This window comes from Aspergillus tanneri (assembly GCF_003426965.1).
Source record: "Aspergillus tanneri strain NIH1004 chromosome Unknown AapTan_10_pilon_pilon_pilon, whole genome shotgun sequence".
In the NCBI taxonomy this organism is placed as follows: domain Eukaryota; kingdom Fungi; phylum Ascomycota; class Eurotiomycetes; order Eurotiales; family Aspergillaceae; genus Aspergillus; species Aspergillus tanneri.
In genome coordinates this window covers 148,163-284,219 of record NW_022984637.1, presented here as the reverse complement: position 1 = coordinate 284,219, position 136,057 = coordinate 148,163, and the positions used below count along the sequence as shown (strand labels likewise).

The following is a 136,057-nucleotide window of genomic DNA, read 5'->3' as shown; positions in this document are numbered from 1 at the left end:
TATTCATTCGGCGGATCGTTTTCGAGCACGATAAACAACGATCTCTAACTTTTAAATGTCGGTCTTTGGCCTTTTGTGCTCCCTAGAAATGGCCCGCCTAATTGGATTTCCATCCGCTGCTTCAACGGGGTCGCAGCATCGACTCCAAATTTCAGAATCCGACAAACCCCGACCAAATACGACATGTTGGATGCATGTTGGCGTGAGCGCCATTTCGGTGCCCCAGGAGTATCTTATACACATTATTTGGCTGGGTCAGTATACCCCCACTCCTGTTATGCAGATCACCGATTTGGCATGGCTGTGGCAAGTTGGTGTAAGTGAGCTTCAGGAGACGAAATCTGGTATCAACTACTAGAGTATGTCGCAGGCTGCATAGATGAAAACCTTTCTGGTGAATCTGTCAGCCTTGAGTACAACGTCCTTAGACTAGCTCGTGCCACCATATACCAGAGGAAGGCACCCAGTGAATTGCCTAGGCCATTGCAGGTCAGACTATGGAACGAGTCTAACGTTGTAATCGGTATATTCTGTCTGACAATGGACACACAGTGATCCATTCCGAATAGAGGGACGGGGGCCTGATGCATGTAATTGGGAAATTTAGATACCTCGGTTAGTACATCACTGTCCGAGCCCTGGGATACATGTCCATCCAGGATATAGTACCTCTTAGGAATGTCAAATGGCAGACACCTGGGCCGTCATATTCTGCCACCAGGCGCTCTGTTGCCTTAGATCACCCTCGGCGTTCAGTAACAGCCGCCGTCACTTCTTGAGAAATCACGGTGCGGCCTCCCAGCTACGCCGATCCCATGGCGGCGGCCTCCCAGCGTAGCGCCCCCGCGCCGCGGCGGGGTGGGGAGCAGACAAGGCCCCCTTCGATAATATCCTTTTTGAAGTCGAGTGCATCGTGTAACATCGGCACTGTCGCGGCCAGCATGATGGCGTGTACCCTCAAACCGGGCCACGGCAGCAGGTCCAGAATAGGGCGATGTGGAAACAGCACTTGGGGAAGCGTGGCCTGTAAATGCGGGGGAATTGATGGGTGAGAGATGGCCTCCAGTAGAGCTTTAGGGCATTGGTCATGGTAGCGGGGCGATAAAAGGGAGAACAAAATAAGAAGCAGGAATAACTGAAAAACCCCTATGTTCCGATCCCAGACAGCGTGAGTTGTACAGACACGCCTGGAAAAGCGACATCTGCGCAAACTGGGGACTATTTTGATACAGGTTCGCCAGGGGTGGTGGCGCCACCTCTCCGGCAGCTTGCGCGATCAGTGCAGTATCTGATTCTATCGTGAGTTGCTCAGGATCCTTAATCTGGTCTGATAAGTGACTCCCGAGATGGAAGGAAGTGCAATGTTCATTAGATCGTTGATCAAGCCCCAAAACAGGTGAGACTTCTAGTGAGGCACAATCGGCGCCGTGGAGAAATCCCAGGTCTAAGAAGAAATCGGCATCCAATGAGGACCCCTATTAGCTGGCATAGCATGGAAAAGATCATTCGTGTCGACGGTTGGGGTCGGGTGAGCGAGGTCGCTGGACGGCTCTGTATTCAAATGGGATCTCCACCCTGACGTCTCATTACCAAGTGGACTCGGGTATGGTTGAATGGTAGGATACCTGGTCGGCACCTTCAGATTATGATGCTGCTGTTGTCTCAACTGTCGTTTCCTCCGTCGCAGACCTAGGACCCTGCTTCAGTTCTTGAGGTCATGCACCAAGATCTCCCACCACGTACGACGCGTCCGTTGAGCGACTCGGTTCTGCTCCCTTCGCGCCTCCGTGCGACATGTCCATGATGGACGTGGAGACTATTGATTGCCCAAGTAGAAGTGTCGAAGTCTAAAAGTGCGCGCGTCTCCTCCACCTGGCTGACCGTCACGTGTTGCGTCATCAAGTGTGAGCGCGATGCATCCCCGACCTCCACTCCGGCCCGGGTTATCTATAATCCGACAGTGACCACCAAAAGGATTCAACTGGCCATGTATGTAGCATAGTCAACAACTACATTCCAATCCAGCACTCTAGCATCAAGTGGTGGGGCGCGTGGCTTACGATGGATCCACCAATCAGAGCGTGTTGTTACACATGAGTCGTCATAGCTGACACCAATCAAAGTCGAGTATTCGGAGTATTCGGAGTATACACCTAAGGCACCTACTTCCATCTTACATCTGTTGCTGCATCTTCAGCTCGCAAGATGGCACTTTCAAGATATAGTAAGGATGGACTTGCTGCACAGAGACTTAACTAACTCTTTAGAATATACCTTTCCCTTATCTCATCTCAGTCGCTTTGTACTTTTTAATATATTTCAATGGCTTCCTAAAGCAATGTCTACCAAGCACAAAGTCATCGAAGTCGTTGGTGCCACGGATATCAAGGGCCTTCTATTCCGTGCTGGGGCCGATGAAGAAGCACTCGAGAGGGAAGCACCGCCATTCGTACTACTGGAACTCCCAAGGCCTCAATCGTGGAATATATAGAGCAGGAGCAGCCGGCACTGTCGCAGAAAGCCTCGTTTATTTATGTTCCCCCCAATGCTACCAACCCCCTCTTCTTGCCGACTCTCAACGCTGCCACCGGGCGCTATGAGTTTATCCTCCGTCTATCGAAGGACCTGGATATGCCGATTATTGTCGAGTCGACCGATCCTCTTGTACGTGCGTTGGTGGAGCGTGAATGCCCCGGTATTAAGCTCTTGGCCTACGACAGCCTGTTGGCCGTGGAGGACATTATGAGCGCATGGGGTGCGGCAGCTGGTAAGCCGGCCAAACTGGTGGAAGTTACTACAGAGTTCATGCATGGACCATTGGGGATTCCATGGGAGGTGCTGGATGCACTCCCGTATATCATCGAATTCGGATATATGGGTGGGCTAGACAATGTCGTCTATCCGTCGGATTGAAGATCAAGGTCGAGACCCAGCCGTTTGAGGATTGGCTGAAGGAGAAGGACTGGCAAAGTGTTCTGGATGGAGGAAGGGCAGAGCTCAGTTCAGTACTGGACTAGGCTAGTGGAAGGCCTCGCCTACTCTGTACAATCTTCGGTTTAATACTTAAATGACGCATAAAAGCACATAAATTGTCTACAAGGGAGTTGAGTCCAAACAGGGTGTTATAGATAACTCTCGAGTGAAGGAGAATATCCGCTTAGTATAGTCGGAGATACCATCTCTCCGAGATTCAATCTCATTTACCAATCCATTCCACGCGTCTCCGCTCTGGAGGAATCGGGGGCCAGATAAATCCCGATATACGGCTATCGAATGCGCGGACGCATCGAGCTTTTCTCCAACGGCAGACCAGATTTCAAAGCAAACGCACTCTCCCTACCTGTTCTCACCTGTTCCACCCGTGTACACCTCTGCGATCACTGTATGCTCTGCAGAGATCTTCCACGTTGTCTGAACCTCTGCATCGGAGCATGCTGATCTTCAAGGCCGATAGATTCAACCATCACGGAATCCGGCCTGGGGCTGCATAAGCAGGATGCAGAACGGCCCACCACGACCACGTTAATTGCTCCCACGACACGAGGAATGCATGGAAGCGACCAGCAATCTTCGAATATCTTCGAATGGGAGAGCACAGTTAGGCGGAGCGACGGCGATTCCGAATTTTTTCGCCCCCACATCCTGGCCAAACTGCTCTTGGATCCTAGCCCACTTGGCGTCAATTCTGAAGCTCTAGCATACTATCCACTCTGCAACCTTTCGTACCACAATGGAGGAAGTGAACGAAGAGCTAACAGCGTGGGTATCCATCGTGTTGGGGACGGATTGATCCCCTCAAATGAAGGATACTGCGTCGTCGGACATCACCGACTTGCTAGGTTCCCTCCCAGGGCAAGTTATAAACGTGCGATGTTTCTCCATGCAGTCCTGATTGACGATCTGATCCGATCCAGCAAAGAACTGATCTTCCGGTCCGATCTACATTTCCCTGATGGCAACGTTGACTTCCGTGCTGGCCCTGCTCCTGGCGGGCCAGTCGTTCGCAAAGGCGCCGTACTGTGTGCCCGGCAATGACTGCTTCCCTTCGGCGGACGAGCTGGCCAAATTCAACACCTCGATTGGTGGGAAGCTGTCGGAGCCGGCCCCCTACGGCCAAGTGTGCTATGCAGGTCATTTCGATGCCGCAGCTTGTTCGAAGCTGGTGACGAACAAGCGCAATCCTACCTTCCGAGAGATCATCCCCGCCGCTATGATGTATACTAACACCGAGTTCACGTCGGATGGCAAGGGGTGCCCGGTTCCCGACGAGGTGCCGGCGAAGGGTTTGGATGGCTCCTGTGAGCTTGGTGCGCTGGGTTCGTACTTTGTGACTGCCAACAACGCCGATGATATCAGCCAGGCCGTCAAGTTTGCAGCAAAACATAACCTGCGGTTGCGAGTGAAAAACGTAAGTGATTATGCCTCGAGATGCCCGTGGCGTGACTATCCATTGACTGGTATCCCCTAGACCGGCCACGACTATACCGGACGCAGCACGGATGCGGGTGCCTTCGTGATCCACACCCATGCCATGCAACGCATCGAACTGCACAAGGGATTCGTCCCCAAAGGATGTAGAGCCTCCTCGGCGACGGATGTTCTACAACTGGGGGCGGGTGTCATCGCGCAGGATTTGTACCCTGAAGCCGCCAAACTAGGTGTCGTCACGACGGGAGGTTACTGTCCCACCGTCGGCATTGCGGGTGGATTCGCCCTCGGAGGAGGAGCGGCTGGCCCTTTCCAGCCGGTAATTGGCATGGGAGCAGACAGTAAGTATTTCCTCCGGGGCGCGATGAAGGCCGGTGCGGGTGCTGAACAACGGCAATATAGATGTGGTCCAGTACGACGTCGTCATGGTGGACGGAACTATTGCTGTCGCCAACGAGTGCCAGAACAAGGACCTCTTCTGGGCGATGCGTGGCGGCGGCGGTGTCTTTGCCATCAGCTCCACGACCTACATCAAAGCCCATCCCGCATTCCAGGCCGTTAATGTGGTGGTCGGCCAGGTGTCAGCCTCCTCCTCCGAGGCGTACAAGAGGATGATATCCGAGTTCGTGCAGAATGACCCCAAGTATGGGCCTCAATTCAGCTCGGGCATCTGGGAAACCTCCTATCCAAACATAACTATGTCCTTCCACAAGGGATTCCAGGCCAGCGAGACGGTTGTTTCGGGTGACCAGTCGCTGAAGGCCTTTGACTTTCTCAAATCCATCGACGGCGTGACGGCAAATGTACAAGGATTCCAGTTCAAAACGTGGGCCGAGGCCTTTGAGAAGGTCGTTGGACCTCTCATGGAGGAGGGCAGCGCCGTTGGGGTCAACCTCCTCGACCTAAGCCGTGTCGTTCCCAATACGTTGACTAGCTCCAAGGAGGGACGGCAATCCATTGCGGACTTCGTTTCCGGTTTGCCTAAGACTCAGCCCTTTCTTTTCCACCGTGGTACGTAGAGTGTCACTCTATCTCTCTCCCCCTCTTTCTGTGGCTATGATATCCTTCTAATCTGAATCTCCTGCAGGCGGTGGTGCCATAAACAAACCGGCAAATGATGAGGTAACTTCCACGCCGTGCCCCGATGCATCCATTTTCTGACAGATCTTGATAGACTTCAGTGAACCCGGCCTGGCGCACTTCGGCAGCATACGTCAACGTCCCCGTCTTTGCCACCTCAAATGCAGGAATGACGGCGGAGCAGAAGAACACAATGGAATCTATGATCGAGCAGGTGGATAAGGTCTTTAGCTCCGACGCCTACTACAACGAGGAGAACAGGCTGGAATCGAACTACCAACAACGCTTCTGGGGGGCCAACTATGACACTCTGCTGTCGCTGAAGAAGAAGTTCGACCCGAACTGTGTTCTCACAGGGGCACTGACAGTAGGTGAGACCGAAGTCTGTGGCAGTAGCTAAATGTAGTTATGCTTTGCGCATCCTCGCCATCGGGGATATACCGGTCAGTGATGAGTATAGTAGCAATTGATTTATAGACTACGATGTTCTATTGAATGAGTTTTGGGCCATTTAATGACTTCGCGGAAGACTGCTTTGCCAAGTACCTGCGGTGTAATAAACGCAGTCCATCATCTTGACTTTGGATGTTACGTATGTATTGGATCCGCAACTAGCCAGCTGTGGCAAGAGATATGCTACAAAATATTTGGAATGTTTTTGATTTAACCATTAGGATTTTGTTGTTCGATATTCGTCAAAGGTAAAATTTTTTTTTTTGTGTTCCTTTTCGTGGCTTATTTTTGTCTTTATTTAATCTCGACCGTTTCAGCTTCATTCCAGAGGTCATAATTGGGGAAATACCGGTCATGGATCTTGCGCGCATACTCCATCAGAGCAGGAAAGCTTCGGATGATCCGCTGGCTATCAGGAGCCCTGGAGTAAACTATCGTTAGTGAATTGGGTGTGCAAGGAATAGACAGGAGCCTATGCGTAACATATCAACCCCGACACGATGAATCCAAAAAGCACTGCATCGGTCTCGGTGCGTGCCTCCCCAGCCCAGATCCAGAACAGGCCCTCATGGTTGCCACTCCGCGATTGCGCTGCCAAGACGGCGGCATTGATGCCCTCCCAGATCTCCTGCCGGAAGACGCCGATCTCGTCGACCGAGAAGGTCATGGTCCCTTGGCCATTTAGGGTTCGGCTGACTTTACGGTAGATCAGGTGGCCGACGACGACTTGAACTGGCCAGGGTAGCGCGGCTAGAATCTTGGAGCGCATAGTGTAGAAGTTGAGGATCCATTTCTCGTACATCTAGACGATTGGGTTAGGATGGTATGGTATAGAGGTTGGGATATCATACCTGATAGAAATAGAGTTTGTCCTCGACAAGCGCCTTCAAGGCAAGGTCATGCAGTTTCTCCGCCGGCAGCAGATGTGCATCAAGGTCAGGGAGGAATCCACGTTGAACCAGAGTTTGCATAATAAGCTTTGAGTCTCCTATGACCACTGGCGGGCAGCTGCGGCTGCCCTCATCCTCCGTGATGGCCACGTAGGGAATCTTGCCACGAGGGGCCGTGCGCATCGAGCCTTGTTCGACGGTGTAGTTGAAGCCGGCGAAGCGCATACGCGCCTCGAGCTTGGTGAAAAAGGAGACCATGTGTAGCAGCCGGTTTCGGGGAAGCCCCGGAACAGCGTGAGAGAGGGCGTTTCCGAAGATGGCATGTTGGATGGAGAGTCGTAAGAGTACGGAGTACCAGGACTTGCATTCCCAATAGGAGGAGCCTCCCGTTATATGCACAAGCCGAGATCGTCGGCCTCGGGCTGTGCGAGTCCGCTCGGGAGCCGACCGAAGCGAGAGCAATGGGGCCATTTTGACCGGAATCTTAATGGTAGTAGTGATGCCATATAGATATATAGATATTCATATTATAGTCCGCATCTGTCAGTTATTAGCCGATTGACTTACTCGTACAGCCGGTTACGTGATGTACCATCCTTGTATATTAAGGGCTGTATAAAGTGAGAATCTTCCTTATCATGCCTCCAAAACCCTAGATGACTTTACACATATATACTCGGTATAGGGAGGATACATTTGGAACTATGCCACAGCTTAACCCCTATCTCTTCCACTCACTGCACATGTTCCTAGCCTGGTCCCTTTAGACAACTGTGGCCATTTGGCGGGCTGTGGGATTTGAACCACGATTCCTTGTTATAGACCTAGTCGGGCTCCATCCCCAACAGATGTCTCTTCGGCCTCACCTGGTGACTTGCCACTACGCCACTAGCCGCCGATCGATCTTGTTGAGCAAGAATGTGATAGGCGGTTAGGCAGTCCTCTCTCTCTATCTGTCTCTCTTGTTTTAGCACGATTGTATTCCAGTCTGGAATCGATCGTAATAGCCTGCTTAGCCCGTTATTTGACCCTCGGGTTTGACCACAAATCCCTTTGAAAAATCTCAGAAACGTCAAGGAAGACCAAACTATCCAACTTCAGACATCGACTTTAGTCATGGACTATAAAAGAAGAGGACGCTGACTGGTTGAGGCGAAAACAAGCTTGCCCCACACTCTTCAACTTCCGTTTCCGGAATGCCCAGCGAGGGTCTTACGAGAGGCATCGCGGTGGCTCCAGAAAATCTACAGCCAGACTGAATCAGACGACAGAGCTCCGTAAAGCAGCATTATAAATCACCCTGGTCTAGGCTCGGATGGTGGTGATGAAGGGCGTCGCTTGGTCAACAGGGATGAGATGATCAGTTTGACGTATCCATGTATGTCGTCATCCATGGTTCTGCGTATAAAGATACGATCCCCACCGCCCATTGTATACTCCCTGTCTTTGCAACCACTACGAAATCAGTCATGACTAGTACCACCTTGGACCCCATCCGTGAATATGGCTTCACGGCCGTTCCGTCGGCTGCGGAAAAGGTTGTGGACCCGGCCTTCCAACTGCATGGCCCGCCTCCTGTCGCCCCCGTATCGATGACCCCAGTGCCCAATACTCCCGTCGCCCGTCGGATTCAGGCCTACGCGCGAGAGCATCTCCCGGCCCCAACGTTCAATCACAGCATGCGCGTCTACCACTACGGGCTAGCGATGAAATACTACTATTTCCGGGATTGGAAGTTTTCGGACGAAACCTACCTCCTTGCCTGTATGTTGCACGATATCGGCGCCACACAACAGAATCTTCGCGCCACCCACCTCAGCTTCGAGTTTTACGGCGGTTTGTTAGCTCTAGATGTACTGCAGCGTCCTGTCGACGAGCACGGCAGCCCCAACGGGGATCCCCAGTCCGTCTCCCCCAAAGCGCAGGCCGAAGGTGTTGCCGAAGCCGTCATTCGCCATCAAGATCTCTGCAAGGTGGGATCCATTACAGCCCTAGGACAGTTGATCCAGTTGGCCACCATCCTCGGTTAGTACAGCAACCCCGCGCGGCTCGAACACAAAAAAGCGCTAACTGAAGGGCCACACGGTAGATAATACAGGTGTACATTCGCAGTTGGTGCACCCGGACACCGCGCGTGATGTCATCCAGCATTATCCGCGGCTGCAGTGGAGCGACTGTTTTGCCAACACGGTGCGCGAAGAGAATCGGCGCAAGCCCTGGGCACACACCACCACCCTTGGCGAGGAGGATTTCCCGGACAGCATTTTGGGCAATGCCCATGCCGCACCATACGAACAAAATGAGTGACGGTGCCTGGGTTCAAGACCGGAGACGCAACAGTATTGTTTTTTAAGCCAAACGTAGCATAATCTGTATCCTGATCCCCGATGGCAATTGTATAGTACACATTTGGACCGTTCGCATGAGGCGGAAAAACTGGTGGATTGGTAGCAAATTGAGACTTCATTATATCGCGCTTATTGTAGACCCCCAAGTATCATTCGTCGAAGTAGTAAGCAGGCTCTCACCCACACGAGGCCTACTTACCCATTCCAGAAAAGACAATCACGACGCGGGGAGGATTGCAGGCTGGAGAGAAGTGAAGGTGAAGGCAGCAAGGACGACGTACTTGACCCGCATCGCCAAGACCCTCATCACGAGTCTCCAGCCTTCGCGCCTGGACTACCGACCTATTCACCGATCGGCCATCCAGTTTATAAATATGGCCCTCGTTCGACAATACTCTTCCCATGTTCCGTCCATCCATTAACTCTCTCTTTTCCTAGACCATGGCTATCACCGAGCTTGCCCTCCTGCGTCTCAAGACACCCAAAGACCCCACAGTCTGGCCTGCACTGCGATCCGCCATCCAGGCACAAGCCACGTACTCCACCTTTCCCGTCTATCTTCTAACCCAGATTGAAGACCCGTCGTATGTCTACCTGCTAGGTGGATGGGAGTCGACCGCGACACACCTCAACGACTGGATTCCGGGCGAGACGAATCAACGGCTGATGGCCGCACTGCAGGATCATATTGAAGTAGACTGGATGATCCACATCGACATCGACCCTCGCCAATTTGGAGGGAATGTCCTCACGAGCTCAAGGGCGCAGGAGAGAATCCTACTGGACGCGCCGGTGATGGCGATCGGCCGGTATTTCCTGGCGACGGGACGACGGGACGCATTTCTACGGACGTTTTACGCAACCAAGGGCAATCTTCAGGCCTCTATTGCGCCGCGGACGCTGCAGGGAGGGCTGCGACTGGAACCGAGGGACACGACGGTGGACGGAGAGGAGAAGCAGGAGTTTGTGTTGTTCAGCGAGTGGGATGACGTGCCGGCGGATTCGGCGGGATTCGAGGGACTAGGGCGGGCGCAGGAGGCATTGGCGGGGACAGAGATCAAGCACGCGAGGATCTGGGAGAGGACGGATCAGTAGAAGGATAGAAGGACTCAGATGTATATAGTGGTATTGTTGAGCAATCTTGAGGAATGTCGAGAATTTTGGAGAGACGACGGGCGGATGAGTCAGCCACGCCGCCTTGGGCATCCACGGTTCGTCCCCGTGACAGACAAAGCATTCTTTGTCTATTGTTTCACCAACTGCCATAACATACTACCTATCTAATAGGTACTACTGTATACAGAGAATATCTGCTTAGGTCGGCTCGCGTCATCTGTCTCAGACCCTCCCAATGGCCAAGGACCACATCGCCGCTGGCTAGCTGGTCGTCCACCGCCACTAGTAATAGGTCCACTTCGGAGACGATCGCATTTTTCCCTTCCCTTCCCCCGCAAAATCTATCCCACACTCAATCCTTTCAATCTCAACCCCTCCAGCAGAACCCGCTCCTTGTTATGTCCTCGAACAGTACCTCCAGTCCGGGACATTGGATCACCGGTAGCTATACCGGCAACAGCGATGGAGTGCGCATCGCAATCGCGACGTTCATCGCCGTCGCCTGGTATAACGTGATCGAGCTGATCAACTTGATCTTTCTGACCTTCAAGCGTTACCAGGGTGGTTATTTCTGGAGCATGCTTATCTCTGCCATGGGCGTTCTGCCGTACTCTGTCGGTTACCTGATGAAGTTTTTCGCTCTCACCACCGCCACCTGGCTACCCATCACTTTGCTATCCGCAGGCTGGTGGATGATGGTGACCGGCCAGTCCTTCGTGCTCTACTCGCGTCTCCATCTGGTGTTGCGCGACCTGCGGCTCCTGCGTGTGGTGCGCAGCATGATCATCCTGAATGTCTTCTTCCTGCACGTCCCGACCACCGTGCTGACGTATCTGGCCAACTTCTCAACTTCACCCACCACCGTACTGGGTTATGACATCATGGAGAAAGTCCAGCTCACCGGCTTCTGCGTGCAGGAGATCATCCTGTCGGGTCTCTACATGTGGGAGACGAACCGCATGCTGCAGCTGAACCCGGACCGTGCGACGCAGAAGACCATCCTGCAGCTGTTCGCCGTCAACGCGGTTTGTATTCTGATGGACGTAGCCCTCATGGCCATCGAGTTCTGCAACTACTACATCTACCAGACCACCCTCAAGGCAACGATTTACAGCATCAAGTTGAAGCTCGAGATCGCCGTGTTGGGGAAGCTCGTCTTCATGGCCCACCAGCATGCCTGGCGCTCACCCTTCGGCGCCGATCCCGGGCGCACTCCATCCTTCGTCGATGCTGCACGAGTCGCTTCCAATCTCCATCATGCCGCTCCTTCGCCTAAGTCGCGCCAGGGCCCAGTGGATGATGACCTTCAGATCTACGTGCGGTGACGTTCCGGCCCTGCATTTCCCGACCACCAACTCCTACATGCTCACGCATGAGCCACCTCACCGCCCATTGGTCGTCGGTACACTGACCATGAGAAACCAAACTGCTCTCTTCCGCCAGAGTTGCTACCAGAATAGCGAAAGATATCGCTATTCTGTCGCGATTTCTATCGGAGCGTGAACAACCAAGGGCAATCCTCGACATGACCTGTCAGATAGTTGGGACATTACTTGCCGAAGCACCCCTCTTGCAGCGGAAATACAAATTATAGTGTTTGTAGCACCCCGGCCTTTGAGTCTATGGTCGCCGTGTCATGCTGGGTTCACATGGGGAAAAGCAACGGACACAGGACGTCGGAGACCTGGAACAGGTATCAGCTATGACTTTACGACGTATACGGTTCCCATGTTATGAACTACCATAATTGGTCGGCAATAGCTTCTCCTTAGAGACCCGAGCGGCCATCCAACTGCCTCATTAAACAAAAATAAATCCTCAATTTTCAAAACCACTGTATGCAAATTCTTTTATCTTTGTTCGAGACCAGAAGGGATTGCTTCCTCCATCTCCACCGCCTTGCCAACATCCATCCTGTTCCTGGTCATCATGTCTATATTTAGTATCCAGAGGATCATAATGTACATACATACTGAGAGAGATCTCATTGCTTTTAACCTCCTCTCTTCTTGCAGTGGACTAAGAAAGAATTCACCCATATACATGGCTATTGCTACCCTGCCTCTGCCTCGGAAAGTTAGAGGAATGAACAATTAAGTATAATTTCTTCTGGGGGCTAAAACACTCGACCAAACATACGACAAGTTGCAGCTTAGACCCGACCTGGACCGGATCATCTCTATCCCCCAGAAAAGCCACAGTACGTCAGAGTAGCAGACACCCTTACGCGCCGTCTCTGTCGGAGATGAAATGATTTGCGAAAAGGATATCATTGATTGCCAGGTTATCCAGACGACGCAGATCCTCAGCGCTCCAGGTTTCTTCCAGGTCGCGGTACGAGAACTTCGGCCCACAGGCGCTGATCTCCCCCAGATAATGCCGATGATCCTCGATCTCAAGCTTGAACTTTGCTTCTCGTGCTCCGTCGCATGAAAAGTTCTCGAGTCCACGACACACCTGAATAGTCTCGTTGCCTTCCGTGGGGGAATCAGAAATCCAGTATTCTGGCCAGATGTGCCGGTAGCCGAGATCATAAACCCCGAACAGACTCATTGGAGGCATCGTTGGCACCGGGTCGTATCCGTGAGTAATGCGGACCGTCCACCCCGGTTGATTTGAGACAAACTCGGCAAACCGTAGGTCCCCGATCCGTGGGGCACCGTATGAATAGATATCGCAGGGGATATCCATCGTGCGCAGGTGAGAACCAGCGATCGTCGCAATGGCACCACCCAGAGAGTGACCCGTAAGGACCACCTTATAGTCCTTGTAGGTCTCCCTGGCCTGGGTGACTGCGTCAAGAACCTCCGCTTTTACGAGCTGCCACGACTCATAGAACCCAGCGTGAATGGCGCAAGTGCAGAAATCGTTACCACGCTGAGGCTTGTCTGCTTCAAATTCACTGCCCGAGATTCCGCTTGGGCCGGGCATCTCGACTTTCCAGAATCGGAAGTTCTTGAGCCAGTTACGGACAGAATTAGTCCCGCGAAAGGACACGACAAGAAGGCGATGGGTATCATCAACCGCGACAAAACCTCGGATATCGTCTTTGCTGAATTTTGCTATTGTCCGGGGCTTGGCTGCCTCGACCACGGGGCATACTCCTTCAAGACAATGGATATTGCCAGTTACAGTGTTGTTGTTGTTGTTGTTGTTGTTATCGCAATAAGCAGCAGCGGAGTACTGCGCGAAGAGCCGGAAGTTGGCAAGATCGTCACTGGAAACGGCTGTATGCTCCCAGAACCGTCAGTTCTCGTCACCGCTAGTTGTGGAGGAAAGGATGCACCGTCGTCCACATACATCTGGCAGAAACCGAACGCCCCTGTGCTAATCCCCCCTGAGCTAAACAAGTGAAGGGCGAGAAGTATCGGTGCTCTCAACATCATCGCTACCTTGAGACTGTACAGAGGAATAATGTAGCCGTGGATCGGGGTGTCGACTTTGTAGTAAGAGCTCTGGGACTGAAGATATCTATGCAAGCCCCAACTCATATAGTTACATTTGTGTACTTCTGTTTAATTCAGTGGAGCCACGGACTCGGAGGTCCTACGGAAATAATATTAGCAATACAATATGTAGAATTCTGCACTATGTGAAAACCCCAAGTGCCCAGGGAATACTTGTGTGGATCGCATCTGTAGTTAACCTACGGGCTGTAGGATTTGTTGGAGCAAATCTTTCCTGCCCTAGATAAACATTAATTTCTCTCCTACACAGTGCTGTATATGGTCACCTGTCCTGGACCGAGAAATACTACATCCTTATCGCCCTTCGCCCTCACAATCGGTCTTTTGTTGAGAACTCTGTCTCACTGCCCGTTAGTTGTCACTTCACCGCTTCGTCTCCTTGCCCTGTTTCTCCTTAGCGTGTTGAATACTGCGGAGAGAGGGCCCACTGCAATCGAGGGAAATAGGCACTTAAAGTAAGGAGTGGCTCCCTCGCCTATTGTAGTGCAATTTAAGTCCTTTAAATAATCATTATGGGCTGGTTAGCTTGATCGGGCATATCAATCACGTTCGATTAGCTATCTCTGGCTTGGAACAAAGACGCTCTTGTGCAGAAATCGCTACTAGTTGTGCAAACCCCAAGTTGGTGTTATTCTACCTTTGCACTGGGAAGAGCTTTTAGGCTTCAAATTTTCCATGCATGTCTAGGCCAAGTCCCATGCCAAGCCTAACTTGCTTGGCTTTTTTTTTCATCCTTAAATTGCAGAGTCTTTGATTCTTCACAGATCACTTGTTCTTCGGAGTATTTTTAATTCTGGCTGTATAGCTATATGCCTTTATCCGATTCTATGATGCCGACAGCTCTATAGGGTACACCTAAGATAATTTCTACTTAAATCCACGCCATATGATACTAGGCACGTCATAATACTTGATCCAGTTCCCTGTTTTAACATCTCTAGGCAGACTGGAATAATTAACCTCAGAAAAAGAACTGCTAGTAAACATGTTGGTTTCTTATTATTATAGAGTAGAGAGTACCTTGGTTGTCTATTCTAGTTTTTATCTCCTGTGCAGTTAACACACAGAATATATAAGTTAGAGGCCCTTGAAGCACTGTGAGGACTTACGTTCAGCTGCGTGGTGGTGCTGTTCTTCACCACTACGCCATATCCAAAAGGCGCAAATCGATGACCAAAAATCATCAAGCTCAGCGTGCTATATAGCTAGGTAAAGTCCATGACAAACATGTAGAAATCTATAGAATATATAAATATAATGCCCTTTAGTTTGCTGTATGGCTATTATCAATCCTTCCTTCTATTATTACATTTTCCTTCCGTTTGTACACCTGATTATAATTATAATATATTTATGTTCTATATTAGTGGTCCGCCACTAATAGATATGTAAGTCGGAGCTCTATAAGACCTGTACATTTTGAGGATATTATTACATACAGTGTTCCTTCAACCCACTAAAGCAAGAACATACAGCTTGTCTAGACATATACTTGTCTAAAAATTACCTTCGTCTACGGAGTACTCTGCACAAGTTGTCTATCCTTGCTTCGTGGCTTGGAACGATTGACGTATGGAGTAATAATATTACTAATATTATTAACACCTGCAGGGCGTTAGCCTGCAGGCCCTACGAGCTTTAATATACCTGCATGGGGTAGTACGCCAAAAAAGTAAAACGTTACAAATCATAAAGGGGCAAGAGCGCTAGAGAGTGGGCCGAAAAGGGGCCAAAGAGCGATGCGCGTAGACCTAAGAACAGGTGTAACGCTCATACTGAATATGCTGAAATCCTGAGGCTGCCATTGATTAGTACAGAGTAGGATAGGATGAATATTTCAGCTGGAATGCTAATTGCTAAATGTTACTGAGACAGAAATATCCCAACAACAAAAATAAGAGCTAGGTCTCTGGCAACAGACGACGACTCGTAGCCGGGTATTCAGATACGTAACAATCACGTGACAACTCACTTTTTGAAGATCAACAGAGACTCCTGATGATCCTCAACCTTACCAACGTAGAGCGCTCTCAATCACACATCGAATGCAGCCATGTGATGTGGTTCGTCCTATGGCTTCAGTGTATGTTCAGGTGTGGAGCAAGGACGTATGGAGTTGACTGTTCGTAGCTGAAGTTTGTCCTAAAATTCGGTCTTCGTAAAAACGGTGCATAGTGGGTCATGGCTTGAGTAGGCTTGAAGGCCAAATCCGGGTTGCGAAGATGGCGATCGGCATTGTTGAGATTGGGACTGGCATTCAGGGCAGCAGGTTAAATAATTTGCATGACTGTGGGCTTGATTGAACCCCCCATCCTTCTTGCTTCTAATACAAAGTAGAAAAATTTTTTTATAAAAAGATTGGGCAACATGGGGCACTGCTTGAAATACCCACTTGGTACTTGGGATGCTCGCGGGGCGCTAGGCATTTTTTCTACACTAGTAACTTGAAGAGGGCGCGGGGAATGCATCGGACCTCGGCAAACTGCTCCGTACCCTTCTGTTTCGTATGTCCTGTAGATATCTACATGTAAAGCTCTGGTTCCTGAGTCATGCGCACATCACCCCGATCTGTGACATATAAGTAGCACGTGGTTATTTACTAGTACGCCGTACGAAGTGATCTACTTACTGTGCTAGCTTAGTTATACCTTTTCTAGTTAACCTTTTAACACTATACTACTAGGCTTGTTAGTGATAGTGTATTAGTATTATCAATGTCTTTCAATGAATACGTATACTTATCAACTGTAAGGATGCGTGGTGGCCAGATAGAGTACATAGGGACCTACTGTCTGATTCCAGTTAAACACCAGTATTGGCTCCAACAAGAGTTCACACCTGAGCCGAGGCTCAATTTTGGGGACCAAGCCCCTCAGGCTCCAACCGATCAACCTGAAACGGCGATCTGTATTGGAAATAAAGGGGCGTGCTTTTCTACAATGACCACAACCATAGACCATGACAATCAATATCCGCTGGACTCTCTTGATTGCGTCAGTGCGTTAATGTTATGCATACCCTGTCTCACCTTGAGACGACGCCAGGGCCTGCATTATGGTGATTTGAAGAATGATGAACTAGATCGGGCTATCTGACCGAACCCATTAAGCACATGCATGGCCCCTAGTCTATTGGCTCTCAGGACAGGGAGATTGCTCTATTGTTTGCCGACATATGCCTCATTTTCTACCGCTTACGGAAAAAAACTAAGGTTATCTCATGGTTTAATTGAGCTTTCAACTCCTCAGATTCATCTTTTTTTCGAAATATAATGCCATCATGATGGGCTCACTATCTGCATACATCCTGGTTCATCCTCGGGACACGAATGAACCATGGGGCAAGATGAAACTTGTCTAGTATAGCTGCGGATAGACTATACGAAGTCTGAGTTTCAAGTCAGAACAGGCACTGGTATAAAATGCTCGCACTCAGCAGTTTACCGTCTCTCTTGTTTGCCATCCATTCTTTTCTACTTGTTCTCCAGAGCTGGACTCTAGTTTTTCGTTCTCTTTCTTTTCTATTACCCTTTGCACGCCCAGTGAAGGGATCATCCTCCACCATGAAGGGCCTTATTGTTTTATCCCTCACAGCCTCCGTCCTAGCGGCACCAACCGGGTCGATTGAGCGTCGTCAGCCAAATGGGATGACCGCCGCTGCCCCCGCTGCCGTACCTGGGGTGAGCGCCAATGTCCAGGCTATGGAAGCGCACGCTCCAGCTGCTGCTAATCAACAAGGTAGCAGCGGAGCATCATATCCTGCTAATCAAGGAGACAGCAGCGGAGCATCATATCCTGCTACCCAAGGAGACAGCAGCGGAGCATCATATCCTGCTACCCAAGGAGACAGCAGCAGAGCATCGTATCCTGCTACCCAAGGAGGCAGCAGCGGAGCATCGTATCCTGCTACCCAAGGAGGCAGCAGCGGAGCATCATATCCTACTACTCAAGGAGGCGGCAGCGGAGCATCAGGTAATGCTACTCAGGAAAGCAGCAGTGGAGGATCATCTAAGACCGGAGGAGATAGTGGGGATAGTAGTGGTGGCGGACTTGATCTCACGAAGCTAATTGGAGACGGTATTCAAGGAGTTACTAAGCTCGTCAGCAGTTTTGTTGGGGGAGGTGGTGGAGGGGACAGTGGCGGAAAAAGCAGTGGAGGTAGCGACGGCGGAGACAGTGGTGGGGGAGGCAGTGGTGGGGGAGGCAGTGGTGGGGGGACAGTGGTGGGGGAGACAGTGGTGGGAAGGTGGCGGCCTCAGAACTTATCGGTGATGATGGGCAAACCTTGCTGGGGGCGGCGGCGGAGAGGGAGGTGGAGGAGGAGAGGGCGGCGGTGGAGGAGAGGGCGGCGGTGGAGGAGAGGGCGGCGGTGGAGGAGAGAGCGGCGGTGGAGGGGGCGGGGCGGACGTCACCAAACTTGTCAGTGATGGGGCACAGGCTTTAGGCGGCCTTGCTGGAGGCGGCGGCGGAGAGGGAGGTGGAGGAGGAGAGGGCGACGGTGGAGGGGGCGGCGGCATCGGGGACCTTGTTAGCGGTGCTACTGATGCCCTGGGAAACCTAGGCGGCCTTGCTGGAGGCGGCGACGGCGGTGGAGGGGGCGGCATCGGGGATCTTGTTAGCGGTGCTACTGATGCCCTGGGAAACCTAGGCGGCCTTGCTGGAGGTGGCGGCGGCGGTGGAGGGGGCGGCGGCATCGGGGACCTTGTTAGCGGTGCTACTGGTGCCCTGGGAAACCTAGGCGACCTCGCAGGAGGCCTGGGTGGTGGCCTCGGTGATCTAGCAGGAGGCCTGGGTGGCCTCGGTGATCTCGCAGGGGGCCTTGGTGGCCTCGCAGGAATATAATGGATAAGTTATCTGGCTTAGACTTATGTGAGTTTAATGCCACTCACTTTTTCTGTATAATCTTCTAATATGGAATAGAGCACGAAGATCATGCTAGGTAAACTCCCACTCACACAGTCACACTCACCATTAGGAAAGGTTGTGTGGCGAGGATCTCCATACATGCTGGTCATGTACAAGTAGATGGTCTTTTCCTCATTTATGTTTTGATGGAACATTGGTTCAATTCTGAAATATAATACAATATTTTGTTGTCTAAACTTGAATTAAGTATTGCCTATTGAGTGTTTTAATAGTACTTACTATGGGTATGCTGTGGAGTTGAGAATTGTGTCACGAGTTATACCCAGAGAGTATTACCTCGGGCTAGGAAGGATACTGTCAAATAATATTGCCGTTGGAGGACCAGAATCATGTGACTAGATCGGGGTAAAACTCCGGCGGAGAACACAACAAAATAATCAAGAATCAAGAATATAATCAAGAAGAGCCCGAACCAGCTCAATCCATTCAAAATAAGACCTTTTTACCAATCGTACTCTATTTCCCCTTCGGGACTAGCCGAATATCTGACAGATGCCCCGTTCACTACTATATGGGTCACTAGATGCAACTGATCTTTCGATCAACTTTGTCTTCGTACCTTTATGGTAACCTACACTAGCCCATAGGAAACCAAACTTTTACAAGTGCTTTCTAAGCAAATATCCGTAAACTCATACAGGAAAAATAAAACAAATAACAAAAAAAAACAGTAGTGGTAACTCCTAACATTAATATATCGTCACTCTGCTTTGTTATTCCCAGGACTTTGCTTACATAGTCAATATCCACCCTCTTTATCTCCATTCAACAGGTCATGGAGAGGTCTTCAGATCCATTGTGGCGAGACTTTAAATGTAGTACGTTGATTGTGTACTACCAATTATTGCTCTCTTTAATATGGCTTTCCATTAGCGAAGGTTACAGAAGGTCTGGATATACGTTGTATTGACAATGTTCAGGTGTTTAGTTTCTTTACCTTTTTGAATCTTTTTCCTCCACCTCCTCGTTTCTATACCCTATTTTGTACTAGTCGATTAGATGCAGATCATGGCCTACTGATTGATTACTATTCATGAAAACGAACGCTGTTTAAAGTGACTGTATCTTTCAGAGATACGCCTAGACAAATTATAGCTTGATTCTAAGTTTGGTATCTTAATCCTCCCTGACAGCACAATGTCATATGCCGTTAACATGCTCCAACCCTGTTCTTCTACCTTGCAACTATCCCCTACTCCCCGTAGCGACTTCCCTTCCTATTGTTATAATGAAATGCCAACAATCAAAGAGGGAGAAATGGTAAGATAGAGAAAAAGTAAACACAAGGACAGTGGTACAGTACAACTCTGTTATTCCCCTGAGGTATAGTTATGTAGAAAGGAAAGGACAGTGAAGGCCTTCTATTGTTTTACCTTCCAAAGTCAGTTAGTAGAGGGTGGGCTTTCCAGTGATACTCAAGGGATTGTAATGCATGCACTGTAACGGTTATCATTGCCTCATATGCTTTTATTGGCCTAGTAAAAAATAATACAAAAAACACTATCGCGACCATTACCTGAATTGACGAAAACCAATCAGAGAAATAGGAGATATTCTTTTGAGGGGACTGGTGTCTGACAAACCATGGCCCAATATATTTATGTATCCAACCATTCTTCCTGTCCAATAATTGAGGTCGTCGGTCAAAAGTAGGTTTCGTAATTGGAGGCTCACTGTGAGTGACCCCAACTATCCAGGCTTCGCAGAGTCGAACCCCTCTGGACTGGGTGTATGAAAGGTCGGTTCAAAAACCAAAGGCTAAGTAAGGGGTGGCGCCTCCGGGACTCATTTTTGGGAATCTTGGCGAAAGCGTGCCATCCACGTGGTGACCAAGCCCAGAACGGGATCTCCCACATTGCCGGCCTTTCCGCCTGCAGGGGGCAGAACCAAATGTGGGGCTACAGTATTTATCCCATAAGTTTGCCTTGGATACTGTACCTATTTTTCATTTTTGACTAGAATTTCATGCAGACATTTTTTGTATAGCTCTACTCAGATGGAGACTTACTGCACTTCTAATCGGAGGCTTCTCTGGTCTGTAGTTGGTGGACATGAACGGGTTGGGTGATAGGCAATTGTTACTCCTTGTAAAGTGTGTGTAATATAGGATCTCGATGGAGTTCGCCAGGGCCCAATAATAGGGAGCTCCGGACACTAGTGGAGATCTAGGCCCCAAAAAACTGAAGTCTAATATCCAGCTATTGGCGGCAATGATTGTCCGATGTCGCGTCCATCCAGGAACATGGGTGTGTCTAATGGGTCCTTCGTTCACAATAATTAAAGATAGAAATAAGGTAAACCGCCTCCCTTTTCTACAATAGGCCTCCCTGCAGGATATCTGAAACGATTTACCGCGAACTACGTTTCAAACACACCATAAGCTGTCGGACATATTTATATCAGTATCAGATCTTCACGATGTCAAAGACACTGGCCACCAAACGTTCGCTAGATGGACGTCCCGGATTTGACCCGAATCTTGACAGCCCGCAATTGCAACACGTCACTCGGCATATCGACGAGACAGCGGACGTCCGAATTGAAAACTGCATCGGCTTCGTGCAGGTCCCTGTTGGTGTTGCTGGACCACTGCGCGTCACGGGCCCTGAGACGAAGGGCGAATACTATGCGCCATTAGCTACATGCGAGCCAACCCTGGTGGCTAGTTGCAGCCGGGGTTGTAAAGTCTTCAATGCCTGTGGTGGTTTGCAGTTCGAGGTTCTTAATGAAGCCATGTCTCGCGCCCCGATGTTTCTTTTCGCAAACCCTGGGCAGGCGATAGCATTTGCTCGGGCGGTTCCATCTTTTCAAAACGACTTTGCCCGATGGGCCAATTCGACAAGCAGATATGTCCGACTACAGGAGCTGCAGACATCGGTTATTGGCTCTAGTGTTCATCTTTTCTGCAGTTATTTTTGCGGCAACGCTGCGGGTCAGAACATGGTCAGCAAGGCCACGCAGCATGCCTGTGAAATGTTACGGAATTCCAAATGCGGAAAGAAATTTCAAATTAAAGACTTCATTATTGAGGGTCAATTGGCTTCGGACAAGAAGCCTTCTTGGGGAAATGTCCAGAGACCTAGAGGTGTCGAAGCGCTAGCATGGGGCACCATCACGAACTCAGCCTGCCAGGAGATCCTTGGCTGTAGTACCGAGCGTCTGTATCGTACTCAGATGGCTTTAAAGGAAGGAGGAATACGAAACGGTCAGTTTGGGTGCAATATCAACACAGCGAATATTATAGCCGCGATGTTTGTATCAACAGGACAGGATGCTGGGAGCGTGGCAGAGGCTTCCTGGAGCCACCTCACATCCGAGTACGACTACGAGACAAAGGAGCTGAAGATGACATTGTATTTCCCCTCTCTAACAGTTGGTACTGTGGGTGGGGGGACGTTGTATCCATCGCAGAGAGAATGCCTTACCATGTTGGGATGCGCCGTGGAAGGGGGGAAGAGAAGACTGGCAGGCATGATTGCTGCTTTTGCAGTTGCATTGGATGCGAGCACAAGTGCTGCAATTGCTAACGATACATTTACTATGAGTCATATGAAGCTAGCTCGTGGGGAGTTATATGGGCCTCGACAAGCAAAATTGTAGGCTAAATAAAGCCTTCGACTTGTGTGGCCTGTCAAAGCGGACAATCAAAGAATTCAATTCTGTGAATTTTTCTTTTGTTCCTCCCTAATTCATTCCTTCCTTCTTTCATTTTCTTATTTTATTATTCTTTCCACCTTTTTTTTTTCTTTTGTACATACAAATCAATAGCTAAGCGCGATTAATTACTCTGCAGCGGGGCCTAAATGCATTGATCTAATGGTTCTTCACTATTCCAGTATGCAAGAAATGGCGCAGCGAACACGCCATGCAGCATCGTGATCTGAAATTTGAACGGAAATACCCCTGGGGTCTTCCTTCTTGAGGTAAATTCGGTCGGGAAAGCATTGGATTAGTGGGTCTGCCCTAGCCTGCGAGTCGCCACTCATGGACCAGGAGCGGCGATCCTCGTGCTATTGTGGAGTTGACATCATGCTATGCAGAGGAGAGTTTGACTTTATCCACACGGGTTTACAGTTTGATCTGTGATTTGCTCGTTGATGGGTCTACCAAGGTCTTCATACGAAGATTGGACAGCCACATGTGGAGACTCTACGTCCAACCCGCCAGTCAAGCGCCCGAGATCCACCACTTCGACCATTTTGAGGTCTGACCTGTTTTTGGGACCTGAACCATATATTTCAGAGCCTTCTTTATTACTCATTCTTAAGATGGGCTAGTCCTTCGTAGCCACGCATCGATTCTCTTCTGTTCCTACGATTCCAGCCCCCTTTGGCTCTCTCCCAACATTTTATTGAGAGAACACCGTCGAAGCCATGGTGGAGCTGATGAAGTAAGTCCAACCAACCTTCAAATGACATGCAATTTTTGCGTAGGGCTAGTTATATCTGAGTGTCATGGATTCACAATATCCTATATATGTGAGATGTAATTTTCTCCTATAAAAAAAAAAAAAAATAAAATTAAAATAAAACCTGATGTTGCCGCATAAAATCACAGCCAGTTATATAGAGCTCGGAGCTTGTTTATGTCGATTTTTGCACCCCTATTTGCAACCGTAGTATGGTTTAACGGTCTGGCACGGCCTACCACATGGTAACTGCTATGAAATTTGGTTTTCAAATAATAGCGTGCGGAAAGCAAATGCCGCATTGGTCTTTGCCCCTAAAATTGGGTCAGCCACGAATTGGGATAAATCACCTTCCCTCTTTACCTTACTTCACCGTAACTAAGTTTCCTAGTCTTTGCCATATTCAGACTGCCTCCAAAGGATAGCAGGATTGCACTACGAAAGTTAGTCAAAAGGATCTACGGCAACCACGCGAAATTGAGTCGATCTGTGTCAGTCAGACCCCACATGTATCAGCATATATCTTTCCAAGACGTGCTGATTATATGCCCCTTTACTCTACCTGTCTTTGACTACCGCCCACTACTGTTTTATTCCCCTACCTACCTAGCTAAAGATGGGGCCTTCAGTCGGCGACTTCAAGCTTGTCGGCCTGGCCGCAGGGTTCACACTAGGATTTGGCTTTCTTACGGTCTGGAATGCAATAAAGCAGACTCGAAGGATTGAGAAAGCATACAAGAGCCCTTATGTTATTCTTATCTGGATGGAACTTATGTCCAATGTGACAATTGGAGTACTGGGATGGCTCGTGCTGGAAGGAATTGTACCTGCAACGTATGCGTCTTGAAGACCGACTTATCCACTATCTTACAGTTTGAATTCCGTGCTGATCCCATTCCCTCAGTGCACCTGTACTAGCCGTTCTGCTACTTTGCTGGGCCCTTGAGATTCAATGTCTGATGCAGATTATTATCAATCGGCTCTATGTCGTGGTGGATGTGAAGAAGAAAGCCACTCAAGTGAAATGGGCGACTGCCGGTCTTATAACAGCAATTAATATTGCTGTTTTCTGTATATGGATTCCTGCACATATGACACCTCCTGTAAATCATACGTGAGTACATTTCTTCCGTACCCTCAGGCTATACCGCTGACCTTGCTACAAGTTATGTCCTTATTAATCGATACTGGGACCCACTTTCTAAAGGGCTGATATGCGTTGTGGACGCATTTTTAAACGCCTGGTTCCTACAAGTTGTCCGTGTGCGGGTGATTCAGCAGAATGGATTGAAGAAATATCGCCCGCTCGTCCGCTTTAACATGCGAATGATGATTGTTTCTGTGCTTATGGATGTGAGGCCACCTAAAGGATACTTTGCTCTAATCCAAAGACAATTCTAACTCTTCCCGATTACTTCTAGGTACTCCTAATCGGACTTATGTTCCTCCCCAACCCAATGGTCTACATCCAATTTCACCCGGTGACCTACGTGGTGAAACTTAATATCGAGATGGGAATGGCTTCCCTGATCCGCAAGATCGCAAGGGAAAGTAACATCGACGAGATTCATGAGGCATCAATGAATCTGCCGAGCCGATTCCATCCACAAAATCACTACACAGAGTGCGATGATGTGGAAAGAGAGAGCGAGCATGTAGGGCACATACAGTTCGAAGAGCTACCCCATCAAGGGTTTGAGCCCGATGACATGAAAATTCTGAAAACAACCAGTGTCCGCGTTGTAACAAGCCCAAGGCCCAATATCCATGGAAGACCGAATCATATGATTTAGGGCAGGTTTGTGGCTTTGCAATTACTGTATATAAATGTAGCCTATAGAAATTTATATCTCATGACATTCCAAAGGAGACCTGTGCTACGTAAAAGTGTAAGACTTGTGTATATAACAGGGCATCAAGTTTGTAGGGCTGAGTAGAAACATTAGTGAGTTGATAGGAACCAGCTACATCATCCCCGTCTACGTAGACCGTCTATGTTCTACGGAACGTGCCAAGCTGTCCAAATAAACTGGAACTATTTCATACTCCACAGATGTGTAGGGGACCTGGTATAACTGAAGGAAAATATTCCCATCGACGGTCCCATTTCAATATTATGATATCATCAAACGCATATAGCCGTTGTTGCTGTAAACAGACTGCCCGCAGAAGAGGTACAGCAACCAATTTGCTCCATCTGGCTATCACGGAAGTGGTGGCGCTCATCTAGTGTAATATGAGTGTATATAGACCTGCTAACTTCCATTTTCGTTCGTGTCAGCAACCCACCCCGGACCTGATGCAGGACCTGAGTCGACGACTTCGTCTTTTAACCGACCTATAAAGTTATCGAGGTGGCTGTCAGTTGTTCAAAGCTTGTTTATTCACAAGTGTATATTCCATGATTTTATTTATTCTCTTTGGTAGATTCTAGGTTCAGCTATAATCATTCTGGCTGGGTAAACTAGTCCAAAATGCGTCAGATATTTCGGCAATCACATACACGTATTCTGAGCACGGGGGGATGTCTAGTTGCCATATAGAAATCGATCTGACAATGGTAGACTCTATAAACTTCTCTTCAAAGCCGTATAGAAGATACCGGGGATATATTATAGAAAGTCAAGTGAAAATCCAGCCAGGTCCCTGGTAGAGGGTTGCTGAATATATAATCATTGGGTTATCTTAAAATATTCAACTTATTTCTTAATCCGCAAGACCACTGTACAATGAAATCTAAATTAGCTAGTTAGTTTATAATTCTAATTTTACTACTCCATACGGAGATTATACCCAACAGCAGAGGACAGTATTGAATAAATTGTATAAAACCACAACCTTTAGTATAACATTTGTGCTATTCCCACTGTATCCCCACAGATTTCTATTGTACTTATAGTTTTACTTATTCCCTGTAACTACCTGAGTACCTAGATTTGCTTATTAAACCTTGTGCCGTTCCTTAATTTAACACACATCGTAAAGTAAGTGTATCCATAGATGCCTATACTGTATTGACTAGTATTATGTCCCAGTTTCAATTTCTCGCTTATCAAGAGCAAAACCGCGCAGCCTTCAGCACCTGACCCGATCTAGTATTTTCTAAAATTACAGTGTCCTCTTTCGACATGAAACAGCATTCTAGAAAGTAAAGGGAGTCATCGGGCAACAGACAGCAGAGTGGAGGTGTCAGCATCCTGCTGATACTATGAGGCATTTATTGATTAACTGTGAGCGGCGAGTCTTCCATGCGATCCTTCGATGCGAATACGAGCAACAGCAGGCCAAGTCGGCTAGCTGCTTCCGAAATGCAACACAACCATGCAGGTCCGGAATGGCCAGCAAAGGTGGTTGATTATAACTGGCTTTAAAGTCTCCCACTGCGTCCGACATTCTAATATAATAACTTATCTTCACCGAAATGACTGACGCCCAGGGTATCACCGACTGGTATAACCAGAATGCCGCTCTCGAACACGATCGGTTAAATGCCTGTCGTCTCGAATACTCGATTACGACAAGGGTCATAAATCAATACGTGGAACAACTGGAACGGAATACGCAGAAACCGTTAAGGATCCTGGACCTCGGAGGAGGCACTGGTCGGTATGGTAAGTTCCAGGATATGTGTGATTGGGTGACGGTCCCGGTTAATCAGAATATAGCTGTCGACCTTGCACGAAGTGGCCATTCTGTCACACTAGTTGATATATCCCAATCAGAACTCGTCATTGCCGAGTCCTTCGCTACAGAATCCGGAGTCACACTACAGGCTATTGTCCAGGCTGATGCACGAACCATAGAAGTACATTCTGAAAAGGATGATCCTAGGGCCATCTTCGCCGCATCATCGTATGACCTCATCCTTTGCCAGGGTCCAATGTACCACCTTCTCGAAGAGTCCGAACGTTCCAAAGTTCTTTGTACCTGCACTGCGCTGCTCCGTCCCGGCGGATTTCTTCTAGCGGCTTTCGTCACTCAATACGCACATCTGAGAGATATTGCTCAAAGAGACCCCGGTCGTCTTGCGAAGGAGTATGACAACTTTTACAGAGACTACCTCTTGTCCGGCAAATATGCAAGACAGCCGTCTCCTGCTATGCACCATACCCATGCTAGTGGGATTAAGAAGTTGTTTGAGACGGTCAATGGGCCCTGTGTCACTCAGTTTGGAGTGGGAATTTCTTTAGACAGGGTTGTGCCTTGCGAAGGATTTCTGGGCGGAGGACTGTCCTCGAAGCTGGCAACGCTGTCACCGGAAGCCTACGAACAATGGGTGGATGTTGTGATGCAATTTGTGGATGACGAAGCACTGCTAGGAAATGCGGACCACTTACTAGCAGTTGCCCAAAGGAAATAGGATTTGTGGATAAATATGGAATATGACTTTTACGTATTGGTTGCTTACTTTACAGCAAAATTAAGCATATAAAGATCTCAATTATATTGACCTTAAATTTTTATATAGAAAACTATATAAATGCGAACAAATGCAAGATTAAATAGTTTGATATTAGAATAGCCAACTAAACTAGTAGTAGTGGAACCTATCCTCTGGTGTCCCTATTATCCTTACAGTTATATAATATATAGTTTGTATACCAACGTATAAACAGTACCTGTATTGCGCCATGTATATACTGCATAGAATTCGTAATTGCCATATATCAAGGCAGAGATTAGAAGGGGCCAAAATGAGGTTCTATCTGTTAGATTTCCTTTGTGTAGTTTTTCCAAAGGAAGCCCAACAAAGAGATATTAGGGTTTCTGATTACTATTCTTGAAAGAAGTGAAATGTACAATAAAAAGTTTATTTATAGCTAGAGATTGCCCGTTCCAAAATATGAATTGAGTATACTTTGTTTCAGCAATTTTTAGCCCCAGCTAGATTACTGGAACTTTCCTGGGTGATGTTCCACTGTGTCACCTTTTCTTCCTCAGCCAACCTTCTGCATAACAGATAGCCTCAGTAATTTTAAACATCTTCACACTGGCCTTCCCTACTGTTCCCTCTATAACAGACTCTTCTTGCTGAAAATCTCCTCCTAATTCTTCGAACATTTCACAAGAAATGCTTACATCCTTCACTGTCATCCATTGCCTTCCATGCTCAGTAGTAACAGCAAAAGAACTATCCTCCATAGACTCTTCTATGCTTCTAGCAAGGCGGTACTCTGCTAAATGAAAGGCCGTGCAGACATCAAACCCCACCCCAAGAAGGAGCACCTTCGCCCCAACATATTCGAGTCTACCCAGCGGGCTCTTCTCCCCAAGCCTGCAATCCAGATCATGCACTTCCATTAGCCACTTAGCTAAGGGTCCTACGGCAGCGAAGGAGGTTTGGGGATGGGAACTCCGCACAGCTCCAGGCCAGGTCCGCACTGTCTCTGCAATACTGCCCATGCCTCTCGTACGGCTCGTGTAGGGATTATAGGGCGGCATTTGTGCACGAACTGTTTCATGCCATTCCTCGGGGATTGGCGGATTTTGCCATTCCGCGGGATCCGAGTTGTCGCCTGTATGCGTAGGGACCACAAGGGTGCCGTCTGAGCCGATTGCAGAGAGTATCGCCAGGACCACTGTATTTGAACCGCCGCAGACCCAGCCCAAGGAGCTGAGTGAGGAGTGTAGAAGTACAGTGCTACCCTTAATGTCATCGAGATTGTTAAGCTCTCGAGAAATTGAATCGACTGTACAAAGTGGTCCGGTAACTGGAGCCCGCATTATTGCGATAGATTCGGAGTACTGCTGAAGTCGGTTCAGATTTGTTTTCGTCTTTGATTATTTCGTGCTCGGTCTCTAGTATGTGTCGTGCCTGGTTCAATGGAATGTCATTGCTATTATTGTCCGCAATATTTGAAGTAGGGATAGATAGCGGTGAATGCCTTACTACTAAGGCATCTGCAGGTCGGGGTCCAAAACGGGTTAGATTCTCTCGCAGTAGGACCAATCAGGCCTAACACTACAACCTGATTTGTAGAGTAGTGGCTATTATTCTGGGTCCTATGATACATATATAATAGGTGGATTTGAATAGATTCACTAATAGAGGTGTGTTCTATAGTACCTGTATTCTATTGTAGAAGTGCGGTTTACTTTAATCTAAATATAGGTATCGCTCGAACACGTGTCCGCCCGAGCCGAAAGGATCGACGCTGTTAGCGTGCGATAAGTATTGTACAGTCCGGATGGAGGGCTGCTGGCAACTCAAATTTGAGACATCTATTGTTAATTGCAGACTCCATTATTTGGGAGGTAAGCCTGATTAGCATGGCAAAGATTTCTTCCTACGGCCGACTTTTTTGGAGCGTTCCACAGCTGGCCCCCTTTCCTCTTCTCAACTTTCTATGTCCCTCCTTTTTCTTTCGCATGCCTCCTTCATATATGATGAAATCAACACGGTTCTTGTATAAATATCCCACAGAACTGTGATAGAATCGATTTACTTTATGTTCGTCTAGGAGCTGAGTGGGAATCCACGTTCTGTGCCAGGGCTGAGTTTCCAGGATCCAAAGATGCCCCGTGAAGTCTAATTCTCTACATGTACCTGAAAAGGTGGGATATGTGTACTATTTTACTATCTGAGAAATTCCAGGACCTTGTGGGTGGTTAAACTATCCGCGAGTTCTGGGTGTCAAGTCACTTATGCTCCATAATGTTGCAGTAGCCAAATTTTTGTACCAAAGGCCTAGCACGCCTTGATAAGAACAGTACTCGGCCCATCCATCCTGTACACTTCAGCTGCTATCGTAAATTGGGGACTGTATCTTTGAAGTAAAGTAAGGTAGACTCTACTTTAGTGCTTTTTGGTCAACAGCATCTACATACTCTTTCAAGAAATCATGCTTATCATCCATGTTTACAAATCTCGATCTGTAGGTGTTCCTGGGATCTTCATGCTGTTCCTGACCCGGACTTCCGCATCTCATTTTTGGCAACCTTATTTGTCCCGCTTTTCTTCATTCTGATAGATAGAAACCTACTTATCGAAGCCCTAAAAAGGGGTTAAAGAATAAGGTTATCAGTTCTTTACCTAATCCTAGTGATGGATCTTCAGTTTACCAGTCGACAGCTCAAAATATGGATGTTTCACCTATTTTTTCCTGAAGAATTGACCTGCATGCTCTCCGCACTATCCGAAGAAGAACCGAGTGCGGTGCATACGATAAGTTTAAATACTAATCCTCTACCTCTCGAGTGTCCAACTCCAGGGGCTATCTATCAACCGACCATCTGTCATTCTTTTGAACTACTCAATACCAGACCGTCGACATTCCTTTTTCATATACATTTATATCGCACTCATTATCTCATTTATTATATCACACTCTTTCCAATATGAAACTGAACGCAGTAGTTATTCTGACTGCCGTCTCTTTGGCCACCGCGGCTCCTCTTACTCCACGTTCCGCCTGTCGCGCGAAGAACCAACCAGCGACCCCTGTCCGTGGAGCTTGCAAGGCAACCCGGCAACCACATGCTCCTGCAGTTCATCCTATCCCCGTTAAAGGAGGCAATGGCGACATCTCCCTAAAAGATGTCGGTAACGGCAATGGCAACAACAACGGTGTGCTCAACAATGATATCAATGGAAACAACATTGATATCTCGCCCAGTCTTTCTCTGGGTCACTCTGGAAAGCCTGCTCCTAAAGACGGTGCTGACAAGGATGCCGTCAACAAGGACAGCGGCGACAAGGACGAGAACAGCGGCGACAAGGGCGAAGCTCCTGCACCTGGGGCTCCCAAGGAACAGGAAAAGGAGTGTCCTTGCGCCGCTGACAAGGCTCACCTCGAACTCGATGGTGTTGGCAACAGTAACGGGAATCAGAACGGCGTCTTAAACGGCATAGCAAATGGGAACTCCATTAAGTTCTCGCCTTCTATCAGCCTGTGAGGGCCGCCTCCGGTCTGGGATGGTAATGTTGAGCGACGTTTTGAATGATTTCTATTCTCTTGGCTCAGGTCCAAATTTTTGCTAATTCTTATGTGTTGCCATTGCGACTTCATACCCGAGGAGAATCCCTAGGAATTATTAGTTTCATTCTGTGTTGGGTTTATTCCTATACTTTTAATAGAATAGTTTATAATTAGGAGATGTTCGCATTATTATTCTGACCCCAAACGTAAAGGCTCGTAGTCGATTCTAGTCAACTGGGCTCCAAATAATTTCTGTGAATCGCCTAGGTGTTGTTTCTGATACAGAGAGACAGTCTGCATACAATATGTTAGCAATCCGATGGCGGTTCTCTACTACTTTATTTGCCGTATACTGATATTCAGCGCCAGCAATGATGCAGTGATATTTGGAGCGGTTCCTGATCATGGTCGATTGATTCTCTCTATGGTAATGTAACTAGGAAGCCCATCCTCGAAGAATCAGCTGAGCATTGAAGCTATTCCAGCTGGCCGTTTACGCCATAGTCTTTCTCATCTCTGGATGAGTTTTAGTTTCTTAGTGCTGCTGTCGACACACTGCGGCGTTAGTCCAGGCTCTGGAAAACTCTTATCACCCCGGCGGCCATTAGTTCCATTTAATAGAGAACCACCTCTCGATCATCATATATAGTAATACGCTGAGATATACTCTTAATTTACATGCTTAGTTGATCAGATATTCCAGTCATAATCCACTGGATTCCATGAAACTCGCCAATCCTCGTATTCACCTAGACATCCGTATGAGGGAGAATCCTTGTTGAAGTACGCGAGGCCTGAGCCCTAGGACAGGATAGGAAAATACAACAATTGTAGGAAAAATTTGGTGCACTCTACTTCTAGTTTTTATCATGCTGGGGGCTAAATTTGTATCCTATATCCCCTCGTATCTAGGTTTCTGGCTGGTCATCCTCCGCACGACCGGTAACTGGGGCTGCTTTTGCTGTTATATCATTATTTAACCTTGACTATGCCTAACAGAAAGATGGTCCTGATGCATCTGGCCAGAGAATCTGCAACTTTGACCCAATGAAGCTGAGATTCATGATATATGACAACCCATTCTTGCACTTTGCAAACGCCGTCTATCCGGAGATGCTAAGCTCTCTACAGCAAAGAAACAGTTATGTGACGACGAGCCGCATTCCGTTGCGTGTAGCAAGCCCTGTACTTGCTCGATAACATGAAATTGCCTCGCACTCACTCGGGATTTAGACCGCGAGGCGCTGTATTAGGAGACCCCGGGTTTGCGCCATCACTCACGGCCACGACCATTTCAGGTGACTGCATGAAAGCTATCAGACGAGTAACACGTCTCCGTTCGGGATGAATTTTCTCATGTTCCGTAAAATGAGTGAATTACAAGGCACCCGGAACAGCAACGTGGGTGGCTGCCGCTGATCGACCAGATGAAAATTAGCGGCGCATATGCTCAAACGGAATTGGGCCACGTAACATTTGTCCAGGGGATAGAGACGACAGTTACTTTTGATGACGAATTTAGCACCTTTATAATCGATTCAACCACTGTGACATCCACCATGTACTTGCCAGGTGTTCTCAGGCTCATCAGCGCATGCTGTCGTTGCGGCAAGATTAATCATATAGAGCAAAAACTATGGCATGCACATGTTATTGTCTAGGTTCGCTCTCTGGATGATTTCACCCCAGTGGACGAAGTGGAGCTAGGGGACCTGGGCAGGAAAATGGCCTACAGTGGGACTTGCAATGGGCATGCACGGTTCAATGGCCTACGCATCACTAGAAGTAGCATGCTGGCAGGTCATGCACATGTCTCACGCGATGGCACGTACAGCCAGACACAGTTAGATGGCATACTATTATTAAAGAGGATATATTCGACCACGTTAGTTTCGGCAAAACATAACCCCACGCGTCGCGCTTGGATTAGTTTGCTGTGACAATTGCAGCGCGGTATTAAATTGTCAGGGAGTAGGGGAGACCATTGTTCTATAGTATAGGGGATAAAGAAACGGCCATTGTTCTGTACAAATTATAGAACTACCGACTTATGCCATTCTTTTCGTCGCGAAGGACTTTGAAGTATGAATAGCTCGTTCGCCGCTGGGCCACAGGTGACTATAAGTTGCGGTACATTCATGCCCTCAGCACGTGCCTTAAAGCGTGGGCAACCATAGTGGCCAACTCAGGGGCTACAGAAGCACGAAAAATGTTTAGAGGCCATGGGTTTGTCGCGTTGTTCGGCTTACCAGAGATCTAGGGAGCAGCCTCTGCAACTGCGACGTTCGAGGGTGAGAACTATGTTGTGTTACAACATCTGGTAGCATACCTGTTTAAACAGGTTAAGGCATTACGTGCAGACCAGACAGTTGTTATAGAGGCCAAGGACTACATGGAAGGCGTCCGCTCGTATATTGATGAAGAAGCACCCCCAGTCAGTCATCAGAGTTGCCACCGAGACAAGCTTTTTGAGTCGTCCATACTGCTGTCCACCTGCATTCCTCGCGGTGACTGATGGCCGTTACCTTCCGCTCATATACGGAGATACGTCAAAGCGTCTCCGCAGCGGAGGGGTGAATACGTGCATGATATCTACACTGTCAGCTGGACATGCATCTGTGGAGTACATTACTTAAAATCGTTCCTGGACAGGATATCCTTCATGGATAAGAAGGAGCTAAGTCTACCCTTTGTCCTGCTTCAGACATATCGACTCTTTGCTCTAACAGCAATCATTAGCCCTGTGCTATCCTTTGCAGCAGGCTCTTTTATTGGGGACAAGGAAACCACTGGCCATAGCGTTCCTAGCGATGCTTTCAGCGACGACTTTGCTCTGAGTGTTCCTATGTACTACTTGACAATACCCGTGTCAAACGTGGGTCTCTCACCCTCTGAGATATATTGTCTAGTGAGATGTCTTGAGGGGCCACACGAAGTAATTCTAGAAATATAATGAAGAGGCTTTATATGTATTGTGTTGGCGAAAGGTCGTATGTTGAGTAGTCCAAGAAAGTTGACGCTGCACGAATATGGTAAGGTGAAATCGGCGACAGCCCCAGAGTGAAACACCACGCTGCACCACTCAGCAAGCTCCTGGAACCTTTGCTGTCCCGAAGCGTGTCGTCAGCTAAATGCCCCGGAATCACCGGGGGCTTGGATTCAAATTCTAAAGGAAGCCCATACCTGGTCAGCAATTCTTTTACCCTGGTCATGTTCGTTGCGACATCTGGAGCTCGGGTCAAATATACAATTTTATTCACCTGCAGCAATCCCGCAAGTAATGCTAGGAAAAAACCACCCATAAAACTCGTACTTTGGCTGATGGAAACCTCATGGGACTTATACGCGCAACATAGACATCTGTAATACGCCAGCAATCGGTATCGTAGCTGCAGCCACCACTTTTCGTGCGCTCTAGTTCTTGGCGGAGTCTGTCTGCGAGTTCGTTGTCTGAAGATGAGAGGTTCGATAAGGATAATTTAGGGGCTTGTTTTGGGCTCTCTCCCACTATCGCACATGTTTCTTGGAGATTCTGCGTTATCGCAGGTTTAGATCCTTCTTGAACAGGCGCTTTATACTCAGGACGCTTGTTGGTACTATGCCGCGGAGTGTTGGTAGTCTTAGGAATATTTTCTCGTTGACGTGTTGGTGCAATAGCGCCCCTCTCAGCGGGTTACCATAAGTGATTAGAACTGTTAGCGCACGGCGTCGATAACAAAATGATCGAGGCTCTATAGCTTAGGAGATCTAGGCTAGTTGCGATAAAGTAGGATAAGGGTGATATGGAGAGGAAGGAGGGATCGTATATATTTCAGAACCAATCGCTAAACTTCCAGAGTTCAGGCCCGAAGGTGAGAATATAATTAGAGCTGAATGCGTGACTAATCCAATATCTCAATAGTTTAACACTTATTCGCCTAACAATAGCTGAGTAATAGGGGATGTGAATGAAGATGGCAGCTCGGTAAGCTCTCTTATATGTCGAAGAATGAGAAATGAATAAAAGACGGAAATAAGTGGAAGGAAGAGCTGTTCCTCAGTTCTTTGAAGTGCAGGTTCAGCTACTGGCCACGTTCACATCTCCACCCACGTATGCGGCCTATTGGGGTAGGGGCAAATGGGGCACTCACGCACGATGGAGCCGTCATCATCTTCAAATTTTGTACCAACCAGATAGTCCGGGGGATTATCTTTTTCAGTCCACACGAGTAAGGCCGATATAGCGTGCTGATAGCGGTCATTATAGCCGGGAACCCCAGCAGGGATATTTTCATGACCTTCGCCTGATAAGCAGGTCCAATATACCAGGGGCATCGGCACCGCCGGAGCAGTGTCCTATACCAGGAATATAGAAAAAGCGGTAGAAGTCGTCAATGGTATAGCCGACATCAGCCATGATCTTGTTTGTTCGCTCCCAATAAACGCGACCGGCCTTAGTGGGAATGATCCCATCAGCGTATCCGTGGTAGTGGATGAATTTGTCTCCCTTTTAAGCGAAGGGGCTGATCCTGTACTGGTCAGCCTGTGCATTACCGGTGTTAATATGGTCCGAGATCTTAATAATACTCTCGATGAGCTTGGACCAATCGTAGCTAGTGGTATTGAGGAGGAAATAGAGTATCCAATCTGACCCTAAGGTAGTGGGTTTATCGGCCATGTAAGAATCTGGCTGACGTCGGCTCCCAGTGAGTACGCTGGAAAAATTAATTCATTATTGTAAAACCAGTCCCTGACCACCAATTTTGCGAGCTTTAGCTGATCGTCGTTTAAAGAACACGCTCACATTGCTCCCAGAGACAGAGCAACTTAGGGCATCAATATTAAATTTGCAAGCCTTAGGGTTCAAAATAATATTGTTTGTAATACCATCTTCGGGATCACATTGGGCCATGGCCTCCTTTGCCAGAGCGGCTATTTGGATAAGTGTGACATGGTGAGAAGCATTGGCTAGTAAATCATGGTTGCTAAGCCATGTGTTGCAGGGAGAAAGATGGTTCATCCACCATGCCGGGGGCACCAACCAAGGCACCATCAAAGTCATCCGGGAACTCCTGGATTTCCTTGAGACCCTGACGACCTCCAGTAGAGCAAGTGGCGTAGTAGGAGTAGGAGATTGGGCGATTGTAGTATTGGCGAACAATGTTGGAGGCGAACGCCAACGACAATTAATAGCCGCTTCCGAGCTATTGAGAGCCCAACTCCCACCATCGTGACCAGATCGATGACCGGTATCAGTTGAGACTGTGGCAAATCCATGCTGCAATAGCTGGCAAACGTTGGGCCAATTCGTGAAGCCACCAATTCGTGAAGCCACCATAACCTCCATTACTAGTAGCCATGAAGCGGTTATTCCACTTGTATGGCAGATAGAGTGCGACAATAAAAGAGGATGAATTCCTAGTCAAAACATCTAAGCCAACCGCACAACCTTCCGGAAGGGAAGTGGCGTTCCCAGCCGCCCATTCGTCACCAAAAGTACCATTCTCTGCGACGTATGTTGCGTAGTTTAGAGTAGCATTGTTGGGGATTAGGCCAGAAAAAAAGGTCGGTGTGGCATTTATAGGCTATTGTTCCAATAGCCAGGATAGCAAAGATGAGGAAGGTAGATTTCATTTTCACAAATGTGGAAATAAGATAGATAGAAGTGAAGCTGCTTCGGGTCTTCAGCTATGAGAAGAGAAGTGATGAGAGGCTTGATTGACCTTACTGTGGGGAGGAATAAATAGATAAAGATACATACTTGTAACTTTTCTTGGCATGGCAATGGGGACAGAATGCCAGGACAATATAGCGATTCAGGTTTAGTATGCGCCACTATTGTCATATCGTATTAATTAATGAGCATCCACGTAACCTTAGCCGGGCCCACCAAAACTCAATTTCATCCATATTGCTTACTGGTTACCACGTTGCCTGTTGGTACCAGGAAGTTGAAGTCGGTAGGAACAGATCGGCCGGCATCCGCGAGGACTTGGTTCTGAAACATAGGGTGGAAGTTCGCGCAAGAAATACAATTAGATTATCCCAAATGACTCTGAGGCGATCAACTCTTAACGGATGCATTATTTATTTCCTATCGACAGGTTAGCAAAGCTCTTGCTATTCGCAAGATATGTTGACTCCATTTCCTTGATGAGACTCAGATTGTCGGAGGTGTGAAGCCGAAGTTGCACTTTGCAATTCGTAGCTCCACATATCATGGAAGAGGAATGTCCGTGTCTATCTTGTATTCCGCGGCCTATCAAGCCAAATTGATGCAGCATGCGCAGGGAAGAGGAACTCTAGAGTCCTTGTTGTCCCTTCATAGGAGACGGTTGCAGTGGAGCCTAGAGTTGTAGATTTTTTTCACAAGAATCACTGCATACATGTTGACCTAGACCTCTGGTTGGATGATAGAGAAAACTAATAGTGAGCCCTGTGTACTGTTAATTGTATTTAAAATATTTAGTTATCGCTGCCATGAGCCAACGATCAAGGATCGATATCAAATAGCTGCAAAAGCGCGGAAAGTAAATTTCATTGCCCAGTAGATAGTAAACTAGATACAAAAGTCAAGGTTGTTATGATCACACAATATCTGTACCAAGCCAATGGCGATGAACAGGCCGGGTTTACATATAACCCTCACTCCCAAGGTTGGATAATAAAGCAGTGAAACAAAGCAGATAAACAAAGTAACTACCGAATCGGAGTCGCTGGCATAAGTGCATCTCTTTCTGCGGGACAGACTGTGATACACCTTAGGCTATCCGATCCTTTGGGTCGTGGGGATTACAAATCCGCCATTTATGCTGTACATTCAAATTGATCAGTGACAGGAGCTCAGCCGGATGGCAATCTAAGTAACTTACGGGTAGGAGACTGGTTATGAGAGACATATGTAGGGTTCTTGTTCTTAACACCCCCGCCCTCGGTGTGATAACTGGCAATGCTGACAGATTTATCTGCAGTAGAGTCAATGCCCATAGAAGCCCAGGCGAAGATTCCATTCTCGATGGTCTCTCCTAGAAGCACATATTGCATAAAAGGGTCGATATCTTCAGCCTCCTGAAGCAAGATATAGTCCTCATCATTGGCAGTTAAAGCCTGCTCATTAGCGGTATAAGAAGAGCTCGCCTCAACGTTGGAAATCAGATGTTGGTCGAAGAAGAGCTGTCCAACATGCGAGGCGTGGGTAGAATACAGCCCCGAAATCGTGTCGTTGGCAAGGCGGATAGTCTCGTTGGCAGTATGACTCAAAACTAGTTGGTGGGAAAAGCACTGCAGTCAGATTCTGCCAATAAATACAGGCCAAGGTAGGCGCTGGGTGGAACCGGATCTTACCATGGATATGGACAGTACGACCAGTGTAGTGGCCAGGGAAGATGGTTTCAAACTGCACCACTCCATTCGCATCGGTTTGCTGTATGCCGCGAAGGAACGTCTTATTGATATTACCCAAATCAGTCGGGTTGCCATTACTCCCAGCGACGACTCCCGAGTAGATGCCCTGTGCAGAGGCGGTTATTAGCTCCGATGATTCCTTCCAGGAGATTCAAACACTCTCACCGTGGCATTGCAGTGCCAAAGGTCAATATAAGCCTTAGAAAGGGGCTCGCAAGTATTGGTATCAATTAGTTGGAGGTCCAGGAATAGCGGCACACCCGCCTGGTCCTCAACAATATTCTGACGGATTAGTTCACCAGAGACGTCTGCATCCCCAATGGTTAGCATGTCTGACTCTCTTACGGTAACATCAATCAACCATACAGTAAGGTCCTTCAGTTGTATCCTCACCAAGGACACAGGTAGCATTCGATGAAAACAACACCTCGGGTTCTGTAAATGGAGATAATCCATGTAGAGTGGAGTGATGGGTGGTATTTAAACTACTAAGCCCACGGGGAGCTGACGATGCGTGAGTAAATAGTATGCAGAGGACTAGATCAATAGTTTTCAAATGGGGAATGGGGTTCTGGTAAATTATAAGCCCAGGAACTCACCGATACCAACATCTCTCTTGCGAATGATCTGCTGAGCAGTGTGCACACGACGAGCTACGTTGGCAGCCTCATGACCACGAGACTTTAGGTGATTCGCACAGTGAGATAGGCTGCGCTTCTCGATGGGTGTTCTCTTCAAGAATTGGGCACGTTCGGAGGCTTCGGAGTGAACATCATGTCCTGGATGAGCAGAAGCAAGAGCGGCAAGTCCGAAGAGACCGCACAGAAAGAGAATGCCGAAATGAACCATGTTGAAAGAACAATGATTGCTTAGGATAAGACAGTACGACACAAATGTCCCCGACAATAGCAATGCAATTAATAGCTTTCATTTAAACTAGAACAATATATCGGACTACCACAGTGAATTTTAGGCCTTCAAATACATTCATCTCTCCCGCCTCCCAAATATCCCGTTGTTGATCACGGCTTACGTGTGGGTCTGGGTCCTAATCAGAGTGTACAAGTAGAGGTATTCTAAGAATAGTCATGTAGAAGGTTTCGGAGAACTCATCCAATGCCACCCACCATGTTCATGATGCCATCCCAGAGAGATTCTATTGGCTTTAACTATCAGCCGAGGCCGTTAGAGACACATTCGGCTTATCTTCTGTCTACTTTTGATCACCGCCCATCCCATGATCATCCAACACAATGGAAGAGATACCAAGTTTCTTATATTTGGCGGCCGCACAAGCGGCCTAACCCGTCCGGAAACCGTCGGTAAATGATAACAAAAGCACAACAGAAGCAGTCCTGTTCCCAAATTCGCACGTGGTTTACCAAGCTGCAGCTAAGCTTATCTTTTGCCTTAGACTGATTATCGATATTACCCGGTTGTGCTACTTCGTGGGCAATATTGTGACCGAAAAAGCTCACCAAGCGGAATGTGTACGTGTTGTTCAGTGGATCCGGAACCGATTAGCTTGGCATTCGGCGGTCCACCAGGGGTGGACCCAAGAGTTTTTGGTTTACCGGAAGCTTGGCAGAAATGTACTCCCAGAGTAATGCTTGTTGCTCTCTCAGCCGAGGTAACTCGGCATAGCTAAGGTCGCGATCTGCCGATATATTTAGGGCGGCGGGTCCTCGCCCGAGACCAAGCCTCAAAACCCCAACCAACCAATGCATACATAATATAGTATATACACCGTAATCTAATATTAAATGGTCCTTAGGCAAATGCAAGTCGCAGGTTGATCGAGTCTACAGCTGAACTGAAAGTGGAGTTTCGGCTAGTAGCGCGTCGCTAACCGAGTTGGGTCAGGATCATGTGACCCACAATGATTTTTGGGAATTTCTCCACTCTCCACGAGCTTCCTGTTTTTTACTATACAACCCTCTTACCTTTTCTTCCTCTATTCCAGCGGTCGGGCATTTTCTTAAACTAGTTTTAAGACAGTTTTTAGTGCTTTAAGATACTAAACTTAAATATAAGTTAAAAAAAGCATGCTTTTATAATTATTGTTTCTAAACTAGGTCCAGGAATTCTATAATTACTATCTCCGCGACCGCGTAACAGGCATATTAGCTATTTCTTTTTAGGATATAGTAATTATTATTATTATTATTCTTCCATATTATAGAGCATTTTTCAGTCAGAGACTATGCATGCTCTACCTACCACCCCTGGGTGGTAGGATTTAAACTAACAAACAGATACGTACATAGTGGGTAAATCAAACATAACTAAGCAATATGACATTCTAGGGGTGGGGGGGACCTTAAAAAGGATTAAACATGCTAATTTCCACTGTTTTTATTTTTATTTTTCTTTTTCTTTTTGTTTTCCCTAGATCCAAGAGCCACTTTCTAGTGGCGATCCCGTTTCCTTTAGGAATGATAGTTGTTCTTGCCCTGCTTTCTTCGTGAAAAGATAAGGCAAATTTCGGTCTTTTTTGTCTAGGGTCTCTATAGACCCTTCTCTGATGTCCCTGGTTGCCGGGCACTGGAGGAGTAGGTGGTATGGAGTTTAATATTTATTACTGTGGCATGACATGCATATATCACTATTATAGTTAGGTGTTCTAACTAAATATGATCTAAAGTAGCCGTGCCCTAGCTTTAATTAGATGATGGTTGACCAGGTCTGCTTGGGAAGCCTTAGGGGCTTGGCTTCCATGAAGCTATGGAATTAAAGCCCCTGTATTAATCACTTTTCTTAGCATTTTCCCATGCTTTATCCCAATCCTCAAGGCACTTTGCTTTAAGCTCTCGTTTGAGATGGCTAACTGAAATGGGGCATTTATAATATTTGCTTGTCAATTCTGCCCCATACTTAGCTGCTTCGTCAGCTTTCGCATTACCGAAAATTCCTTGGTGGCCTGGAACCCAGTGGATATAAATATTAATGTTCTTATCCCTGATTCTAGTAGCCCATTTGGAGATCCTTTGGTGTGGTTCGTAGTTGGTGTCTGCTGATTAAAGTCTTTTTAGGGCTGCTTGGCTGTCTGAGAAGATGTAAATGTCTAGAGTTGGAATTTAAATAGTCTTATATGCATGTTTTAATGCTTTTTAAATAGCAAACAACTCTGCATCATAGACCTTATATTCATGTCCTAGATTCCATGCCCAAGCCTTCTGATTTTAAGGCTTATTATCTAGAAGGAAGATTCCTGCACCATTTTGACCGCTTTGCAGCTGGGATCCATCTGAATAAAAGATAATTCTGTGGTTATTAGCAAGCCATTGAGATATTAGCGCCTTGTGTTCTTGGGCTGCTTGCTTTTTTTTGGTTTGCTAGATATAAATATATCTATTATTTAGTTTAATGACTGGGCCCAGGGTGGTACTATTTGGTCTAGTGTTTAAAAGGTGCCTTTCCAGGTCTTAAATGTTAAGAATCTTGGGGAAGAAGCTATGTCGTGAGGTGCTAGGATAGCGGTGACTGGATAGTATATTAAAACTATCGGTGCGATCTAGTATCGCATGATAAGTGTCTTCTTTTATCTAGGAGAGGAAGCATAGATAAATGCTTCCTTATGTCTACGTGTCCTTTAGCCCCTTGCGTGCGATATATCAGATCCCTACAGAACTAGGATATACAAAGATGCCTTAGGCATCCTGATTTCTAACACTCCTACTTAAACTAGTCCTTTGGAATATAGTTCGCATGTCTCTATCCAGTGCACTTTTTCTTTACCTCTTCTTAATTATCTCCCACTGTTAACTAATCCTATCTTGCTGCGATATTGTTCTAGCAGCTCTCGCAGTAGTAGCTTTGTCATGCTGTCTGCAAGCATCTTGCGAGTTTGGATATACTTAGTAGTAATAATATTGCGCTCCTTTAGATCGCGCGCGAAGTGGTATGCGATATTAATATGTTTTAAGTATTTATTTAACAACGGTTAATTAATAAGTGTAATCACAGAGGTATTATCTTTGTATATTAGGACAGTACACTGGTTTTTACTAATATATTTTAAATAGCCTATATTTATTATAAATTATATAATTTACTTAGCTTGCTTTGCATACAAGGCTAATGCGATATACTCTGCTTTGGTTATTAATATTAATACTGCAGGTTGTTTACAGCTTTACCATAAGATCGGTCCTCCTCCCAGTATAAAAAGCATGCTAGATCTTAACTTTTAATTAGAATAATCTCCTATATAATTAGTATTTAAATAGCTGATAACCTAATTCGCATGCCTAGAACCTGGTCCATAGCAAATCTTTAGGTCGATTGTTAATCACAGGTAGTGTAAAAGGGCTTTTGTGTCTTAAGCATGCTTTTTAGTTAGTTTATTTATAAATTAAGCAAGCGCACTTGTTATATACACAATGTTAGGTCGCGAATAGACCATTGCAAATATTGTACTGCTAACTTTTGCTAATAATCTTGTTTAGGTGCAAGTTTATTATCTTGTCGTACTTTTAATAATATTTTACCACTTGGTATCAGGGTGCGGGTTGGTGTAACTGCTTTATAATCTATATTATACTGTCACAGCATTTGCTTAATATATACTGACTGGTCCAGGTAGATTGTGTGGTTTGGATGGTCGCGGGTTATACAAATACCAAGGATTTTTAAAATCTCCCCAGATCCTTAATATTAAAGTATTCCGCGAATTTTACTTTAAACTTATTAATTTCGCGCATGTTCTTTGCAGTAATAAGTAGGTTGTTTATATATAGTTTAATAAGAACATCTATAATATAGTTGCGGAATACACATGGTTTACTTGGGATAGCCTTAAATCCTATTTTTTTTAAGTGTTTTTAAATATAGGTTGTACTAATCTCGCGTAGCTTGTTTTAAACTATACAAGCTCTGCTTTAACTCGAGTATATATCTATTAAACAGCTTAGCGCTAGCTAGCGGATATATATATATTTACTCTTGCAGTATTACTTTAGTAAAAGCGTTATTAATATTAACCTAATATACTTTAAAATCTTCGAGTGTGATAATAGCTAGCATAATTTACAGGGAGTTAATATAAATTGTCAGCGCGAAGGTTTCTTTGTAGTTAACTCCTTAAACTTAACTAAAACCTCTTGTAACTAGTCGTGTTTTAAATTATTTAACTCCCCCATTCGGTGTATACTTAACTGCGAAAACCTATTTTATAGTAATAATATTAGCGCCGTCAGGCACATAGGTCTCAAGAAAAGGTACTGTTAATAATAAGTAACTAAAATTTTAATTAGATAGCCTTTTTCCACTCGGGTTTATAAACTGGGTTATTAATGGCTTCTTTGTACGTACAAGGGATCGGAATTGGGTTATTAATCTTAGGCGCGGTTTTCGTGATGGTTTTAATTAATAGTACAAAGTAGATTATTTTATTAACCTTATTTTACCACTTCTGCTCCTTTAGTTTTAACCTTTTTAATTAGCAGAGATTTGTACTTTATACTAATTTATTGTCGGTGCGTTTTCTCTTTTTAGTTAGTATACAGATTTCTAGTATTTTTTATATTCTTGCAGGAATCAGCTCTTTGTTGCTGGCTCCCACTAAGTCTTAACACTTTTAATAGTAATTATCTAAGTAATCATGGTTAAAACTCTTAGCCACTGTCTTGTATTGTTCGTTGTCGGCTGGTTCTGGCAAGCTATCCCGCGAAGTTGGTGATATTTTATCCTGCTTCCTTGGTCGACCTACAGGATTCCTATCTAGTAACATAGTGGAGGTGGATTTAATTCACAGCTTTAGATTAATTATACCGCCGGGCGTATCTTTATCAAAGATAACTATTAATGCTTAAATAACGCGATGGGAGTCTGGCGCGTAAATATAGTATTACTTAGTGGTTTCCTTATTATATCCAATAAAAATTCCAACTTGTCCGCGATCGGTAAGTTTGTTACTACCAGAGACTAATTAAGAATTAGCGTGCGAATAATATTTACTCCCCTAGACCTTTATATATGTAATCTTAGGGCGAGATCCTGTTTATAGCTTTTTAGGTATTATAGCATCTTTGTCTTTATTTATTGCGGACTATGGTATTACCACCCGATTGTGAATATATATGTGCGCTTTCGCAGCTTTGTCCTAGAACTTTATTAATAATAAAGCCTGCTTGAGCATAGCTTGCATGTCTTTTTTAGTTGCTTGTATTACGTGTTTAGCTGGACTGTTTTGGTACAAGGTGTATAAAACTATTAATTAAATTTTTAGTCTATTACTTTTTTTCTATATTTTATATTCCTTTATAAGTTCTCCTGCATTGTTAATAAGCGCAGCCTTTAGCTTGTAAATAAATTTTAATTCGGCTTGCTTTCTTTATTCTTCCAGTACTATAAGTACTGCCACTCTGTTAGAAATTAGTAGTACCCAGTGCTTGCGGGTGTAGCTATCCACAATCTTAATAAACCAGCAATTGCCATTAATTGTTATTGGTAAAGGGCCGCAGATATTTAAATATATTTATTCCAGTGGTTTAGACTTCCTTTCGCTTTGCTCTTGGCCCTTGTATTTAACTATTTTTGTCCTTGCGCAGACGTCGCATACTTTAGGTTCTGCTTGGCAAGGAATTAGTTTCTTAAGATTTGTGATTTTATAAAGGTTTCGTAGCTTGCTTTTGCAAAGATAGCCTATTTGTTAATACTATAAGTTGTATATCTTTTTCTCCTTTTTATTATAATACGCGTGGGGTCCTAGTTCTAGTAAATTACTAATTTTTTGTATTATATAGGCATATTCTGCGATGTTTAATAAAAACTATTTAATAATATATAAATTATTTTTAATTATTACTTGCAATACTAATATTTAGTTACAGTAGAATAATATACCCTTCTTAGTAATAATACCTCGCAGTCCTTGTTCGCACAGGATATAAATAAAAACTAGATTTGCACTTAAGCCGGGAACATATAGAATATTTTGTAATATAATCTTGTTATAATAGGCGTCGCTTAGCCGTATAGTGCCGCAGCCTTGGATTAGTAGTTATCTAGCACCTGTTTGTACTTTATATTTGGTTGTGATCGCATAAAGCTTAGTAAATAGCTTTTAATTACTAGTTATATGCGATGTTGCACCGGTATCTGTAATTTATTTATACTTGTTAACGCAGGGAACAAATTCCTTGTTAGTTAATATAGTTAAGTCCGACAAAGCTTTATAGGCAAATTCAGGAGCTTTTATAAGCTGCGTTAGGTACGCCTTTTTATTATTAAAGTTAAAATCAGAATCTGGGTCTAATCAAGATAATTTAGGTGCTAAATTTAATTTCTCCTTTTTAAAACTAGATTACAAGTCTGTGTTATATACACATGCCTTTTTCTGTTTTTTCTAGCAGCGCTTTTAAAGTTTCGTATATAGCTTTTTAAGTTTAGAGTAATCTAGGTACTTATCCCATAGGTGTTTGTTATTATATATAATATAACAAGGTTCTTTATTTTTTTTAGCAGCAGCTCGGTGCAATTGCTTTCTTAGCTTATAATCAGAGCTTTTGCTAGAGGTGCTATATCACTAATAAAATTCCTTATTATATTTTCGATCGCGTGCGTCTCGGTGTTTTAAATAGCTGTAATTATAATTATATTATTAGTATTAAGATCCCTTTTAACCTTTCTAGCAGTTTTAAACCAAGTATGCATCCTTGACTTTTGCACTTTTTAACTTATCCTCCTTTTTTTCCAGCGTTTTAAGGGTGTTGTTAATGTCTTCTTTAAAAACTTCTTGGGTATTAAGTGTATCTTGTACTGCTTTATATTTGTCCGGGAGCGATGCAAGAAGTTAATTAAATATTATTTTTTTATTTAAAGCTTCTTGCATATATAATAGCCTCGCTCGTAGTTTTTATACTATTCTGCGAAGCTGGTTGTGGGCGTCCTAAATAGAAATATCCTTTGGTTTGTAGTAGCTGTAAAATTTAGCTAGTTTCTCTCGTGCAACACCAGGTTACAATAATTGCCATTTCTTTTTAAAGCCTTGAACTGCTTCTTTGCTATATTGTACTAGTTAAGAAGGTCATATTTACTATCAGGAACAAGTTAACAAATAAAAATAGTAATAGCTCTGTTCGCATGTTAGTCCAGTTGTTTAGGACCTGTAATAATCTACTAAAGCTTCTTGCTATCCACTGCTTTTTTAAAGATATTAAACTATTAATCTATATTATTTTTCGACAGTTTTGGAACTATTTTTCGGATATTATTTAGGTTCACGCTATCGGATATCGTTCGAAGGGGTAAAGTATTGGTCGTGGAAGGCCTTTTAGTATTATTTTTATTTTAGTCGGATCGAACCTGCAAGGTCGCGTTTGATGCAGGTATTGTTATTGTTTCTAGAACTAGCATGGTAGGGGTTATAGACCATAGTTTCCAGCGGGCGAGTTAGGTAAGTCTAATTCTATAATTAATAATACAACTTCTTATAGTTCGGCGAAGTTGTATATATCAGACATTAGGAGTAACAAAGTAAAATAATAACAAGATAAGTATAGTGTTTAGTTTTTCTTGCAGGACTACTAAAATATTCTTTATACACTTTTTATTCTATTAAGACACTACATACGTCTGACTTTGCAATCTTTATTATTAACTAGATAATACAAAGCATCTGGGTGCGAACACCTCTTTATTATCCCAGTGGCATAATCGCGTACTGTGATAGGCTTTGCTAGCTAGTAAACGCTTTAAGGGAATGTTATATCCTTATAAAAACTGGCTAGTAATAAGGGAATATAACCTCCTTTAATCAAAACTCCAAGCTTCGCAGTTTATTACCGAAGTTAGGGCCCTTTAACAATACTAACAATGACTCTTTGCAGTTCGTTTACTGTGGACTTACCTAGGCCCAACTGTTCGCTAGCTTTACAACCTCAGCGGTACCCAGCGCGCAGCCAGGCTTATAACCTGTTAAGAATCTTGGGGAAGAAGCTATGTCGTGAGGTGCTAGGATAGCGGTGACTGGATAGTATATTAAAACTATCGGTGCGATCTAGTATCGCATGATAAGTGTCTTCTTCTATCTAGGAGAGGAAGTATAGATAAACGCTTCCTTATGTCTACATGTCCTTTAGCCCCTTGCGTGCGATATATCAGATCCCTACGGAACTAGGATATACGAAGGTGCCTTAGGCATCCTGATTTCCAACATTAAACAAGAATAATATTAGCAGTCGAATTAACTGGCTAGGGTATTTTCTTTGTCTTTCTCTGGGGTGGTATTCAGGGTCTTCTAGATCTGGTATTCTAGGTCTCTCATTCCAGTCCAAAAATCTTGATTGGTCAATGGAGAATTCTCCCGGTTTAGTATAAATATGGTTGGAAGTCTGCTTTGGATTGCATAGGATTTTATAAAATAAGCAGTCCTAAGAACATAGTTTCTGCAGATTTTATTAAATCTAACTAATGGCAGGGGCAGGGATGCTTCTATTTCCATGGCCTGTACAGGCGATGTTTTAAAAAATCCCTAGAATCTTTTTTTAAGGCTGTATTCTGCAGTTTCTGGTAGTGGTCTACTAGGTACTGTTGGCCTTTCCACTATAAAGGGACTTTATAGTCTGCAATAGACGAAATGCATGCTATATAAAGTTGTCTTATAGCTTGGAAGCTTAGCCCCTTTTCTGTATTTGAGAGCCTCGCTATTTAGTGAAATACCCTAGTTGCAGCTGCAACTCGAATTTGCACGTGTTCTTTAAAAGGAGTTTAGAATCTATATAGATTCCTAGCCATTTTACCATAGGGCTTGGTTTGACTATAATATGGTTATCTAGTCTAACCTGCGCATCTTGGTTTTCTTGGTCCGGTTGTTTAGAGCTAAAATGAATAAGCTCTATTTTATCCTAGTCAAATTGGATATGGTCCTTGGCTCCTTTCTTAAACATGGCATTAGCTACTAGCTCTATTTGCCTGCAGTTATTCTCTAGGCTATTAGAGCTAATAGTTAGGCATATATTATCCATGTAGCTAGGTTTTTAAATATTTTTAAAGGCTCTCCTTGTATTACTATCTAGCTCCCCATACATTTCAAGCTGAAAAAGCTCTCTGATATATATAAGAAACAGGATAGGTAATATAGGGGATCCCTGGGGATCCCTACCTGCACTGGGGTCTCTTTGCTGGTTTCACCGTCAAACGCTAGGAATACTTTCCTGTCTGACATAAAGGATTTGATCCACTTAATTAAGCTATGTGGAAGACCTAGTTTTAGGCATATTCTAAGTAGCTGGTTGGTGGATACATGGTCAAAAGCTTCTTTTACATCTATAAAAAGGGCTGTGGTGACCTTCTTTTCATGTTTTACAACCTCTATGTCGTGAACAAGGGATAGTGCTATATTAATTGCTGACTTTTGTTTTCTTCCCCCCATTTGGTCATGGTAAAGGATTGATTGCGGGAGTTCGGCTAGATAAGATAATCTAGTTGCAATAATCTTCTCTACTACCTTGCCTAGGCAGTTAAGCAGGGAAATAACTCTGTAGGCCTTGGGCTTGGAGTAGTCCCTTTTAGCAGACGCGGATTTTTTAAGGATAACCCCTTTGGCAGTTTTCCAACATTTGGGATGATAACCATTTCTAATTAGGGCTTTATAAAGCTCGTGGAATCTTGGAGCAATATTTTGGTAAGCCTTTTAAATAATTAAGAATAAAATGTCATCAGGTCCAGGAGCCTTTTTAGTAGAGCTACTAAAGATAGCAGTGTACACCTCGTTTTCCCTGGTTTCCGGCCAGTTGGTTGATTCTGCCTGGTTGGTTGGCCACTCAATGGGCTCAGCCTCCGGGGGTTTTTAAAACAGGGTGGAAAGAAATGCATGACATTTATCTTGAAAGGAGATTGCTTGCTTCTCTTGATTCTCTGTAGAATAGTAAGATAGGCAGTTTTTGAACAGATCTTTTTTAGTATAGCTAAAAGCTTTAAAAATCTCCCTGTTCCAAGTTTTCTAGAATTTGTTCCAGCATGCGGATTTAGCTTGCTTAATCTCCTGAAATATTGATTTTTAATCTCTAGAAGATTTTTAGAGCTCTGGACATGGGTTATTTTTCCAAAGCTTTCTAGCTTTTCCAAGCTGTTTCCTTAGTTTTTAAGTTCTTTACCACCATGCTTTTACTGGGCAGATGGTTTTCGTCTTGGATACTGGATCTGCAGCTATTTGAATTATTTGTTGCAGATTTAGAGCTGCGGTTTCTAGCTCTATATCGGTGTTAAACCCCCCCTGTCTAAATTCTTGGCTTGTATCTAGCTCGAGGATTTTCTTGCTGAATAATGCCCAATTTGCTATTTTTAGATTATATAGTAGACTGACCAGGGGTTTTTATTTCTTGTGTTTTTACTTCAACAGAATAAAGCAAAATTTCGTGGTCTAATCCCGAGGCAAGTTCTTGGTCAATTTCCCAATTAACTCTATACTATTTAGACCTTTGGTAATAAAGGTTAAGTTAATAATAAGACATTTCTATTCCTTTTCTATGGCATGTTTGCAGGTCAGGTTTATTTAGCAGTTCACATTAATGTTCTTCAAGCCACTTAATTAAAGTATCAGCCCTGGTGGGTGATAACATCTTTAAATTCCACTAGCTATGGTGCGTATTAAAGTCCCCCCCTATTATCGCATGTGCAGAGGGAGTAACCCTAGCTAGGGCTTTTTTATTTCCACTCGGCATCTTCCTCTAGTGATTGCTTGTTATATATATTTATTAGTTGCAGGTCTTGAATTTCTGCATCTAAGATATCTATTACAAGCAGATCACTGTCGGTGCTAATATCGTTTCTTTGGCAATAGTTAAACCTAGATAGCTTTCTATGGTAGATTACTACTCTAGGTCTAACCTTGGTTTGCTCAGGAAGGATAGGGGTATATGCTGGGTGGGATATAGTAAAGCTATTATTAGGTGCTATCCATGGTTCCTGGATAATAATAAAGTCGATATTATGTTCCAGGCCTATTTCTAGGCAAGATAACATAGCATTCTGATTGCGTCCAGTATTATTTTGCAGGAAACAGATTCCTAAATCAGTGTTTTCCTGATTTATTAGTAATCTAGTTCCATTGTATTGCTGGGGATTGGTCGGTCTAAGGCCTAGGTCTAGGCCTTGGCTTTGGCTTTTTACCTTTTCCCATTCTTTGCAGTTTTTATTATCTGCTCTGTGGGCTTGACCGCAATTAAAGCATTTAACCTGCGTGTGGGGATATTCTTGGCCTTTTACTTTGCATGTAGCACATTTATAGTATTGGGTTTTATGCTTTTCTGCGCAGATAGCGCATCTTGGGCTATTCTTGCAGTATTTAGCAATATGCTTGTATCCCTGGCATTTTATATATTAAGATATTTTCTCCATGTATTTTGTAGCTCTGTAAAGAGCTCCTGCAACGCAGAGTTGGTTCTTAATTGCCCTAGCTGCCATGGTTTTATTTTGTACGTCCACTACTATGGAAGAGTGATTTTTGGTTTCCCTGACATGTTCGGGTGTGAGCCATGTTGGGGGTCTTATTAGTTTTAGGCCTGGGTTAAAGATTTCGATCTCTTCCTTTAGCACCTGCATGCCTTCTTGGGTTATAAATGGTCTGGTAGGGACCATGTGAATAACTATTTTTTTGCCTATGGTTCGTCAAACATCCACCTAGTATAGGGAATAAGTGGTTTCCAGATGTCCAACTTTTCTACCAAATAAGATGCTTGAATACCATCCATTGTGGTTAGAATAAGGGACCTTTTAGTAAAGGAAGTGCTTGCTATCCTTACTACAGGCTTGTCTGTGTTTTCTTTTATCTGGAACTCGTGGTTGATTTGGTTTCGGAGCTTTAAGGAATCTAGATCTTGCAGAAATTCTGCAGGAACCTCTAGAATAAGCCTGCTACCTTTGTAGGCGGTCCGTTCTAATAGTTTTAGCTGATCTTGTTTCTTGGTTGGGATAACTACTTGCGGTTTTATTCCTTTCTGGACTGCTGCTGCGTACGAAGGCTTTACTAGTTTCTAATCCTGTTGGAAAGAGGCTAGGACTATTTTATCAAGTTTCTGATTAATAGCGTTGACCTCTTTCTGGAGTTTTTCGAATTGATTGTCTTTGGAAAGCAGGGATTGTTTAGCTTCTGGGCTGTGCAGTTTTTCCTGGATAGCTGAGAGGCCCTCCAGGTGCATATCCAAAGCCTTAAGGATCTCTGGATTTGCTATACTATGGTGGACCTCTTGCAGCAAGATCTTGGCAGATTAAGCTTTTGGATATGGCTTTGTGTGGCATTATTTTCTATTTGCTTCTGCAAAGCTTTTTCTATCTCTTTTTTATTAAGGAGCGTCTTTTCGTCTTGTCTTCGGACATTTGTTCCAGTGATGCAAAGGAGTTAGGGCTCTCTAGAAGAGAGTTGGAGTAGGGCCTAAAGTCAATTCTTGTTTTGGGCTAATAAACGAGTGTTTTCTTTTGCCTTGAGCTCCTTTTTTAGGGCTTGGTGGCTGGATGGGTTGGGAGACAAGTCCCTAGGTGGGGTAGTTGGTCTTCAAAAGACCCCATTCTCCTCTTTGATAGACAAGGGAAAATAAAAGGAAAAAAGGAAATAAACAGGTGGAAAAGTAAACCAGGTAGGATCCTAAAACTTTACTAGCTAGGGATTTAGCTAGTAAGTAGAGATTTTAAAGGGAATCTCTAAACCATGAAAGCTTTTTAAAGGAAGCTTTGAAAACCAGCGTAAGCGTACTAGTTTAATTCCACTGTTCCCTATATCTCTATTCCAGCACTAGTTTTCCTATACCTATCTAAGCTAAATAGCTTTAGAAAGATATTGCTAGGAGCCGTAGTACTGGGGATACAGCTCACAGTTTCTTCTTGCAAGTAAGCTTAGGCTTTCTACTAGTGAATACTACGGGGCAGCCCAAGCTTCCTGTTTTTGGTGGAGTAAAACGCAGGAAAAAAAATCTCACCCCTTTTAAAGAGAAGTGGTAAACTAAAAGCACGGTTTTATTGTTTTGCAGAATACCCGGCTAAAATAACTGCTATGGTATGCAGGGCAGCTAGGTCCCCACCTTTTATCCCTCTCCAGGACAGTGATGGTGTTATAGAGGCCTAGAGAACTGTAACTAGTAGCGGCCCAAAAGTATCACAAGGATATTAGAATTTAATCACATGTAATAGTAAAAGGCTTATTAGAGTTCTTTAACCCCCTGGTAGGTGCGGGAGTAGATATAAGTATAAACTTATAGAGCTTTCCTTTCCTAGGTAGGGTGTTCCGCAGGGACCGTTCAAGCGTTGCGGTGTATTGGGGGTTGGTGTTGTTGGGGGCTGTGGTAGGGGTGGTGGTCGCTGTAGGCAGAACACAGGAACGGCGCTGTTGGCGGTGTTCAGGCGTTGCGGTGTTGGGGGTTGGTGTTGGCGGTGCTCAGGCGTTGCGGTGTTGGTAACGGGGGGCAGAACGCGGGAGCTGCGTTGTTGGTGGTGTTCGGCGTTGCGGTATTGGGAATTGTATTGGGGGCTTCGGTGGGGGTGGTGGTCGCCGGAGGCAGAACGCGGGAACGGCGCTGTTGGCGGTGTTCGGGCGTTGCGGTGTTGGGGGTTGGTGTTGGGGGTTGGTGTCGGGGGCTTCGGTGGTGGGTGGCGGTAACGGGAGGCAGAACGCGGGAACTGCGTTGTTGGTGGTTCCAGGCAGCCCGAGCTGACGGAACGCGGGAACGCGAAAAACTTTTCACCCGAAATTTGCAGTCTTTCTCATCAAAATACTGAATGGGATTCGACTGCTGTATCGGGAAAAGTGGAGGGATTATTAAGCTTGAAGAGGGCTATAAAATGAGGTGTAAATCAGTCCCAAAGACCCCCAAATGTGGGGGTTGGGTTGGGAGGGGCGTAGTTGTTTTTTTTAGGATATAGTAAGTACAAGAGCTTTGGTTATAACTAGTTCTAAACTAGTTCTAGGCTGCTACTGCAAACATAATCTACTACAGTAAAGTTTTTTATTATATTAAAAACTATAGTAACTACTATATAAATATCCTTCCTATCTTGCTTAACTAATAACAAGTTCTAAACTAGTTCCAGTATAAGTTTTTAAGCACTAATAATCTATACCACTATCTTGTAACGTACCATGCCGGATACCGCTTTACCCAGGTTACAGGTAGCTGGGTGAGCCTGGCAGTTCGTTTTTAGGCTAACAGTTTGTATAACTAGTTCCAAAGTAATTCTATACTAGTATCTAATTTTTTAGGCTTTTATAAATTATTATATATCTACTTAAACTTATCCTCTGGGTAAGTTTAACATATACTAAAGCTTTAAAAAGTTTTAACCTGTTCCAAACTAGTTTCGAAGAAGATGGAGATAAGGACGACAAGGATAATAATAATAATAATAGTAATTATAACAGGTAAGTTAAGCCCTTCCTTTTAAAGGATTTAACTAGTTCTAAACTAATTCTAAACTAGTTCGGGGAGTAAATAGGAGACTAAAGAGCATGTTCTGACCCCTAGTGAATGAGAGGGAAATGGTAGAACTCCGAAGGAGTAGGTCAAGGAGACAATCTTAGACAGTCCAGAAGTTGTGGGCCCCGAGCCCACAAGTTTCTAACAGAAGAAGAGACAACATGCCCTTTACACAACTGCGTCCCGTGGTCTGTAAGAAGGTTGTTGATTGTCTATTACCTCTTTGTATAAGGACTTAAGATAATAGCTATTTATATAAATATTATATACTAATCCCCCAAATTCCTTTACTATATACCTCCCTTTTTTATAGGTCGGCGCCCTCGTCGACACCCCTGTTTATTAAAGGCAGAGGCGGTAATGTTCCGATATAAAGAAAAACAAAAATAAATATATAACTAAAAATAAGTTACTAAAAAAAAATAATAAAGTAAATCCTTTAATATGTTAATTTATTATTATTTTTACCTTTTTTTTTTTTTAATTCTTGCTATAAAAATTAATTAGTGTAAATCCTTGTACTATATCTCTTTTATCTTCTTTGTTGGCCTCTTCTACCTCTATTTGATTGTCCCAATCCTCCTGCTAAGACCTTTAATTAGTCCCCCCAGAGTTTTTTCCAATAGCAGGAAATAGACCCTGGAGAAATATAAACACTATTTTTATTTTTTTATAAATTATCTAATTATTTTAGACCTCCATGTTCCTAGCTCTTATCCTAGGAGTTATTCTTAACAAAAGTTTTTTTATACCTTCCGAGTTGTTATCCTAATTAGTTAGTTTTAGTTCCTAAACTTAGCTTCTGGCTTTCTCTATTTCCCTTCTAACCTTTTTCCTGATTAGTGACCCAAGACAGTTTATTATTATTATTTTTTTTTTCCTCGGGGATCTGTGCTGCGAGGTTGGAGTCTTACCTTTCTGGTCTGCTTTAATATATTCTGTTTTGGTAATACCTTGTTTTAGGCTAAGGAACCCAGAGTTCTCCTTGTAAAAAAAGTATTTAACTTTTTTAAACTTTGTAAATAAATATAAAACTTTTTTTATAAGTAGCTTTCTTTGTTTTTTTAAAAACTTCCTTGCTTCTTTAATACTGCCCTGGAAAAGGACCTGTAGCTTTATTTGTACTATTATATCTGTCTAGGGACAAGTTCCTATTAGTGCTTTATTTATTTTTAATAGCAGGGTAATTCTAATTAATAAAGCCCAAGCTTGCTTAATTTAATATAGTATAGGGTTTCCATCGGCAAGGGTAGGCAAAAAGTGTAATTTATTATTTACTTTTTAAAATCTAGATAGACTTCCTGTCTTCAGGATCTTAAGGTCTTTGCCTTTTTTATTTACTATAAGGTAATTAACAAATATCTCTAAGTGCTCTGTTTTCCCTGTAGTGTTAAAAAATTAAGGTGTTAATAAATATAAAATACTAAAACTTGTAGCTTTAGGCCACGGTTTAGTATTATCTCTCTAGCTGGTAGCCCCTATAATCCCTGAGATATCCTTAATCCTTTGGTAGCGCCTGTTATTAATAAATTTCCTATTATTTAGGGTATCCCACTATTCTTTTACTTTTATAGTATCTGGTTCTAAAGCATAAACCCCTGCCCAGGCTAAATCTTTTAATTTAATAATAAAAAGGCCCCCTTATAGTACTTGTATTATATCTTTGCTATTTATATATATTTTTAAAGGATATATTCTTATTTTTAAAAACTAGAACTTTATTTTAGGGAGTACACTTCTCGCTGGTTTAAAAAAAAAAGTAAAGTTTATAACTTTTATTTATATAGTATATAAGTAAAAGGAGATAGGTAATAAGGTCTATAGCTAGGGCCTGTTAGTATATCCTAAACTAGAGATTAGATATTAAGCTATTTTTATTTCCTTGGATCTTTGGATAATAAAAGTTATAGATTTATATTTTAAGTTCTGCAGTTTTTTATATATTTCTAGCTTTTTTTTTTGCTAATATTCCCTAATAATTAAAAATAGATGGTAAAATAGCAATTCCTTTTTCCTAAAGGGAGTTTATTATCTCTTGTTCTTGTTTATTAAGATTTAGTATAGCAAAAATCTTTTTTGCAGTTATTATTCCTAGGTTAAAGATATCCTTTTCCTTTGCTTTTAAATAATAAAATAGGACTGTTTTTAGGTGCTGTATTTTATTTTTTTAATTCTTTAGGATTAAATCTAGTACTAGTTTTTTTACTTTCCTAAACTAATACTATATCCCTACTCTCTTTTTTAACTGGTTATAGTCGGACCTAATTTTTAAGTATTCTTGGAACCGAACCCTTAGCATAGGCTTTAAAATATTAGTTTTTAGTTTTATAGTAGTTATAATTAGCCTAAGGTAACTTAAATAAAGGGTTAGATTTTTTACTCCTGCGATTTTTTTAACAAATATATTAACCATGGCCATAGTTAAGCCAGACAGCTGAATATTTAGTATCTAATATATAAGCCTGTTAAGTTGTATTTTATAAATATAACTTAGTGGGTTTCCTGTTTTATCCAGGGTTCCTTCTTGTCTTTTGTTGTTTTAAAAAGTTGTGGGCCCTGGGCCCTTAACTTTGGAGGTAATACTTCCTTGGTAAAATAGTGTAATTTTTTTTATTTTTTAATTAAAACTACTTTTTTAACTATTTTTTTAAATCTATAATAGCTCCTGCCTTAATTATTTATTACTGTAACTTTTTAGTGGAGGTGGTAGTATTACTATTATATTTAAATATTTTTATTTTATAAACTTAAAACTCTTTAACGCACGGGGCGACTTTTCTTTATTAACAGGAATTATAAAGCTAAATTAATCAAGTTTTTTACTAATTTTTTTTAGTTTATTATTTGTCACCTTACAAGGTGTAGTTCTATCCTTGACTACCTTGTTAAAGTCTAAATATAATACTTTTTAGCATAGTATTCCTTTTTTTTATTTTAAATAATTTACTTTTTTTAAATCTGTAAATTTACATGTTTAATCCAGGTCTCTAGTTTAGTGCCTAACTCTGCTATTTTTTTTTAATAATTTTTAAGAAATTTTTCCCAGATGCATTCTTTGTATATCTTTTTATTAGCTCTAGACCCCATAGTTTAGTTACTCTGTTCCAGTTTTTAGCTAATATTCTCTAAGTGTTGTAAGCCCTTCTCTTAATTTCTGTTAGGTCCTGCCAGAGTCCTGGGTCTTGGTAATAATATTTTTTGTAGGCTTTTATATTCTCTAGTCCTTTAAAGAATTGGGTATTAGCTAGATTAGTTACTTTAAATCTATATTTTAGCAGCTTTTTATAATTATAAATAATTTTATATATTTTTTTTTTATAGACTTTATTTTCTATACTATATTCTTAACTTCCTCGAGGGCAGCGTTGGTGTCCAACAAATAGTTTTTTTTATCCAGTGTTAAATAAATAAGTATTATTTACCTATTAGTTTTTAGTTTTATACTACTTAACTTGCTACCTCCTCCACTTTGCCTTCCGAAGACACTCGTGTTCTTCTGGGTTGTGAGGTGGTAGGATTTAAAGTTGTGGGCCCCGGGCCCTTAACTTCTTTGGTCTTTTGTCTCTTTAGCAGCATCTTGAAATCTTCTCGCAAGGTGTTCTTTCTTGGCTTTCAGGTTTAGGCAGCTTTAAAGGTATGTAGAAATAAGGTGTAAAGAAAAAAAAAGGTTATTATATAAAAAAAAGTTTGTGTGGTTGTTTTAATTTCCTAATTTAAAAGTAAGGTTAGAATAGTAAATAGCAAGCTTTTTTTTTTTTTTTTAAGCTTACCCTAAGCTGGTTTTAAGCTTATTTTTAATATTTAAATTTCCCACTTTCACTGTTTAACTGGTAATTATGTTTAAAATACTAGTAAAAAAATTATTACTAAAGGAGTAGTAACTGGTAAGGCCCTTTTTTTTTAAAATAGTAATGTCCTTGTCACTGTAAATATCCTGATTATAAAAAAAGGAAGTACGAAAAAGGACTTATTAAAAATAAAATTCTAAAATAATTAGAAGAAAAAAAAAAAAAACAACTAAAAAAAAAAAAACAGGGATAGTTTAGTTTGTTATTTAAAAAATAACTACTATAAACAAAGCACCTAGTAATATCTAATTTATATTTTTTTTTAGCAGTATTTTTGTTTCCACTTTGGCTTTTATCTAGTGTTTTGCTTGTCTTACTTGTTTTTATTTCTACTGTCGCCTCTGTGTTTTGGTCTGGTAGTTCCGGTAGGGAAAAAAAACTGTTTTAGTTAATTTCTGGATACTAGTTAAGAGAAAGATGTTCTGTCTAATTCTTAAAAAAAAAGTAGATTTGTTATTATATTTTATCTAAACTTTATATAGTCCAAGCCAGCGAAATGCAAGCTTCTTTGTATAAAATATTTTAAGTCTACTATTATATAATAATACAAGGTCTCCTTCCTTAATCTCTTTATTTTAAAGATTATGTGTTTTGTTAAATACTTTTTTTTTTTTTTTTTTTTTTTTTTTATAGCCGAAGTCGCGCCTTTTCTATGTTCTTGTCTTTTTTTTTTTTTTTTACCTAGCCCTTAATACTAGAAGGTCTCCTGTATTTTTAACCTAATCCCACCGAAGGACTTGCCAAGTGGGGATTTTAAGTTTTATAGGGAGAATTGCCTTTTTTCCTATTATAAGTTTAAAAGGAGTTATTCCAGTACTGTTATATACTATGTTTTTATTAGCCTATAAAACCACAGGCAAGTGCTTTTTCCAGTAATACCTAGTATTTTTAGTTATAGTCCTAAAAGCTTTAACAATTAGTTTGTGTCTAACTTTAATAAATTTATTTGCTTAATAATTAAAGGGCAAGATCTATATATGCCGTGTTTTATACTGTTTTATAAGTTTTTATAAAATTAACTTTATTTTAGGGCTATTATTAAAAACAAGAATTAATATATAACCCCAGTGGGTTATAATTTTCTTATAAATAAATTTAGCTATATTAGTAAAATTAGCAGTGTTTAATACTCTGGCTTTTATTTATTTTAACAGGGACTCTCTGGCTACTATAAGGTAATTTAGTTTTGTTTTTTTTTACTAATATACATAATATTAATGTGCTACTTAGCAAACAAAAAAAGATTTATTTAAAATATTTTTTTTTTTTTTTTTTTTTTTTTTACACTAGTAGACTTTTTAGTATTTTTTTAGGCTTTATATTATTTAGCAATATCTTCCCACATGCCTAACTACTAATAATAAATAGCTATTTTATAGTATATACTTTTTTTTTTTATAGTATTCTAGCTTTATATATATAGTTTTAAAAATAATTTTTTAACAAGTTTTATTATTTATAACTCTTTGCACTGGTTAATTAACAGTGCCTTGCTAATAAAAAGCTTTGTCTTGCACAAGGAACTTTATAGCTTTTTTTTTAAAGGCATGGTATTTTTTTTGTTTATTTTTTTTTTAGCTTTTTAAGTATTATTAACTATCTAGCTATTTTCTGCAACTTTTTAGGCCATTCCTTAGTGGAAGAATCCAGGTAATCTATAGATTTTATATTATTGGAAGTTATGGGCTGGAGGCCTATAATTTTTATAAATAAGGCCCTTGCCACAAAACTAAACTCCCTTGCTAGAAAATCCTTAATATTATCTTTCTCAGCTTCTCGTACGGCTTCTTTAGTTGGAGGCTTTTAGATAGTCTGTTTACTACTGTGTTTCTTGTCCCCGGATATGTACAGCTAAGAAGTTAAATATCTAAATTTATATAATTTATCTTACTACTAAAAACCCTAGGAGGTCCGTGGCAGTGCGATTTAACTGTATAAGAAAAATAGCTATATCCACCTCTAGAGTAAAGTGCACTTTAAATAGGTAAAGCCTAAACTTTTTAGTATTTTTTTAACACTGCGCGATATTTCTTTTTTCTAATATTATAATTAGATTCTGCAGTATTCTAGAGTCTGTTTTTAAATCTTACTGGATGCTGCTTTGTTCTATTAGGTTTAGTCTATATTAATATTTTTTCCTATTTTTTTTACTACTACTATTATATACTATAATAATTTCCCCTACTATTTTTACAGTCCTATTTTCTAGCATTTCTAGATACTCCAAAGACTTTAGTAATAGGGCACTAGTAAGTTTTTTAAAAAATTTATAGCTTCCTGTTTTTTTTTTTATTCTATTAGAACTTAATATCCTTTTTTATAAGTATATATAACAGTTTAGCTATTACTATAAAATTTTTAATCCAGATTTAATAGTAAACCACTACCTTAATAAAGGCCTTAACTTTAGTAACACTATTACAGGGTGGCTAGTCTAAGATTTTAATAACCTTAGACTTTTTAAAATACCAGCCCTAATAATCACAGATATATCCAACTATCTTAATAGCAGGGATTGCGAATTGTGTCTTTTCTCCTAATATTATTAGTCTAGCCAATTCCAGGCTATATAATATTCTATCCAGGGACTAAAAGTATTTTAGTATAAACGTTTTTACTCCAGGCAGTGCTTTTTCCTTATTGTACCTGTTTTTAGGGCCTTTTACCCTAATATTGTCGAGGTATATGTCTGTATTACCTGAGATGTTATTACTTAAAATAATCTTTATAATCCTTATAAAAATCGGTACTGTATTTGTCCATCCTTAAGGTAGCATGGTTATTTAAAGAAGACCTAGACTAGTTATAAAGGCTATAATATCTCTTAACCTTTTCTCCAGTGGTATTTAATTATATCCTAAAAACAGGTTAGCTATAATAACTACTACTATTCCAGCAAACTTTTTTATAAACTTATTTAAATTGGGAGGGAGGTTCGTATTTTTCTAAGTCACCTTATTAATATTTAGTGCTATGTTAATTAGGCAGTATCCTACTTTTTTTAGCTACTAAGAACTAAGGATTTTAATAAGGTCTGTTGCAGTATTCCAGCACTCTGTTTTAAAGATATTCTTGAAAAATTTTTGTTGTAATATTTTAAAGCGCTCTAGGAACAGAATACCCTTTTTTTTTTACCAAGGTTTATAAGGAATTATTTTAATTTTAACTGGTAAAGCTACTTTTAGGCTAAACTAGCCCCTTTTTTTTAAATATCCAGGCCAATACCTTCTCCCTGGTAAACAAAACTTTAAGGAGAAATGCCCTTTTTATAGGATTAATTATTTTCCTATTTTAAGGTATTCTATCCTTTTTAGGTGTTAACCTCGCTCCTCTTGCTATCCCCGAGACTTTTAGAATAATAAATAGTAAGTAGTTTGTCTGTGGCAACATGTTTTTTTTTTAGTTTTTATTTAATTTTTATAGTATTAATATTTTTTAATTTACTTAATTCTCTAACATTCCCCTGATAGTTTTAAAGTGTTTATAGGAAGTATTTTATCTGCTTTTTTTTATATACCATATTAACCTAGTACTAATACCTTATTATGCACTAGTTAGTTCTTAATAATATTCTCCCTTCTTTGTCGCTTTTACTTAAAACCTGTATTAAATGGGGTAGAAGTAATATCCAGGCTCCTTGTAATTTAAAAGTTATAGGCCCCTAGCCTATAACTTTACTTTCTCCGTGCAGACCACACTTTACACCAGGACTAGATTTACTTTTTATCCTAGCCCCTAGTTTTCCTGCACATCTTTCTTTTTAAAAATATTTTCCCTTGTATAATTCCTTGGGTTTTAAAAATAAATACTTGTATCTTCGCTACTTGCTTTTTATTTTAGCTTCTAATTATTATATCCACTAATCTGTTGTTTTTCGTGAACTGTCCTATACAAGACTGGTGTATAAAAGGTCTGCCTAATATATATTTATAAAACACCGGGCTGTCCACCACAAAAAAGGGAACTCTATATTTAAATCCTCTAATCTGCGTAAGGACTTCCTTACAGACTTTAAGAAAGTGTAAAGTCCCTTTATTGGTATTTTTATAAATCCCCTAGTAAGTATAGTATCCAGTAGTCCTAAATTATTAGTAAAGTCCCGGTGCAGTAGATTAATTTCTGCCCTGCTATTAATTATAACCTTCCGACTCTATAAACTATTATAAGCTTTAATTATTACTGCAATATCGCTCATCACACGGCCGGTTATGTAGGGGACTGGACGAGGTAGTAGAACACTATGAGCTGTAGGGACAGTCGAATAGGGGACGGGGGCCCCCAGGGGCCGCCCTGATGGCGGCCCTGGGGAGGACTGAGGGAATTCTATTGAGTCTTCTGAAGGAATGTATTGCCTAAGCTATCCTTGATAAGTCCTCTGTCTCCCTGTCTCTGGTCTGCTACTTAAGGTAGCAGACCGCTATTTAACCTAGTGTCTACCAAGGTCTTCCAGTGTACTGCCGTGGGATCCCATATCATACGATCTGGGATCGTATGATGTGGGATCGTGTCTTCGGAGTGCCTACGTGTTGGAGCCATATTCGTCAGGCACTATACATCTTAGTCATCCGGGATGACATTACTCTAACCTTTAAGGTTCTAATAGCATAATACATTGAATTATATAGTACTTTAAAGTATTGTGCTTTATTTTTTTTTATTTTTTTTTTTTTAAACACTATTTTATTCACTTTTAGCTAAAGCTAGCTCTAGTAATCCTGCAGCACGAATATTAACTTATGCAATTCTAAGGAGATATATATAAGCTTTTTAGTGGTAAGCTTAATCTTCTACTGTAATATTTTTTTTTTTATCTCCTTAACAGGCCTATTCCCTTTTAAAAGGTCTAACAACTTGACTTTCTGCATTTTTAAAGCTTGATCCTTTTTAGGTCCCTTTAAAGGCTAATTATTTTTTTAGATTTTAGCAGGCAATCCTTTCTCCTTCTTTCCTTTAAAGTCCGGCCTTAAATATGCTCCGGGTCAATACATTTTAATAGTAGATATCTCTTTTTCTTTTCTTGCTTTTTCTTTTAATCTGGCTTGTTTTGTGGCCGCAACTGTCTATGCAGATATATTTTGTAAAGTTCTGGGCCTGGAGCCTATAACTTTTAAATCTTTTTTCTTAGTCCCCGACGATATTCCTTCCAACGTGATAAGGTTCGCGGAGTAAGTCTTGTTCCTAAGATGCTCTTGTACCTGCTCTAGTATTAGTTTTTAATTTAGTCCTTTTTTTAAAGGTTCTTTTCTTGCACCCTCCAGTCCCTAATACACTCTCCTGTCCGGCCTAATATATACCACTAATTGCTTTATATACTTATCTAGTTCTAGACAGTAGTCTATAAAGTATTCCGGTTTTGCGCAGAATCTATAATTGCGTGTGTAACTTCCTGCGTTGTTCCTATTTAAATAGCCTTCCTGCGGGCTTAGGACCGATTTCTTTAAAAGCTTTATAAAGCTTAACTTAAGTTTTTCTATCTGCTTGGTTAATTTATTAAGCTTAGTATTTTTTATCCTACCTGCTTCTAATTCTTTTACCCTTTTTACTTTTAGTGGCAGTTCTCTATTAGGCTTAATTATTACTAAGCTTTGCTATTTTTAGGGATTTATAAACTCTGTGAAGTTAACTATTTTTCCTGTTAAAGTAATTTCTTCCTTAAACTGTTTAAAGGTTCGAGCTAATTTCTAAAGGTTTTTAACCTTTTCCTTAATGCTTTTGTAATCGAGTTTCCTAGGGTTAAGTTATTTTTTTTAAATAAGAGTTTATTATATTATTTCTAGGAGTTCTTTTAACAACATTCTTGCTTTAATATAATTATTCAAGTGACCTATTTTTTCCAACTCCCCTAAAATATAATAGAATATTCTCAGGTACTTACCTATATTATTATCTTCTCTCCTCTCTTTTTTCACAAACTTGGTAAGCTAATAAATACTAATTATTTTCTGCATGCTGTTTTATTAACTATATTTTTTTTTTAATATACTAGCCACTCCTTTAAAATCTCCTGTTTTATATTTTACAAGGGTACTAATCCACCTTGCTACCGTCGCACTTAAATAGTCGGCCAGTAGTTCCAATTTTTCCTTGTTACTATCAGGCTTGGCAAGGATAAACTCCCGCTCGGATCATTCGATGGATAATCCTTATCCGTCCCACGGATAATCCATCGAATAATCCGGGATAATTGGCAGAAACTCACCGCTTATTCTACCCACACTGCCCGCAATAATTATTTAACTTCTACCCCGCTGTCCTATCTTATTTCACAATATTGTTGTACAAAACATGGATTCTAAAGCAGATTTATCTAGTTTCTTGCCTTTGCCTACTGATTTAGCAGACACTGAGCCAAAAAAAGGAAGAACACTAACTGCGCAGATAACATGGTCCCACACTCATCCAGCTAATAACAGAGAGGCTCAATTTCATAAAGATTGGTTAATCTAGTATTATATTTATTATATAAAATCACTGTACAGCACCTCTGTTACTACTAATATACAAAATCATCTTAAAACAAAGTATTAAATCCTTATTAATCCTACTTTAAGCTCTCTACAACAATTAACTGTTAATCAATTACAACTATTATATTCTAAAGCAGATTCCTCGGGCGAAACACAACAATTTGATACCCAGGTCCTTCAAAAAGTGCTAAATTAAGATATTGTTAATAAGGTATTGGTATCCTTAATGATTGTACGAAACCTTCTATTCTCTCTTATTAAATAGCCTGAGTTCCATATATTTTGCCAAGTGCTTAATCCAGAATCTAAGAGTTATATTATTACGGCACATAACTCTATCCCCAAGAGGATTGAACAGTCATGGCAGACATAAAAGGATATTGTACAAAAGAGACTTTAGTTAGTATTATTAAGTATTTATCTTTCACTAGATATCTGGACCTCTCCAAATTAGCTACTTTTTCTTGGTATTTGCACCCACTTTGTTGAGCAAAGTCAGGAAAAACTATTAAAGGCCCTTCTTGCTCTTTGTATAGTTGTAAATCACAGCGGAGAAGAGCAATTTATTACTCTTCTTCCTGTTTTAAAAGACTATAGTATTATACAAAAGCTTAGGGCTATTATTTGTGATAATCATACTGCAAATAATAAGCTATGCCGTACAGTAGCTAAGTATCTAAGGGAAGAAAAAAAAAAAAAATTCATGGGATCCTATATATCAGTAAATTTTTTATATTAGCTATATTATTAACTTGGCTGTACAAGCGTTCCTATTTTAAAATGTGGTTAATATTAAACAACTTAGCTTGTACAACAAAGAAGAAGCAATGGAAGGAGTTAGAAGAGACAGAATTAAAAATACACAAAAACAAGCCACCTTTCGTGCAATAGGTCTACTTAGAAAGCTTTATAATATTATAACACATATTCGTGGCTCAGCTGGCCGTACAAAGGAGTTTAAAGATCTAGCAGGGAGACTAATTCCACTTGATAATTGTACAAGATAGAATAGCTGGTATTATATGCTTTATATTACTCTTTAGTATAAGGGTGCTATTAATACCTATACTAAAAAGTATTTTAATACCCTCCAAGCAGAGTATCTATTTCCAATAAACTGGGAAAAGCTTTATATAATAAGTAAATTCCTAAGTCTCTTTGAACATGTAACCCTGAAAACACAAGGTAACCAAGTAATAATTAATAATATGCTTTTTATAATGGACGTTATTATAAAGCACTTTGAAAATGCCCTTGCAAGTTTACTCTTATATTCCTTATAATAATATAACTTAACTAATACTGTACAAAGATTAAGCATGCACCAATAAAGAATTCTGTGCTGATTTAAAATGCTGGGATACCTTTAATAAATACTAATAAATTAGATAATTTATTTTTACACTGCAGCACTTATTCTTTACCCAGCTCGTCGTACAAAGTATATTCAGGCAAATTGGAAAAAGAGCTGGCAAAAACCTGCAATTTAAAAAGTTAAAAAGCTTTGGGAAGAGTATCGCAATAATACCCCTTGTCCTATGGTTATACAATTATATAAAGTAATCACCCTCAAGATCTTAATAACTTTGATTAAATTGAGAAGACCTAGATAGCTTTGCTCGACCAGCAAGCCAGGATAAATTAAAGATTATATAACTAAGTCACCTTATAAGATTGTACGAGTGCTCTGACCTGTGGTGCCAGGTTAAGAAAAAAGCGCTGGCCAAGGCTTTTATATATGAGTTATATTCTGTTAATTCCGGCAATAAGTATAAACCGGAGCGAGTTTTTTAGGGGCAGTTTACAGTCTTATGGGAAAGAGCACAGCTATTAGCTAACAATATTAAGAGAATAGAATGCTTAAAACATTGGCAAAGGAGTAGGATTTTAGAAGAAAGTCTTAAGGAATAGTAATTTAATTGTTTATATACTCCATAAGAATTGCGATTTGCTATTTGGCTGCCGAAAAAGGCAGCAAACGACGCCGAAAATGGTCACCTTTCAGCAGCCACCACCTGCCACGCTCTCGCACTCTTCACCCACGCACTATCGAACACGCAGATCGTCGCCGAGTGCTCTTCGTCCGCTTTACCATCGCTGCTCCCTGCCCAGCATTTAATAAGAGTGCCGAAATGGTCTCCTCTGCACCACGCCAGGACAAGAAGTGCCGGCGCCCAGCCGCCATAGCTATAAGGCCCTCTGTTCCCATCCCATGTCTACTTAACCTCTGGTTATTCTTTTATTACATGCATGTTCCCACAATTTATCCCCTGCTTTCTTGTTATTACCTTCAATGCTGTGTTATATCTAATTGCTGTGCCCTTTTCTTGAGCCTCTTAACCTCCTTAACCTAAGGTCGGCAAGTGTCCTTGACCATGCCTCGCCGAAAATTCCGTGTTGCTTCTCGCATGACTGCGAGTGAGACTTCCAGCACATCTGCAGATAACAACGATATATCGTATGACGCAAGAACCGACACAGATATAACGGAACCAGACTGCCCTTCGCCAGGGAATCGAATGGCCAAAAGGAGAAAAACAAGCTCGAAAGCCAATCTACGGCGTCTGGAAGCAGGTTGCCGGGAGAGTCCCGCACCGGAGTCTACCAAAGATATAAGCGTGTCGGCTGTGCAACTTCTGCATCGTGCCCGTTACGAAGACCCTGCTGACGATACAGACGAGGACCTCTCCAAGGTGCCGGAGGATTACGGCAAGTCTAAGGAAACTAAGAAGCTAAAAATTCGACTGACAGAGCGTTGGGCTCGGTTCGTTACTGCTTTTACAGGCCTGGATTTAAGCTGCGGCTTAAATGGTTTGATGGATCCTGGCTGACTAGTTTGTTGCTAGATACTGTCGAACCAAAGCGATCGAGCCGTCCGCTGAACTAAAATGGGGAGATCCAGTAGAGGCCTTACAGCAAGCGTGCCCGAACGACATGCACAAATTCCTGAATTGGTGCCTTAAACTCCAATACAACGAGAACGGTCGCCGACTAAAAGGCTTTAGGAAAGCCAGTTCACTTGAAGCAGATTGGAAATACTTTCGTGTTTATTACACTCGAATCACCGGGCACGAAATGAGTGAGAAGATGGGGGAGGCAGTCCGTACGGTGAGCTCTTCGTGCTGCCGGCGTTTTGTCTGGATAAGCATACTGACGTGTGCGTATAGGGAATAAGATTCTTGGTCGACAAACACGGCCTAGACAAACAACCTCGGGCAAATACTCCAGTCTATATCGAAGATATGGTTCCCTTCAACGAGACAATCTTGCAGACCCGGGAAAAGCGATTCCACCTGGGCTTCCAGCGGATTATACTGTGTTTATACAACACCATCGGGCTTTTTACTGTTAACAGGAAAAAAGCAATACTTAACCTCCAATTTAAGCATCTACAACTAAGCCTCCAGAAAGATCCGAGGGGCGGACCTCCTGTGCCTATGATTGAAATCCAACCTCAGTTTGTAAAAAGTGTCCTTGGTATGTCCAAGGTGTAGGTAGCCTACCACACTATTACATTTCTCTTATATGATTAACCTCTAGTCCAGTAACACCTTCGCATTGCCGGAAATTGTGTATGGTGTATCGCTCGTTTTCAGTCCACATGTCCTGCTTTTCAGCATTCTATTTTATGCTGCTGCATTTGAGGCTCCTCACTTGACCTCAATGGAAGACCTTCGGAGGCTGTTGGTCGAGGATGGCCGGCAGGAGATGCCACTGCCTTTAAAAAGCGAGATGGACGATTACTATGTCTTCCCGAAGGTGGACGTGGTTGGAGGCCGGCCCCATATCTTTTGGGAGACGTCAATGAGTGGAGAAACACTCGATGGACAGCTCCGATCATTAAGTGAGATCCATGGTTTTCTAAACCCGTTCTTCTCGCACCAGTTTCGGTACGGTGGAGGTGAGCTGCTCGATCAAAGTGGTAAGTACTCTCCCTCTCAGTAAATAACAATCCCCTTTGCCCTTAATAAGAATCATTCACCCACTGTAAATTCTAGGGTACATCAGTGAAGCTCAACGCAATGTGATTATGGCGCATGCGAGTAGCAGAACTTTTATTAAACACTACCGCCCCCGAAGGCACGCAAGTTTGCAGGAGGTTATGTGTGGCCTAGATCCTGATAATGAGTTTTCAAAAGCCGTGACGCGGATGAGCCGCTGGATTGATCGACGTCGACCACGATACTTGACTGACGCTGACCGGGCATCGGTGGAGCAAGACCCTGAGCTGCAGTCTGCCATCCGTTGGCAGGCTGAGTTAGAGATGCAGTGCGACAGTTCCAGTGATCCCGCCTTGCGAGTGACACTTGCGGACCAGGAGTGTAAGGTCCATAACCTACGTCGCAGCCTGCAAGAGAAACGACGGAAAGAGTTACGTCGGGACTTTAGCCGAAAACAGGCTGTGATTGACATTGAGAGGCAGTTGACTGGCGGGGCTGTGAATGATAATCCAGCGCGCGAGGTGTTACAAAAGGAGTTTGCCATGCCGCCATCGCAGATCCTAGTCCTGGAGACTTTTTTCACTTGGCCTACTTCAGATTCACTTGAAGACGAGTGGATAAGGCGTAATAAAGCTGTTGCAGCTGCGATACAATATTGCGGCTTCCCTGAGGGCGGCCCTCTCCGAGGACGGCCGAAGCGCGCCGCGCTGTTCGACGACAGTGACCAAACTGCAGGACCTCCGGCTCGCAGCCAGGAGACAGAGGAGCAGCCAACCATATTGGCCTGGAAGAAAGAATTTTCTGCCCTGGAGGAACATATCAAGAACAAACCGAAGCCTGAGGTGTGCTTTCAGTGCCGTAAGAAATATTCTGATCACTACTGTTTAAAAAGACACTTTAAGAAGTCGCATTTGCAGGACCGCAAATGTAACTTCTGTAACAACATAGAGTTTCAGCATTTAATGCACCTACAGCGACATGCGGATAAGGTACACCGACTTCGTACCTGAGCTCTTTCCTAGTGGCGCTCGCAAGTTTTGGAGAGCTTATAGGTTTCTAGAACAACACCGCCTACAGACTTCAGAGTTTTATTTTATTTTCGTCTTTTCTCTCATGGATTTCTGTACTTTTCAGATAGATAAATTAGTTGGTCTGTCCGACTCTGTTATTCCAACAAACTCTTGTGGTGCATAAATGACAACACACTTCCCCACCTCAGTAATAGAAATAATAATGGATGGTTGTTGCATAAAATGGCTTTCCAGCGCCACGCTATCGATGCACATCGGGTGCGCAGTGGTTGACTCTCGATATTCAACAGGCAAATTTTTAGCAGGACAACAAATTAAGATAATTGAAAGCTTAAAAAAAAAAAAAAAAAAAAAAAAAAAAAGAAAACGAAAAGAAAAGTATAATAATAACCGTTCACAAATAAATTCCTAACCTATCGTATGTTGTTCTCCAGATGCACCAGAAATATGAGATCCGGTATTACAACGGAGGTATTCTGCAGTTGCGTTACAAATAACTTCGTATGTTGCCCCCCTGCTAGATAAGATCTATAATCTGCCTATTTTAGTTCTGACTTTTTAAGGAAAAATCTGCTTCCACGATTAGAGCGGTCTAGATCCGTAAATATAACCCCGCAGATAGCGCTTGTTTGAATACAGATATTGGAAACTGATCTTACATATTTTTTGCTAGGTGCGTCGCAGTGAGGCTTAATAATATCTAATTAGAGGTTTCTAGTTAAGCGGATTTCGAGAATGTACGAAGCCATAGGGAAATTTACGGGGGATCAGTATTCGTTGATGCACTACAGCGCCTTGCAGGTTCGGCTTAGCTGATTTACACTCTTCAACTCTTTCTAAACGCCACTCCCGCGGCCTAATCTATCTTAGGTTTAGACCTGAATTGGAGTAATTTATGGCCTGTATGGAACGTAACATTACCGGAATTTCCGATGCTAGAACATGGTTTGTACAGTACATACCAAATTTAATGACCCAGCAGTTCGACTTAAGTTAACTGTACTAGTGGTTACCACCTAGTGATCCTAACTAAGCAGTAACTCGCTTAATAGGTGATTCATAAATTGAAGGTTGGCCTTTCAAAGTTTAGAGCGCACTTTCTCCTTCCATGCAAGGATACTTTACAATATTCTGTACATGCTATACTGGATTTATGTTGAATAATTGAGACTAAACTACTCCTACAGCTCAATTCTCCGTTGCCCAGCTTAATGGCGAGACTACGGTGGCGCCAAATTAATCAATTCTTGTAAGTCTTGACCTCCGGCGTGGGGGAGGGTGTTCTGGAAGGATAAGAAGGGGGTGATTTCCAATAAATAAGTTTGCAGCTGACAGTCTCTGGGTTAAGGTAGATTAATGAGCTCTTCACGGGGCGACTGAGCGATCATTACACTGTAGGCCCCGTGAAATTTCCTGTATATGTTGCAAACGTTCTATTTCAGTGGGCGCTGCTGGGGGTGTATGGTTTGGGGATGAATTATACTTATCCATCCAGTCGCCAAGAGCACAAGAGGAGGATCTGGTATCTGGGTGATTAGGCCCTAATACTTTGCTGCGCAACTCAGAACATTTTTCCATTAGAGCCAAAGCATATTGAAGCTTCCCTTGGGATTCCAAGGTATAGGCGAGGTTATTCATGCTGGTCAGAGTGTCAGGATGCTCAGCTCCCAGCACTGTCTTCCTTGTCTCCATGACTTGCACCTCCAGCTTCTCAGCTTTATTCCATCGTCCCTGATTCCGGTAGGTTGATGCCAGGTTCGCCATGCTGGTTAGAGTGGAAGGGTGTTCTGAACCATTTTTCTCCTGATTAATCCTCATCAGCTCGTTGTATAGTTACCTCTGCTTCGTGATATCACTACTCGTCACTAGCAAGGCAATCTGCAATCTTCTTAACCAAATCGATGTATTGTTCCTGTTGTATAATAAATTCATTTTCATGCACAAGTGCCAAAGCATGAGGAAGGTATTCTCGCCAAAGTCCTTGATTAGTATGGTGATTATGTGGAAATATCTTCTGTATATAATCAGCCACTCTTTGGATCCAGTGACCAAACAGTCCATTCTTTCTAAGCCAGTTCCGGGTTGCAATATGCACAAGTCTGTGCATATTTATATCCATGTTCTGGCCGTTGGTGAATGAGTACGCATTCAGAAGCCCCAAAGCGTCAAGTCTTTGTTTCCTGGATGCTTGGAGAGGAAGAAGGGACTGGGGAATATTTTTTGGATTAATACAGGCCATAAAAGATAGATAGTCTGCTGCTAATTGATCTTGATGCTGAATCTGTCTAAATGATACTAACCAGGTACTGATACGGGTTCTGGATATCCTTATAGCGTCCTGGTCCCTAAAGTCTTCACTAAGGAGTTCCACAGTATCTTGTTCCTGCTCTTGGAGAAGTGCAAGATAGGTAGACAAATTTATACCGTTTTCGATAATATATGCTGCTGCCTGTGTAATTGCCAAAGGTAGAAAGGCCAGTTGCTCTAGAAGAGTAGCTGATATCGTACTATCTTTAAGCACGTCTTCATTTTCCAATGTTCTTTCTAGAATTTTTAGTGCGGTTTCTCTATCCACGTCTGGAATTGGAACAGTGTTAAAAGGTGCCAGCATCATGGTGAGTTTTCGGTTTCGGGTAGTAAATAGAATACGGCCTTGTCCACCCTCAGGTAGAAGTTCCTCAAGGGCCAGAGCTGTGTCACTAGCTGTTAACCACATCTCGGTATCATCCGCATTATCAAAAATTAAAAGCCACTTTCCTGCACGCTTGGAGGTGAGGTATATCTTGATCTGTTTTTTAACCTCTAATGCCTTCACGTCACCAAGTTCGAGTGTCTGTGCAATGTTTAAGAATGTCTGCTCAATAATTGCATGGCTTGTACATGGAATCCAGAAAATTAAGCACTCCTTATCTTGGTCACGTATGCGGTGTGCTATCTCTAGGGCCACTTGTGTCTTTCCGACCCCTCCTAAACCAGTGATTGCAATCCTTCTGGGCCCATCTTGCATTGTGATTAATCCTTCTAGCTTCCTAATTTCATTCTGGCGACCAACAAAGTTCGGGTTCCTTCCTAGGTAACCACCCAGTGCCGCCTCTACTGCACTTTACAAGCCGCAGTCTGTGCGGGGGACAGGCACGACTGATAACAACATTTTTGTATATGCAGCGGCTGTCAAAGCTGCTATCCTTGCCACTGTTTTTTTTATATGGGAGTCGCAATAGTCGCATATCCCTCGGATTACAAGCGTCGGAAGCCTGTCCATAAGGCCTGCTGCCTCCATCTCAAAGCAGAGTATCCCATGCTGTTGAGCTAGATAGTCTCGTTTTCCGAGTCCTTTATCACCTGATCTCCCGATGCAATCAGCCCATAATGGATATAAGGTGACCTGGTACCACGCATTTGTCGTTTAACTAATTGTTCTTTATCACACTTTTCACAGCTATCTTCCTTGTCTGCATGGTGGTAGGAGGAATGAAAAGAAAATCTGTCTGCTCTTGTGGAGGCGAAAATCTTTCCTTTAAATTAGGGTTTTGTTCCAGTACTTCTTGCACTATCATTAAATAGTATCCTCTCTTCTCGTATTCGGGTTGCTTCAAGTTGAGCCATATGCGTTAAGAGGGTCTGTGGGGTTTGTTTAAGGCCGTTGGCTAAATTGCCACCTTGAATCGCCTTGCCATAATCATATGTACACCCATATACTTTCCATCCGGCTTGCTGATCACCACTCACCTAACCGAATTCATTCTTGTGCTTGGGACACCTCCTCCAATTCCTACCATAGTCCAAATTGGATCCCGGAAAAGTTGAAACCACATGAGACAGACAGTTGCAGCGATATTGTTCCATATACACCTGTTGGTAGGCAAGCAAGACAATATAATGGCCTTAATTCACCAAGCACATAGCGTTCGGATCAGTGGGCGTTTAGGTAAGGATTATGGATTCTATCCAGCATGACCCTCGCTGCCGCCATCTCCAGCGGCAAGGCGCATATCCACGCGATTGCGTAGTCATCGTTCGTTAAAGAGGTCATGGTGGATCAAAACAAGCAACATGATAAAACAAGTCAAGTCCAGGTATCCTGATAATGACTTTTCAAATGTGAAAACAATTTTATTGTGGGCAGGAGAATGCAAAGCACTGATTATCAGGCTGGGGAAAGAGGGGTAACAGCTACGTGTTCCTGCAAGGCTGCGCACTCAACCCACAGTCGCCTAGCTACGGGTATACACGTTATTATTAATTGGAGTCAATAGGAATCTTTACCGAGAGTATACCTATATATTTTTTGGACATACAACTTTATTCAGAACTTGATTTCTTATTCCAACAAAACTTTCTTGGGGAGAATGTCTGGTATTAATTCTTGACTCACGTGTCGTAACAGGAATTACTATTATCCGAAGGTTGCCTATTCCTACAGGGTCCTCAAAGCAGTGCACTCCTTGCTTACAGGCCTTATCACGACAACGCATTAGTTGATAGACCTGCCGCCAAGAACTAGACAAGCCAGAGGTGCGTTCGGCATTTAGCTGGTCCTCCATCTCCACTTGCATCCTTTGGGTCGCTGATAATCCTCTTTTATCTCCCTTTTTTTGACATGATCGACTGTCCCCAAGGTAATAGAATGTAATAATCAGCCTAAGTTTCTTCCCAGGACGGAACAAATCGCCCCAGTCCAGCTGCTGATCCTCTACGAGGGACCAATTAATATTGGTCTTCTCAAACCGCTTACTAAGATTATGTTCGGAACGGTCGTTGATTGCAACAGTTATTGCAGTGTCATCAGGACGAACACGCTGGTCACGAGAAAATTTCTGCCCAACAACTCTTTCTAGTTTTGGGTTGAGGAATTTGTCCCAGTAGGCACTGGGAGCTAACACCAAGTTTTGCTCCGTATCGCTTACTACAACCCGCTTATTTAATGCAAGCTTCCACTCAATAGAGTAGTGAATACAGATGGGTGGCTGCTAGGCTAGCCGTTGGGAGGGATTCGGGATCCCGAGGGAGGTCTGGTCCCGTCCCATATTCCCATAAGGATCCTGGGGTTGGTCCCGAATCCCGTCTCAAGAAAATGGGAAGGGATTCCCATTACATGGGATTCGGGATGGGATAATCCCATCCCATGCCAAGAAATATGGGAGGGAAATCCCATCCCTAAATTATAAAATACTCTTCCCATTTCCAGTCCCATTTCCTAATTAGGTTTAGTATGTTTTTAAAGTAGCAGTTTTTAGTAGTAACTATACAGTATATACAGTAATTATTAATCACGTGATTTAGTATGGGAAGTTCCCACCTAATCCCAAGGGAATTTCCCAAATTCCCATTCCCTTCCCATCAGTAAGTGTGATCCCATTTCTTACCCCAATTCCCATCCAGAAAGAACGGGGAATCCCGGTGGGAATCTCTTGGCATTCCCTTCCCATTCCCATTCCCATAAAATCTTAGAAAATCGTCCCGTTTTTATGGGACGGGAATCCCATCCCGATTTCCCATGGGAATTTCCCTTCCCAACGGTCAGCCTAGTGGCTGCTCATCATATGCTCTTTCCTCCTCCCAGTCATCCAGCCCTAGCAAGGGAAGCCTAGCCTGTATTTGGGATGGGGTGGAGTAGCGCACATATGGGCCGCCGTGGTGAGAGCTAATATACTAAAGTTCGAAGGTGAGGTTGGTGTTCCGTGGAAACCCCGGGGGTGGGGGCATCCCATGTTGGAACGTTCATATGGAGAAGCTTCTCGGGGGAGAAGGGATTGGCCATGATCGCCTGCGAACCACGGTACGCTATTGAGCCTCATCATATTAGCATCTCATATTCTTTCGGGTGGCCCAGCAACCAGTTACATTACGAGGATTGCCAGTAGGGTGTAGGATCTCGGTGTATATGCAGTAAGCCCTTGTACACGGAACATTAGCCACGGAATGCACTAGACAAGCAAGCCTAATATCGTATTATCAAGGCAGCAATTCCTTCCAAAATGAATACGAGAAAAATCAAGAAAATCAGTTCCTCTTGAAGGTGCCAAAGTCTTGGTTATCACACCTATTCCAGAGGTGTTTGAAGAGACAAGAAGATGACACCTGGCCAGTCTGTGCGGGCACACTCTTTGTCTCTTTGTTGATGTTTTGTCTGGTTTGCAGGGACATTCTACAAACATCTGCATATTTACAATACAAGAAGCAACACCTGGTTTCGTATACTTACGTTCAATACTAATCGTAAATTACCAAATTAACAGACTAAACCTAATGTGGATTAGATTGCGGGAATGGCGCTGAGAAGGAGTCAAAGACTTGTAGACAATGTAAAGCCGAACTTGCAAGGCTCTGTATGTATCTAGCGCACTAAGAACAAAAGTTTCCCCGCTCAAAGTACTGATATAGGGCCTTCCAGTACCACCGGACTTGGACTATATATAAGTCATTGTTCCAGTATTCCATGGTAATTATCTAACTTTTACCCAGCATCAAAGGTAGGACCAATAGGAGTCAGGTCGCCAAGGTAATTATAATTAGTAATTATTTTGATGCCAGAGGATTCGCCATTAAATATTAGTGGCTGTCACAGCTCGATCTAGTAGCTCTTCAACGAGAATATCAAGCATGGAGAGGAGAGGAAGAAGGGCTGGATCATAACAACATTAGTTGCGCGGAAACTGTAAAGGGCTGAAGCCCATTTGATCTCTCGGGCCAATGTACCTATTGTTCCCGTTGTCCCCGTTGTCCCTATTGCCCCTACGGACCCTATAGGCCCTTTTGGCCCCACTGGCCCTCGATTCATGTCACGGACTTCTTTACCTTGCTTGTTTACCGCTTATTTTTCTCTTCCTTACTGCACGCACTTCTCTTCGACGATTCTTCTTTGTGCATAACCTATCAGTTAGGTTCTACGGGTTCAGCCCCTGACAGAAACCAGCAGATCACATGACCCAAGGCACAGTGGCCTCCAGAAACTAATTGTGGTCACTCTTGTACAGCCGGGTGTAATACATACCAGCTTCACCGTTTCACACTCATTCCCTTAATTCAACTCTCTACTGTATAAATGCCACTTTGATTCCTTTTCCCTTATTTATTTCTCTTTCACTGTGAGATCTGTGTGTCTTTGCTCTTCACTTATAAATACTAAACTTCCCAATTATGAAGTTTCCGAGAGAAGTGATTGATCGCATTTCCTCTTTTATTCCAACCTTATCTCGAGGTGATCTCTTATCAAGTTTGGGCCTAAAGCCATGGGACTCAGACAGGCAACAGATGTTACTTTGGTCGACCATTTTTAAAAATGACCAATGGCTCACAGAGGTGACTGAAAAAGATAATGCAAGGCTGGTACTAATTGGCTCTCAACTTAGCCAGGTTTCGTCCCGAGAAAAGCAGAGGGGATGTAAAAATAATTATATGACCCTTTGTCTTTTGGGTGGCACTGGAAAGATACCAACTTGGGAGCTGTTTAAGAGCTCTTTACACGAACATGATTATGATTCCTCATCGAACGAGATTCATTTTGCATCTGGAATAAGGTTAAATGTCCATAACCTATCCGACCCTTATCTGTCTTCACTACGAAAGGATCCAAAACTACGAGAAACACCCACTCTTATTATCTCTGATGAGGGAATAAGGGAAATTGCTTCTTTTCACAGAGGGACGCCATGTACACAGTATTCCTTTTATGGAAGAAGCTGTATTCAAGATCTTAGACCCCCAAACGTGGAAGAAGGAGGAGGGAAATTATGGGTATTCAAGCTCCATGATAATGGTGTCAGGTTGACGGTTATTATAACGTCAATATACTATGGTCTCAGGCACCTGATGGTGGCCTGATAGGGAGTTGTATATCCAGGAAGCAGAGCAAAAGAGACGCAAAAAGACAGAGAAGCGCTTGGCTAAACAGGCAGATTTACATCTACAGCTAAAGATCAGGAAGATATTGTTACATAAACCAGCTGTTGATGTTATTGAAGAGGCCCATCCTAGAGTAAATCGTCGAGGAAGGTAAATCCGGCTCCCACAACACTTTCGGGATAACTAAAAAACCTTGATAGCTTCTTTGAGACCTTAGTTCCACTACCTTAAAATATATCTGTATAATTAGAATTGTACATTATGTGGCTCTAAGGCTTCAATTCTTGGCTTGGCTGTTGATGTGGAATCGGTCGCCAGATGGGGCCAATCATCACGTGGTGCCCTACGGTACACAGCGGTACACGGCCAAATTTTGTCGTCCCGCTTTTATTATTACTGGTAAACAAAGCTGATTATGTTGAGAATACTGTATGGTCTGTGACGGAAGATTTAGAAGGTAATAACTTCCGAATTGGCAGTAAAATTTTTTGTCTTTGATGGCAAGATAAAGGGATGTACTGGAACTTGGAGGATAAAGTACTATTGCCTTAGGTATAAATTATCCTGAGTAGAAAGAGTTCCCACCGAATATGTCCCTGTGCAGTAGATACTACTGTATTAAACACGGTCCTTACTAGGCTACGTGCGTGTAGCAGTTATAGTATTCTTCTGCCCCCTTTCCCTGAATTATAGTAACTATGTCGAGATAGCTTCACAGACTATAAACCTGCCTGCACTGTACGTAAAAGTATACATATTGATAAATATATTGACAAACCCAGTTAACGTATTTATAAGTACACGAACTAAACCCTCTGAGTTATGATCGCCGGGCAGAAATACAAGCCTCACAGCTACCATATTGTTCCTGCCAATGGCGGAAGCAAAACCATCTCGTGCCACAGAGCTCCTCAGAAGACTCTAGCCCATCCACACAGTCTTTGACAAAGCCCAGGTCCTCTTTATACCATTGTAGATTTTCCCCTGTATCGGACAGGACATATTTATGTTGGCCTATACCCAGCTACAAGAATTATCTTAGACATTCAAAAGCATTGTCGAGACTACTTACTCACCTGTTTTATGGCTATAATTAGAACAACTGTGAGAACCAGGATAATGTAGTGGGTTTTCATGGAAAGCATGGCCTTTTATTATTATTAGTTTGATTCTAGGATACACACGATAGTGAAGGTATACATAGACACAATAAATGCCGCCTACGAGGCATACATGGAAGGACAAGTTTTATGGACTTATACTGTACCAGTATGCTGGAAACTAAAATGTGCCAAGGGAAGGGCAGTATAGGAAGACAGTGACCAACCTCTGTTAAGAACCGGAGATAAAAGAGGAACTGCATCGGTAACCAAGAGTATGCTTGCTGACACTCAGATTAATACTGAACAGGCTCCTGGGCAACTTTTAGTCTGGCGAGATATGTATAAAACAACGCATATAAGAGTGTGGAATGATAGATAATTTATAAGCACAGCACCAAGTGGGACTAGCCGTTGATTGTATAGTATACGGAGTAGGTGTACCTGAAGATTTGTGGGTGCAAGGACTAGGAGGAGACCTTTTTATACGGCGCCCACTCGAGACTATTTGTAACAAACTTATATGTACAGTAGTATGGGAGCACATCTGCTTACATTAATTGTCTCGAAGATTTTTTGTACTTCGCGCAATCATTTTCCTTCGCATTACAGTACAGTATATCCATATCTGCGAGAGTTATTTTCAATAGACTTGTCCACAACTGTTATCTGGACAAACTTACAAAAAGGGTCCAAGCCCGCCGCACCTATTATGCTACATACAATCATGTTATATCTAGACATATAATCAGGAGTCTGTCTGTATACGAGGCTATAATTTTAAAAAAGGCAATGCTGTCGAATTCTACAGAGAAGAGTAAAACCAGCTTCACCACGGAACACTTATTAATTGTCTCGGAGACCCATTGCCAAGGCATTAGACAAATTAAATACTTGACTGAAATTACAAAATTTAATTTTTGTACAGTATATTAAATTCGGCTCTAGTCCTGTGGACTTCTTTTTTGAAAAAAAGAGCTTGGTTTGATTTGGCAGTGACGTATGTGTTATGGCCCACCGAGTCCGGAAACTTTAACTAAGAAAACCCCTGCGCCAGGAGGACAGCGTCGTATTTGAGTACACAGGCTGTATTATTGATATAAGAGACCTATTATAGTGAGGTTGCACGTGGTACTTTATTCCACCTAAGCTGTTTGTATATGTCTGTACATACTGCATATGCAGCCCGCCACAAGTATGCAATAAAATATTTCTTTGTGCGGTTAGTTATTTTGACGGTACTATGCTCTAAGAGTCCTCAGATCTTAATATTAGGGACCATAATAGCTAGCTTCCAATATTGTATACTATATAATGTACAAATAATATACTATTGTATGGAAATACCGCACGGGTTAGTGTAGGAGACCAGCAGAAGGTCAGGGTATAATCCACCACTATTAGTACCACCTCAGCAACCTTCACCGAGATAATCTAAGCCCTTCTAACTCTAAAATCGACGCAATGACAAATCGGTGCAACTGCCATAGGTTTAGCATTTCCTCCTAAAGCCCAAGCTGTTCTTTCCCACCACGAATGCTTGAGCTCGTATTGTGCTCCCATTTCTTCCAGGTATCCAATGATTTTGGAGCAATCCTCCTTTTTAGACAGAGCATTCGTTAAACCTGCTTCGATCACTGTTGACAAAGGCGTCCCCCAGTTTTTATCTTCGGCATTAACATTAGCACCATTCTGCACCAAGATAACCACAGTTTGAAATGCACAGTTCTCGGCAGCCCAGAATAGAGGTGTTCTTCTATTTTTGTCCTTTATATTAACATTGGCACCGTTTTTCACAAGGTATTGCACAATATTGGCGCAGTCTGCTGCCGCTGCCCAATGTAGGAGGGTCGTTTGCCAGAGGCCCCGTGGGTTTAATGTGGGCTGCGTTTTAAAGGATTCCTGAGATTTATAAAGATATAATTTTATATCATCATTTAGGCTCACTTCTCTAAGATCTTTGATCTTTTGAAACTCTTGATTAATTATGTTCTGTGGAATAGGTTCTGACATCTTTGATTTTGGTAAGGAACTGACTGACCCAGAGTTTATTTAAGAGACGAAGGTTGGATTTAAGTACTTTGTCTGTTCAGAGATACACTGTGCTATATTACTTAGCTGTGCTCTTGCAACAAAGTCTGAAACTTATGTGTATAGTAAGCACTAATGTATATTACATTGGAATCACACCTGCCCCCTCTTAAGGCAACACATCTACACAAGCAAGCTTGATAAAATAATCCACGATGCAAGAGTTTAGTTACGCTGCTGGACAGTTTACTGTAACAGGGGGCATGCTCTGCGAGCACTTCTTAATTATAATAAAACAAATGTTGGCTTACACTAGGTTAGGTCACGGCTACATTAAAGTTAAGACTAATCTCAGACAAGTTATTATAGAGCGTGATTGTTTAGTTACATCGTGGCCATTAATATCAACACTTTGTGAGCGTAATCCCCCACTAGCTTACTCGGTGAAAACCCCTTCTGCGCATCGTGGGCTTTCTTTGGATCGAATTGGAAGAATAACCACAACAAGGGTATACGCCACACCAACCACACCCGCAACAACCGAGTACACAATAATAGCCGCTGCCGGTGCAGCATCTCCCTGATCTTTGGTGGCCAAAAACCCAAGTCCTCCGTTCACGATCCCCAGGACAATTATTAATCTCCCCAGCCAACGATGCATATACATAAAGAGACTCTTCCTGCCTGTCCTCTGGAAATGAATATGCTGAACCAGGCCAATAAGCGGTTGAAACAAGGTGAGGAAGCCCACGACTAACAGACCGATAATTGAATGGCACGAGCCTATTTTATTCGCGGTGACACCAAAATAAATTCCTAGTCCCACTCCGGCATTGGCAAACGCGACAGTGACAAGTTGGAGCGGAGAGTGGATCCGCGTGACTGTCTTGGTATATGAGATGATGTGGATCGAAATAGCGAAGCAGGGGAAGAGGGCAACAAAGGCGATACTTAAAATAATTCCGTGCGCTGCCAGCGCCATGCTAGGTCCCTGTTTCTCTGCCAGCTGTCTTCCGCATGTTCCGCAAAACGGTGATATACCAGGCGATGGCTCCATGCAGGGTGGTGGCGGTTAAAGTCACCTGCTAAGAAAAGTTTGGTTGTCCGACTATTTTCTTAAATATTGCTGGATGGTCGCTTGGATTTCATCTAGGACTTTTTAGGCGCTGCTGGCTTCGACCGCTTGGTAAAGTGCCATTAGTTGTATATATGTTAAAAAAATAAGATATTGGATTTCTAGTGTCCAGATCTTAATGGCCACGACATCCGGATGGTTGCAGTTGGCGATGTGACAATGTAGAAACCATCCTGTTTATGGAGGCTGCGGGATTGCGTATATTAGTCGATAGAGTCGCTATGCGCTATGGTTAATATAGGCGCAATGTGCGGTTATCAGCGGCTTTTAAATTAGAAGTATATCCAGATTCTGGCTTTAGTAGTCGTTGGTTAGGGCTTCTATCCCGGCCCTAGATTTCATAATGCTTAATTGTAGGATTCGGGGGTTCGATTGGGATAATCTGGGGTTTATAGGCGCCTCGTACGTCCGGTCCCCTGTAGATTGTTTACCATTGCAGTCTGAACATCTAGGTCTTATTCCTGGGGAAACAAAAAGCACTGGTCTTGTTGGCTCGCCCAATATCCACACTTTACTCGCTCCTTGCACGACTAGGCCAAGTGTCCAAATTGCTGGCAACAACGGCACTGTTTCTGTTTTCAACTCGGTATGGTTCAACACTCCTAATACAGTATATCTTTAGCCTACTAAAAAGTCCATTGTCAATGATCCATTCTGCTGCCTAAGCAATAGAGCAAGCCTCCTCAGCTTGGTGTGGGTAAAACATGGGTAAAAAAAGCGTGGCCCCCACCTACCCATGCTAAGCTTCGCAGATCAGTTAGGTCAGCATGGGTAGAGGTTAAGTTGGTTAGAGCTGCTATCATATATTAGAGAGAAATATAGCAAATCCATAAGATATGAAATTTTATCCTAAAATTATATTATTAATGTGTTATAGTAGTGAAAGGAGCTTTAGCATTCTATTTAAGGAGCTTCCGACCAAATTCGACATGAAAAGAGACACAGAGAAGTTAACCTTTACGGTAAGCAACTGACTGCATTAAAAAAAAAAAAAATAAAAAATAAAAAAATAAAAACTATATGTCCCGTTCAACTGTAATGTCTGCAGGCACCCAATCACGCTGGATTCCTTGAAGCTCACACATGCGACGCAGTTGCTCCCTTTCTCTCTCATAATTATCAGCTATTTCATTTGGTGTACGGGCGACACTATGCTCGACGAGAAGCCGATTCATCTCATGCAAGGAGATAAGCACACTTAAGGCATCAAAATAGCAAGTGGGCTCATCTGTTATAGGTTCGGCGTCACTAACATAGCATTGCAGCTTGCTCTCAAGGTCGTCAACCAACTCCAGTTGGGAGGGCTGCTTGAGCAGGCTCCAAATAAGACTGAGCCAATGTGTCAAAACATCCCATCTTCCCGCGCCGTGGTCTTTTGTCGGCGGAAAATATTCGTAATTATGACTGGGGGGAATGCAGCTCCATCCTTTCATATATTGTTTTCTCTTGCAGAATTCTGTCAGATCTGATCTAATAAGGGCCCGATCTTTTTTCTGCTCCCAGCCGTATAAGAATGCTCCATAGTCAATTACCCCTAAGGTATGCGGTAGGTTTTGCTCACGGTTACACTCCTTGATCCGGGAATTAATGCCTTCAATGTGGGAAATAGCTAGCTCTGACTTCTTGACTTGCTCTTCCAGATCTAAATAGTCCGTTTCAAGCGCTTCATACAGATCAATAAGGTGTTTGGTAGCCCGTTGGTGTTTGTAACGATGATACATCTGAAGTTGGACGGACTGAGAAGTGGTGGCCAGAGTTTCAGGATGATCAGCCATATGGTCGATAAGCTGCTCGCAACAATAACTGTTACTGGTGAATCTCTTATATAGGTGCTGTTAGTTCGGCGGTCGTGCCTTCAGTAATCGGTGGAAGGTAGTATGCTTCTTTTAATTTACCGGGAAAAAGATAGGGTTATATAGGGACAAATCCATAATGGAAACACATAATGGTGTGCCCTAGGCTGCATAATAAGCCATGGCTTAGCACTATTTTTTATGGCTTACTGCGTCCTATGGCGCCATCCTGTGGCCAGATCGCCCAGTAATAATTTCTCCCACCCCATTAATTATATAGGTACTCATTCGGTGGAGCTCTCGCAAGAAGTCTAAGAAATAGCCTACAAAGTAGAAATACATAAATGGACTTTATGCGCCCACTACATCCTGATGTGTTATAATAAATCAAAACATTATGGCTACCCTCTGTCGAAGGCTAGTAATTGTCGGAGATACGGCCTGCGGGAAGACTTCCCTTCTTAGGTATAACATAGTTTTTATAGACAACAGACAATTATTAACAGATAGCAGGATGTTTATGTATAATGAATTCTCTAAAGTCGGTACAATTCTACTTTGCAAGACTGACTCCGCTGACCGGTCTGCCAGGAATACCGGCCAACTATTTTCGATCACTATAATGTGGAAATAAAAGCTGACCATCGGCAACTTCAACTTGTGCTCCTCGACACTTCTGGCCATAAGGATTATGAAATCATGCGCCCTCTGACCTATGAAGGTGCGCATGCTATTGTTCTCTGCTTCGCTGTGAATGATAGAACGGCGTTAGACCGTATCAAGGAGAATGTATAGACCTTGGATTTTCCGTTTATTCCTTTCAGGGTTCTAATAAGTTGCTATCAGTGGATTAGGGAGATCCAATACTTTTGTAATAAGACGCCAATTATTCTTGTTGGATGCAAGACGGACCTTCGAGAGAAACATTCCGAAGATCATGTCTCTCCGGAAGAGGTCAGTTAGGGCATCCCACTGCAAACAACGCGACTAATAATTTCAACATAGGCAACCAATGTGCAGAGACAGATCGGCGCTAGTATTTATCTTGAGTGCTCTGTACTTGAGAGAGATAATATTAACCAAATATTTGAGCATGCGGCTTGTGCTGTGCTTAACGAAAGGAAAAATAGACGCCAGAGGTGTGTAATATTGTAGATCTTAATGCTAGTATTGAATCAGATAAAGACACCTGTTATAATTCAAGATATAGGTCCATTTTTTAGTTTAATTTAGCTCGCAGTTTGTAAAAGAACATCAATACCCTTATACTTATTTTGTAATAATATACCCAACGCTGATCCTCGTCTTCACATAGGCCAGGAGCCCATCTAGGTCTCGCAACGGATATTCTGATAGATGGTTGAATCAACCCGTTATCGGCTTCAATCTCTGAGTAGCTGGTTGCAGCTCCCTTGACCGTCGCGTCTTGAAGATAATGGCGACCAGGACGATGAAGATGGGAATGATGTAGGCGGTGGAGAATGGAGGACGCGCATGGAATAGGTTTACAAAGTCATCTCGGGAGAAGTAGACCTGGGACTCGGAGAAGGGGAGTTTGTATTCTAAGGAGTCCATCTGGGTGTCATGATGAACATTCGGGCCGTAGTCAGGCTCCGGGGCGAGTTGGTGGTCTGGATTCGACTCGAGGAGCCAGCGCTCGTAATCGGTCATTGGACGGATGGTGGCGGGCATATTTTACTGGATTATATTATTACCCGCGCATGTAAGGTATGGGTATGCAAGGGATTTTGGGTATCTTCAAAGGTGACTTTTACAGACGTCCAGCTTGGCGATGGGTCAGCAGGAGCATATAAAATAGAAGACACAGGACTCGGCCAAAAAAGAGCGTCGAAAAGGAAAGCAAACTGCCAATTTAAGGCACATTCTTTCTAAACGGTTTCGAGGCGACCTACGTAGCATGTTTCTTTAGTTCCAAGCCATTTGTTAACAGCCGTCAGTAGTCTAGAAGGTAGTCTAGGGGAAAGTACATGCCACAGAGCCAACATTCCCATATCTGTATGTACTCGGCCGAGGCATTTATTGAACTTGCTCTCAAATTCGAGCAATATCAGCTCTACATCCTCAATAATGCTCAGATGCAGCCACAGACCGCAGAAGGATGGTTAGTGTATTCCAGTCACAAACTTCCCAGTAGTTGTCCAAGTACGGCTGGTAGTTTATACCAGCTCTAGCTGGCTGCAACATAGCTTTCAAATTGATCCAGCTGGCCTCCAATTCCTTGGTCGTCCCATGCCTGTAGAAGAACGCCAACGTCGATGGTTCCCAACTCTGCATTGAGGCCATTCGCAATGTTAAATCGACGAACGGCTGGACAAGAATTTTGAGTGCTATTTTTAGCCACAGTATTCCTTTTAGTCTGAAAGAGTTGAATATTGAGAGGACCTGCTTCCTGGTCTTGGTCCATATGGTACAGGGGGAGTAGCAATGTCTCGTACAAAGGCAAGGACCATTTCGACGCTTCGCTCCCAGAATCGGAAACTGGCAGCTCCCGAGTGGTCGGGTTAATTGATTGCATTCTACTGTATGATTTTTAACATTCCTTTTCCGGAATGGTTATTCGCTAGTGGGGTAACATAAAGGTGATTTGATAATTTGTGTAGTCAGAATAAGCTTAGATTGTGGCTAACTAGAACTGGGATACATCGGTCATCAATCACTTCCAAGTCAAACTGAGTTGTGCTTTTGAAATGGAATTCCATAAGACTACAGTAGCGTCCAATTTAATCATTCTCGAGGCCTTCTTAAAGCAGTACCAATGTCCACGGGAATATCTTTCTTGTATCCGACATTCATAGTTCAGTAGAAGCGGACGATTCCCGGCAGTGAAAGATTAATACTTTGAGTGGGCAAGATTCTGTTCTTTGGTGCGCTAGTGTAACCAATAGCTTTGCATTTGCAAAAGATGGGTGGAGGTTTGTTATTTTGTATTAAAATGGCTATGCATGATATCCTCCGGTGTATGTATGACAGGCCGGGGATAGTATAGATCCTAAAAATGTTAGGCAACACATTGCATCATATTATTTATTGATATTTACCAGATTTAACGGTGCAGGAAGCCAGCGGGCTGACATATTAGAATCGAAGTAGTCCAACCTCCCGTTCTTTCTAGCGCGGATGATCATAAGGACTTCGCAATTGCATTCAATGCTGAACTCTGCCGCCTTCTTAAGTAGCCCTCTCCTACGCCTATAACACTGCTGAGACTTTGATTTAGCACTGTCTGAGCGGCATCGAACGGGCATTAATCTTTGGTCCGAGTCGTGTTGCATTTCTTGTCGGGGTCTTTTGCTGTTGTTGCTCTCCATACATCATCACCTTATACCTGCGTGTAAGGTTGATTGACTTTATATATATTCCGTGTGACTCTTCAACCACAGTTTCTAGTGCGATTAACATTGTATTTGAAATGGCAACCATTTCTCGCTTTGGATGTATACCAGATTGTTACGGTCTTTTATGTAGTTGACTGGATTTTCCGCCTTCACTTTTTTTGCAATCAAGCAGACGCCTACATTAATACAATATATCCTGGTAATAACTTTGGGGCAAGACAGGAATGGGGCTCTTCTCGCGCTTACAGGAAAAAAAAAAAATAAAAATATTTGCCTTTAGTAATATATATTATATAGTTAGTTAACGTACTGCCGATTCGTCCGCACTTTCGAGCCGTCTGCTCTGTTTTGCATGGGAAATAGCACTTTTTATAACCTCATATCTTACAGTAACAACTGCATATATATACTATTATATTCATATATAATTTTAGTAAATTTTGATTTTAAGAAATTCTGATTATATTTTGTAATCTGCTTTAGCTTTAATTATAGCAATATTCATACCTATTTTACTTCGCTTACAGTATCTTCCACTAAAAAAATTCACGTTGTTTATTCATGCCACCCCTTAGATTATCGTACTGGGAGAGGGGATAGTCCAGCTGATTCTGGCTCTTTTCAAACGCGCTTGCTCCTCCAAGTGCGTCCACTACCTGGAGAGAATGTTAGAGCCAACCCGCTGGAAGACGCACAGAGAGTCGAAACATACATTGGTAATTAAACTATTATCTCCTGTCTTATCAGAGCTGCTCTCGAACCACATTGCGCCTCCTAGACCGTTAGATTTGATATACTCCCCCTTCATCCGAGCCACTTGGGGATTGTCGTAGCTTATTAAGGTTTTCTTGGCTGTATCGTAGCTATAGCTTGCAACAATATCTGGAATAACATGTTCCTCGGCAGCCGGCTGCGGAAGGGCCTTGTAGTCCCAGACTCCTTTCTCCCAGCTGCCTCGGCCGACACACTTGTAGGATTTGCCGAGGCCATCGGTACCAGTGAACGACCGGCCATAAAGAGGCATGCCGAGAACTAACTTATCCGCAGGGACTCCGGCAGCAAGGTAGCAGTTGATCGCCTCTACAGTGCTAAACGGGGTCGATCCGACGTTGGAAGCATCACTATACATATTGGCTTGGTGCCCGGTCAGGGCAGAGAAACTGCCTGTATAATCATATGCCATCAGATTCCAGAAGTCCAACTGTTGATCCATATCGCCGAGGTGAAGACGGTTGATTTTCTCTAGACCTAGATAATCAACACACATCAGAATTGCCGGCATATAACAAATGACCTTTTGCCTACCTGCCGGAGAAGCAACTGTAAGAAGGAATTTCTTTCCATCGGCGTGTCTGGCGCTGTAGTTTTCAAGTGCCTAGACAGCTGTTAGTGAGAGCGGCGGTATAACAAGCGCAAGATCAGAGTACTCACTGCCCTCACTTCCTTAAGGAGGAGAACAAAATCAGCCGCCTGCTGGTCATCTTCTGGGTACTAGAAAGGCACTCTTCGTTATAATGCAGCCGCTTCTAGGAGGAACCACAACACACCTCCCAATCAATGTCCAATCCATCAAATCCCAAGTCTTGTAGCAACTTCACTGATGTCTGTGCAAACTTCTTCCGTCCGGCATCTGTGCTCGCAGGTGCAGCAAAATTCGGTGAGTAAGTCCATCCTCCAATAGACAGAAGGACTTTCAGATTACGGTTATACTTCTTTAATAAATATAATTGCTTTATGCACCCATAGACGTTGTTGCCTGTCTCGGACCAGGAGTCCCCGGGATAGTGCTTCTCCAGATTCGCGCTAGCATCAGCGTCAGGGAGATACACTTCCCCAGTTTCGGGGCGGATATTGGCAAACGCGTATAAAACATGGGTAAGCCTGTCAACAGGGAGGTCTTGTGGATTATGCTTGCGTTGATACACTGCCTGCGAAGAAAAATAAAGAGATGTTAGAACTTGAGAGCTTGAGCAAAAATGTTTTTGTCTCATGCAATGTGGTGCTACCAACCCAGTTCACGAAGTAAACAACAGATCGATAGCCAGAACTCGCTCGCTCAATCTCACCAACGCCCAACTTGGGCCTCGAAGCGGCCATAATACTTGTAATCCATATACTGCTATGGAGAATCATGTTGATTATGTGGAAATACATTTCTCAAGTTCAATAAATGCTGTTAGATTTAGTCGGACGTGTTTAATGCGAATCCTTCATAAAAGAGGGTGGCTCCTCCTATTTATCTACCTCGTAGTATGCTGATTCAAAAAGGTAAGAAAATAAACTCATTTAGTTCCGCTTAACAGAGATAATTAAAGCTTCTATCGAAAGCAAGGAGTATTCTTTTTGCTTGGGCCCTAAAGTAGTCAGAGATTGTAGGAATATACTGTATCTTAAAGTCCGTGTATGTTGGTGTTTGAGCAGGCGAGCTTAACACACCCTCACACCCCAAAGTTGTCGAGATTCTTGGCCAAAATGGGATCGTGGCGGTGATTGGTGGCGACGAGGGCAGCCAAGATGACAACCTAAGACAATCAATAATACATATCAATTACAGCTACCAACTATCAAGTACGAATCGTCCAGCTACTTCTTGAGCACAACACAGAGATCGAACAGAACCCTGAAAATAAGGACTCTGGAACTCCTCTGGCTTGGGCGATTCGTGCAGACACTGGGAGAGAAATCAAGTCGCCAATACGAGCAAACGATGACAAGTATATCTCAACCATGTTCAAACCATGGGGAGCCATGCTATCACTCCTTGGAATCGCTTCGCAGCCCAGACCCGGTTAATAAACACAACAATATCATGTAGGCTATCCATTAACTCCGCACGCAATTCCTCTCATGTTCATAAGTCCCAGGTACCCAGCTTATAGGATAATCATATAGAGCACAGTCTCTTCGAAGGCTCTGCCGATGTTGCTCGTAGAGTTCCGGTTCTTCCTCTTCCAGACACGCGATCAATATTCGGTACGAGTCAAGGAGACAGTCGGACTGGAGAAAGTGAGCCACCCCTCCAGCTTTTGAGTGTTCTAGATGGAGTCGGCCGAGGTTTTTGTTGAAGCTGCATTCAAACTCCAGGAGGATCAACTCCTGATCCTCGATAATATCTTCGTCCACCCTTGCCTTCCGCATATCCCAGACGAAGCGAAGAAGCATTCCTGGAGTATTCCAATCGCAGTTCTTCCAGTATATCTCCTCGTAAGGCTGATACTCGCTACCAATTTTTGGTGGCTGAAGCGCCCAAGCAATGGGATAATGGTGCAGTCTACAGAAGTCCATTAGGTAAGGACCTGAGTCTGGATCCTCCCATGCGTGTAGGAAAATGTCAACATCGATGGTTCCAACTTCCCTGTCAACGTCATTCTCCACGTTATGCTGGTGGATCTCGTCATTCAGCGAATGGATACGGTTCAAAGCTCGTCTCCTGCTATCCAAATTGGCGTCTTTAGATTGGAATAGCTGAAGGATAAGCGGCCCAGCTTGTTGATGTCGGTGAGTATGGAATTGCGACAGAGGCAGTGCCACCACTGGGGAGGGGCAGAGCCACTCTGATATTCCGCTACCAGAATCTGAACTTGGCAGCTCAAAAGCGGCGGGGTCTAGGAGCTCCATTTCAATTATTTTAAGTGGTGCTTTTCTTCAACAGATAAAGGGAGTATACTAGAAGTGATTTTTAACAACGGAAGGACCTAGCGAATATATATATTAATACACACACTACGCTTTCTGCCCACTTAGGAGATTGTGTGGGGCCGTAGAATGAGGGACAAGGGAAACTGACCATGTTGCAGAAAATTGGCAGTACGGCTCGCGGCCAAGGACAGTCCAAACACGGATTCCAAGGCTTCCTCAGGTATAGTAGGGGCTTCAAAAACTTTATTTAGTAACTATCTCACTACTCTGATGAAACCAGGTACTACAGATCTATACGCTAACAATCACAGCACCCTTTCCCTCACTTGGGGGCACCTTGTGAGGTTGCTGAGGTTGAAAGTCCAGGTATAGCAACTCCACATCGTCGTTCTTAAACCCTTCATCCATTAGCTCGAGCATGTGACGCTGAAGCTCGTCGGCAAACTTCTCGCTAGCAGAAACTTCTTCTGTCAGAGTGTTACAGGCTTTTTTACTGGGCCCTTTCTTACCAGTGACTAACATTCTCCCGCGACGACGTTCTAGCTCTCCTCTCATTACATCCTTTATATCTACCGGACCGGCAAATGTCTTCACACGTCGGCCATATCGCAGACCATCCTTTTGATCAAGAATATACAGCTGGATGTCCAACATCTATATGATCGTTTAGCCCAAAGAAGCACAAATAGTCGACTTCTTGGCACATACCAGGGTTCTGTTATAGTTGTCATGATCTTCGGTCAGTAGTTTCGTCATCCACTTCTGCACAATGATCAAGTCCTCTGTGAGGTATCTGAGTATTCCAAAGCTGCAAGTTATTAAGAACTGGAGCATCGCTTACTCTCGCGAGTCTCCCATAAAAGGCAGATCCGCCGGGTTGGTAGCTCGCCGTTTAAGGAACCGTAAAAGAGAGCCCTTATATATGACATTTGAGCGGCAATACCAATTCCCTGCGCGAACATAACAACATGGCCATAGCGATCGAGTCTCTGCTGGCCACCGTATGGCCCGTCGACGATAACCCCTAGCTCTGTTAAAGAGCGGTAGCTGGCAATATCACCGGTTAAACCCCGGTCTGGTCGGACAAGCAACCATATTGCAAACGATCCCAAATCATCATGTTCTGTGAACGCGGCATCTGTTTCCTTTCCTGTAGTCTTCTCGTACCGTCCAAATTGCCTGATGTCTTCGGCGGCTCGGTCGTCCAGAGGCCTGTATCTCGCCTCTTTGGAAGCCTTGCCAATCTCGGAGCTATTGGTGCTTTGAGGGGCCTTGTCTTTCAAGGGCCTTGGAATGCCAGGCATATGTCCAGGATCCTGCCACCAGGTGATGGAGAATGGATGCGCCTCCGGAAATGTCCAGAATTTCATTGTCTTGAGGTACAGGTAGACCGTCTGGCCAGCGCGAACATTCCATCCTCGAGGCAATAGCACACAAACCTTAATTACGTCGGGGGATTTATTGCCTTGTTCCCACTGGTGGATTCTGGCAATGGGTAGGGTCTTTCCTGGGGCAAAGTTATAACAGAGAATTCGTCCGATCTGCCAGAGGGTAGTTGCAGCCATCAATATCGACGTCACCTCAAGGCAGCCAACTGTGAAACTGGGCTTCCAAAATGGGGAAGTGGAGGAAACCTGGCGCACGTGAAGCCACAAAAATACAAGGTTGCAAACAGCAAGGCCGTAGTGCAGCTTTATAAACAGCTCATACACATACTGTCTTACCGGCTTCAAAGAAGTAAGGATCAAGACTCCCAAGCAAGCAGAAACCTAGTCACGACAGTCAGCACTGTAGCCGACCGACCGGGAACGGATAACTTGCCATGATGCCTTCCTGATGACCATCTCCGCGCCACTGGATGCCCTCCGTTTGACTTACAATAGCAATATGTATCCCACTCTGCAGGGCAGCCATCCAGCCGGCCGTTTTGTGGATGCGGACGAGCATCCCGAGACTCACTCCCAACATATCTGCCACCAAATGTAACCGGGACCCCCCAAGTAAGAGTGCGAACTGGAGAAGCGCAAGCGAAGCGGCTCGCGAACCAGCGTCGGACAGGTCTTTCACTGCAACCCCATTACAGGCCAGTGTGCCCGCCCAGTATAGTAGTTGCACGACCAGTTCACTCCAGCCCATGCGGCTGATCCATCTCCTACGACGTAGGGGTAAGGACAGGTTCCAGCGACGAAGGTAGTAAATAGAGAACTGTGGAGGCCACCGGCGGTGAATGTGCCATAAGAAGGTCTTCACGCACAGTAGGGCTAGTGTGCCTCCGAAACAAAAGGTGTAAATCATTAACGGATTCATTTTTGCATTTTCAGTTCATGGAGTTTGTTTCAGGTGCTAGTCGCTATTATATAGTTCTATGGTGTGCACAGACGTCCCACGCGGAAATGCGCTCGTCTTACATGCAGCGCGCTACTGAAATAGTTTAAAATCCCTTTGATCTCTTGCACTATCTACTCCGGGGGGCACTGTGCAGCAATATGACGACAAATCAAGAAAAGCGACAACGGAAGAATGAACGCTCCAGGTTCAAACGGCGCTCCGATCGGTTATTGGAGTACGGCGATGAGTTCGGCAAGCTTTTTGATTCAAAGGTATATCTCCTTGTTCAAAGCCAAGAAGGAGACCTTACTATATACAATAATCGTTCTGAGAATGAGTGGCCACCCTCTCAGTCTGAATTTCCTGGACCCTCCGAACATAGAAACCCCCAGAACATAGGTCAGGGTGGCAGGCGCCCCAGGTCTAAATTTGAGAAGAAGAAAGTGCAGCTTCTCTCCTATGCGAATGAATTCGCTCACCAGTTCTCGGCGAAGATTTACTTTGCGATCCAATGCCGAACTGGATATACAATTATCTATAATAGTAGCTCTTCGAGAAGGTGGCCGCCTTCTAAGAAACAAGTTGTCAGTGAGCCCTGTTTTTAGCTCAGAGCGTGGCTAACTGTACACAGAAGTCGCTAGTGCCATTCGCCAAACGGAGAAGCCCTCAGGATTTTGACGGTAGCCCCGACCTTCCATCAGGGAATCAGCCGACACAGTTAGTCGGGCTATAAATTTGTTAGGAAGTATTTTATACGGTATTCTGTCTAGGCAAACGATACTGTGATTCTCGAAATCGGCTTGACCAATAAACTCTCATCAATTTTCCATTGCAAAGTACCTAGCGTACCAATAATATCACACTCTCACTTGTTCAGCTATACTCCATCGACAATTTACAGCAAGAGTTTTTGTATATTACAGTATCCATAACTGCCAATATTAACAACGTACTAACTACACTATATGAGAAATGTGCCATACTATATTGGAGCTATTGGAGATTTCTCCGCTGGCGGAACATATCAACTTCATCAATTTCCTCCCTAGTTTCCTTGTTCACGAATATCCACTCCCAGCCAAGCTTAGTCTTAACTTTAACTTTTCTCGCTTCCCACTCAGGGCGCAGTTTCCACTCTCGTGTAAAAACCCTTTCATCCAGCGTTCCTTGCCGAGGTTTTGACTTCGGTTTTGCTTTTTGGTGCAGTTCTTCCAGCTCTTCATTCATCTTTTTTAATTCCTTGAAGTAGTCAAACTCCATCGTATTGCTTACCACCTTAGCGGAAGGTTGCCAAGCTGATACGGTTAGAGCGGCTTGCTTGCATATTAAGTCAATCACTCACGCATTAAAACCCGACGAATCCCCATAATAGCGATGTACGACGTTAAAGATGCGAATGTTATAATATTTAATTGTTACCACAATGAGCTGGCTTTGGGAAAGAATCTTTGATGTTCTCCCCTTCTTGCTCTTCCTGATCCCTTTTATAGAGTTCCTGTCTGGTTTGACTTCAAATAAATATACTCTACAGCGCCTTGTAGAATTAGATTGACACCCAACACAATATGGCCTATAGTCAAAGAAAGGACCGGAAAGTATATTAAGAAATATCCGGCATATGACAAAACAAGGACTAGAGTATATCTCCAATATTGATTTGGAAGGAATCCAGTGCGGAGTTGGCTGTCGGGATGCTACTTATTATAATCAAGTGCTGGCAATGAGTGTAGGCCAGCCATGGTTTGCCTAGGCTCACTACTGGCGTAGGCTATCTGGCTAGGAACCAGGTTGGATCAAACATGATTTCCGGAAACATGTATTAGCCTACTCTACACACTGGCCTACGCTATCAGTGGGTACACACTATACACTAGCCTACGCCAACAGTGGGTGATTGCCTACCCGCCGTAGGCCATTGTATAGCGTAGGCTGTTAGTTATCCACCATTAGCGTAGGCCACTGTATGGCATAGGCTGTTAGTGATCCACCGTTAGCGTAGGCCAATGTATAGGCTATTAGTTATCCACACAGTGCGTACCCACTATTAGCGTAGGCCATGTATAGCGTAGGCTGTTAGTGATCCACCGTTAGCGTAGGCCAATGTATAGCGTAGGCTATTAGTTATCCACCGTTACCGTAGGCCAATGCATAGCGTAGGCCATTGTATCGCGTAGGCTGTTAGTGATCCACCGTTAGCGTAGGCCAATGCATAGCGTAGGCTGCCAGTGATCCACCGTTAGCGTAGGCCACTGTATAGCGTAGGCCACTGTATAGCGTAGGCCAATGCATAGCGTAGGCTGTTAGTGATCCACCGTTAGCGTAGGCCAATGCAGAGCGTAGGCTCTTAGTGATCCACCGTTAGCGTAGGCCAATGTATAGCGTAGGCTATTAGTTATCCACCGTTATCGTAGGCCAATGCATAGCGTAGGCCATTGTATCGCGTAGGCTGTTAGTGATCCACCGTTAGCGTAGGCCAATGCATAGCGTAGGCTGCCAGTGATCCACCGTTAGCGTAGGCCACTGTATAGCGTAGGCCACTGTATAGCGTAGGCCATTGTATAGCGTTGGCTGTTAGTGATCCACCGTTAGCGTAGGCCAATGCATAGCGTAGGCTGCCAGTGATCCACCGTTAGCGTAGGCCACTGTATAGCGTAGGCCACTGTATAGCGTAGGCCATTGTATAGCGTTGGCTGTTAGTGATCCACCGTTAGCGTAGGCCAATGCATAGCGTAGGCTGCCAGTGATCCACCGTTAGCGTAGGCCACTGTATAGCGTAGGCCACTGTATAGCGTAGGCCAATGCATAGCGTAGGCTGTTAGTGATCCACCGTTAGCGTAGGCCAATGCAGAGCGTAGGCTCTTAGTGATCCACCGTTAGCGTAGGCCACTGTAGCGTAGGCTGTTAGTGATCCAGGCCAATGTATAGCCTACGCTATACATTGGCCTACGCTAACGGTGGATCACTAACAGTCTAACTATACACTGGCCCGCTATGCACATTTCTGGCTATGCATTGGCCTAAGCCTACAGTATACCTACGCCAGTAGTGACCGATAGACTGCCATTCTAAGCCTGGGCTTGGGCATAGCGTAGGCTACATATTACTACGCCAATATCTTGTGTTATAGCGCCGGGTATATGATAAACTTACTTAACCTAAGCAATTGCGTATAATCTGGTCTAGGCTAACCTTTAGCCTAGGCATTGGCTTCTAAGCTATAACTCAAACTCTTGGTCTCGCATCGCATCAAATAACGTGTTTCCGCTGCCACATATTACAAATCCTTTAGCCCTCAATTTGGATTCCACCTCTTGAGTATCGACTGCTACAAGATTCTCGCCATTGTATACCGCAAACCAGAAATTTCTCCGGCTACAAAGAAAATGCTCTACCAATGGTATGTGAACATCAGCTAGCGAATAGAAGGTCGAATTCTCCTCATAATGGTATATTGCAAAGGGATTGTGCGATCTTTGGGCCTCATATCGTTTCCTTGCGTCGCTGGGTCGCAGATTTATCTTTTCCTTTGGCACCGCCCTATCCCAAAGATTTGGATCAGCTAGTAGGATACTTTCTCCTGCATCTATTTGAGCCAAACCTGGATTGGCCATGGACGGAAATGGTGTGGGCTGGCCAGAAGGAAGCATAATTTCTGTATTTAATAACTCTCCCAAAGACAAAGGAGGTGGTGCAGGTTGCCGATTTCCCTGAAGAGAGAGGGGTGTTGGAGCGAATTCAAGGTGATTATTCTCAGAGTGCTGCAAGGCCTGGCGGTCCGTTTCTGCATTCATCTCTATGACCTCGACCATAGTCTCATCCTGAGGTCCTGGCTCCTGAGTGGCATCTGGCATCAGAGCGACATCTGGTATCTGAGTGACATCTGGCATCTGAGTGACATCTGGCATCTCCAGTTCTTCTTGATCGCCAAAGAATGTGTGAAACATGTCTCTGGCCACTGCGAACGGAGTGAGATCGACCGCATTTGCATCCGGGCGTAGATTGGCATATATATTCTCCAGAGAGAGATACGGACTGATGCATTCTAACATGCTATAGTTTGGCATCCCACATCTGTTTTTCAGTTTCCATGTGTTCGTGTTGTTTGTAGTCATTACTGGGCTTTCCCAAGGGTCATGGAGTATGTCCGAGTCTGGATACCTATTCAGAAGGCGTCGTATTTCTGTCGACATGAACCCATATTTCACTGCAGAACTCGCCAGAAACCCCCAGTAATCCCCTACATACTCTTTTCTGTGGCTCCTATTTGCCTGCAGGGGCTTGAAGTTGGATATGTAAGGGAAAACACGAAAGGCAACGAGCCAAAGTCGTCGATATGATGCCCAAAAGTCAGCTCCAGAACCCGTTCTGTGGCACTTCTTCATTTGCTTAAGAACCGTTCCCTTAAACTTTTTATGGAGAAGCTTTCTTAAGAGAATAGCCGCGGGCTCCATGTACTTGGTGTTCTCCAGCACAGTTGTCATAGAAGGTATTATCGTCTTGGTAGCTAAAACACGGTCCTTTAACACTTTACGATGGCTAGTGTCATGGATATTAGCGAAGCACCGTTTGTTGGCAAAGAGTGTCTGGATATATTCCCGGTCAGCTGAAGACCAGACCGGCGAACGCCCTTGAAGGCACTTCACTGTGGCCAAGTCGAGCAGCCCTGTGTTGAAGCCTTCCATAACGCCATTCCAGACGTCGTGAACATGTCGCACAGAAGCTGCTAGCTCCTCAGGACACTTTATTCTAAAAACACGGCGTAGATTTCCGAGGCGAAAAGAAAATAGTAGAGCTGGGAATGGGACCAGCGAGTCAAGGGCGGTTGCGAGTGGCACATAGTTCTTGGATTCGTGTAGCCGGTCATAGTCATGCAGCTTGTGGTCGGAGATAATTCTATTTCTCCATTTCGCCGCCTGAATCCACTCGCCGTTCAGCTGATAACTTCGGATATTGCAATATATTTCCCCATCGGCGTATGGTAAAGAATTGTCATGACATTCTGCCATTAACGTAAGAAAACGAGGCGGAATCTCTAGTAAATTAGGTTAGTAAATGATGCATCAGGCTACAGGTTGCCAACGCAGTCACCATCTTTGTTGTACAGTTCAACTGTCCACCAGCGGTTGCCCGGATCGTGGAAGAATCTCTTCGCAGCCTCCAAACGGTGTCTCCCGCGCAGAGCAAGAACTGGTTGTTCGTACGGAAGCGGAAGAAAAGGTGGCTCATCCGCTTTAAGGGATGTCAACGATAATCCAGCAGCTTTTAGAACCTGGTGGAGATGGTCGAGAGATATGATGACCGGGACATGGTTTTCGTGGCTCCGTCTCTGACATTGGTAATCTCTGAAGATTCTAACAAGGCGGGTTACATTCTCTTCATTTATGATACGGCTACCTTCACCTGAGGAAAGAAAATGTAGACTTTCTAGAGGAACACAAGCGGTGCCGAAATGCGCACTTGCTGCGACTCGCAGGAACTCCTTCTCCAGGTCCATAGCTCTAGATTGGAAGAATCCTCAGGCTGGTAGCTGTTTGTGGGACGGGTACAAGGACTTCTTATACCACGCGCGTCCTGTCCACCCTCTCCTGAAGATAGTTCATTAGCGGCAGCCTAATATTGTCACCCTACAGTTCCATTGTCACCCGAGAACTCGGACTACTCAAAATAGCTTCGCTGCTAACTAGACCACAAGCCAACTAAGGCCAGCTGCATTTGGTCTGTCCGTACTGTAGCATAAGAACGGTACATACCGGAGAATGCGTTTTCCTATCCTAGAACTCTGCGGCGAGTACTGTACCAGGGCGCTCCTGATAGTATGCGTCGTGCTAGATATAAGTGCAATTAACAGTGGTCATTTGATTCTATCCTATAGCTATACACCATCATGCTACAAAATTCACTCTCCAGCACGAATTGAAATATGAAGCTTACAGTGTACTGTACCGTTCCCCTTCTTTTTGGATTTTCGCCGTGCCCTAAACTGGAAAGTGGCCACTCCCAGCAGTGTACATAAAACCAACATTGGGTCATGGTACTTAGGAATGCTAATCCTATAACACACTGCGCCAAGATATGTACTTGGGGCATCGTAGCCGCTGCAGTCTCACTCCTAATATTATAGCTGCTGACCGTAACAGTTGTCTGCCTAGAATCCTAAATAGAGAATAGCTTATGCAAAGGAATGAAGATGTAGATATATATTCCTTATACTAGGAGGCTCTACTGTAACTACCTTTTAAAGTATAGCGAAACACTTTCGAGTAGGAACTTGAGAAGGGAAATGGAGAAGTAGAGCGGTAATATTCTTAATACTTGTATGAAGCGGTTGGGACCCCCTTTCAAGTTGGGTCACCTCTGGAAGAGGTAGATGAGGGAATCCCTTCCACAGTAAGATCTCGATGAAGCTACGGTTGTTATCTTTCAGCTGAGACATTAAGTTGCGGTGATGTTTTCATTGATCACGACCCATCGCCGTCAGCGATATTAATTAGCCCAATCTAGTTAGTCTCTGAGACTGTCTGATAGTTTATCGCTCAATTGGCTACACTACAGTAGACAAGTCAGTAAACTGCCCCTGATAATTCTGTGGGGACCAGGCCAAATGCCGAATCAAGCGTACCATTGCCAGTCGATTGCCTTCAATAAACCGTTCATGACAATGTGCCATCCAACCCTCTGTTCAGTCTATAGCCTCCTATAGGGTTTCCTGCCGCCCTAGGGGAAGGTTTTCGACAAAGACGCGATGTTAACGATGTATGATCTCAAAGAATCTGCCGGATTATTTTTGTTCCCGTTTCCTTGGGCTCGCGAATTACCCTGTGGTCATCGGCCTGCCCTTTTCGAGTGGAATGGGTATGCGTATGCCCGTTTCTGTATCAACGGCAACCAAAGAAGCCATAAGGATGCCATCCACATCAATAGCGACATCGACTCGAATCTCCTGCCTTCTACCCGATACAGACCGCGACCATAGGCATGACAGGTCGAACTTGCCAACTAATCCATCCTCGGTGAGCGGGCCAGCGAATAATAGAGTATAGCGGGGTAAATGCTCAAAGGAATCCAGAGTAACACAGATCGTCGATTCTCGGGGGACTACTGTGTTCCTAGGAAACACTTGGATCAGAAAGTCCGGGACTAATCCGAGCTGGACTGGATGTGGGACGATGTCCAACACCAGCAGGGTGTACGGAAAGGAATTATCGGACAGGGAGGCCGCGTGCAAGGAGGCGCCCCGCAAGCAAGCCAGGTCAGGATAGAAGAGCTCACCCGGAGATCTGCCGAAGAGGTCGGCGATCATTCGCCGCAGTTTGGGTATCTTAGCTGAGCCTCCAACAAGTACGATCTTCATATCAGCCTTGTCTAGCTTGGTATACTGGAGCACCTTTTGAACGAGGCCTAAAGTCGAGCGGAAAAGACCGTCGCAGATATTCTCGAATTCAGATCTTCTAAGGGTGACATTGACATCCAGCTGAGCCTCCTCCGCTATAGAGAGCGATATTTTGGCCTGCTCGCATTTCTGTCGTAGGACATCCGCGGCTGATGTACAGTTCATGTGGGACTTGGGCTGGAGCTGGCTGACAAAGTGTTGGAAGAGCCGTTCATCGTATTGTCTTCCACCGAGCCTCGAGTCGCCGGCCGAAGACTTAACTTCGAATAGGCCGTCACACACTTCCAGAAGGGTGGCATCTGCGTGGCTCGCGCCGATATCCAGGACCAGCAGAGGATCCAGGGCCTGCAGGGAGTAATCATATTCCTCTCCTCTATCAACCCAATGAGCGATGGCAGCCGCTGTAGGCGCATTCAGCAGCCGCAAGACGTTCCATCCAGCATCCCGTCCGGCAGCCCTTGTTGCCTCACGCTGAACATCGCAGTTGGAAGCAGGCACAGTGATTACTACGTCCTCAACACGCTCTGCAAGGAACGCCTCGGCAAGAGCTTTCAGTCTCTTGAGTACTGCGGTTGTGATGCGCTCATCCGCCAGAGATTCTAACCTAGCAGCGATCGAGGTGTCGTATACGTGAACACCAGGACTGTCTGCGAGGCTATCGCCAGTATCGTCTGTGGTTTCAGGGCCTTGGCCGCTTAGCAGATGACTAGTGGGAATTCTTAGGCAACCGTGGTCGTCCGGTATAGTTTGAATCTCACCACCGCGTGCGACGGCGATAGAGGAGTAGGCGAGTCCAAGGTCGATACCTATTTCCTCACATCAGTAACATAGCAGAATGGTGGACAATACCGTACCGATGAGTACTGGCATCCTGGTGTGCGCTTGGGGCAATTGCGTGAGTCCCAAGATACGTACCGCATAAATGACAACCAAACCGCCTTTATGCCGACGATATATCCCTGGGGCCCATTCTGTCTATAAGGTGTTCACCTATCCGGCGAAGCTCAGTACACTCCGGTGTATGACGTAGATGTGCTTGATCTATCCTCAACATCTAAGCAACGAAATCTGCAGAATATGTGAAGGCCAAAATAGTGCCATGATTCAAGACTAAACGATGCTTCAGGAGCGAAATTCGAAAAGTGGGCAACCCGTTTGACCCTGACAAATCCGATATGTAGATCACCACTTGATCAAGATAATAGAATACCCAGCTGGGTATACCCCGTGGGTTTACCCCCGTGGGTTTACCCAGCTGGGTGCACCCAGGTGGGTTTACCCACGGCGATATTCTAATTTGAGATGACGTCAGGATGAGCAAAGAGGCCATATCGTCGTTGTTCCTGAGTAGGTATTTTGAGTCACGGAATGCTAAACTAGTAGTGATCGGCGTCTCGTGCACATTTCATAGATTACCATAATAGTAATGATCACCACTTCCTGGGTACTATGACTCATAGGTTGCTTAAGCAGTAATGATCTGCCTATCGTGGGTATTGATGGACTGTGAAAGTGGAAATGATCGCTGTTTCGTGGGTATCTTAACATATTGATTGCTGAAGGAGTAATGATCGTTCTTGTCGTGCGTATCTTGGAGCACGGGCTTTTGCGGTAGTAAGTGCATCACCTATAGTTATTGGTCGTGTCTTATTCAGCCAATAGAATTCATATTATCACTATCTAAATAAGGTCTGATCTCCTGCAACTACCCAAAATTTGCCTACTGTCAAATAATATGTTCGTTGGTGGACCAGAATCATGTGACTAGATCGGGGTAAAACCCCCGCGGAGCACACAACAAAATAATCAATCAAGAATAACCAAGAAGAATAATCAAGAAGAGCCCAACCAGCTCAATTAATTCAAATAAGACCTTTTTACTGATCGTACTCTATTTCCTCTTCGGGACTAGCCGTATATCTGACACCTACTTATATGTGTGGAGTACGCTTGAGCGGCTGAGTAATCGCTGCACGGATCATGTTGAATAATCAATGCGAGAATGTGTAATCTTCCAAGTAGAGGTATTAATTTATATTGGCAGTACGGTACTGTAGTGCCATATTGGAGGTACTCGTCGTATCGTGCCCCATGCCCAGTGGAAGGATTGAACGTCCCGCAGACTCTACAGCAGAGCAATACATTTTGGCTATCCCGTGAACTGGATTATAGCTGATGATATTCCCACAGGTCCCGATGCGGACTATCCATAGCCGTCCTTGACAAACCTCCACAGGGATAATGGCAACCAATGCGCTGACTTGGCTGTCCACTTCTAGATATGAAAGTGATCCAGCGGCGATGCGAACCAACTTCAAATATGAATACAATTATTTTTCAGCTTCGAACTGTCTATGCTACGGGTTAGCTTACTTTGGAGTTGGAGAGAGGGAGGCTAGGCTGTATTCCACTAATTAAAGCATGGATAGCCAAGACCCTGCTGCTGATGCAAACACGGAGAATACCCACATGGGTACACCCACGGGGTACACCCAGCTGGGTATTTTGCCAAGAAGATAGAAAAGGAAGCGTTGAACAGTGCACCTAGCCCGGCTGTACAGACTGTGTAGACCAAAACACCGTACGTATGTAAACATTCTTCCTTGCGTGGATCCGACTTCTTGTTCTACAATACGCACATTGGCCTATAGTACTTCTTACGGTTCTGCAATGCAGCTGGATTAATACACTGTACCGTTCCAGGTACAGTCTTATCACAACTATGTGAAGCACGAACGGATCACCTCTATATAGACCCACGTGGAATTTATATCACGCAAAGTAATATATTAAGTAAATAGTATTGCAGATTATAACATATATAGTGCATGTCGTGCTCCCTTGTAAATGTATGGACTCCTGAAGGAGGTCATACCAAGAGTAACCATGACAGCTTCAAACAAGCGAGAAGCGAGTGGGGAACACAGTCGTCCACATAAAGTGATCAAGAAAAATCCCCTGCAGATTCGTCCTTCCAGTCCAGCCTCCTTGGGCGACATCTCTTTCTGGTGCACATCTGTTGATCCTTGGGAACACTATCGGCGCGAGACAACGCTTCCATCGGGGTATCACCTTGCATTTCTGAAGAAGTATCCCTACACGGCTGTTCTTGTCCGCCAACTCAACATGGCAGCCGCTCAGGCCACTGCTCTGAGATCAGTCTTGCATCGGAACATCGTTCGATTGTCCCGCGTCTACTTAGAAAATGATTCTGTCACGTTGATTTATGATATCACCGTTGCCTCCTTGAAGGACATTTTAAGCTTTCGGCCAAATTGGACTGTCATTGAAACTGCGGCGATGTGCCAGGGCATACTTTCGGGCTTGAGGTATCTCCACGGGGTGCTCGGAATTTCCCACGGGGACCTGCGTGTAGAAAACATCTGCCTTGACCTGGACGGCACCGTTAAAATTGGTAAGAGACTCCGACCTTCTCCGAACACCTTGCTCACTGTTCCTGGCAGCAAACATTGGTGATAGTTTGCTACGCGGGGGCCAAGACTATAATCAGGATATGTGCTCTCTTGCTGGTATTATCAAGCAACTTTGCCAGCCCACAGAACTTAGTCTCCCGACTCTGAGCGACTTTCTAAAGGGAGTTGAAAAAGGTGAACCACCATCGAAATTGCTCCAGGTGTGTCTTACACTGTGTAGAGATGAGATCAGCACTGACAGGCGCCAGCATGAATTTCTGAAATTATCTAACGGCGATGAGCAACTACACCACTGCGTCTGGACGTGGCTTGCTACTAGGCTATTTTTCCCTTAAGTAGAATTTCAACATGACTGTGTGCTTTGCTTCTTTATGTACACATGCGACGAATGGCTATCTCTTAATCGTTGGTGTGACCTCATCTCCCTCCTCATAAGTTATACCAAAAAAGTTTTCGTAGCTCCTATTTGATTCTGTGATCCGGTCGGAAAATGTCTGCGCTCCGCTTTTCAGGTTCTCCGACGCGCTGCGGACTTTTGCCAGGCCTTCCCTACAAGTTTCAAAAGCGGGAATCAAGTCTCTGAGCGTAGCTTCCACATCGGATGCCACTTCTCCGTCACAGATGGCTAGGGCCTGGTTGACAGCCCCAAACGCAACATGAAACTGTGTGAGAGCGTCATGAATATTATCACTGCCGTTTGAGAGTACTTCTATGGTGGGTTCAACAGTGCCTTCGTAAAGTGCTATCGCTGATTTTCTGGTTCTCCGAAGCCACGAGTTCTCCGCCTGAAGAAAGGATGCATTAAAAACTGCCCTCTTGTATTCTTCACTGTCAGTGAGTCGCTCGTGTTTCGCGTGATTAAGGCTAGAAGGCGAGAGATCTGCGGCCGAGCTACGACCGCCGCGAAGAGTGATGTAGCATTCAAATGAGCTGGGTGTCTCCGGGCGATCGGGCGATACCTCCCTGTCAGGTTCAGAGTACATTGAGGAACTATACGCGGTGGAGGGTCTGGGTGAACGATCCATACTCGGCTGTTGGCATTATCGTGTATGATTCTGACCCCGCTGGAGTGTATAATCGTTTGCTTTTATGTGGGATAGCAGCCAAGCTAGTATCTCCAGCGTGAATTGCAAACGGAGTTTCATTACTATTCCGATGCCTATGACAGCCCACGTGTGGATACAGGGGGCCCGGAAGACGAGGGAGTCACTTGAAATACTAAGATCCGGCGTGGCTTTTATCTTGTTGCCACATTGGTATATGCTATTCTAGTATGGAGGTCAACTTTTTAGCTATGTACAGCCAAACCCTTTTTACGTAGTACCCCACTTATTGCAATTTTACCTAAGTCGTAGTATTATCTAAACGCGCCACACTGTACAAAAATAAAACAATAATCTAACCAACTATGGACTAGTCTCCTCGCAGTCGGACTATATTTCTGTGAAGCCAAACCTGACTATATACCACTGGTAGGGTATTCTTGAGAATATAAATTGTGGGAGGGGGATGAAGTGAACAGGAGCTCAGGGGCCCATCTACAGATCTCCTTACCATCATGGCGTCCGAGTCAGGGTCTGAAATATCAACTATGTCAACTACCGCAGATGTAAGTCCCTAAACTGGCAAGTAACGAATTCTACTGATATGAGCAGCACTTCTGTGATCTCTGCGAATGTGTGCGGAGTTACCCTTCGCAGCCGTGTCAAATTGCTGGGCATGAGGATATGGGTTCAGCGAGCCTAGCGACTCATAGAGACTCGATTCGCGAGACACTGTCTACTCTCTGTCATGATCTGGACAAAGTTTTGACAGAGCACGATTCGATCAGGCGATCACTGGACCAATTGAAAAATGATAATAACGCACTTAGAAGGCGCCTTGAGCATACAGAGGCTGTATACGAAGCAAAGAACATGCTCTACGAGGAGATGCAGCATTTTTTCGACAGGGTATCGGCAAGGCTCAACAATACCAACGCGGACTCTAAATCGCTATTGAACCCCATCAAAGAATGAAGTAAGCTTCAAGTGCGTCTATTTCTCCTATTCCTTGGATGTACATATGTAGCCTAGCTGGTGAATCGAAACCTGTTAAGCAAGTCAAACCAACCAGACAATATTCCGAACCAATAATAGAAAAAAATAAAAAGAAAAGGCGCGGGGAATGTTGGGGAAAGACCGCCTCGTGAAAAGCGTAATCCATATTATCAATGTCATAGGTATAGAAGCTTGACCTAAAATTGTTCTTTAATAGACTGAGTCGAGCCCACTCGATGTTTTTATCTGACCTCTACGTCTGAGAGCTGAACAGAAATACTGTAGAAAGCTCCTCTGGTGTTTAGTCTGCTATGGAAGCTCATATCTCTATTCATTTAAAGCTACCCCCTTCCTCTCTGCGACCGGGAGCCATTTGGGTGGTTAGTGAGGAACAGGATGTCTCGATTCTGGAGTACATATCATCTACTTGCACTTGCCGAACTCAGTTGAGTGAATCTCATGGTATGCTGCGATCACTCTAAAAACACGCCTACTACTTGCGACCGTGAAGACAAAAAAAAAAGCTAATGCGATTCCATGTCGTCTAGGCGCGAAGGAGGAAGAATATGAAAGCCACGGATACGTTAATCGTAGTGGACGCAAATACCGTCGGCTTCGAGCTCTGAAGAAGTTACCAGGTCTGCAGCTCGGTCTGGTAGATTGGGAGCCAGTATGGGAGGCATCAGGCAAGTTGGGAGAAGGCACAGATCACACAGGGTTCACCTCAGGGGATCAAGACCCAGCACACATTGAATGTAGTGCATTTTCCAGGATTCTCGGGAGCCGATTGGGCAGCGAGGGACCCGAGCATCTGGTTCAGTGGTCTCCGACTTGGGAAGAGCTAGAGACGTTGGAAGCAAGATCAGTGGAGGAATTTCAGAAGAATCATCAGGACATACTTAGTCTGCTCGGCGTTGTTGAGGCGGTGGTCGACGGTGTTCAGGGGACGGGGTGCCCTAGGAATCCACAGTAGAAAGCAATAGAACAGAACCCGAAAACCTGCTATAATTGATACAAAACGTGTACAATTAGCCGCGCAGGTGTCGGATTTTTCGTAGCTTGTGGCACAACATACATAGCCATATATGACACACCGAGCGCAGTGCCTGAAAATTGCTACCTTACTACAAATAAAGTTCCCTGCCCGCCAAAGTTCGTCTTGGGGTTTCCCACCGGTCAAGCAGCAGACCAAACGCAGCCGACAACGATGTCTAGTCATGACTGGCTGTGCCTTGTTCAGCATGCAGCAGGCACATTTATACACCACAACAGGTGCCTGAGCCATGTGAGAGAGCAGCTGATCTCACCTCAAACCCAGTTCCCCGCGCTTACCCTCTTCCTCGGCAAGGGGCACAAGGATGTCGCTCTTCGCTATGTGTTTCCAGATAACCAGATTACACCAGGCCGGTCGGGTCTGCGGCTGCGACTGGAAAATCGTACACTGTACGGGGACCACCCAATCCTTATTGCTGACTGTGATTCACACTTGACACCTCTAGCCCCAGAGCCGGTAGACGGTGAGCGGGAAGAGATACCTATTTTTTGGAATATAGCTGCAGACAGAAACCACCTGGATATCCTGCTATCCCGCCTGCTGTTCTTGTTTGTCGACGTAGTCTGCATCTTTGCGGATGATGTGGGCGGATTGGATGCGGTGCGCGCCGAGTTGACGAGATGGGCTGCCTTGGGACGGAACGTATCCAGCTTGGACCACCGGCCTCGCGTCCTGGTTGTGGCCGACTCGAACGGGGCAAGCGTGACGCAGGACATCTTAGAAGAAAGCGATTTCTTATTCCAACTGCTGCGGAGTCCGGACGTGCCTGAGGTTTTTGCCACTCCCAATCTGCTGCAGTTGCGTACTGGCAACCTATCTGGTGCGGCGCGATTCCTAGAACTCAAGGATGAGCTACTGAAGGCTCTTGACCTTAGCCGCCGGGACCGGAGGCAAGATGGGTTACTCTTTTCTGCGGCGCATATGGACGAGTATTTTAACCATGCCCTTCACCATGTTTGCCGGACGCCACAACAGCCGTTTGATTTTGTCCGAAGCTCTAAACGTAATGCTGGGAGAGACATGGATCACTCCTTCCATCTGAAAGAATTTTTGGGCTTAACAAGTGTTCAGGAGTGGGAGTACCAGGCGGCATACATCGCTTCAACCCTTCTGGTCGACGCATATCGTCCGGGGTCGCATTGTATGTGTAGTGGATTTCATAAGCCTTATACCCCTTCACTGACTATTCACCTCATTGTAGTTTTCAACCCGGCTGCCATCTTCGACTCCTTCTATCGCGAGTCCTGCCAGGCTGCAATTACAGCCGTGGGAATGGCGCCGTCCAATTGCCAGCTTATTGAGTTCTACCTAGCCCGCTTCCACAAGCGACTTCAGCTTGGGCAGGGGCCATCGCGTCGCATCCACAAGACAAATCTTGTCCAGTGGCAGAACCTACTGGTCGGAATCCGCACAGGTAGGACCTGTCTTGTGTGCCTCCTTCACTCGCCGCAACATCCCTTGCCCTGTGGACATGCTTACTGCGATACCTGTGCAGCTGGGTTCGGTCACCCCGTCGAAGGAGCAGAGTATCAATATCATATCGACTGTTGTGTGCTTTGCCAAAGCCCATCTATAAATGTGATCAATGTGCTACCGTGCACGGCACCCGTGCGAGCCATCACCATCGACGGCGGCGGTGTTCGCGGCTTTATCCCCCTCCGGTTTCTCCAACACATACAACTTCAACTTGGAGCGCAATTCCCGGTGCAGGATCTTGTCGATGTGGCCTTTGGGACGAGCTCCGGTGCGTACGGGTACCAGCCTAGCCACCTGCCCCTCACTGCCATAGATAACAAATAATGGAGACAGGCGGACTTTCTGTATTGAAAGTATTTCGACAGCGTCGATCCGTCGACGAATGCAATGATACTTTTGCAGATCTAATGCAGGAATTCTTCCAGAAGCAGCCGCCACCGCGATCGATATGGGCGAAGCTTCTTCGTGCGATCCGTTGCTGGTGGACAGACGGGTGGTACGATGCAAGCATGTGGGATAAACTCCTTCAATCACAATTTGATGCGAGTCAGCAGATGTTCGACACACAGCCGGTTTCGGGGACGAAGGTCGCGGTGACAACAACGGCCCGAGATACAGTCCTACTAACTAACTATCGGCGTAATACTGTGAAGCCGGACGATGGAGGTAAGTTCCAAACCATTCGAGGGAACAAAAACTAAGGAAAATGGAGCTTACTACCGCGTGCACGAGCCGACGGATGCAACTGAGGAACCCATGCTATGGCAATGGTTTGTTTCATTTCTTTATACCCTTTTAAAAACAATCGTGGTTTGCGTGGCTACCACCTTCATGTCAAGCAGCTCCTAACCCAAAGCAGTGCCCGCGCAACAACCGCAGCCCCCATGTCAGTTGCACTGCCTGTCGCGGCAATCAAACGTTACGGAGGCTAAAATCAGAGACAGGTTCTTTCCGCCGATTGATCTGCCGGGAATAGGTAGCTGCGAAGACGGTGGACTCAAGGAGAATAATCCCGCGCTGATCTGTCGTTCTGAGACACGGTTCATGTGGCCTTCCAGGTTAGAGCCTGGGACTTTGATATCACTAGGAACGGGGTCAGCCAATGTGGGTCACCCACCCGGTCTGGGCCTTGCCCGGCGCCGTCGGTCCAAGAAGCGGGGTTTTGCCTTTCGCGTGTATGACTTCTTTATGGCATCCATGGATGCTAAGGAGGCTTGGAAAAAGTTTCTGGGCCAGCTGGATGAGGCCACGAAACGAAATTACCACCGCTTAGACGTCACTTTCCCCAGCCAAGAGCCCCGTTTAAACTCTGCCGGGGAGGTCAGGTGGATGACCAGCCTAGTAGACAAAGAAGCCAGGATTCAAGTGCCACCGGCGCTAACATCCCTGCTGCTCGCCAGTCTCTTCTTTGAGTTGTCCTCTGTTCCCCAGTGGGAGGACGGCTTCTATCATTGCATAGGCACAATTAGATGCCGCGTGAGGGGTAACATCTTTGTAGACGCCCTTACCAAGCTCCATCCGCACGCGTCCGCCTTTATACTCGGCGAGGAGACGCTCGGAATCTCGCCGTACTCCGACGCAGTTTGTGAGATGTGCCGCAGGTACTGCGTGCCCGTCCGCTTCGCGGTGAAAGAGCTGCATAGTCGGATAACTCTGTCGCTGCGGCTCGATGGCGAACAGGCTCAACCTTTGGGTGGATTTCCGCTGTCTTTGTGCTGGTTCCTCGAACAACAGGAACTGTATTGGAGCAACACACAAGGTTTGCCGGCACGCACCGCATGCAAATCTTGTGATATGCGGGTCCACCGCAAAAACAGACCAATCCAACCACCCTCAAACTATAGGAAGCGGGTTCGGTATATTTGACCTTTCCACATAGGGTAATTCAGAGGCGTCTGATCGGCCTGAATAGACAAAGTTCACTGGATTGTCAACAAGGATGGAACTCTATTTTAGTTTACTTGATAAGAACAGCCCCCCTTTATTTTTCCTTCTCTTGGAGAAAAAAAATAACAAAAACGGAAAATAAAAAATTAAACCATACCACTGTATAAAACATTTGATCGAAAAAAGAAAGAATCTCCCACAAAACTTCCGAATTATCCCCCCCCCCCCAAAAAAAAGAAAAGAAAAGAAAATAGATACCCTCTAGTTCAAACCATACGCCAAGTTTCTCTCCACGGCCTGGGATTGGCCAGTGTAATCGGACCATGCTGAAGGCGTTGGCGTAAAAGCTGGCGCGGCTGAAAAGAACCTGGCATGGGATTCCTGCCATGAGCGTACCGCTCTTCGACGTTCTGACAGGCAATCCTCAGGCTGGCCGCTCGCTGACAAATTTCACCCACTGATTGTTGTAGGGAGGCATATGTCTCATCCAGGCGTTGTACTTGCTCCCGGAGTTGTAACAACTCCTTAACAGTTAGTGCATGTTGGCGGCATTCTATAGTTAATTCCTGATGGACTTTGGCATTCTCAATTTGTAGGTCGGAGACCCGCGCATGGAGTGCCGTGAGCCGAGTCCGAAGATTTTCGTTGTCCCTCTTATACGAATTGAGTTGTGCCGTTAGCGGCTCGTTTTCATGAGCCGAGGATAGGATAGACATGCTTGGCGTCTAACACCACGTCATCAGCTATTATCGATGCAGGGCAGATGGGAGTACATAATCCATACCGCTTCAGCCTCTGCTGCCATTGCCACTGTTACCGTCTCCGGCCGTGATTCGTAGCTGACAATCCAGGAGGCCCCTTGGGCAGCATACAATATTTGTATTCTACCGAGCGTTTGGCACTCTATCCATGGGGCCAAACAATTTCATCCTCATATCTACTACCACCCGGTCCCTGTCCTTCACTGAGCCAGAATCCATGTAATAGGTCTTGTCTAGAACCGCCACAGTTCATCCATTTAAATTATTTACCGATAGCGTTCCTCCAATAGGGGATCCGTGCACCTGGCTGATCGTAAGTCTTCTGCCATGTTATTTAATATCAGCCAAATCAAGCAGAGCCCCCGTTGTCACAGACTAAGCATTGCACGGAACGAAATTGCTATGCAGAGCATCCTGAGTATCACACAAATTCGCCTAGAATAGGCCTCCTACTTGTAAACACCTCCCAGGGCGTTATGTCCACGAAAAGCGCCCAAGTGGATAGTGTATTGAAGCTACCGTTCTCCCGGGTCCACCATCACACTCAGGAGAAAAAAAAGTACGCTGATGGGCGCTAATCAGAATGCGACACTGGACGATGTTGGGACTGTGCACAGGAAGCTCAATAGACCAAACACATCGCGCCATGGGCAATTACCCATGTTGGACGACGAGTTAAGTCTGGGCATATAGGCAGGATGACCAGCTAAAATTATTAGCGAAAGGGCAGCCCTCTTTGAGGATTTTCTTGCCTTGCTCTTCCGCTCGTTTGTCCTGTCTTCCTTTTTCGCTCAACTGGACAGGATGATCAGCCCCCAAGTCAAGCAGGAGATTTTGGAGAAAGCGGTAAGTCAATACTCCTTGTGATTTGCACGTGGTGTTGACTCTGAGCTTAGCATGGCGCATTAACTCGTATCCTGGACGGTAATTGTGAGTGTCAGAATTGTACGGGCTTAGATTATAGAGCTGAAGCACTGGTCAGTGAGGCTCCAATATCTGCAGGGTTTTCTTAGTGATAGGAGTGATAGGCGGATTTGATCAAGGCTGTATGGCCGGCGATATCTGCTCACCCACATCAAGGGTCGCCTGGTGTCTCTAGATTGGTTCGTAATATCGCAGATATTATTCGTTTGGAGGCGGAGGACAACGCATCGCCCTCTCCTGCACGGCGAGCCCAGACCACTCGACGACGCCAGTTATCTGTCAGCGAGGTACCTTCGAGTACACCGTCCATCATCGATGAGAGTGATTCTAGCTCGAACAACAATACGGAAACCATTAATGACACCTCCCAGGAGATAGGACGGCACTCTGGACAGGAGCCAAGTTTTGGAGCAGTGGATCTGATGGACCTTAACACCCTGGATTCCGACCTGGCTGCTGCATTCGAGGAAGGTTCTGTGCCGCCCACAATTCATCCTGATGATTTAGATAATCTACGGGCACTGGTTGACGCCATTGGGCCATTGCCCGCTGCCGAAGGTGGATTCGCTGCAGGAGTTTCCGAATCGTTATTCGTGCCCCAGGTAACAGACGCTAGTACATCAGCCCTATCATTACCGCCGTTGCCCTCACCTGATCCCGACACTAATTGGCCGGCTACGCTTAACATAGAATCTATGGTCCAACCGAGCTTCCTGCACACAGAAGACCCCTTCGGTCTGGGGATTAGTCTAAGCAACCCCATTGAGTTAAATGTCGACATGATCGAACCGGCTCCCGAGGCAGCTATTGATCCTGTTGCCGAGCTCTCCTCCGAAGCCTCATCCAACAACAGTGAGGGACCGTCCAACCCTCAGTCCCATAGTTCGCCGGCTGCCGCAACGGCACGAGCAATGGAGGAGCTGGGTATTGCATTGGAAGGCCCAGATCCTTCTGCTGTGTCGATAGACTGCATCCCGCCCGATGAAGAGTTCATGTTTGCATGGGGCAGCTACAACGGGACCACGATGAGAGCCTTGCTGGAACAGCTTACTCGCCCCGTTCAAGTTGCCGGCGGGTTAACTGTTGACTATTTCACACGTAAACTGATGTCGTTGCAAGGCCCGATGGAGATCTGGGTTGGCACTCAGCACCACCTAAACCAGCTGTTGAACAGTCGGCGCAGGGTCCTGGTAGTATGTGGGCCATCCGACCAGTGGTCATTGGTGGAGATCGAATCTCACATAGGAACGGTCGTCCACTACAGATCTTCCCATGCTGGTCCAATCACTCCCCCGAGTAGCCACGACGGCTGTAGCCATTGCATTGAAACTGTTAACACGGTCGGCCGGCTCTTGCGCCATGAGGGAAAGGTAGTTCCTGCATGGCAATACCGGGTGCAGGATGTGACCACGTGGACTGCCGATGACAAGGGACTATGGGCCATCTGGGTGACACGGCTCAGGGTCGAGCAGAGGGATCCATCGTCACCTGCCCCGGCCAACTTTCGATTGACGCTGGCTCGAGAGATCTTTGCAGACTTCAAAGCAGTGTACAGCACTCATCTCTTACGTAAGGCGCCTGGACATGTGCCTACGAGTACCGACGAGGCAGCCAGTGTGTCCCTTCAGGAGTTTTGGATTGATTTTGGGAGGAAACAGGGCTTTGACACAAGACTCTGGGACAGGGTTCAGGAGCTTGCCACCCGGTACAAGGGCAATACACGTCATCAGCTTGGCCCAGGCCGTGCCAGTGAGTTATTACTGATGGCGCTTAATATCGCATCCCCGGATGTCCTCGTGACAATCAAGGAGTGTATGGGCCAGCTGCGGGAGCGAGTCGCATTAGGAGAACGTTCCTACTCAGACTCACTCTGGGGGACGTTCAATGCCACGCGCTGCCATGTCGGAAATCAGGCGCTGTCGGCTATTGGGACGCGGCTGGGCATGTGGAAGTTGCAAGACATGAAAGAAATGATTGGAGATGACTTCATGGATCACATCATGCGTGGAAAACCTTCATCTTCGCCCGTGGGTCTGGCTGACGTTCAAAAGATACTTGAAGCCCAAAAGGGATCCTACTGGGGCCATCTTGTAAAGTTCATGGGCAATGGAAATCCAGCCATCCTCTGTCTGATTCCTCGCAAAGTCTCCATCCGCCTTCCCCAAACCCGCAAGCTGAATACGACATCATACCGGGACCTTGCGATTCCGGATTGCCAGGTAGTGGGTCAGCTTTTCGAGGAGTTTCGGCCTGGTATAATTTCGGCGGTCGATGCGGAGCTACCTAATATCCTGTTGTACTTGAGAGACCCCGAAGGGTATTACTTGCTAGAGGACTACAGCGATGAAGAAATAATGGCCCAAAAACTATCATCAAACTTCTTTGTGGGCATCCTAAGAGAAAGAGTACCGAGATCCCACTCACAAGTGCCGCAACCGTGACTATCCAAGTAGACAGGTCTGTTCTAGCATTGAACAGATTTGTTGTTTTTGGTCTCGGGCCCTTTCTATCCTGCTCTATACTTTGGGGCTTTTGTTCTTATCTCCTTTACCCTGCAGCAAATCCTTGATCGGTCGATTGATAAATCTTATTTAATATATCTAGTGCTACTCTAATCAACCAAACCATTGCACTAATCCTCATCTTATTTCCCGATCATGGTAGTGGGATTGAGGACCGAATAGTCCAGGAATTCTACCAGGTTCTCTATGCTGTCGTCAATCGTCCTTTCCATAGCGGTTTTCAATGTAAACGTAGGAACGTGCATGCCAGAAACAAGAGTATTACAGCCCAATTTGCATCACCATACTAGTATCAATTGGGCAACCTCGGACAGCGTGGTTGTCGGTTGGTTTGTGATAGACGTCTGAACAGTTTCCCTCCCCTGGTTGACACGTGACAGGTGCGCATCTCGGGCTACTCGTGCTCACCGCGAAGCCTTCCTCGATGAAGCGGGTGTTGTCTTCCAGATCGATACAGGACACATCCCAGTAGACGTTTGGGGGCACAGCACTATATTCAAACTGTAGGATGCCGTGCATTTCAACTCGCATAGCGATCTTGATAGAGATACCTGTTGCACCGACTACCGGCCTCCATGTTTCATGGTATTGTCCACCATTAGCAGTAAGAACTTGAACCGGACCATCGGTAATTGAAACAGACGCAACATATAGGTCGGTGTTTAGATTATTGAAGATAGAAACACCCCCACTCCAAACCGGACTGGCACAAGGTTGCTGCGTTCCCATAGGAATGGAAACCGTCGGAACTGGCAGGGACGCAAGAATTAGAACCACCATTGTGCACTCAGTGAATTCCACAGCCGAACCTAATGTCACATTGCTACATAGCGAAATTTGGCCTTCACAAGCTTCTGTGGATCTTACATACAGTGCCTTATAATTCATTTCCCCTCGGTGGATGTGATACTTTATGTATGTACAGTTACACTATATCATCCAGCCTGCAAGCAGAATCCAAAGTCCCTCGAGTAGTGTCATTATCCCAGTTGACATCAGATTGGTGGCTTGGCTTGGATTAGTCGAGTTTGTAACTTCTCCAGGAGGTTTTATCGTGGCTGAGCCTGTCGAGGTATCATAGACAATCGATGTTGCCGTTACGATGGATGCGGTGATTGTTCTGGAGAAGATAAGAGATTCCGCCACCATTATTCTCGGCGGTCACTGCAAAACAGTCCTTTTCAAATTAGAAGCTTTTCAATATCGAAGCATACGGTGCAATTATTGGCCCGGTGTCCAGGCCGTACGCACCTGAGACTTGTAAATTATTGATCTGGCCAACTGAATTGAAAAGATTGCTTAGACTGTTAGTCCTTCATATACTAGGTTGATAGCGTAGCCTTATTAATGATCGCTAAAAGCGTCCTCTAGAGGGATTCTGTAGGCATATATACCGCATCATCTTATTGTATGCGCAGTCTTCTGCTAGAATTCCTTTCCTCGAATTGTTACACAGCAAGAAAATCCTATACTACTATTTCCTTGGTACTGTACTGACCCTCCATTCTACTACACCGGCCACAGCCGCAGCTGCCACTTGTTCCTTACATATTGGCCCATTCCCTCATCATCACCTCGTGGGGGGCTCCCTTACGTCTAACCGAAGATGTGAACAGCTCTTTAGAACCACAATATCTACAGTACAGATGCGAGTTTCGAAGTCGCTCATGTCAAAATATTTTGTGCCTGCGGTCCAACTTAATACTATGTCAGCACTGCAGCACAATAGAAGTCTACATATATTGCATGTGTTTTGAAGGAGCCACTTTTAAGCACGGTGTCAACAATTGCTCCAACAACAACCGAACCCGTCCTGGGGCTATATATTTAAGCTTTCCAACACGAGCGCAGCTATGACTTTTAAGGAACCTTTTTACCTAGGATATCAGACCGGGAGCCCTGTCTTTTCACATGTCTGGATTCCTTTTTTTTTTTTTTGGTCGTCCTGCTGTGGTCAGTACACGTGTTTATGGAATATATTACTACAAAATCTTGATCCTACCAGTGCGAAATAAGTATTGTTATAGAGGTATACTGTATTTACATATCTATACATATCTGTATGAGTTTTGCGCCACTGCATCCCCGTAAGGAGTAAGAGTTTATAGCAATCTGGAAACGGAGCAGAGCCAACGAATATGCTAAAGCCTCTCAACAGCTCCAGCCTAAGGTCTATTAGGGCTTATATTACCATGTCTATAGACTTGTAGAGCCATAGCAGCCTATTGTGGTTCCTTTTCTTCGTGTTTCTGTTGCCCTTGAGCTCCGCTTCCTTTAATATCCCTATTAGAATCGCAGTCACATGTTGCCGGAAAGATATAAAATACCGCGTCCTTGCCCTTTTATTTCAGCATCCCCAGTTTATAAACTCTTAGTCTTCACGATGGTACACTGACGCATGCTGATATAAACATATACGCATGTCTCCATAACTACTATTCTCCGTCGGCTCTCGCAAAATGAACTTCCTATACGCATTCTTAGGGTCCCTCTGCCTCCACTTGAGTCTCGGAGAAACAATTAAAAAAGGATCGACTGATACAAGGCGTCCGGAATTATCCTCACGTTTTCCGACTACATTAACAGCCCCCCGATATCTGGTTGATGTCTCCTACAGGGCTGATGGGCAGCTTGAGTTCTGGCCGAACATCCTTCAAGGAGTGCCTGCAGGCGCTATTATTTGGTTCTTTGCTCCCACAGATTTGCCGTTCAATCTCTTCGAGGCGCCTTATGACACTCCTGAAGACACATGCGTCAAACAGACAAATGGCTTAACCGAAGATACCATCACAACGCACATTTATATGGTGTCCTCACAATCCAAGCCACAGGCTTATTTTGCGTGCCCCCTTGTTTCATTGACTTGCGTATGTGACGGCTACTCGCTTTTCTTTCTCAACCCAGGTCCCAGCCCGGATCGGACGGCGATCAAGGCGCATACAATTGCTTATACCCCAACAGCAACACCTTCAACATCTAATAGTGGGGTTTCTAGTCCTGTATCAGTGACAAAAGTGGTACCGTCACCTAATTCACAGACTTCCAGAAAGGAGAGTGCTCCGTTAGCTTCCAATAGTGGCATGGGATCTTCAAACGTAATATTATCGTCACAGGGGATAATAGCGTCAGCCTTTACGTCGCCACCTATTAGCCAAGCAACAACCATCACAGATGATGGGTGTACTTAGACAAATGCCATCGTTCTCGCCTTGTTCTTGTTCGTTTGTCCCTGCTTATTGTCTCTTTTCCTTGGTATCTGTTCGAGAAACTACGTGCCGATGCGTGGCTGCAGATCGACAAATTGGCCAAATGAATCAACTTATGTACCAGTTAGCTTAACAAAAAAATAGTAATTGTTTTTCGGCCCTCCACGCGACCAGATATCCAATGGCTTTAAACAGAGTCAATGATAAAATCTATCGTCACTATAGTACCATATAATATTCATCCCTATAAGGAATCTCACTGTAATCTGTGGCCAGGCTGTTTGACAATTATGTCGATCCTGAATTTTCAAACTCGCCTGCTAAGATATAGTATATCATTCCTAGAGGTACCTTCATACTATCCATTTAATGGCTAGCCTTAGTATCGTTATGCCCGTTAACATCATGCAGCTTAAACCGCCTATAGTGCTAGCACACACAAAGCAAGCACAAAAAGCAGCAACCATAATGACGCCCGGAAAGCCGGAGCTGGAGACAGAATATTTGGTCCGGATGGTGTTGGCTGTGGGATTCCGAGGTGCGGCCGGCTTTGCGTTTTATTCTGAGGTATATAGTTCGGCGTGTTGGTAACTGTAGCACTAAAGGACACTACGAATGACTTGCTCGAACTGGAACATTTATGACGGGTGCTGTGTTGATGGTCAGTGATAATTTATGGGACTTGGACCCAAGCCACGGGAAATAGCCGTCGACGATTCCTAGGATAACAGACCCTGTTCTTGTGGCCGTTGGGGCAGGAGTACTACCAACGAGAGCAGTTGACTGTCTTGGTCCTACATCTGTCCCGGATACCCTTACCACGATATTAGTTAAGTGCAACAATCACAATCCGCCTCGCTCAACGTACCTCAACATATGGAGGATTAGGCAAGCACCAAGGAAACTTGAATGCATAGCTTCCCACCGCTGATGGAGTTGTCGGGAGAAGTAGTCAATAGCACCCGCAAAATAAAATAAAAAGGAATGTTACAAAGCCACAGCTATAGTGCTTCGAATAATAAAATACTTCGGAGTACAGTATTAATGCCAGATGGAATGTATACCCTACTTATACCTGCGGCATAAATATATAAAGCGACATCTTTCCGTGTCGGTTTTGCAGCAGTTTTTTTTGTGTAATGCCTCACCCTTACTACTGCTTCTTTAAAGTACCGCCCTAAACAAAGCAACATATATCTGCATCATCGATTGCCAACTACAGGAACAGCTCCGCGGTGAAGCAACGCTACCGCGTCACTCTTAAATATGCAAAGCCGTTGGCGCCTCTGGAATAACAATGTTAGACAGGTGACTACTCCGAATATGTCATCCACGAATCGAGATCCAGAGGCAGGCGAAACTGTTCGGCGCAGCAAGCTACAGAACAGGCCCTACAAGTCCTTCCACATACCTCCAAGGAGACGATGGTTCATCGATAATTCTAGGAGGATTGGTCAGGATACACAGTACATGATCCTTATCTGGCTTTGGGAACACGAAATGGGTAGGCTGGCAAACGTGCAAAGTAATCTTATTGGGAAAAGGAAAGTTGGTTCCCGCCTCCAGTTACGGGTCCAGATATGGTTGGCAGAATGGCAACTGCCAGCCTCCGAAGTCAAATCTTTTAAGTCTAGGAAAGAGAGATTATTGTCATTAAGAAGCTCTCAAACCCTAGCTCACTCCCGGGAAGTGAAAGTGTTGGTTAGAGGAAAAGCCCTTGCAGGTCGGAAATCAAATGAATAAAGTGGTGACACCAGTTCCGAGAAATGCTGTATAAATGTGTTGTCACATTCTAGTACTGCACAGTGCTGAATTTGGCTTCACATTACGTACACGAATGGAGAGTACATAACATGCTGTGGAGGGTCCGGCTCAATGTCGAATAAAAGTGGATACAGTATCTAGGTTTCGGAAGGCATAAATTCCACATAGATCCACTGTAAACTATGTACCAAGAAATAAACTCCAAGTCCAAGTATTGAAGCCAAGCGCGGATAATCTCTTTTAACTGGGCCAGGAAAATCATGGAGAATAACATTGATGGCCTGACAATTTTCGTCTCAGAGAAAACAATAAGACACCTTGATAAGGCCAATTCCCGATTTGTGTGGGTACACCATCAAAAAATCAAACACCCTTTTGCAATTGGCCAAGACGATACATAGCACCGGTGATGATACAGTTCACCTCAGCGCTACAGCGCGCAGGAATTAGGCTGTTGACCTTGTCTATCGAACGTTGAGCAGCTCGATTCAGTAGTAAATGTCCGCTTAATAATACTAGAGTTCGAAGTGTCCCTTCTTTCCAAATTCGTCCATCCATATTTTAAGGACAAAGTGGTTGCCGTGCACGATGATGATTTTATCACTATATCTATGGGTACACACCTAGGAACATTTGTATCCTTTCGACAAGCTTGCATGGCTATGTGCTAGTAACTCCAGAGACACATATTTCCTTTTCAGGGGGAAAATAAGAGGAGTCAAACAGAGCACGCTAAGGACCTCTCCTTCCCATGTAAACACATACAAAAATATTCTTGAACCCTAACCCTGCTTCCGAGCTAACCCGAATAAAGAAATACCATGTGTTCCTGTAATTAAATGGTTTGTATCAAACAAGTAATCGTTCTTAAAACATGGTTAATCAATGTTTAGCCAAGTATATTTAGATACGAAACAATAATGTTGTATTAAGTTAACCATGATAGGACTAGTGCATGTTAGTGTTTAGGGCTTAAAAATACACTATGTTTACATTGGGAAGGAGAGGTCGCCATCTTCTGTACCACGTTTGTGTCAGGGCCTAGGTCGAACACAGCCTGAGGCAACAAGTCTGCTTTATTCACTGTTAATCTCACAATGTAGAGATTTCCCACATTTCCTGCGACAGTCGGGTCCTGCATATCGCCGAAGGCGAGGGATCAGCGTATGAATTCTACTACTACTACTACTACTACTAGTGTAGCGCGCTACTGCGGATTATCTATAAAAGGAGGACTCTCCGACCTGACAGTGTGATGCACATATCTGGCCCTAGCCAAAGCAATTATTTCAAAATTTGGGTAGATACTATGGGGAAATTTTTGAAGGTCCTTATGCGTAAGTAAATTGTCTCTGCGAGGTGGCTCTTGATCTCTTTACTAATTCCCTCAGGGCGCGACCGAGGAGCTCAGAAAAAGTACTGGACGAAATTCGAGCTGGACATACCATTGGAAACACCTCAGTCAGCCCTCGACAAAAAGATCTTCAATGGCGACTGGACTCTTCGAGAAGGGTGGACTTACCGTAGGGGCAAGGACTTTGTCGGGAACAAGTCCTGGATTTTCACAAGCTTGGATGAACCGGACCTTAGTTTCGACGAGATGCAACTAAGGGTATATCGAAGACTTTCATACGACCCAGTATTCGAGGATGACGGGGTGAGCTGGAAGTACAAAAGAGATCCTCCGCTTTCTTCTGTCACGAGCAAATCTTGCTTGGAAAGAATGGCACCTCTGTGTATACCACCTTCGCGCCGTTTATACACCCATTAAACGTGGCCGCTGTTACTTCAGTCATAGATTCATTGTACTGTGTCGCTATTATGTGATAGCCGCTACAAGTATATGAAATTTGTTTTGAGTATGGCAGTAAGCCAGTCCACCGATGGATCTTGAGTTGTTCAATATATCCCTCTATTGTGACGATTGAGGCAGTCGGAAGAGGAAGAGTGCCGGTTTGGAGACAGTGGAGTAAACATTTTTTGATTGGGCTGATAAGACTTGGTGCTTGTTATCAAGGCGTATATTAGCAGTGTCTCTGCTTAGATAGTTTCCTCTTTCCTTCTTTCCTCTCCAGCTTCGCTTCTTTCGTTGAATAATACAAGTTAATTGAGAGTGTTAAACTATACATACAGTGATTCTCAAATCAGCTTCACAAGCAACTTTTTTTTAATTATTTTAGACTTCCCTGTCAAGTACCTGGTGTAAAAAAAAAATCTAACCCAATTAGTTTTTAACCCCAAATATTTCCTACACTAAACACGGGGGGTGCGTTCTTGGAATAATTTATGAGAGTTATTGCTCAAGCTAATCTCGAAGATCACTGCATGCAGTAGAGTGTATAAGCCTGGTAGTAATGCATTGCGCGATATACATTTTATAGTTTAAGTTGGAACTTCGGTAGCAACAGAACTTTTCTCTCTTTTTTTCCCCCTAACTTCCGGTACTAAGTTGAGCAATATATTTAGAGGATGCTTTTCTAGCGAACCCTTTATTAAGCCTACTAACTAGTTCACTTTTAGATAACCGCATTTGCCACTAGCAATACCTTTTTTAAAGCAACGGGCATGTAGGTCACATTGTTGCATTCTTGCAATTTATCTTTATTATACTGTACTTATGTTATTTAGTTTTTATTCATTTATCAGTTTCTGGCAAAAAGGTCAAAAACCCATTCAGAACAGCACTTCTGCAAAGGTGAGGAGTGCCATCGATCAAAGAGCAGCTCGTAACCGAAGAGGGAATAAGCTCGGGGGAAATTAATTGCTAGTGCATACAAATAACAGTCGTCAACCTGGCTCTGCACTGGACGCAATGAACCCGAAAATCCTTACACAATATCTACTGGCAACAACAGATGTAATCGGTGCTGGAGAACTGAATATTGTAAGAGACAATATATTTCTATACAGCACGGTCAATATTGACACCTATTAAGACAGGCATTAGCTGCCAGTTGACAAAGTATAACATACAGAAAGATATCATCCATCCCATATATTTCCTCAAGAATCACCAGTTCAACCGCCAGTACAAGTCCGGTTACTCCAATGTTGCTACATGGAGAAAGGCAGGGGTTTATCTATATCATAATGTTCGGGCTCTCTAGTTGATTTTCAAGAAATGTCATTCTAAATCACTTATTTGCAGGGGCCAAATGACATAATAATTGACTCGACGGAGATAGGCAGAATTGCGGAAATTGGCAACAATGCGTGTCCAGATTCACTATCTACTGTGAAAATATGGACTGCTCAGGATGTGGTTGTATATTTATCAGAACCGTTCTAAAAGGGCCGGGTTATACTTATCTATGAAGCAGTGACCCAAGTTCTCGCAACTGAACTTGTTTTGTCTACTGTATTGCCTGAAGCTCCTGGACAATAATCGTTGGAATTGGATAGAATTTATTCAACACTTGGATCCAGCGATACCAATAGGATATATTATATACACTAATAATTGTAGGGTATTCCTGTAACTATACAGAATCCAGGAATACTAGTATATATGTACTAGGATTTGAAAACAATTAAAGAATATACTGTAATGATGTGAGTATGTATGCTCGTTCTTGAAATTAGCATGACTAGAAAATCTTATTAATTATTACTGGGCCACACTGCCAAGCACCTTTAACAAATATATCTGACCAACGTCGGGTTCTGATATACTAATTATTTAACTAACTAGTTTATTTTTTAGGCTTTTTGTGTGTGAGTATTAATATATCTTACGTCAAATAACTATTTACTGTAGTATTTTCTATCAGCAAATGAAGTCACTATTTTTCTATTCCTGCTGGAGATCCTTTCCCAGGACTATGTCGCTTCTGAAATTTCCACGCGAGCTTATTGATCGCATAATCCGCTATCTTCCACCCCTTTCTGCGGTAAATGCTCAAGCAGCGTTTCATGTCTTCCCTTGGGCAAGTGAGAAAGAGGTTCAAGGACTATGGTCTTTGGTATTTGAGAAAGAGGACTGGCTTCACAAGTTATCCGATCTGGGAGGCAATCCTGTCCTAATTGGCGCTCGCCTTAGGGATGTTGGAGAACATAGTGGAATTGCTCAAAATCATATGGTACTCCACTCAGGTTCTAGGGAGTATGGGTTACTGCACAGCCAATCCGACAACTCTTACTTAATTGCTTAAAAAAGGGCTATACTCTTCGCCAAAGAAATGAGGACTATATCGAGATTAAAATCGGGACCAACTTGACAGTGGATGTGTCCGAGCCATTGCGCGGATGCGAGTGGCTCGAGATCAGAAGAAGGCGCATTAACCAGATATTCTCCTACAAGGACAAGCGCCTCCAATCGCAGTACTGCTTCTTCAATGACAACATGATCAAAGACCTAGAGCCAGAATCCATTGTTCGGCAAGACAGAGTCACAGTAGCAACAAAACATGACTTTGTTCAAGGTGTGACTTTGTCCCTCTCACATGCAACGGAGAAAATAGAAATCCTTATCCTCGCAAATAAAGGTGATGCGCGGTGCCGCACGCGACGGCCCTTAAATGATTTACACTAAATAAAATTTATATGGGTTTTACATACTTGTTGGCTATGCCGATTTCGAGAAAGACTGTCACTGCTGCACGGTGTATACATTGTTTTCTCTATGTACAGTACCACCGGATATTGCTTTGGGGGGGAGAATACTATAAGCAAGAACGGCCTGAAGGCGCAGTGCGAAGACTATTGAAACGGTGTGGATCGATATGACCTTTGCTATTTCACAATATATAAATATGCTTGTTCTTTAAAATAACTTTAGACGCATTGGAGGCTCTGCCATAACTTACCTATGGAGCTGGGGTGGGGAAAAAGAGTTATCTTCTCATCCAAGAAAATTGTCATGCCTTGTGCCTTCAAACTGTAATAATGGAAACCAAGCGCTGCCAACTATGTATGCTGAGATGCAGAACATGCCTCTTTACAATAATATTTTAGCTGCCTTTTTTTCCTTGGGTTCTCCTGGCCAGATACAGTATCGTGTTTGTCCAGGTACTGTACATTTACCTCTTTCTGTTGTCTAGTCAAGGCCATCATGTTTACCAGTTCTAGCCGATTCTTATAAATTCGGCAACTTGGTTTGTTAATACATTTATCAATGCGTATACAGCGCAGGCAGGTTAATAATATGAGAAGCGATCTCGACACGATTACTATAATTCAGGGGAACGGGGGAAGAAGTACACTATACCAGCTACACATACATAGCCTACTAAGGACAGTATTTGATAGTATGTACATTGCTTTAATTGCTATATAATGAACGCAGTTCTATCTGCTGGGGTAAGACCTAGGGGAAATACCGCGCAAGGAGCCGACGTGCTAGGCTCTCAGGTCCATATATTTCCATATCAATCTGTGACTGCCTTTACCCTTGCTTCTGAGGGTCTCTTTTTGATACGATTGGCTTTGTATGGGACCAGAGAAAGCTTTTGATGCTGGGAATAAACACTGATGTCGGGGTAATTATTGTATATAATCTCTTAGATAGTACAATATGTACACGGTAGCATAGGACCAGATTTGGGGTTCCTTATAGTATTCGTTCAGGTCATCCCTCTTGCCCCAGAAATAATGATTCTAGAATGAGCGGGCTGGGTACTGGCAAATGCGGACTTTTTCAGCTAATTGCTGGGACTGTTTATGTATAACCCTAGAAATCTTTAAAAAGACTTACAATCTGATCAAGATTGGAAATGCGTACGTAGAACATGCATCCTAAATCTCTAAAAGGCAAATGTAAATTTGGTTTGCCAGATCTGTATGGTCGCGTTCCCGGCCCTAGATATGTATTGCCACAGCCTAGTCATATAAAGTCTCCGATACTTGCCTTTTTCTTACAACCTCAGTATACCTACCTTCAACACACATTGTATCCAAGTTGCTGTGCAAATGGCTTTTATCTTGCTGCTTTCATTCCTCTTTTTTAACATTATTTTCGGGTATGTAAATATCTGATTTGAGCTTGATTAATTTACTAAATATTTTCCAAGGTCTTCGAAGTCACCGACCGAGGTCCCCCAACGCCCCCAGTATCTTGTCGATATTTCCCACAGAGCTGATGGGCAGCTGGAATTTACCCCAAATACTATTGAAAACGTGCCAATAGGCTCTCTTATTGTCTTCATTGCCCCTAAGAATGTACCTTTCTATTTATATGAGACCCCTTACAATCCTCCCGAGGAAGTATGCAAGTCGCACAGGAAAATTAATTTGTTGGCCGACAATGCCGGTACATCACAGATTTCTGTTGTGTCATCAGAATCCCCCACAATGGCATATTTTGCCTGTCCTATGGTGGCACCCACGTGTTTCTGTGATGGAGGTTCCTTGTTCTTGATCAATCCTAAACCGGGAGTGGTACGATCAACAATACAGAGTCATAAAATAACTTGTGGATCGACCACAGTACTATCATCCTCCCATGTTGGTGTGACAACTGGGGGACAGTCTTCTTCTGATCTCTCAGGCAGTGATACACGGAACACAAAGCAATCTCAAACTACCAGAATGTCTGTGACTGCTTCCGCGCACTCTATATCTGGAAATGAGCAGTCGCAGTCCAATCAGCGCGCACCAAGTATCACGCCATTTAATGATTGCAGTTAAAAAGCGCTGTCACTTTAGACTTGAACAAGTCTTGTGGGGTGATTTTATAAAGGATTCCACAGGCAAAATTGCAATATATACTTTACGTGCAGTCAATTCGTATTATTTGCTTAGTCGGTACCACCCAGCAGATAGTTAGTGCTTTATTGGATTCCAGTTTTACGGCTGAAAGTATTGAGCTGATCCCAATGCCTTATTCTTTCTTGCATCAGTAACGTACATTCAAGTCAGCACTATCAAACCTGTCCAATCGCTAAGATATTAGTTCCCTATATTGTAATATTTGCTTTCCTCACCACATTCTATCCACGGAAAATCATAACTAGGAAACAGAACATACTGAAGCCAGGTAATACCAATGATAAATAGGAAGCCGATGCTAGGGACACGGCGTGGTGCTCGCTACGTGCGGCTTGGGGATCGGGGTTGCGGCTTTCTAGAGCATGACCTGCTTGCTGTAATATCTGGAGTCCCTAATTGCGACCTAACTGGACTTCCTGGGATGCCGTAGCAGGCGATCTGTAATTGCATCTCGCAGAAAGTCGACCTTGATAGAACCCCAATGGTGCACCTACCAAATTTATGGGCTGGAATGGACCGTGCTCGGGGTGAATTGGTTTGTGTTACTGTAACCGCCACTTTAGCTAAACTGGGATAATGTTAAATTGGAAGCAAAATCTAGCTGATAAAACAATACCTGACTTAGTGTGAGTAAGAAAAAACATAAGGAGAATGCATTATTTTCGAATGTGTTGGTATAATGTCCGTGGGTATAAGTAAGGGCTATATATAACGTGGAAAAATGAGTGGGCACGCATGGAAAAGGCAAGGCTTCTTAGCTTGACACCATAATACAAAAACCGGCAATCTCCAATGGCACATACAAGTAACTAAAAGTGCATCTTACATAGTCATAGCTTTGCCTTAACAGGTGGATATTACATTACTTTGTTACCATAGCAATAGACACAGCATAGATTTTCGATATGTCTAGTCGAAGGGCACTGTGGGGCGATCTTAAGGCAGTATAAAAAGCTCAGACTGCCCAATACCACGACTTCTGCAGACCAGGTGAGGTTAAAACTTTCGTCACCCATATCCCTTTAATTTACTACCCACCAGTTCATCAACAGAGCAGGATGCATGGATGGAGATATACAGTACCAAATCTTAATTTAGACTAAAAGGACGAATTGTAAAGCTAACGGACCTTGGTTATACGGTACTGTAATTCCATCAAGCCAAAAAGGGTTGACCGGCGCACCAAATACTCAAGGACAGGGTCTACCACACTCTAAAATTATAGATTTCGGGTCTAGATTGGAAAGATTGGCATCTCTGCGAAGCTCTTTGCTCAAATTCCACTCTGATACAGTGGAAAAACTAGTTAAAAGCTTTATTATTTCCGTCCTGTATAGCATCACACGAGCTATGCATATATAAGGGGCATTTATGCTGATTTTTTACTCTTCTGCAGGGACTCTCAAACATGGATTTTGCAATATATATGATTCACTTCTTTGCATTTGTATTTATTCTACTGTTCTTTTTCCTTCCGGTTATCCTTGAGGCTATAAGGATATATGTCAGCTAGTACAAAGATTTGCATTATATGTACTGTCTAAAATACGCCCTTTTCTTATGGTCACTTCAAGGGCAAAATTGAAAAAAAAAAAAAGAAGAAAGGAAAAGAAATCTACGACGAAGAAACAAATTTCCCATGTACGCACGAGTCCCAGCTGTTGGTTAATTTGCTTAGCTTTAAATAAAGGAGCAACGAAGCGCTAAGCGCATCCTTACATTTAAATTATAACCAAAGAACGAGTGATAACATCTAGGTGTATATTTTATTCATTACTGAAATGAAGTGGCTCAAATATGATTATTTTTCTGCAAAGAGGCTATTGTCCATTTTCCCTTCCAGTTGGAAAACGTCCAATCATGATTACAGGCTTCAGTCAGCTCATCCAACGGAGTACGTTAAAATGTTACTTGATATGGAGAAGATTCCCATACTTGATAATATTTTGGCTGCTCTCTTTTCATGGATACTTTTAGCAGGATATCTCGTGTTTCCAGGAACATTTTCATCACTCCGCAATTCTACGTCCTTTAAAGAAACAGCGGGGAAGAGCATAATTGGAACAACAGCGTACCATGCTGTACAGAACATATCACTCCTTGGGGTTGCCGGGTTTTGCTGCGTAATGGGGCTGTGTGGAACCGGTTGGTTGTGCTATCGGCGGAGAGGGAATTTTGTGTGGCTCGCCCGGAAGATTTTCCTGTGGGTTATGCACCGTTAGTTGGGAATACAAACTGACTGAAATGGCAGGCCGGTGTTGATAAACTCAATAACTGGGCTCCTTAACACATTCATAAACATATACACGGCGCAAGCAGGATCATGGTCTGTGACAGCCACTGTGACAGCTGCTGTAACAGGGTCATTTGCATTTTTAGCCGGTTCGCTTTTCCTAATCTATAATAACTGGCTGTTCATGAGGCTTGAAAGAGCTTTCGATGCTGAGATGAATCGATTGTGATTCTAGACGGGATAGGAATAATGAGAAGGCAGAAAAGGAATCTAAGGCTTGTATTAGGACCTAAATATCCGGGTATAGCTATAGGAAGTGTATGTATTATCTTTGAACAGGGGAGAAACGTGTTCTATGTATATCTAAATTTCTCTGTATCTTTTAGCACAAATTTCTGGTACTGTGAGAGGGCTTAGGCCTTTAACTGTAATCTCGATATCTCTATTCGTTGTAATATCCTGTAACTGCCCTTCATCCTTGAAATGCCCTAGTTATTTTTGGTTTTTGTATTAGTTTAAACAGCCACGGAGTCTACGGGATAAGGTGATCCCAATGACTCGCATTATATGTAACTGCCCGAACTTTAATACATATATAGCTTTTCAGCCAAAGACTAGGAGCACAAAACACGAGAATCAAAAGCAGCAGCAGCAACATGGAACAAATCCAAAATTCAGCTGTAAAGGGCGTGCCAGCAACTGTAACAGATGCCCCTGAAAGTGAAAGAGGAAGCGAAGACCTAAATGAAGAAATTGGCGCAAATCAGGAGGCAATCAACAACATCCTCAACGGAGCGGAGGATGAATATGAACGAATTCTTGGTGTTAGTAGAGCTGCTGACGAAGCAACAAAAAGGAAAGCATACCTTATGAGGGCTCTGCTTGTACATCCAGACAGGAACGCGAACAACAGTCAAGCAAAGATAGCACATCAATGTACGCTAAACTTCTTTATATTTCCAGGACTACCACTGACACCTCATAGGGCTCACACAAGCACATGACAATATAGATAAACCAGTCAATTCACCTACTCTTGACCCTGGAGCACCGAGTTTCGCAGCAAGTGCATATAAGGATGACGAACATGATAAACCCGATAATGACCCCAACCCGGATGTGGCGGGTAATGAAATCTTTGTACGGAGAGAGGCCCCACAGGATATCCAGACAATTTACAACGATGTCGATCCTTATATCAAAAAGTTGCTTCTAGAAGATCCCTCAGATGAGGCAGCACGACAAGCGATTAAAGGTGCAGAGGGACGCATTGTGAAGTACTATCAAGATCCTTCAAATCACGTGGACCTCATTGAACAGTTTAGACTTGACAGTGGGTTAATCTTTAGTTGTGCTGAACGACGACTAGCTCACCAATATGAATTTCTTCATCCCAAAAAGGATCTCAAATTACCGCATGATCACATGATATGGAAAATGAACGAGGAGAAAAAGCAGAAGGCGGAAGCATATGAAAATGTGAAGACACTCCTTCAGAAGCAAGGTAATTGGAATGGTTGGCCGGAAGACTGGCAAATTGGAGACATGGTCCAGACAGAAAAGGCGCAGTCACCTCCCCCATCACCTTCTCTTAGATCACTCTATCTCACGGCCAGTGAATATATAGAGGTCTTGAAGAGAGACCCGGAAAATATGGAAGCGCTGCAAGGAATCTATAACATCAATGAAAAAATACGCGCTCAGTTGCATGAAAATGACATGGACACCGGCCAAGGCGAAATCCAGATTGGAATCATACTAAGTCGCTACAGAGAGATAAATCCCTACCTGTCGCGGTTGAAACAAACACCTACAGATGTTGACGCTCTGAGGAAGGCAGATTGTATTAATGATGAGATAAAGGATATTATTGTTGAGCATGGTTACCCAGAGACTTGGGCGATGTTCATCCCACCCTACACCGAGTTGTCTGGAGGCGGGGTCGGCGACACATCCACAACTCCTGCTGGTCCTCCGGTGCAACGACAGGCTGGAGGCAGGCTTCAAACTGCAGGTCCATCTTTGTCTAACCCTGTAACACGTGATGGGGAACCAATCTGTGGCCACCGCGAATGGAAAATTGGCGAAAAAGATGGTGAACCTATACGCGCATATCTCTTCGCAGTGTTACCTGACGAAAGCGTCCCAATTGGCGAACTACGATCCGGGACACGACTAGGCGAGACAGCAAAGAAGGCTTATTTTGGATCCTCCGTGGTTAACGAAGTCAGACGTCATGAAGAAATGGACAAAGAAAAATGGCAGGAGCTTTTGGCGGTCTTTGTGCATACAACGTCAGCTAGGAAGGTTCCTGAAGCTTGGTTGATGCCTCTTCTGGCTGATGGATCTGGCACACAAACTCCCCTCATGACACGCACAGAGTACCGGAAACTCCGGAACGGCGTGGATGCAGAATATGATATCGCCCAATTCTATGAGAAGTATGGGTTGACCCCACCGAAGTATATGATCCCAAAGTTACCACCACGAGGCCCAATTCAGGCCCGACGCCACGAACGAGACAAAAGGGGAGGTACGGAAAATGTTAATACCCGTCGAGCTCTAGAAACAGCAGCCGATGTTGAGGACCGACGGTACCAGCCAGGTAACACGGGAGCATTGGACAATTATATTCAGCAGCTCCGTCAGCGAGGGGAGATTTCCCAGGGCAAACAACCTAAACAGAGTACCATGAACAATCGAAAACCCAGGCATCAGGATCCTCCGCCCCCAAAAGCAGTAGCCGATGTTGAGGACCAACAACCCCCGCAGGATTACACGATGGCATTGGACAATGTTATTCAGCAACTCCGTCAGCGAGGAGAGATTTCCCGGGGCAAGCGACCTGTGCAGAATACCGTGGTAAATGAACAAAAGCGAAGATCGAGTCGCCAGACTGGCGACCAATCTAGAAGTGGGCTTTTTAACAACACATCCTCAACTCCTGCCGTTCCCCCAGTACAGGGAGGCCTTTTTGGCCACGGACAACCACTTAGACAGACGATACAGAATCCTGGCAGTTTTAACAACATAACAGCAGCAGAAAGAAATCGGGAGATTGAGGAGTTACGATCCCGATTAGCCTACTTGACGGCTGGGGGAGCAGTGGCAGAATAAATGGCTTCTATATTGGGGCTGTGGCCACGATCTACAATGGATGAAAAGGGAGGAGCTTGATGATATGAGCTACTATAACATCTCATCAAGAGTGAGAACTAAGAAGGCGCGAGGGACACGTAACATTCAAGATCCCCAGACCGATATCCTGCTTTATTGGAAAATCTGACCTTTATTGTCTCTTTGTTTAGTTATTGAAATTTTTTCCTCCTCTGCTTTCTGAGCTGTTGATAACTCACGTCCATCCAGAGTCTGGGAATGGGTGGATTGGCCGTGGCTATTGAGTTACATATCTGTTGAACGTAGCCGGGATATATTCGTAGCTTTTTCTTGAGTGTCATTCTGATTCTGCGAGGCGCTGTAGGTAAACACAGTAAGAATCCCACTTTTTATGAGAGGGAGTAGCACTAAACATCTAACAAAGCCTAACAGTATTACTGTACATATGTACTGTATCCACAACCAAAATCTATTAGAATATTAGAGTGTATGGGGAAGAGGGTAGGTCGTGAGGTGCTAGGATAGCGGTGACCAGATAGTACATTGAAACTATCGTGCGATCTAGTATTGCATGGTGAGTATGTTCCTCTATCTTCGAGAATGAGCGCAGACCAACGCTTCCTTATGTCTACGTGTCCCTTAGCCCGTGAGTGTGATATATCAGATGTCTGCGGGACTAGAATATGCGAAGGTGCCTTAGGCATCCTGATTTCCCAACATAGTAGAAAATATACACAGCGCTGCTTTACCCTTCAAGGAGTTGACAGACGTTTGGAATTTCTCTCGTTCGCTAGGGTGAATATACTAAGCCATCCAACGCCAATTCGAACGTTCTAACTTTTCTAGGATAGACTCAGCGACTCCATGCTAGAAGCAGTTCAGTCAGTAAGAATCTTGTTTGTGATAGGTGATAACATACCTTAGCAGCTATTGTTGCTTCGAGGTCACTACAGCATATAAGATGGTTGACAGTTTGATGATCCAGGCTAAGTTCATCTAGCCATAGATCTACTGCATTGATATCCCAGTCTTGGTCCTTTGCTTGAAGAACAGGGTGTTTGTTCCGAATATCTTTTATCTTTCGATACACTGCATCGTAAGAGCGTCGGAAACCTCGAGCATGGAGTATTTGGGATACAGCAGCTTCTGTAAACCCACGAGAAGTGAAATATACTGCAACAATAAGCTCGGCATCGGACCAATATTTACCCATGCTTCTTCAAATTGCTTATTACATGAATTTTAAAAATTCACTTCAGAGTCAGAATTGGATTTTTATAAGGGGACTTGGCTTATAAGGAAATACAGTGTTAAAAGGCTTTTGGAGCAGAAAAGAAAGAACTCAAGTCTCAGGTATTATTATACAAAGGCCGTCTCCCACAGGGGTTAGGCCTAATTTATCTTTACTTTTGCCCTTCCATTCTGGGCTGAAATAGATATACATTCTTAGGAGACTTCTAACAAATTGGCGAATACAGTATTCCGAAAAACTGTGTCACTAGCTTATACTGTACTCTTTTATTGGCGACCTCACGCAGTCAAGAGGGACAGTGTGTGTATGGTTTGGCCATAATGGCACACATGTCACTGCAGTCTTAGACGTAAACGCGTTAGACCGTAACGTCAGGGTCCCGCCCGCGCTTCCCTGTGGGGAGGCAAAGTGTCTGTATATTGCAGTGGCTCTATAATCTATATAGTGAGGGAATGTGGGAGGGAAAACCTAGTCTTGACAGCGTGAGAGATGACGAGCGACTTGCAGAGGCGAGCAATTGACTCCCGAGAGACAGTTAAGCCAGGACCCGGAAGCCTACTGTACTGTATCCTGCAGCGAGCCCACAAAATTAAAGAGAGTACAGCACCTGCGCACCATTTTTGCAATCGAGTGTACCAGTCAATGTTAGCAATTAGGTGCTGTAATTTCCACATCATGTACATAGAGATCTGTTTTAAATTGTGATTCCAAGATACAATAAGTAGTTACTATTGTTATTTAAGATTACGTTCCCAGATTGAACTGGAAGATGCTACTGCGCAAACTGATGGATACCTGGCCGGCCAGGAGGACCAGCTTAGTATATCTTCTTTAGTTGCAAAATGACTCTATCCCCATATATTTCCATGTTACACCCCAAACTTGCAGTTGTACATAAGGTAATGGAGCCAAGGGGACGCGAGAATATCAATAAGCCCCGGTCTGACAATAGTCTCCTTACTTCTCTGTCCCCCAGCCTATGTCCACCTGCCTTAGCCAAACCAATTTTTTTGCTATGTCGCTGGCGAAGGCTGCTGAGCACCCAAAATCAAGTGCATAATCTGCGAATGGGCCATTTCGTGCTCTAAAAAAGAGCGCTTAAGGTAGATCCTGTACTGACCACAGCGTAACTAAAGCTGTCAGACGCGATATGCTACTAGTCTTTCCACGATTCACCAACCTCAATTCGGAAATTGTGCTTTCCATACTTGTTTCGCATAGCGCGCACCAAAGTGTTGCAATCAATGGATGATCCACTAATTTCGCAAACAATCAGCATATTCGATGGCATTTTTCTAGCCGAAACGAAGACAATGAGTATGGTGATGACAAGATCGACTTGCCTATTAAGGAGTAATTCTACCAATAATAACCAGCTTTTCAGTGAGAGCAGTTTGAAAAAGCTCGGATATGTACGTTATTAAATAGTATTAGGTATTCCAGGTAGGGTGCGCTTTGTGCATCAACTTTAGAAGTACAGTAGCATACCATTTTGTCCCTGGCTTCATTGGTCGGATCTCCGAATGCCGGATTCGCCGACGAAGTTGGGCCTACCCGGGATACCAACCCCGATGCAGATAATATGCGACACGCAAGAATATTTACAGTTTGTCATTCTACTTCCCTACACTAAGTAATTATAGCGAGAAGGCAGACAATTATTCAAGGGTAAAATGTTAACAAGTTCCTCTTACGAGAGGGGCCGCCAGCTGCCAGAATTAAAATCCAGAATTCGGCGGTTGTATCAAAGTCGGACTATTAGAAAATATCTACATACAATACATTCATGGCAGTATGTATTCAAATAATTAACAAAAGGTCCGTATAGTAGAAATTTCCTAACAAACCTTGTGTCGAAATTTTCTTCCAGCATGTTTCAGTTATTTTCACATTAATAGTACTGCTAGGAGTGATAGTATTAGACATGATTAAATGCAAGCCTTGATTTTGTTTGCTTTCTGTGACAATATTCACTGCGAGGGCTGCCATTACATGTACAGAGAATTGCGATAGGCCCCTGCTATGCTATATCTGACCAAGGATAACAATTTGGAGTGGACTGGCTCGGGGCGCTTTCTTCTTTCCTCACTTTCCTCACCTTCCTCATTTTCCTCATTTTCCTCATTCTCCTCTTAAAAGTCTTCACTCTTTGGATTGCTTTTTCTTTTCTTCATTCCCCTGATAACCTGCTGAGACCGGTGCGGCGCAAACGAGTCGCGCTTGTGCAAATTATCTCGATGTCAAAGTCGATTCATCTCAGTATCAAAAGCTTTCTCAAGTCTCATAAAAAGCCAGTTGTTATATATTAAAAAGAGAACCCCGGCTAGCAAAGTCATACTTACAGGAATATTTTTTGTGCAAGCCATACACACTGTTGCAAAAACGGTGCAAGAGACTTACTGTCTTTAATTCTTTCTTGACCAGGGAGCTAGTCCCTAGATGGCTAAGCCTAATAGTTTTTACCAATCAACCCTATCTTTTGGACACAGAAAAGCGGGGCATAGTCTAGTTATGTACTAGCGCCCTGATCAAGAAAGAATCAAAGATAGTCTCTTGCACCGTTTTTGCAACCGAGTGTACGAAATTGGAGCTCCTCTGGTACCATAACCACGCCGTGCCACAAAGACCGATTGCACAACAAAGAGCCCCAATAACTAGGAACGGTATATTCTGTACAGCATGATACGCTGTCCTCCCAACCTCGCTTTTACAGTGGCATGCGCCTTCTGCTTCCAAGTCAAAGACATGCATTCGTTTTCCAACCCTAATCACATACTCGCCTTAAACTAAATTAGGCTTAGACTTAGGATGTACACACGTCCGCGTAAATGACCGTACGTAATATCAAACTCGAAAGACTGACGGAGAATCGGTAGCGCACCAGACATCTAGACCTCCCAGGTTCCAGTCTGGAAGATTCGATGCAAGCTCAACAAACAATGACCGTCTGCCAAAGAAGCAGCTTTTCTATAAATACCAGTCCACCGGAAAAAGAAAGAGGAGGGCTGGCAGGAATCTGGATACAACAATGCCTAACGATAATAACGTTACTGATATTTCTTCTGAGGCATCCTTAATACCTTGCCGCCTAGTATATTGTGGAGGCATATTTCTAAAACTCAGCCAGCTGTTTTTTCAACACAGTACTCCACATCTAACCCATTATCTTGTAAAGTAAGCCAGTTCAAGGTGACAACATCTCCAGAATAAGCTTCTCATCTTCCCCGAGCCTTACGTTCGACCGAGATATCAATTGAGCGAGGGTTTCTAGCTCTTCACTGTCCAATGTTGTTTGCCAATCAGTGTCGAAGATTTCATCATGAATGAGGTTGAGGGTGATTGGTAGCTTTTGTAATACTGAAATCGGTGATGATAGATGGAGTGAAAGGCTGTAAAAGTCCGCAGGGCCCAGTTTTAGATTGATCTGGTTCAAGACCGGCAATCCGATATTAAGAGGAAGACAGTCCACAGAATTTTCCAGTTCGAGGGTCTTTAAACGTGGGAAATTCAGCTCGGTAGGACAACAGTTGCTCTCGCGTGAAGTTTGAAGCCGTATATCTTTAAGACTCTCATTCATACATTTCCAATTATCCCAGAATAGCCAACCGTTCATGTATTTAGCCGTGAATCTTTGTAATGACTTAGTAACGCCACGAAAAGTTAGACGGTCATCAATCTCTTCATCAAGAACCCCTTCAATTTCGAGGGCTGAGAGACTGGGCAGGCGAGACAAATCCACGTAGACATGAAATTTCTTTGCAGGGGGTAATTCGAACTCTTCGCCAAAGGATATCCTAAGGTCTAGTAGAGCAGGAAAGCTTGGAAGATTCAAAGTTCCTTGCTCGCACCCGACGCCTTTAATTTCCAGACAAAGTAGATTTTGGAAGTTCCAATCGTGTCTCCAGACAACCGGTTGACTGCGGCACACTTTCAACCTGTGGAGATCCGGAAGGTC

The 136,057-nt window shown here is 44.1% G+C and overlaps 46 protein-coding genes across 46 annotated transcripts in view; 19 read left to right on the top strand and 27 right to left on the bottom strand.

The window, feature by feature from the left end:
• Positions 1 to 802: 802 nt before the first annotated feature.
• Positions 803 to 1,802, bottom strand: ATNIH1004_001913 (uncharacterized protein; the record flags this gene model as incomplete). Its single annotated transcript, XM_033566608.1, has 4 exons — positions 803 to 1,146; positions 1,184 to 1,444; positions 1,591 to 1,697; positions 1,744 to 1,802. The coding sequence occupies 4 exons, from the start codon at positions 1,800 to 1,802 to the stop codon at positions 803 to 805; spliced, it is 771 nt and encodes a 256-aa protein (XP_033420810.1).
• A 536-nt stretch (positions 1,803 to 2,338) lies between these two features.
• ATNIH1004_001912 (uncharacterized protein) lies at positions 2,339 to 2,913 on the top strand (the record flags this gene model as incomplete). Its single annotated transcript, XM_033566607.1, has 2 exons — positions 2,339 to 2,449; positions 2,497 to 2,913. 2 exons carry the CDS (start codon positions 2,339 to 2,341, stop codon positions 2,911 to 2,913), a joined length of 528 nt encoding a protein of 175 aa, XP_033420809.1.
• A 1,039-nt stretch (positions 2,914 to 3,952) lies between these two features.
• ATNIH1004_001911 (uncharacterized protein) lies at positions 3,953 to 5,908 on the top strand (the record flags this gene model as incomplete). The annotated part of the gene is made up of 5 exons (XM_033566606.1): positions 3,953 to 4,408; positions 4,469 to 4,769; positions 4,831 to 5,439; positions 5,516 to 5,550; positions 5,603 to 5,908. The coding sequence occupies 5 exons, from the start codon at positions 3,953 to 3,955 to the stop codon at positions 5,906 to 5,908; spliced, it is 1,707 nt and encodes a 568-aa protein (XP_033420808.1).
• A 347-nt stretch (positions 5,909 to 6,255) lies between these two features.
• Positions 6,256 to 7,322, bottom strand: ATNIH1004_001910 (uncharacterized protein; the record flags this gene model as incomplete). Its single annotated transcript, XM_033566605.1, has 3 exons — positions 6,256 to 6,382; positions 6,453 to 6,763; positions 6,813 to 7,322. 3 exons carry the CDS (start codon positions 7,320 to 7,322, stop codon positions 6,256 to 6,258), a joined length of 948 nt encoding a protein of 315 aa, XP_033420807.1.
• A 998-nt stretch (positions 7,323 to 8,320) lies between these two features.
• ATNIH1004_001909 (uncharacterized protein) lies at positions 8,321 to 10,294 on the top strand (the record flags this gene model as incomplete). Its single annotated transcript, XM_033566604.1, has 4 exons — positions 8,321 to 8,876; positions 8,941 to 9,154; positions 9,408 to 9,582; positions 9,638 to 10,294. 4 exons carry the CDS (start codon positions 8,321 to 8,323, stop codon positions 10,292 to 10,294), a joined length of 1,602 nt encoding a protein of 533 aa, XP_033420806.1.
• A 419-nt stretch (positions 10,295 to 10,713) lies between these two features.
• ATNIH1004_001908 (uncharacterized protein) lies at positions 10,714 to 11,640 on the top strand (the record flags this gene model as incomplete). The annotated part of the gene is made up of 1 exon (XM_033566603.1): positions 10,714 to 11,640. One exon carries the CDS (start codon positions 10,714 to 10,716, stop codon positions 11,638 to 11,640), a length of 927 nt encoding a protein of 308 aa, XP_033420805.1.
• An 898-nt stretch (positions 11,641 to 12,538) lies between these two features.
• On the bottom strand, positions 12,539 to 13,701 carry ATNIH1004_001907 (lipase family protein; the record flags this gene model as incomplete). The annotated part of the gene is made up of 2 exons (XM_033566602.1): positions 12,539 to 13,542; positions 13,629 to 13,701. The coding sequence occupies 2 exons, from the start codon at positions 13,699 to 13,701 to the stop codon at positions 12,539 to 12,541; spliced, it is 1,077 nt and encodes a 358-aa protein (XP_033420804.1).
• A 3,643-nt stretch (positions 13,702 to 17,344) lies between these two features.
• On the top strand, positions 17,345 to 18,623 carry ATNIH1004_001906 (uncharacterized protein; the record flags this gene model as incomplete). The annotated part of the gene is made up of 4 exons (XM_033566601.1): positions 17,345 to 17,461; positions 17,520 to 17,807; positions 17,868 to 18,027; positions 18,088 to 18,623. The coding sequence occupies 4 exons, from the start codon at positions 17,345 to 17,347 to the stop codon at positions 18,621 to 18,623; spliced, it is 1,101 nt and encodes a 366-aa protein (XP_033420803.1).
• Positions 18,624 to 21,125: 2,502 nt separating this feature from the next.
• On the top strand, positions 21,126 to 22,307 carry ATNIH1004_001905 (hydroxymethylglutaryl-CoA reductase; the record flags this gene model as incomplete). The annotated part of the gene is made up of 1 exon (XM_033566600.1): positions 21,126 to 22,307. One exon carries the CDS (start codon positions 21,126 to 21,128, stop codon positions 22,305 to 22,307), a length of 1,182 nt encoding a protein of 393 aa, XP_033420802.1.
• Positions 22,308 to 23,731: 1,424 nt separating this feature from the next.
• Positions 23,732 to 24,908, top strand: ATNIH1004_001904 (uncharacterized protein; the record flags this gene model as incomplete). The annotated part of the gene is made up of 4 exons (XM_033566599.1): positions 23,732 to 23,949; positions 24,020 to 24,229; positions 24,282 to 24,468; positions 24,537 to 24,908. 4 exons carry the CDS (start codon positions 23,732 to 23,734, stop codon positions 24,906 to 24,908), a joined length of 987 nt encoding a protein of 328 aa, XP_033420801.1.
• A 1,628-nt stretch (positions 24,909 to 26,536) lies between these two features.
• On the top strand, positions 26,537 to 27,475 carry ATNIH1004_001903 (class I SAM-dependent methyltransferase; the record flags this gene model as incomplete). Its single annotated transcript, XM_033566598.1, has 1 exon — positions 26,537 to 27,475. The coding sequence occupies one exon, from the start codon at positions 26,537 to 26,539 to the stop codon at positions 27,473 to 27,475; it is 939 nt and encodes a 312-aa protein (XP_033420800.1).
• Positions 27,476 to 28,038: 563 nt separating this feature from the next.
• ATNIH1004_001902 (aminoglycoside N(3)-acetyltransferase) lies at positions 28,039 to 28,839 on the bottom strand (the record flags this gene model as incomplete). The annotated part of the gene is made up of 1 exon (XM_033566597.1): positions 28,039 to 28,839. The coding sequence occupies one exon, from the start codon at positions 28,837 to 28,839 to the stop codon at positions 28,039 to 28,041; it is 801 nt and encodes a 266-aa protein (XP_033420799.1).
• A 1,614-nt stretch (positions 28,840 to 30,453) lies between these two features.
• On the top strand, positions 30,454 to 31,011 carry ATNIH1004_001901 (uncharacterized protein; the record flags this gene model as incomplete). The annotated part of the gene is made up of 1 exon (XM_033566596.1): positions 30,454 to 31,011. The coding sequence occupies one exon, from the start codon at positions 30,454 to 30,456 to the stop codon at positions 31,009 to 31,011; it is 558 nt and encodes a 185-aa protein (XP_033420798.1).
• Positions 31,012 to 35,108: 4,097 nt separating this feature from the next.
• ATNIH1004_001900 (uncharacterized protein) lies at positions 35,109 to 35,430 on the bottom strand (the record flags this gene model as incomplete). The annotated part of the gene is made up of 2 exons (XM_033566595.1): positions 35,109 to 35,311; positions 35,340 to 35,430. 2 exons carry the CDS (start codon positions 35,428 to 35,430, stop codon positions 35,109 to 35,111), a joined length of 294 nt encoding a protein of 97 aa, XP_033420797.1.
• Positions 35,431 to 35,745: 315 nt separating this feature from the next.
• Positions 35,746 to 36,360, bottom strand: ATNIH1004_001899 (uncharacterized protein; the record flags this gene model as incomplete). Its single annotated transcript, XM_033566594.1, has 1 exon — positions 35,746 to 36,360. The coding sequence occupies one exon, from the start codon at positions 36,358 to 36,360 to the stop codon at positions 35,746 to 35,748; it is 615 nt and encodes a 204-aa protein (XP_033420796.1).
• A 1,460-nt stretch (positions 36,361 to 37,820) lies between these two features.
• ATNIH1004_001898 (intradiol ring-cleavage dioxygenase) lies at positions 37,821 to 39,266 on the bottom strand (the record flags this gene model as incomplete). Its single annotated transcript, XM_033566593.1, has 6 exons — positions 37,821 to 37,825; positions 37,886 to 38,275; positions 38,358 to 38,523; positions 38,583 to 38,725; positions 38,784 to 38,921; positions 39,017 to 39,266. The coding sequence occupies 6 exons, from the start codon at positions 39,264 to 39,266 to the stop codon at positions 37,821 to 37,823; spliced, it is 1,092 nt and encodes a 363-aa protein (XP_033420795.1).
• A 13,484-nt stretch (positions 39,267 to 52,750) lies between these two features.
• Positions 52,751 to 53,492, bottom strand: ATNIH1004_001897 (uncharacterized protein; the record flags this gene model as incomplete). The annotated part of the gene is made up of 2 exons (XM_033566592.1): positions 52,751 to 53,185; positions 53,490 to 53,492. The coding sequence occupies 2 exons, from the start codon at positions 53,490 to 53,492 to the stop codon at positions 52,751 to 52,753; spliced, it is 438 nt and encodes a 145-aa protein (XP_033420794.1).
• Positions 53,493 to 66,514: 13,022 nt separating this feature from the next.
• On the top strand, positions 66,515 to 69,090 carry ATNIH1004_001896 (DUF3435 domain-containing protein; the record flags this gene model as incomplete). Its single annotated transcript, XM_033566591.1, has 5 exons — positions 66,515 to 66,903; positions 66,986 to 67,247; positions 67,307 to 67,629; positions 67,685 to 68,061; positions 68,138 to 69,090. The coding sequence occupies 5 exons, from the start codon at positions 66,515 to 66,517 to the stop codon at positions 69,088 to 69,090; spliced, it is 2,304 nt and encodes a 767-aa protein (XP_033420793.1).
• Positions 69,091 to 70,476: 1,386 nt separating this feature from the next.
• Positions 70,477 to 70,875, bottom strand: ATNIH1004_001895 (tetratricopeptide repeat protein; the record flags this gene model as incomplete). The annotated part of the gene is made up of 1 exon (XM_033566590.1): positions 70,477 to 70,875. The coding sequence occupies one exon, from the start codon at positions 70,873 to 70,875 to the stop codon at positions 70,477 to 70,479; it is 399 nt and encodes a 132-aa protein (XP_033420792.1).
• Positions 70,876 to 70,966: 91 nt separating this feature from the next.
• Positions 70,967 to 72,118, bottom strand: ATNIH1004_001894 (uncharacterized protein; the record flags this gene model as incomplete). Its single annotated transcript, XM_033566589.1, has 1 exon — positions 70,967 to 72,118. One exon carries the CDS (start codon positions 72,116 to 72,118, stop codon positions 70,967 to 70,969), a length of 1,152 nt encoding a protein of 383 aa, XP_033420791.1.
• A 7,372-nt stretch (positions 72,119 to 79,490) lies between these two features.
• ATNIH1004_001893 (ankyrin repeat domain-containing protein) lies at positions 79,491 to 80,069 on the bottom strand (the record flags this gene model as incomplete). Its single annotated transcript, XM_033566588.1, has 1 exon — positions 79,491 to 80,069. The coding sequence occupies one exon, from the start codon at positions 80,067 to 80,069 to the stop codon at positions 79,491 to 79,493; it is 579 nt and encodes a 192-aa protein (XP_033420790.1).
• A 454-nt stretch (positions 80,070 to 80,523) lies between these two features.
• Positions 80,524 to 81,069, bottom strand: ATNIH1004_001892 (cytochrome b561 domain-containing protein; the record flags this gene model as incomplete). Its single annotated transcript, XM_033566587.1, has 1 exon — positions 80,524 to 81,069. One exon carries the CDS (start codon positions 81,067 to 81,069, stop codon positions 80,524 to 80,526), a length of 546 nt encoding a protein of 181 aa, XP_033420789.1.
• A 1,169-nt stretch (positions 81,070 to 82,238) lies between these two features.
• Positions 82,239 to 82,997, bottom strand: ATNIH1004_001891 (uncharacterized protein; the record flags this gene model as incomplete). Its single annotated transcript, XM_033566586.1, has 1 exon — positions 82,239 to 82,997. One exon carries the CDS (start codon positions 82,995 to 82,997, stop codon positions 82,239 to 82,241), a length of 759 nt encoding a protein of 252 aa, XP_033420788.1.
• A 415-nt stretch (positions 82,998 to 83,412) lies between these two features.
• Positions 83,413 to 83,810, top strand: RHO2_1 (Rho GTPase; the record flags this gene model as incomplete). The annotated part of the gene is made up of 3 exons (XM_033566585.1): positions 83,413 to 83,480; positions 83,529 to 83,556; positions 83,607 to 83,810. 3 exons carry the CDS (start codon positions 83,413 to 83,415, stop codon positions 83,808 to 83,810), a joined length of 300 nt encoding a protein of 99 aa, XP_033420787.1.
• Positions 83,811 to 84,380: 570 nt separating this feature from the next.
• Positions 84,381 to 84,686, bottom strand: ATNIH1004_001889 (uncharacterized protein; the record flags this gene model as incomplete). Its single annotated transcript, XM_033566584.1, has 1 exon — positions 84,381 to 84,686. One exon carries the CDS (start codon positions 84,684 to 84,686, stop codon positions 84,381 to 84,383), a length of 306 nt encoding a protein of 101 aa, XP_033420786.1.
• Positions 84,687 to 85,203: 517 nt separating this feature from the next.
• ATNIH1004_001888 (uncharacterized protein) lies at positions 85,204 to 85,551 on the bottom strand (the record flags this gene model as incomplete). Its single annotated transcript, XM_033566583.1, has 1 exon — positions 85,204 to 85,551. The coding sequence occupies one exon, from the start codon at positions 85,549 to 85,551 to the stop codon at positions 85,204 to 85,206; it is 348 nt and encodes a 115-aa protein (XP_033420785.1).
• Positions 85,552 to 86,907: 1,356 nt separating this feature from the next.
• Positions 86,908 to 88,468, bottom strand: CHIB1_1 (glycoside hydrolase family 18 protein; the record flags this gene model as incomplete). Its single annotated transcript, XM_033566582.1, has 6 exons — positions 86,908 to 87,027; positions 87,084 to 87,619; positions 87,677 to 87,746; positions 87,803 to 87,862; positions 87,919 to 88,299; positions 88,382 to 88,468. The coding sequence occupies 6 exons, from the start codon at positions 88,466 to 88,468 to the stop codon at positions 86,908 to 86,910; spliced, it is 1,254 nt and encodes a 417-aa protein (XP_033420784.1).
• A 726-nt stretch (positions 88,469 to 89,194) lies between these two features.
• ATNIH1004_001886 (uncharacterized protein) lies at positions 89,195 to 89,989 on the bottom strand (the record flags this gene model as incomplete). Its single annotated transcript, XM_033566581.1, has 1 exon — positions 89,195 to 89,989. One exon carries the CDS (start codon positions 89,987 to 89,989, stop codon positions 89,195 to 89,197), a length of 795 nt encoding a protein of 264 aa, XP_033420783.1.
• Positions 89,990 to 90,301: 312 nt separating this feature from the next.
• On the bottom strand, positions 90,302 to 92,146 carry ATNIH1004_001885 (ferric reductase family protein; the record flags this gene model as incomplete). The annotated part of the gene is made up of 5 exons (XM_033566580.1): positions 90,302 to 90,471; positions 90,520 to 90,664; positions 90,719 to 90,792; positions 90,852 to 91,779; positions 91,889 to 92,146. The coding sequence occupies 5 exons, from the start codon at positions 92,144 to 92,146 to the stop codon at positions 90,302 to 90,304; spliced, it is 1,575 nt and encodes a 524-aa protein (XP_033420782.1).
• A 350-nt stretch (positions 92,147 to 92,496) lies between these two features.
• Positions 92,497 to 93,071, top strand: ATNIH1004_001884 (uncharacterized protein; the record flags this gene model as incomplete). Its single annotated transcript, XM_033566579.1, has 2 exons — positions 92,497 to 92,922; positions 92,970 to 93,071. 2 exons carry the CDS (start codon positions 92,497 to 92,499, stop codon positions 93,069 to 93,071), a joined length of 528 nt encoding a protein of 175 aa, XP_033420781.1.
• Positions 93,072 to 93,331: 260 nt separating this feature from the next.
• Positions 93,332 to 93,705, bottom strand: ATNIH1004_001883 (uncharacterized protein; the record flags this gene model as incomplete). Its single annotated transcript, XM_033566578.1, has 2 exons — positions 93,332 to 93,633; positions 93,681 to 93,705. The coding sequence occupies 2 exons, from the start codon at positions 93,703 to 93,705 to the stop codon at positions 93,332 to 93,334; spliced, it is 327 nt and encodes a 108-aa protein (XP_033420780.1).
• A 569-nt stretch (positions 93,706 to 94,274) lies between these two features.
• Positions 94,275 to 95,542, bottom strand: ATNIH1004_001882 (uncharacterized protein; the record flags this gene model as incomplete). The annotated part of the gene is made up of 9 exons (XM_033566577.1): positions 94,275 to 94,311; positions 94,377 to 94,408; positions 94,529 to 94,635; positions 94,739 to 94,784; positions 94,844 to 94,906; positions 94,966 to 95,028; positions 95,088 to 95,150; positions 95,210 to 95,224; positions 95,528 to 95,542. 9 exons carry the CDS (start codon positions 95,540 to 95,542, stop codon positions 94,275 to 94,277), a joined length of 441 nt encoding a protein of 146 aa, XP_033420779.1.
• Positions 95,543 to 95,553: 11 nt separating this feature from the next.
• ATNIH1004_001881 (uncharacterized protein) lies at positions 95,554 to 97,832 on the bottom strand (the record flags this gene model as incomplete). Its single annotated transcript, XM_033566576.1, has 2 exons — positions 95,554 to 97,370; positions 97,427 to 97,832. The coding sequence occupies 2 exons, from the start codon at positions 97,830 to 97,832 to the stop codon at positions 95,554 to 95,556; spliced, it is 2,223 nt and encodes a 740-aa protein (XP_033420778.1).
• A 1,317-nt stretch (positions 97,833 to 99,149) lies between these two features.
• On the bottom strand, positions 99,150 to 100,598 carry ATNIH1004_001880 (uncharacterized protein; the record flags this gene model as incomplete). The annotated part of the gene is made up of 2 exons (XM_033566575.1): positions 99,150 to 100,534; positions 100,583 to 100,598. The coding sequence occupies 2 exons, from the start codon at positions 100,596 to 100,598 to the stop codon at positions 99,150 to 99,152; spliced, it is 1,401 nt and encodes a 466-aa protein (XP_033420777.1).
• A 2,016-nt stretch (positions 100,599 to 102,614) lies between these two features.
• ATNIH1004_001879 (uncharacterized protein) lies at positions 102,615 to 103,497 on the top strand (the record flags this gene model as incomplete). Its single annotated transcript, XM_033566574.1, has 3 exons — positions 102,615 to 103,143; positions 103,193 to 103,362; positions 103,411 to 103,497. The coding sequence occupies 3 exons, from the start codon at positions 102,615 to 102,617 to the stop codon at positions 103,495 to 103,497; spliced, it is 786 nt and encodes a 261-aa protein (XP_033420776.1).
• A 57-nt stretch (positions 103,498 to 103,554) lies between these two features.
• On the bottom strand, positions 103,555 to 104,145 carry ATNIH1004_001878 (uncharacterized protein; the record flags this gene model as incomplete). Its single annotated transcript, XM_033566573.1, has 1 exon — positions 103,555 to 104,145. The coding sequence occupies one exon, from the start codon at positions 104,143 to 104,145 to the stop codon at positions 103,555 to 103,557; it is 591 nt and encodes a 196-aa protein (XP_033420775.1).
• A 575-nt stretch (positions 104,146 to 104,720) lies between these two features.
• ATNIH1004_001877 (uncharacterized protein) lies at positions 104,721 to 105,180 on the top strand (the record flags this gene model as incomplete). Its single annotated transcript, XM_033566572.1, has 2 exons — positions 104,721 to 104,771; positions 104,818 to 105,180. The coding sequence occupies 2 exons, from the start codon at positions 104,721 to 104,723 to the stop codon at positions 105,178 to 105,180; spliced, it is 414 nt and encodes a 137-aa protein (XP_033420774.1).
• A 332-nt stretch (positions 105,181 to 105,512) lies between these two features.
• Positions 105,513 to 106,174, top strand: ATNIH1004_001876 (uncharacterized protein; the record flags this gene model as incomplete). Its single annotated transcript, XM_033566571.1, has 2 exons — positions 105,513 to 105,663; positions 105,750 to 106,174. The coding sequence occupies 2 exons, from the start codon at positions 105,513 to 105,515 to the stop codon at positions 106,172 to 106,174; spliced, it is 576 nt and encodes a 191-aa protein (XP_033420773.1).
• A 234-nt stretch (positions 106,175 to 106,408) lies between these two features.
• ATNIH1004_001875 (patatin-like phospholipase family protein) lies at positions 106,409 to 109,597 on the top strand (the record flags this gene model as incomplete). The annotated part of the gene is made up of 5 exons (XM_033566570.1): positions 106,409 to 107,396; positions 107,457 to 107,669; positions 107,751 to 107,999; positions 108,065 to 108,397; positions 108,591 to 109,597. 5 exons carry the CDS (start codon positions 106,409 to 106,411, stop codon positions 109,595 to 109,597), a joined length of 2,790 nt encoding a protein of 929 aa, XP_033420772.1.
• A 287-nt stretch (positions 109,598 to 109,884) lies between these two features.
• On the bottom strand, positions 109,885 to 110,423 carry ATNIH1004_001874 (uncharacterized protein; the record flags this gene model as incomplete). The annotated part of the gene is made up of 2 exons (XM_033566569.1): positions 109,885 to 110,343; positions 110,403 to 110,423. The coding sequence occupies 2 exons, from the start codon at positions 110,421 to 110,423 to the stop codon at positions 109,885 to 109,887; spliced, it is 480 nt and encodes a 159-aa protein (XP_033420771.1).
• A 760-nt stretch (positions 110,424 to 111,183) lies between these two features.
• On the top strand, positions 111,184 to 113,744 carry ATNIH1004_001873 (uncharacterized protein; the record flags this gene model as incomplete). Its single annotated transcript, XM_033566568.1, has 3 exons — positions 111,184 to 111,225; positions 111,276 to 111,356; positions 111,408 to 113,744. 3 exons carry the CDS (start codon positions 111,184 to 111,186, stop codon positions 113,742 to 113,744), a joined length of 2,460 nt encoding a protein of 819 aa, XP_033420770.1.
• Positions 113,745 to 114,086: 342 nt separating this feature from the next.
• On the bottom strand, positions 114,087 to 114,605 carry ATNIH1004_001872 (uncharacterized protein; the record flags this gene model as incomplete). Its single annotated transcript, XM_033566567.1, has 1 exon — positions 114,087 to 114,605. The coding sequence occupies one exon, from the start codon at positions 114,603 to 114,605 to the stop codon at positions 114,087 to 114,089; it is 519 nt and encodes a 172-aa protein (XP_033420769.1).
• A 5,499-nt stretch (positions 114,606 to 120,104) lies between these two features.
• ATNIH1004_001871 (uncharacterized protein) lies at positions 120,105 to 120,566 on the top strand (the record flags this gene model as incomplete). The annotated part of the gene is made up of 2 exons (XM_033566566.1): positions 120,105 to 120,132; positions 120,187 to 120,566. 2 exons carry the CDS (start codon positions 120,105 to 120,107, stop codon positions 120,564 to 120,566), a joined length of 408 nt encoding a protein of 135 aa, XP_033420768.1.
• Positions 120,567 to 128,389: 7,823 nt separating this feature from the next.
• ATNIH1004_001870 (uncharacterized protein) lies at positions 128,390 to 130,850 on the top strand (the record flags this gene model as incomplete). The annotated part of the gene is made up of 2 exons (XM_033566565.1): positions 128,390 to 128,669; positions 128,719 to 130,850. 2 exons carry the CDS (start codon positions 128,390 to 128,392, stop codon positions 130,848 to 130,850), a joined length of 2,412 nt encoding a protein of 803 aa, XP_033420767.1.
• An 804-nt stretch (positions 130,851 to 131,654) lies between these two features.
• On the bottom strand, positions 131,655 to 132,063 carry ATNIH1004_001869 (uncharacterized protein; the record flags this gene model as incomplete). Its single annotated transcript, XM_033566564.1, has 2 exons — positions 131,655 to 131,717; positions 131,770 to 132,063. 2 exons carry the CDS (start codon positions 132,061 to 132,063, stop codon positions 131,655 to 131,657), a joined length of 357 nt encoding a protein of 118 aa, XP_033420766.1.
• Positions 132,064 to 135,286: 3,223 nt separating this feature from the next.
• Positions 135,287 to 136,057, bottom strand: part of ATNIH1004_001868 (uncharacterized protein) — a gene marked incomplete at both ends in the record, with an annotated part of 910 nt that continues 139 nt past the window's right edge. The window contains one exon of the mRNA XM_033566563.1: positions 135,287 to 136,057. This exon is cut by the window's right edge and continues 55 nt beyond it. Coding sequence (XP_033420765.1) covers positions 135,287 to 136,057 — 771 coding nt within the window.